Source organism: Chelon labrosus (genome assembly GCF_963514085.1).
Source record: "Chelon labrosus genome assembly, chromosome: 20".
Lineage (NCBI taxonomy): Eukaryota > Metazoa > Chordata > Actinopteri > Mugiliformes > Mugilidae > Chelon > Chelon labrosus.
Window position 1 is genome coordinate 8,094,044 of NC_140353.1, and position 142,961 is coordinate 8,237,004.

The 142,961-nt window shown below is 43.0% G+C and overlaps 7 protein-coding genes across 11 annotated transcripts in view; 5 read left to right on the forward strand and 2 right to left on the reverse strand.

The window, feature by feature from the left end:
- Positions 1-15,429, forward strand: part of keap1a (kelch-like ECH-associated protein 1a) — a 16,250-nt gene extending 821 nt beyond the window's left edge. The window contains exons 1-12 of one of the 3 annotated variants that reach the window (XM_084569229.1): positions 1-95; positions 5,013-5,921; positions 7,239-7,438; positions 7,567-7,723; positions 8,955-9,047; positions 9,238-9,384; positions 9,501-9,607; positions 10,168-10,297; positions 10,426-10,622; positions 12,887-13,092; positions 14,221-14,397; positions 14,795-15,429. The exon at positions 1-95 is cut by the window's left edge and continues 821 nt beyond it. In XM_084569229.1, the coding sequence (XP_084425355.1) occupies positions 5,709-5,921; positions 7,239-7,438; positions 7,567-7,723; positions 8,955-9,047; positions 9,238-9,384; positions 9,501-9,607; positions 10,168-10,297; positions 10,426-10,622; positions 12,887-13,092; positions 14,221-14,397; positions 14,795-14,970 (1,803 nt within the window). In that variant the 5' untranslated portion in view covers positions 1-95; positions 5,013-5,708 and the 3' untranslated portion in view covers positions 14,971-15,429. The remainder of the gene's footprint in view (positions 96-5,012; positions 5,922-7,238; positions 7,439-7,566; positions 7,724-8,954; positions 9,048-9,237; positions 9,385-9,500; positions 9,608-10,167; positions 10,298-10,425; positions 10,623-12,886; positions 13,093-14,220; positions 14,398-14,794) is intronic. The other 2 variants (XM_084569230.1, XM_084569228.1) reach the window with 2 other exon arrangements.
- A 27,431-nt stretch (positions 15,430-42,860) lies between these two features.
- LOC311505462 (single-stranded DNA-binding protein 3) lies at positions 42,861-76,755 on the forward strand. 2 transcript variants are annotated; one of them, XM_084569046.1, is made up of 18 exons: positions 42,861-43,664; positions 50,307-50,379; positions 51,028-51,089; positions 54,037-54,121; positions 65,590-65,679; positions 69,373-69,456; positions 70,607-70,666; positions 70,763-70,829; positions 71,322-71,386; positions 71,651-71,712; positions 72,103-72,148; positions 72,853-72,888; positions 73,009-73,063; positions 73,263-73,333; positions 73,705-73,783; positions 73,889-73,917; positions 74,035-74,136; positions 76,299-76,755. In XM_084569046.1, the coding sequence occupies exons 1-18, from the start codon at positions 43,609-43,611 to the stop codon at positions 76,470-76,472; spliced, it is 1,296 nt and encodes a 431-aa protein (XP_084425172.1). In that variant the 5' UTR covers positions 42,861-43,608; the 3' UTR covers positions 76,473-76,755. The 2 variants fall into 2 exon arrangements, with proteins under 2 accessions (XP_084425172.1, XP_084425171.1); XM_084569045.1 differs by having other exon boundaries at positions 76,018-76,345.
- A 3,624-nt stretch (positions 76,756-80,379) lies between these two features.
- Positions 80,380-85,122, reverse strand: LOC311505234 (uncharacterized protein). Its single transcript, XM_084568688.1, has 5 exons — positions 85,110-85,122; positions 84,676-84,914; positions 84,002-84,184; positions 83,590-83,806; positions 80,380-81,614 (listed from the first exon to the last, which is right to left on the reverse strand). Exons 2-5 carry the CDS (start codon positions 84,886-84,888, stop codon positions 80,767-80,769), a joined length of 1,461 nt encoding a protein of 486 aa, XP_084424814.1. The 5' UTR covers positions 84,889-84,914; positions 85,110-85,122; the 3' UTR covers positions 80,380-80,766.
- Positions 85,123-87,698: 2,576 nt separating this feature from the next.
- LOC311505353 (RNA polymerase II elongation factor ELL-like) lies at positions 87,699-98,941 on the forward strand. Its single transcript, XM_084568868.1, has 12 exons — positions 87,699-87,994; positions 90,706-90,750; positions 90,873-90,994; positions 91,553-91,713; positions 93,066-93,364; positions 93,503-93,627; positions 95,469-95,949; positions 96,045-96,132; positions 96,211-96,271; positions 96,387-96,558; positions 97,688-97,732; positions 97,852-98,941. The coding sequence occupies exons 1-12, from the start codon at positions 87,860-87,862 to the stop codon at positions 97,978-97,980; spliced, it is 1,863 nt and encodes a 620-aa protein (XP_084424994.1). The 5' UTR covers positions 87,699-87,859; the 3' UTR covers positions 97,981-98,941.
- Positions 98,942-99,598: 657 nt separating this feature from the next.
- On the forward strand, positions 99,599-104,481 carry d2hgdh (D-2-hydroxyglutarate dehydrogenase). The gene is made up of 10 exons (XM_084569806.1): positions 99,599-99,788; positions 100,434-100,809; positions 100,893-100,950; positions 101,025-101,164; positions 101,249-101,442; positions 101,536-101,704; positions 101,926-102,069; positions 102,150-102,292; positions 102,772-102,937; positions 103,043-104,481. Exons 1-10 carry the CDS (start codon positions 99,786-99,788, stop codon positions 103,303-103,305), a joined length of 1,656 nt encoding a protein of 551 aa, XP_084425932.1. The 5' UTR covers positions 99,599-99,785; the 3' UTR covers positions 103,306-104,481.
- Positions 104,482-104,620: 139 nt separating this feature from the next.
- acvr1l (activin A receptor, type 1 like) lies at positions 104,621-113,341 on the reverse strand. Of its 2 annotated transcripts, XM_084569807.1 has the most exons (10): positions 113,198-113,341; positions 112,440-112,523; positions 111,073-111,327; positions 110,732-110,943; positions 110,295-110,394; positions 108,897-109,043; positions 108,408-108,683; positions 107,895-108,092; positions 107,580-107,710; positions 104,621-106,070 (listed from the first exon to the last, which is right to left on the reverse strand). In XM_084569807.1, the coding sequence occupies exons 2-10, from the start codon at positions 112,510-112,512 to the stop codon at positions 105,939-105,941; spliced, it is 1,524 nt and encodes a 507-aa protein (XP_084425933.1). In that variant the 5' UTR covers positions 112,513-112,523; positions 113,198-113,341; the 3' UTR covers positions 104,621-105,938. The 2 variants fall into 2 exon arrangements, with proteins under 2 accessions (XP_084425933.1, XP_084425934.1); XM_084569808.1 differs by lacking the exon at positions 112,440-112,523.
- Positions 113,342-118,206: 4,865 nt separating this feature from the next.
- Positions 118,207-124,205, forward strand: otomp (otolith matrix protein; the record flags this gene model as incomplete). The annotated part of the gene is made up of 9 exons (XM_084568505.1): positions 118,207-118,297; positions 118,484-118,620; positions 118,854-118,956; positions 119,122-119,307; positions 120,635-120,809; positions 121,457-121,524; positions 122,602-122,786; positions 123,121-123,301; positions 124,156-124,205. The coding sequence occupies 9 exons, from the start codon at positions 118,207-118,209 to the stop codon at positions 124,203-124,205; spliced, it is 1,176 nt and encodes a 391-aa protein (XP_084424631.1).
- Positions 124,206-142,961: the final 18,756 nt, after the last annotated feature.

A 142,961-nucleotide genomic window follows, 5' to 3' on the forward strand; every position in this document is an offset into this window, starting at 1 on the left:
TGAGCGCCAAATACGGCTTACGTGAGCCGTGAAGAACTTCAGTTAATCGATCACAAGACTCGGATACAATTTCGAGATATTCTTAAGGTACCAGCGTGAGTATCTGCCGGCTTTCCCTTCTCTGTGTGATCGTAAATTAAGCGTGTGTGGCCATTTTTTTATATATATATTTTTGTGTTTTGTTGTCATTTGTTTTCACAAATTTGTTGGATTATTTCCTCGATTAATCAGTTTGCTCGATGAACATAGGCTATTCAGTGTATGCGGCCATTTAACAGACCCAAACTTATTTTACAACCATATGAAAGATACAACAAATGAAAGAATCTGCAACCATGAAACATTTAGCATTTTATTTTTCTTCATAAAAATAAATAAACATTTATGGCAATTTTTTTGTGGTCTTCTTGATTAATCGGTTTGGTTAATAAAAAGGCAAAAATGAAGAATAACAGCCATCAAATGAGGACATTTTCAGCTTGTATGTCCATCTAACAGACCCAAATTCATTTTACAATTATTTAAAAAAAAAATTTGTTTTTTTTTAATAATAATAATAATCTGCAGTCATGAAACATTTAGCCCTTTATTTTCTTATAATAAATTAAAGGGTAAAACGGTTGCATATTCACTTTCCATTGAACCAGTAATTGACTTATCACATAAATCTTAAAGGATTAGTAAGACAGGAGAGTAAATACCTATTAAGTATGAACTATAGAGCTCAAATAATGAGTCGGTTGCTTCATTAGTGAATCAGTAGAACATTAATCAACAGCAATTATTCATTTTTGAGTATCAGAAATTCAGTATCAGAAATATTCTTGCACTAAATGTGCCCACTTTAGCAGACATGGTTAAAAGGTTATTCGAGTAAATAAAGTTGTATATCCATCAGTAATAAGAGCTGGAAAGAATCCAGCATGGCACAAAACGCACTGCAATCCCCCAAAAGAGACCCTCAATAATATACTTTTTTTTGTTTGTTTTGTTTTTGTTTTGCATCGATCAGTCACAGGTCCACCGTCAGTTCAGCGTGTTCACAAACGTTTCTGTGCACACACTTTTAGAGATAAGGGCTTTTTTTTTTTTTTGCTGTTTGTTTAATTGTGTGTTAAGCGTGTTTCTGATAATAGAAAGTGTGCGGACAGTAGACACCGCTGAACAGTTGTACTTCTACTTTCTCGAGTGTTGTCCCAGGCAAGCACTTGGCTGGGGTTTCTGTTTATCAGACGTCTGCGGAGGAAACTTTGGCACTGCTTAAGTCCTCAAGGTTATCAGCTGCTGTTTTTAAAATACGATGAGCTTTTAGTTTTGGTGTTATGACTGAGATTCTTTTAAACAGAGGGGTTGCTGGCTTTCGGGGGGGGGTTGTTTTGTGCGCTTTTGTCAGTGGCCGCCTTTGGTCTGAGTCAGCTGCAAGATGACATGGAAGATGACCTGGCAGAAGAGCTTGTGTCGCGGCTTTTGTGCAGGATTTCAAAAGAAGCGTGTGTCATTACAGTTCGGCAGAATTGGACGGCGGTTAGGCGGGAGAATCTTGTTTCCTCATGCAAAATTCTGCAAGATATACTGTATATTTATGCTGACTGCACAGGCCGCAGTCAGCAGGTCACCGTGCTGCTGTCAATGGTTAACTCTCGTACTCTCTGCCTCGTTCGTTTCTTTTGTATAAGACCTGCACCGTGATTCATGAAGAAAAAACTTATCTGGTTCCAAAGCGTTTAAAGCAATTCTCTCTTTGGTTTTGGTGTCCTATAATAATACTACAAATAGTTCTAATTTGTCTAAACGCAATGCGACTAAACCACAAGGCAATACCACCTATGGTGTTACTGGTATCTGGCTGAAATCAATAAGCTGGTCAGGACTAATGTCAGTGGACTCACTGTGTTACTTTGAGCAGTGCTTTATTGGAGTAACCAAGCTGTACATATTACACAGCTACTTAAATCCTGATCAGGAAAGGACAGGCTGATCTGTCCAATAACAATGGCTCTTTATGGAAAACTCTATTGTACTGACGACTTCCTCTATTTTCCTCGAACTGATCTTATAGCTTTCTTTTTTCTGAATGCAACTCCTCTCTCTCTTTGTTTTTCCTCCTCTCGACCCCCTCTCTCTCTTTCTCCCTCCCTGTGTTGCCCTCCCTCCTTTTCTGTCTGACACTTTTGGTCATATGACCAGCGAACAGGCTGACTAACTGCAGGGTGAGATGTGAGGCAGCTCGAGGCGGAGTGCATTTGATTGTGCAACCCTTGCAAAGCTCCTTCACTCCTTTTTCGCTTTGCTTGTGAAATCACCCGCAAAACCCGTGAGGAAAAAAAAACATATTCTGCTCATGCTTGTGGTGCAAAGCAAAAAGGCCCTTGATTTGTCCCTTTACTGCTACAAATAGATCTTCCGCTCACTTGTGTATTGATTCTGAGATGAATGCACTGTAGCTAACAGGCAGGATAACATGAGTCTCGCTCTTCAGCTCAAGAGCTGATTTGTTCTGCTTCAAGCCGTAACAGCGAGTGACACTCGGTGGAATGCAGAGATTACATGTTTGCTGGATGCGCCTTAAGTCTACGCTTGTAGGCAAGTCAATGATCCCACATCTTTGCTCATTTAAATTCAATGTAAATACTTCAGCACAGTCAAGATGTAAACGATGACGGGTATATAAGCTTGGAAGGGCATGAATTTGTCATGTTGAAAAACCTGTCTAGCTTAAATCTACCTGGAAACAAGTATAAGTTGCAATTAAGCCAAATAGATAACATTTTATTTTTTTAAATTTTGAATATTTTTAGTTCAATAAATGTCTGTTGAGTCGCCATCTATCGCCAAATGAGCTAACAGGTCACGTAAGAACTCCTTACGTTTACATCATGAGACATTGGGTGTCTGTGGAGACACTCCCATGCAAAAGAGCAAGCATAGAGGGTGAGAGTACACTGTAAAAAAATAAATAAATACGAACTTAATGTAACATTACAGTATGCCTTTTTGGTAGCCATAAATTTTAAGGTAAAATAATATGTAAATTACTATAAAAATCACCTTATACCGTAAAGATGTTTATGGTTAGTTGCTTTAAATTTAACAGTGATCATATCATATCAAGCTGTTTACAGTAATTAAAAAAAACAACAACAACAAAAACATCCATAATATAAATGTTTTTACGGTAAATTATTGTAAAACGGTGAATATAAAATAAACTAAATTACAGCATATCTCCGTAATAAAACAGTACAACTGTATAAAATTTTATGGTATTTTATTGAAAAGTTCAGTTTTACAGTTCAACTGATGAGCTATTTGCAAAGAGGTCAAAACATTCAGGATATTCAGGATGTAATGTGTGAGTGAGTGTGTGCTAGTAGTAATAATTCTTTCTCTTCATTTGACCCATCCATTCATTCACACAGTAGTGTGTACACTCGAGAGTATGTATAAAGTTAGTGTTGTTGTTTTTTTTTATTTCACAATCTCCATTTTGAATTATCGCAATAAAAGCTGAGTCTTTCACAAACTTGGCTCACGCTTGGTGTGTCTGCTCCTCAATGACCTCCGTCCTCCTTCTGTGTAGGTTCACTCTTAAGCACAATCCCCAAAATATTGACGTATTCCTTGAAGAAAACAGATATTAACTGTTGTGTATATTATTGGATTTGTTCGTTAAACCTTAAATGACAGTGCTTTATCTGTCCCGGCTGTATTGAGTGGTCATGATAATTGTGGAGATGTTTAACTCGTACCGAGGGGCTTATTAACCAACATGAATCTGAGGAGACTCTTAATTAGTGTTCTGTTAGAGGCCGGTGCACCATTTAAACCCATCAATTTATTTTAAGCTGACATACCATGCTTGCATCGTCTTCTGCAGGTGTGGAGTAACCAAAAAAAAAATCAAATACTCGTGCAAACATTTTTTACTCGTGCACATTTTTTTTTTTTTTTTTTTTGACCTCCAAATTCAGACAATACAAACATAAAGATTGCTGGTGCACTTTCATTTCACTGCTCCCACATGTCCCGTTGCATAACTTTTATGACACTAATTAAAGACAGGTTCCATCTGTACAGAGCTTAGTGGCGTGATGATGATGATGAAACCGGCTCCCTCTGAGAGCGAGTACTGGCTCTGCAGCCGGCGCGCAAGTAGGAAGTACGTGTGATTCAGAAAACCAGGGGAGTGGCTGGTCAAGGCCGGCTTCTGGTGTCTGGCAGGGATTCATTCATACCTTCTGTTGCTTTAAATAGTGTGAATGTGTGTTCTGTATATGTTTGTCGGCCGGCGGCTGTCTGCACAATCTCAGTCACTCCTCCGTGACTCACACCCTGACTGTTAGCAGGCTGCCGCTTGGCTGCGCCTTTTAAAGCGAGCACAAAGTCGGGAGAAAAAAAAAAAAAAAGACTGTTAACATGACAAATTATCAGGCTTATCAATGGGAGAAACAACTCTTTGTGGTCACGGTTAAGTTGCAGTTATCGGTTGATTAACGGATTATGTGGTGTTTTCATAATCGGTTAATTGTTTCGGGTCAACATCCTCAAGTATCACCAAATGTGATTGTTTTATTAAGGATAAACTCCTCCACAACGAGGCCTCCTACTGAAATACATCCATGGAGTTAATCAATCATCCTATTACAGCATAAAAATGGTAAATCCTTAGTTACACTTTAACACGTTTGGAGGCTGCATATGAGAACATTTCCCTTGTAGAGTATTTTTAAAGCGACCATTTCCTTAGGTGAAAGCTGTGGCATGAAGCAGCTCAACAGAATACGTCTTTTCTGTTTTAGCTGCGAGGAAGTGAAACTCGAAGTGTGTGTGACGCTCGCTCACCCTCATATACACACACACACACACACACCACGAGGGAAAAGCAGCATGTTCACATGAGATTTTCTTTCCATTAGCGTCTTCTCAAACCACAAATGCTCAATTTCTTTTTTTTTTTTTTTTTTAACTTTCACCATTTTCTTCTTTTTTTTTCTTCTTCTTCTTCTTCTCAGGATTGGTACCACAAACGTACGGGGTTAAAGAAATCTGTGCTACGATACAACTGATTGCTGCTACACATTTGCCAACCACTTCCTCCTTTCTCCCGTGGAACGCTAAATGGCAGAGGACTCTCTTGGGACGTCAGAATGGATTACTTTGAAAACCAGAGAACCTATCGAATTTGGACGCGCAGCGCTTTGATGGTCGCGGGGTGACCCGTGCATTTGGAATTGCCTGATCCTGACACAAATGCTGTCAGTCATGTCGAAGGATGGACGTGTGGATGAGGGAGCGCTTTGTGGTTCACCATTAGTCTGTAAGGTTGTTTTTTTGAACGGAGAAACTCATGACATCAACACATTTTTTGTAGCAACCGGCCTTTTCCCTGAACTCCTGGCTGCAGCAGTGACGACCAACAGCTAGTACTACAATGCTGCCCACATTCCTAATTTCCCAGGACATTACTGCTTACTGAATAGGTTTTCTTTGTTAATTTTTTCGGCAAAATGGACGATCTAAGGACATCTGCTCACTGGAGCCTGTACATTGATGAGATAAAGACCAAAGGAATTTCCTCAGTTGACAGCCTGACCCCTATGGGGTAAGAACTAAAAGCCTTGAGCTGTAAAAGACTATATGACTCAACAGGTAACAACCCCTCATCACTGAAAAACTAAATCTGGAGCAACCCCTATACCATCTCCAGAATGCATTGCCCCGCAAGGAGGAAACGTCCAACATGCGACTCCGACTTCTCAGCTATCGTTGTTCCCTCGACGCAACTATTTGGGTATCTTGACTACACCGTGGAGAACCACGCCTCCAGAGCCTTCAGGGTAATGGACGAGTTCAGACGGCAGGAGATGTTGTGTGACCTGGTGCTGCATGTCACATACAAGGACAAGACAGCGGACTTCAAGGTAAAGATTCTGAGCTAATAAAATCATTATGATAACCCAAGGTCACTTTACTGCAAAGCAACCAACTGCAACAATAAAAACTGAAGTACACAAGTAAACTCGAGCTGAGGAGATAACAGGCCACAGTGAGAGCAACTAAAGCGAGTAAAGACTATTAAAAAGGAGGAAAAATAAGGCAGTTTGGTTAAATTGATTTTATTAATTAATATTAATAATAATAATCTTATATTCTTGTCAGTCAATAAACAATATAATTTTACTTTACACACGTGCTCTGAAGACGACAAGTTACTTAACTAATTTTGTTAGCATTAGCTTGCTGGCGAACTTAACCGCTGGCTTGTTACAAGTGTAGCTGAATCAGTTTATTAATTAAATGAATCTTAAAGAGCAACTAAATTTATTATTGAGTAATGTTTTTCTTTTTTTAAGTTAAAGCACCAAAAAGTCCAAGTTTCTGGGTCCTTCCTGCTTTTACGTAACAGAAATTGACTCTTGGACACAAGCATGTATTTGAAAATGGATGGATATTTTTTTTAAATGCTTATTTTAAGATTTTAAATAGTTTATAAAATAGAATAGTTTGTTGGAGTCCTACCTAATAAGGCACATATGTGGATTATCGTTATAACGTGCAGTGGGTCATTACATTTAATGGTGAAAGTTAGCTTCAGCTAGCTCATTCGCTATAGCTAGCTTGTGTTTTCTGTTAATTTAGTTAGCTAGCTTCTTTCTAGCATTCAGTTGGTCAGATAGTTCAACTTTGGTGCCTTATTTTAAGGCGTCACATGGAAAATAACTGGACTGGACCTGACAAACATGAACATTTTTTGCTAAAACAACACATTGATAGCTATCAATGCTAGCTATCTTGAGTAATTGCGTTACAAGAAAGAATAAAGGATCATATGATTAATTTCAAACATATACATGTTAATCATATACATCTGTATAGACAAAAACAAAACTGACTTTCTGAAATGTTTTTTCAACTTGGAAGCATTCATGCAGACTTGCAGGAGCAATTTTCTTCCGATTATTCCAACATCACATTAATTAAATCACTACTCTTGACACTGAGTGACATGCCCCTCATTATAACATCAATTTAACATCCAGGAAAATCAGACAATGTGTGCACTACAGATATACACAGATAGTTTTAAATTATATTTCATTTAAATTCAATTTTATTAAATAAAAATTAATTTACACCTTTACGTGCAGTTTCACTTTGACAGATTAAATAATAGTCATAGACTAAGTAAGCAGTGTTTTAATGTTTAATTATAATAAAACACAAATTTTTTTTTTCAGGTGCACAAGGTGGTCCTGGCCTCCTGTAGCCCCTACTTCAGAGCCATGTTTACAAGCAATTTCAAAGAGTGTGACGCCTCCGAGGTCACCCTGCGCGATGTCTGCCCCGAGGTGGTGGGAAGACTGATTGACTTCGCCTACACCTCGCACATCACAGTGGGACAGCAGTGTGTGTTGCACTTTCTTTTGGCTGCTATGAGGTACTTGAACAGCAGCACGTCGTTTTGTTAAGAAAATCAAGGCGTTGAAAACTTATATGTGGAGAGTTAAATAAAGCATTAAATGAAGACAAATGTGTATTTCTCCTTGTCTGTTCTGTTTCTACAAGGTTTCAGTTCGAGGATGTGGCCAAGGCGTGTTGTGATTATCTCATTAAGCAGCTGGAACCGGGAAACGTCATTGGCATCGCCCGCTTCGCAGAAGACATCGGCTGCACAGAGCTGTACCAGCACAGCCGGGAATACATCAATACACACTTCAGTGAGGTGAGGTAATCAATCAAACGCTATGGCATAAACGTTTATTTCTTTTTAGAGATAGTCATGTCAGGTCAGACAGATTCATACCCCCTTGTACTTTATTCTACATTAAACTTACCTGTGACATAGAGATAATATAGGCTTTTTACCATGTTATACTCACAGGGCAGAGAGAGACTGAGAGCATGTTTAGCAAAATCAGACTCATATACACTGTATCGCGATGAGAAAAACCTCTTTGGTTGTTTTTGTACAGTGCTGCACCCATATCGTCCATAGCATTGAACCAGATCAGGTAGGCTCCTCTTATGGGGGCCATGAAAACACAGTTTTGTAGTAGACCAGTGTGGTTTCCACATTGAAGGGTCCCACGTTTCCAGTCAAAGAGACAGAGAATTCCACTTTGGGTCCATCTCTATGAAGCAAAAAGTGTTTTATTATGTGGCAACTGCAAAAGTAATGCAGTATTTGAGTGTAAAGTGTTTTTTTTCCCCCTCCATCTCCTTTGCTTGCTCACTGTATTAAAGTAACACTGCCTTGCTCCTATCCAGCTCTGCCTTTAGATCCTTAACTGAATTCTGAGTTCACATTCGCTCGCCGCCAGTCTGCTCTCCATCAATTTCGGGTGCTCCACCGTGGGTGGTGCTCAGTGCTCACAACCCGCAACTGAGGTCAGGCTGAGAAGGCCACCCCCACCTGAGCCGACAGTCAAAGGGTCGGCAGCAAAGCTGTGGCCCTTTTCATTTTGTCTGCGGGTTGCACAGATTAACCTTAAAAAGCCGCATGTAGCAGGCAGTAAGTCTCCAAGAAGCTACTGAGCATGGCAGTTTTTATATGTTTATAGTATATAGTCAGTGGTGTGGTGGTTAGCACTGATGCCTCACAGCAAGAAGGTTCTGGGTTCTGTGTGGAGTTGTTCTCCCTGTGTCTGCGTGGGTTCTCTCTGGGTACTCCGGCTTTCTCCCACCGTCCAAAGACATGCTCGTTGGGTTAATTGGTGATTCTGAATTAGCCATGAGTGTGAATGGTTTTCTGTCTCTCTGTGTTAGCCCTGCGATAGACTGGCGACCTGTCCGGGGTGTACCCCGCTTCTCGCCCAATGGCAGCTGGGATACGCTCTCGCCTCTCCCTCCGCGACCCTTCACAGGACAAGCGGTTACAGAAAATGAATGACTGAATAACTTAACATGGTACCCAAGTAAATAAAATCTTAAATGCCACCCTGCTGCCATTCCAGGTGACCAAAGAGGAGGAGTTCTTCAGCCTCTCTCACTGCCAGCTACTGGAGCTCATCAGTCAGGACAGTCTTAAGGTGCTCTGTGAGTCTGAGGTGTGTACTAACGGCCATGTAAAAAAACAAATGTATTCAGTATGTTGGGTTTTTCATATATCAACATGGGAATCAAGGTTTAAAGTGTGAATTTGATCCGGAGAGTTGGAGTTTCTGCCGTTATCTTGAATGATCTCAAGCTATAAGCGAAAAGTATACCTCTGACAGGAGTGACTCTTTTGTTTGTCAGGTGTACAAGGCCTGTACAGACTGGGTCCGCTGGGATATGGAGAGCAGATCCCAGTACCTCCATGCCCTCCTGAATGCTGTTCACATCTATGCACTGCCTCCGAAGTTCCTGAAGAATCAGCTTGCCTCCTGCCCCATTCTCAGCAAGGTACACCACAACCCTACAAGAAAATGCACATTATTCAAAATATACAAAAGAATACTTAAGTTTTCTACTGTCGTCAGACTGTATAATGTATATTTTCCCCTCTCTTCCAACTCCAGGCCAATTCCTGTAAGGACTTCCTGTCTAAAATCTTCCAGGATATGACTCTGAGGAAACTTCCTCCTGCACCGAACCGTGGAACCCAGCTCATCTATGTAGCCGGCGGGTACTTACCTCATATATATATCCTCGACAACATATCGTTATAGGCTGCACACTCATTCTAAGACACTATTTGGCAGCTTTCTCTGAACCGTGCAGTCACAAACCAATTTTGAGACGGCACACTTTGTCCTGGTAATGTGCTCAGACTGCATTCTTATGGATCCAGAGAGTGAGTCAGTCTGCCACCGTGTGGTGATTAGCAGCTTGCAATTCTGCCTGTGCCTGCATGTGAAAGCTCCCGTTCTTTACGGCCTTTAGTCACCATGGCCAGCTTTAGGTTGGCGTATCGGTTTGTCTGTCTTGACTTATTTAATGGTCATGTTGTTCTGTTTTATGGACCTGATTTAAGTTGTAGAAGCTTAGATATAATCAGGTTTTTCAGTTAGTTCCTGGCTGACAAGATAATTACTTTTATTATCACATGAACTACATTGCAAAACCTGATTTCAAGCCCCATCTTGCATATCTGTGCCGTATGAATAAGTATATGGCACAGCCCTAACCCTAACCCGACAGTGATCTGGTTAATTTCACGCTTCCTATTATCTGTTCCGTCTTTAGATACCGGCAGCATTCTCTGGCCTCCATGGAGGCCTTCGATCCCAGGAGGAATATCTGGATAAAACTGGCTGACATGGGAACTCCGTGCAGCGGTCTGGGAGCCTGTGCTCTGTTTGGACTGTTCTACACTGTGAGTTGCATCAGTCATGTCACACCACCAATGAAATGAGTTTCAGTCTCTGAAAAACACACTACTTGCACACGTCTGTGTAAAATGTGTTTTATTATTTTTCTTTTTTTTTCTCCCCAATAACCCAGGTCGGAGGCAGGAACCTGTCGCTCCAGAACAACACCGAGTCCAACGCTCTGTGCTGCTACAACCCCATGACCAACCAGTGGAGCCAGCGAGCCTTCCTCAACATCCCCAGGAACAGGGTCGGGGTGGCCGTGGTGGACGGCTGCATCTACGCCATCGGGGGCTCCCAGGGCTCGACGCACCACAACACCGTGGAAAGGTGAGACTTTCCTCAGAGTAAAGCTCTTCACTGCGCACACTTTGTCGGATCAAGTGCATTTACCTGTATTTAATTAAAGATAATGGGATTCAGCCTAAGGAGCAGTCAAGAGGTGTTTTCTGGTGTTAGCCTAATTAGACAACGTCATGCACTCATTCGAAACGTGTTGAGACAAACTTCCCAGGAATGTTGATCTGGCTGGGAATGCTTTACATCTCGTTGCTCCCAGGAGGAGTTTTAATGCTAAGAAAAAGTCTGAGAATGACAGGTTCTGTTGATATTATTCGCTTTGTTTTCCACGTCTAAAGAACTGCTTGAATTGTGACTTTTTTTATATATATATATATAAATATATATATTCAAAGGTATATATTTCTAAAGGATGCTAGCCACAAGGGAATTATTAGAACTAATGAGACACGAGTTGGAAATCTTCTCACGAGACGCTGCAAAATATTAAGAAAATTGAATGTGAAACCAGTCAAAGGAGATGAGAGCATTTATCGTAATAATAGTTGTCACAAAAGGCTCCTCTCCTTTCCCAGCTGAATCCAAGCAACATGCAAGCGGCTCAGCGGGGAGTCGTACCTCCCTGCTAAACCGAGTTTTGTAATTTGTCGCTGATACGTGCCGGGCTGCAGATGCGCACGCAGTAATTCCGGAGCGTTCGCAGCGCCGGGTCATTGACAGCACAATGACCCAAGACTTTAATTTAGTGCTTCTCTGAAGGGCACTTTGCCAGCGACAGGGGTCAGGTGATGTAATACCGGCTACCCTCCTATCAGCAGTTTACAGCTGGGATACGCTCAATTGCAGCAACTGAGCCAACATCCTTTTAATCATTAACCGGTCCAAGTACACGCAGTCCAACCTACCTCATCGATGTCCAGTTTGTTCTTGTTGTTGTCATACCTTGCATTATTTGCCTGATATTTCCGTGTAAATATGCTTAGGAAATGTCTTTATTTACTTTCATTCTTAATTAAGACAATTAATTAATGGAGCTCTCATATCTGTTACTTTAATATGGTGGTACGGCTGTAGGCTAACTTAGCTTAGCACAGGTAAGGGGAAAGCTGGTATGGTCTAGATCTTTAAAGTCCCTTTTAAAACAGTTTTGATGTATATACACCGATCAGGCATAATATTTTGACCACTGATGGGTGAAGTGAATAACAATATTCTGCTGGGAAACGTTTGGACCTGGCATTCATGTGGATGTTACTTAGACATGTAGCGCCCACCTACAAAAGAACAGACAAGGCACCCCTTCCTGCACACACACAAAAACGGTTTAGGAACAACTTAAAAAAAAAAAAAACATGAAGAACAGCACAAGGTGTTGACCTGGCCTCCAAATTCACTAGATTCACAGAGGGCCCCTCCCCTCAATCCATAGGACCCAAACGCCCCCCATTAACAACATCCTGTTGCCAGACACCACAGGACACCCTCAGAAGGCCCATGTCCATTCTCTGATGAGCCACAACTGTTTTGGAGGCACAAAGGGAGACCTACACAATATTAGGAAGGTGGTCATAATGTTATGCCTGATCGGTGTATATCATATGTGTGTATTCTTTGCATAACCTACACGTATAACCACCTGGCCCAATACTTACTGAAAATGTAGTTTTGTGGTTATTGTCGGTGGTATTTTAAAGTTTGCCATTTACTGGAAAACAGTTTAAAGATGTTGATGACTCATCCTGCACCCAGGGGCGTGTACTAATTTTGAAAGCTTCTTAACTGTATTGCAACACATTGTATATTATTTGTTTAATCTACACAAAATGTGCGAGTTTTGGATTTTAAAGGTGTAAATCAGAGCAACTGGACAAGATGGGATAGATTTAGACTTTCCTCTTTTTGTGTTACAATAGTTTAAAATTAATTCAGTCAGTCTTTATGCTAATTAGCTAAGACACTAAGGGAACAGGGAAAACGTAATGTCTTTATAATGTCAGCTGGACTACGTGTTGACTTTCTTGTCTCCGTCTGCTCTCTTTGGCTTCAAGTAAAGCTCATCAATAGTTGCCAAACATGGTTGCCAGCTTAACCTAATCCACTTAAAGTCGACTGGCTCGCGCAGATTGAGGAGGTGGCTGCACACATGCGCTCCCCTGCGAATCAGTTTGAAGTCTGAAGCACCGATACATTAATTGGATTATTTTAATTGACTAATATGGCTTTGGAAATTGTCAACAGATTATCACTGCACTGAATACTGAGCGCGCGCCGCACAACTGCTGTTTGGTTTGCAGGTGGGATCCGGAGTCTAATCGCTGGTCCTTCATCTGCCCGATGTCGGTGGCTCGGCTGGGGGCCGGGGTGGCGGCGTGCGGGGGGGCTCTGTACGTGGTGGGGGGTTATGATGGACAGAACCGCTGGAACACTGCTGAGAAATACCAGCCTGACACTAACACCTGGCAACAGCTGGCTCCCATGAACACTATCCGCAGCGGGCTGGGTGAGTTGTGTTCTTTCTTTATAAGAGTTTGAGATTTAGAGAAACCAAATGAAGAAGTATTTTAATTTTACTTTATGACCAATATAAGACTACAGCCTGCTGCAGATTAGCTCAGTACCAAACTTCTGTTCAAACATAACAGAATCTGACCAATCAGCAGCTCTGGAGGCCACTAAATAACGTGCGCCCGCTCAACAGATAGTCCCCCTGTAAAACTGCAACGCTGATGACTTCACGTGTAAATAATATAACGGAGCTAAGCGCTGCACTTACCTACAGCCAGGCTCGCTGTTCCTCCACCATTTTTTTTTTTTCCCCAAGCTAAGACAACTAGCTACTGTTTCCAGCTAAATATTTATGAGAGCGATATCAATCTTGTAATCTAAAACCTACATACCTGCCAGCACTCATGTTTGTGCTTGGGTTTCTTCCATATTTCAAGGCCATGTCCTGGTTCCCTCCGGGTTTGTGGTTTTCTCCAGGGAAACTCCCGTCATTTGCATGTAGCCAGATCATCTATGAAACATAATCCAAACACTACATACGAATTTTAAGACCAAATTTAGCTTTGTAGCTTGCCGGCTTCATGACTTGGTTTGCTAACTTTGCTGTTATCAAAATGTCTTCACAATTGCCAAGAAAGCTGATGTTTTTGTTTTTTTTTATTTAAAGGGGAACTACCGTTTTTTACAACCTGGATGTTATTTCTGGCATAAAATATGATCATTTACTCACCCATATAACTTTGGTGTCATTTGGAGTCGTTCGGAAGATATTTAGAGTGGGAGTGATTGGGGCACCGAAACCCATCCTCTAAATGATGCATTATCTGCCACGAAACTCATTCATTTCACCAATATTTTGTTACAATACGCTAGTGCTAGATGACATCAGGGCAATAGCACTAGCGTATCATTACAAAATATTGGTCAAATAAACGAGTTTTACGGCTGATAATGCGTTATTTAGAGCCTGCGTTTTGGTGCCCCAGTCACTCCCACTATATGGATATACGATGCGCTCCAAAGTTATATGGGTGAGTAAACGATTGTATTTTATGCCAGATATAAGGACCAGGTTGTAAAAAAACAGTAGTTCCCCTTTAATTTGATCTCTTTGTCTTTCCAGGGTTGGCATGTGTGAACAGTTACCTGTACGCCATAGGAGGCTACGATGGGCGGAGCCAGCTGTGCTCGACGGAACGCTACAATTTGGTCAGGAACATCTGGGAGCCCAGGGCCTCCATGCAGTATTGTCGCAGCGCTCACGGAGTCGCCGTCCACCAGGGACGCATCTTTGTCCTCGGTCAGTTCCATCTCTGATCAGACTAACATCACGAAGGGTTGAATGGAAGAGTTTTGTGGTCTTGCGCGTTACTTTTAAATTAATGAGTTATCTTTAAACCCGTTTAGGTTTTTCAGGTGTCTGGGGACATGCTTAATGAAATATGTTTCTCTCATTAGAAGCCTTTTAGAGTGTCTGTTTAATTAAAACATGGTTCAGATCCTAACAGTAAACAGATGTGCAGCAAATTACAAATAACAAGCCACATCGGTAAATTAAATCGACTTCAAATCAAAGAGCAACAGCACAAAAATATCATTCGCCAATCTGTTTATGAACAGAGAAATAAAGTGCAACTTATTGATACTGTGTGTGTGTGTGTGTGTGTGTGTGTGTCCGTGTGTGTGTGTCCCTCCAGGAGGTTTTAACCAGCACGGCTTCCAGTCCAGCGTCGAGTGCTACTGCCCCGAAAGAAACGAATGGACGTGCGTCACCGACATGCCCATCGGACGCAGCGGCATGGGCGTCGCCGTTACCATGGAGCCCTGCCCTGGCAGCCTGCCAGAAGACGAGGACGAGGATGAAGCCGCGTAGGATGAAAACCTGCCCGGAAGTCTCGAGTGATTAACAAAAGGCGCGCTGCTCTCCAGGACGTTAACTAAACGCACGATTCCACGATAAAGACGTCGCTGCGCCTCGTGGCCGCCCAGCAGGTATTATGGGAACTAAGTCACACAAACAAAATGACAATGAAGGAGGTGCTACGGACATAATCTAAAGTATAGTTATTTAATTAAATATTATTTTCATTTTTTGACCTTCAGTGTCCTGATTTGTAATTCCTCCCTCTGTCTCGCACCTCTTCCTACCTCCGTCTGTTTCTCTGTCCAAAACGAGCACTTTTCTCTCGCGTCACCGTGTGCCAACGTAGTTTCACCCAAAGCTGCCATTTTAGGAGTTGATTTTTGTTTTTTTTCTGTCATTGTTGTCATGTGAAATCACTGTGTTTTATTTTGAGTTCGTAAAAAAATAAATCGAATTAAATATGTAAATTATGAATATGTTATTTGTCTTTTTATAACTCACCGTCTCTCGTGCACAGATGTGCAAAGAATGGTGTATGCAACTTCACGTGCGCTGCCACTAGATGGTGGAATAAGTCCAAAAACAGCTGCAGCACTTTTTCTTTTCTTTTTTTTTTGGGGGGGGGGGGGTTGCTGTGTAAAAGAACTCCTCTGACACTGACAGCTTAAAAATAACAAGGTGGAGAGAAAAAAATAAAAATAAAAATAGGGGGGCTCTGAATCTTTTCCTGAAGCACAATAATACAACTATGGAATGTCTGCGCTGTGAGCAGTGTTTGGATAAAGAATATTTGTCCGTGTTTTATGGCCCAGAATAATTAGAGCCCTCACAGAAGCCTTTATTCCCGCACGAGAAAGACACTGGAGTCACTACGGCGTTAGTCATCAACCGCAGACGTCACTTGTGTGTGTTTACCTATCCCTCCCTGCACTGCTGCTCTCTGTCTCCTCCATGGCTCACCTGCAATTATCCCAGCAGGCGACCAAAGAAGACAGTCCTGGACGGAGCTATTATTCAAAACGCCGCCTCATCACGCTTTCTGATGAGATTTCTGACACAGAGAGAGAGAGAGAGAGAGAGAAAAAAAACAACAAAGGAGAGGAAAAAATGTTCACATGTGTTAAATTGCCTTTTCTGGAATAATAGGTCGGCAGGTGATTATGGTCTCGTGTTTGTCTCCCTTTGAATGTGTCTCCGATTTCAAACTCATTGGCATTCATTATTGACAGAGCAACCTGTTGGGCAATGAGCAGAGATGGAGGAGGAGGAGGAGGAGGAGGAACCAGCAGCGGAGTTGCGGTTGTGTGTTCGGGCCCCGGAGAGCGCGAGTGGAGACGGGCGAGGCAGCAGAGGGCTCTTACTCACTACTTACATCCCCACACAAGAGCAAGTGACTCACATGGCGAACGCATGACGCAGGCATCTCACACACATTTGCACATGGATGCACAAATGCGTGTGTCTGCGCGTACACAAAACGCGTTTGTTCTTTATCTGTAACACACACATGCGTGCGCGCACACACTCGTGCAGAAAACAAAGCTGGCTGTCTCTTATTCGCAGGCTGTGGAAGCAGATTTGCCTCAATGTGTTCATTGTCTCATGAGGGGAGGGGAAGAAAGAAAGAGATGTAGCGCCGTACAGAAGGGGAGATTTGCCTTCCATAAGAGAACCAGTGGAGGGAAATTAGTGCGTGTGCAGATGTGGCTGTTGCACGAGTCCGTCTTTTGCACGCTCGCTGTGGTGACGCCGAGCAGTTGCACAACCCCGAGAGAAACCGCCGGAGGAGAGAATCGGGCCCTGATAGAGTGGAGGAGATGTGGGCGCTGCTGACGTTTATCAGAACTGTAAAAATGAGTTATTTATTTGGTCTTTAATGCGAGGAAAAAGGAGGAAAAAAAACATCGATGAACAGTGTGTCATCAAGCCGTGCTGTCTAATATGCTGCAGTTCAGGAGAGAACAAATAATGAGGCCTAGCACTTGAGCGCTGTAAAGGAGCTAAGCCGGTGTTTATGAAGCATATGCTGCAGCCGGCTAGTGTTTAAATATCTGAACATGGGGAAGTTATAGAATCTAAAAGAGTTGATCTGATCATCGATCATTGCGTAACGGAGTTTGCGGCGACGCAGCATGCTGAAATGTGCATGTGGGAGATTAAAAAGTCTATAGGAGCTTAGAAATCCTATAAGCAACGTGCAGTACGCATTACAGAGCTATTCAGGTTTTTTCAAGTCTGTTCAGGGTGAAGGAAGCGTGAAGGGGCCGAAGCAGGCTGCTTCATCACTGAGTATTACAACGAGGCTTACCCTGTTGGATATGGCTTATTCGGCCTTATTCAGATCCGCGCACAGGCGGGAGGTGGAATCAAGGCTCTATAGGCTCTGGAGAGGTGGGGGGGGGGCTTCGACGCCACCGGGGGCCTATAGCTAGACGTGTGTAGGTGTGACCTTGGGAAGTGATGACCTCATCAACATCCCCGCGCCTGCAAAGCTAATCTGTTACATTCTGAAGGATGCTCCCGACGATGGAGCCACCCATGAAGGTGACATTGCGGCGAGCGGGCCCGGCAGCGCGGAAGCACACCCCTGCACGAGGCAAACGCAACATTCAAATGAGGATTACCGGCCGCGCCACAAGCAGATGAGTACTGTACATGCATGCAAATCCTGTGCCCGGACCTGACGCAGAATGAAAGGCACCGTGCACCCTCCCACGACGAAACAACCAAAACTACGTGAAAGTTTCGACGCGAAGCCGCCCCCTTGGTTTGCATCAGCTGCCGCCTGCAGCAGGTGTTGCAGCATGAGGTTGAGGTTGAAAGGTCGGGCTGCCTTCTCTAATCTGACCCCAAATGTTGCAGATTTTCTGCTCCGTGTCCAACACATGAAATTCAGCCCAACTTTATTTATTTTCTGTGAAATGTTGGAGTCAACTACACTTTTACACCATTCATGTGCAACACATTTTTTGGGAAGTGTAGCCTGATAAACACATCAAGTGTTTCTTGAACCTTGGAGCCGTCGCTGCCCTGGGTTAACTTTTAACAGTAACGCCGCCGTTAATGGAACTGTCACGTCACAGCGTGCGCATCCTTGACCCCTCGTCCGTAAACAGGCGCCCTCGAGCAAGGCACGTCCAGCGCATGCACCGCAGAGGAGCGGCGAAGGCGTTACAGGATCGCTTCTGTGCAAAATGAGTAGGAAGCTGAGCATATATGCACATGCACTGAGCCAACACACTACACAAGTTAGTGAGCGCTCCCTGCTTAACGCCACAGTTCAAACAGTTCTGTGAGTGTTATCATCTGAGACTCTAAATGTGTCTCTCCGACCACTACTCTCATTTATTTCTCCACTTGTTCTCCTGGTTTAGTCTCAATGTCTTTAAGGGGGCGTTCACGGCCTTGGCTTGTGCAAATACCTGCACACGTATGCGTTAACAGACACCGAGAACACAGAGTATTCTGCGCATCACCTGGTGAAGGTTAAAATATCGTCCTGCGTTTACCACATCTGCACCATGGAGTTGACTGATAACGAACCCTTAAGCTGAAATCGCTGGCGTCTTGCACGGAGTTGCACATGTTTGTTTGTTGACAAATGCAATAAACCTCTTTTGAAATTCTGTTTTAACAGAACAAGTTAAATAGAATTACACTGAGCCCCCGTTGACCTTATACTGCTAAAGATTTCTTTATGATCCCTGATGTGGGAGTTTGTTTTGTTTTTTTTGTTAGATTTTTTTTTACAAGATCTTTGCAAAATGTTTAGTAGAGTATTAATGTTATTCTAATAGTATGCAGAGAGACTGCTGTTGTCTTTTCGTTACTGATGGGAGCCTGCCTGTTGTGAGCATGTAGTGCGGCCGACTGGTCTGTGTGTTCCCTTCAACTGTGTTTCTCTCAGACTCGGAGGAAAGCATGAGTGGACGGTTTCAAGCTCCCCTCTCGCTGAATTGATTCTACTATGGGTCCTCTAGAAACACCGCGCTGAAACACGGGGGAGGTCAACGCTAAAATATTCCCCGTTTTTCACCTTTCGCGACACTTTAAACAGTCCACGTTGAGCTAAATTGGCTCAATATTGTGCGGATACCCTTGCCGATCGAGTCGAAACGCGCGCACTCGCTTAGGTCACCCGCTCTCCTGAAAATGCACGTTTCCAGCTCCCCCCTGTACCCAAACATGGTATATTCCACAATTTATTCCAGGGAAAGACTGACAGTTTTTTGGGTCATGAAGCAGCTGTTCAAGTCAGTGGTCCGTCCTCCCTCCGCAAGAATAAGGAATTAGTACATTTCAAATTAGATAACGACAAACGTTGGTGCAAGAAGAGAAAAAAGTATGACAATGTGACCGCTGCACAGAATAAACCACGTAAACATGGGCAAAAATGATTTTTTTTATTTCTAAACAAAAAAAACATTTTTTTTTTTCGATTTTTTTTTTTTAACACAGTTATATTAATACGTTGTTTATATTTTGCAGTTGTGTCAGAGTAGAGGAGCGCAGACGCAGAGCAAATTCCTTTTTACATTCTTGCATTATCTTGTATTATTAAAGGTTGAGGACTCTGGTAAACATATTGTAACAGAGCTACAATAGAAAGTGGAGTTGAACAATGCTGGAATGACTGTTGACCCCTGTCCAATAAATCCAGTCAACGTTAGGCCGTGCAGTGGCAATGCATCGTCTTTTCTACATGGGTTTAAATTAGAGTTTCCATTATTTTATAGGCAGTTCAAAGATCTGACCAGACTTTGCCACATCAACACTGCAAATTTTTGTGTAATCAATAACCCCCGGAGTGCGTTTTAAAATTGTGCATGGATTAATTGCATTCTTCCATTGGTGCGTTCACCTTAATACTGCATGTGTGAAATTGTGTGCGTTCACGAAAGGAGTGGCTGAATTTGTGCACAGAGCTGCATACGTGTACTGTCGATTGTGTGCGTGTGTGTGTGTGCGCGTGCATTCAACGTGGGTCAAGCCCCTTGGAAACAGCAGCAGAGGTCCTCTGCTTTTAAGTGGATTAAAACTCCAGCACAATCCCCAGGGCCAGCAGGCATTGGACAGACTGGGTGTAGTTTAGATGAGGACTTAAGACTGATTATCTCTCATGCTGCCTTTGTTTTTGCTGCTACTGTTGCGTAGACGGGGTAATGCTGTACAGTATGTGCAAGCCTGTGTCTTGTAGTAGCGAAGCAAGCGTTAGGTAGTCAATCTGCAGATCAGCGTGGTTGTATTCTTCCCATCTGTGTTGAATCCTTTGCTGAATGTCAGTCCAGCTTTGAACATCAGCTGTTTCCAACTTTGCCGTGCTGCCGCAGTGGAAAGATTCCTCAGCTCTGAATGTATACCTACAGATTGTTTATGTTTAGTCTGCCGTCATGCCGCCTGTCTTATCTACGCTATAATATGTGAGCTCCTGTTATGGTTTCCCCAGGACGCAGTGTGTCACTCCCATACTTCTTGCAATGTGTCAGCACCAATTAACCAGGTCAATATTTCTGTGCTCCAGTTGTTGCAACTCTGATTCTGACACTGATTGAATGGCATGTTAACCCGCATGCTTGTATGCCTTCTTTTTGTCATTTAAAACCAAAAGATGTGAGCTTTATTTATTTGCTATCCAAACACACGAGTTAGCCCACGATGATAGCAACGATAATTTATAGTTGTTGTCTTTAATGTTTGGATTAGGCAACACATTGTTATGGACCCAGTGGTTGCTTTCGTTTTTATGACCTCACATGATCTCCATAACCCCTGTAATCTTTTTAGGATTTACGAGGCTTGGAACCAATGAAAACTATTAAACGATCTGTCTTTTTTTTTCTTTTCGCATCCACACAAGTTGGGACAGAGGGATAGCTATTGTTTTATTAACTATCAACAATAACAGTGTAAAAGTGAAGTCACATACTCTGTAATTATAATACTTTGGGTGTGGATCTGGCCTCTCAAATCACATCTGTCTTCCCTCCTCCCACATCTGTTATTGTCCACTGTCTACAAGCCAATGATGAAGAGATGCTATAAAATTAATGTTTATGAAGTAATGACAGTAAAACAATGGTGCTCCCTGCCAACAAGATAACAATGTTTTTGGCATACGGTTGGTGTTGTGCTCTACTTACCTGCCAACGCTGTAAAACTTTGGTCTACCACTGGTGCAATCTCCATAAACCTCCACGTGTAAATGTAGTATCTGTAGACAAGTGACGAAAGTTCCGCAGGCTTTTTAGTTTCTGTTTGTAAACTGAGTGGTACTGGCCTATCACGCTTGAGCCTTTGATTGCGTGCCAATAAACAGTCTTTGTTTAGCGCAAAAGAGACAGAACGTCCTGTCATGCCATGTCGGCAAGCAAGCTAATGGGCGTACGTTGCTTTTATCATGCTAACACCTTAAACAAAGCTGCTGTGGCGGTTTAAACACTTGTAAACAGTTGTCTCTTGACACCAAATCCATTGACACGTCTCAAGTTGTTAGTTGGACTACGTACTGTCTTAGCTTACGTAGCATTGGCTATTGCCCCTAGAGTCATCAGATGCTTCCTGATGGGTTCCCAGAGTGCCATAGTTATAGCCCAGATAATCCCAAATAACACTGAACAGTGTATATACAATATTCTGTATTTACACCGGTCAGCCACAACATTAAAACCACTGACAGGAGAAGTAAACAACATTGACCATCTTGCGACAATTCAATGTTGGGTGGATGTTCCTTAGATACACTATGTACCACCCACCTAGACCAGACCAGACACTACCACCCCATAGCAGTGACACTCCTTGATGACAACAGCCATCCCCAGCTGGATGCAGCCTGACACACACAGAAACGGTTTAGGAACGACTCAAAAAACAAGAAAAAAAAAGTTGTTGACCTGGCCTTGAAAGTCCCTAGATCCCAAACTGATCAAGTATCTATGGGATGCACTGGAACAAGCCTGATCCACAGAGGCCCCTCCCCTCAGCCCACAGGACCCAAAGGCCCCCACTACAACATTCTGTTGCCAGACACCACAGGACACCTTCAGAAGGCCCATGTCCATTCTCTGATGAGTCAGAACGTAGATGAGTCAGAACTGTAGGTAGCCCTGTAGGTTTAGCAGCAGGTTCTAGTTGAAGTCGAGTGTGCATAATAAAACACTAAAATAGATCAAATATTGGCTGCTAAAATGTTCTGTATTGTTGACTTAAGCTGCTTCCACTTACCTGTGCATCAACAGCTTACTGATCTATTTTATTGGATATATCTTTCCATAAGTATGAGGATTGCCCTACATCAATCATGAATTATCATTTGCAAGTTGTTATACGAGAGGTTATCTGAAACTAATTATATTACTATCTTTAGAGTAACACTCCTTAAAGGTCTATGGTGTAGGATTTAGTGGCATCTAGTGGTGCTGAATACCCTAACTTCTCCCTGTACTTGAGGAATGTGAGGTGGTTGTCAGTTGTAGTGAAATTTGAAAGTCCATCTTTGAAGGAAGTGCTTGAAAGAGATCACTATATTGATATGAAGCGCTCATTCTCATCAAAATGAAAACACAAGATTGAATATAACATTCCCTTAATATTCCCATAAGTCGTATGTTCAGAAACTTTCAGAAATCTGTTTGATTTGGTGAAACCAATGAGGCCAGCTGCCAGTGAAAACAAGCACAAGTTATCACTTTAACAAACACTTCTTAACTTTGTCAAAAATACGCAGAGGCACGTAAACTGAGAACAACAAAGAATGTAAATTGGTGTTTACAATCGGTGCAAACCTCAGTGACAAATACACTGCATTTCCTGTTGCCACGTCTCGCCAACCGAATGCTTGTTATAAAGGTGGAAAAGTCGGTTCCAGTGTCGTAACTTAATGCAGCTCCGACAAAGCATTAGGAAAGTGAACAGTAAACAGTGTGCCTGATATCACTGAGATAAAATTACAAACGGTAACATTGAATTGCATGCTGCATTGAATCCCTTGTGAAAAAGAACTTAACCCTGAGCAGGAATAATAAAAACTTAAGTGGCCCCATATTAGAAACTGCTAATCTTAAACTATCAGCATCCTTGAGATCCACAATATTATTTTATAAAATGATAGATAAACTTGTAATGGAGGCATAAATAACACATTTAGCACACCAGAGAGCATAAACATATCCCTCATTGTGGCAATAAAGGTTTCGATTGTCAGACTTAATACAAAATATTCATCATGTGATTGCACATATGGTTAGTTTGTTAGGCGCATCTGTGTAAAATTAATTGTAACTGACATCCACTATTTACATCCACGATAAATTAAATGGAATCATGAACTCTGAAGTATACACAGGTACTTTGAATACAAACCACGTAGGAACCAATGACAAAAACTGCAGTTCCTGGAATGGCTACTTGAGGCTGGCTCCATCAGGCACTGGACAGAGTCAATCCCCATAGACCCCCACGTTAAAAAGCTTAGCTTTACAGCAGAAAAAAGCTAATTTCTCCATTCACGACAACTGTACTATACAAAAGCTTTGTATAACTAATTCATTTAAATTGTATAAGTCACAGCACCATTTATTGTAAGGCACAATTATCATGCATAATTAAGAGAATGGTTACTTTGAGTGACAAGGGGGTGCATTACAGGGCATGTCATAGGTGGACAGCTGTTTTTTAGGCTTCACAGCACTTTACAGCATGCCAGTGTTTGTGCCTCTTAAAGCATTTTGCTTGGTCCAGCTGGTGCCAACCTGAAGCAGCAAGACCACAATGTTAGCCAGCTAGCAACACAGAGTAGCATACAACCCAGGTCCTTAGTCTAGTTTGTTTGCCTTTACTGGCTTATGACTCATGAGCCAACCAGACCACAGTGTTAGCCAGCTAGCAACACAGAGTAGCATGCAACCTCTGTTCTTAGTCTAGTTTGTTAGCCTTAACTAGCTTAGTAGGTTCGAGCTAGCTGAACATGATCCAACCAGACCACAGTGTTAGCCAGATAGCAACACGCCATAGCATACAGCCTAGTATCTTAATCTAGTTTGTTTGCCTTTACTGGCTTAGTAACTTGGAGCTAGATGGGCCCTGGTCAACCAGACCACAGTGTTAGCCAGCTAGCAAAACAGAGTAGCATGCAACCTATGTTCTTAGTCTAGTTTGTTAGTCTTAGCTAGCTTAGTAGCTTCGAGCTGTGTGGATGTGATCCAACTAGCAACACAGAGTAGCATACAACCTAGGTTCTTTGTCTAGTTTTCTAGCCAGAACTAGCTTAGTAGCTTCAAGCTACTATCCAACCATACTTCATCATCATCTCCTCTCAGGCTCCACCTCATGACCATACTTGGATCAGGAGTCTGGTCAAGTCAACATGACCACAGCTAACACCAAAACACTGATCTCTGATCTCTATAGAAGTCATTATTTGTTATCCAGTTTTATTTTTTGTGTTTATTTTGAAAGATACTGTATATCCATGTACCTAGCTTCCTTTTTGTTAATGAATGCAATTCAAACATTTTTAGGTGTGGCCTAAGTGTCTATATAGTTGAATGCTATATACACAAATACTGACAATACATACTATAAACTCTTGTACTTTAACTCTTCAGGATAGTCAGAATTATAATATTTAACCAAAATTATATTATTTACTTAATACGAAAAGAAGAAGGCACAGGCTTGACACATAATTTACTATTTTTATTGGCTATGAGCAGAACAAGGCATGACCCAACTACATTCTCACAATGGCCTATTACTGAGACAATGATTCTACTAGTATAGGCAACACTTGTCAAATACACAGCCTGAAGCAAGTCTGTTAATGTCTACCAGTGTTAGTTGCTGCATATTCATGTAAAAACTGATGTTAACTTTGACAGTGACGCATTGCCACCATCATTCATGCTCTCTTGCCATCAGTTTTCTCATAAGATGCTCCAGAAGATTACGAGTTTGTTGCTGTGGACAATTATATTTTATCGTGGTGTTCTTATCTTTTCATGACATTCAAAGTAATGAGAGTATTTCTGACATCTAAAGGGTGCACTGACAAAATGCTTTTCCTTGATAGATATTGACAAAAGATTTTTATCCATTGTGTGATGGGATCGTTTTGTAGATTTTATTTTGTAACCAATACTATAAGACTGTGTGTGTGCTTATAGCATTTTTCATTTTTACGTTTCCTTTCCCCCACTGCTCTACATTCAAATGCTTTGAGAGCAATAAACCCCGTTGGAGCTGTGTAATTTGTTTTAACTGAAAGTATATTGAACAATCTTATTTGTCAAATGTGAAGCAAGACAAGTAGGGTCTGTGTCCTCTTCAGAATGGGACAGAATGTCTTGTTTTAATTTTTCAGCTCTTGGCTTGTCTCCATTTGTTGTTGATGGGCTAAGGTAGATAAATCTCTCTAGAGTAAGCGCAGAATTACAGTCATTTTAAGATCATGTTACAACATATCCTATGAACAGAATATAATGGTTGCTGCAGCAGTCATAGCCATTATTCGCCCATGCTATTTGATAGATCCAAATTTTTAGATACCCCAAACATTGATTTCTCTAGCAGTTATGGTCATACATCAGCCATTCAAGTGAAATCATATGATTTAACTCCTTGTTTTGCATCAACTTGTAAGATTCATCTCTGATAGTCAACAGCAGCATTTTTTTCAGTCACTTCTCAGTTTAACAGTCACCTAATCTGTTATTCCAGTGATTCCCAACCAGCCTATATGAAAAAAGGTTATTGATACAGCGCACTGACATTTGACACAAACACAAGGAAACATTATCCAAGACTTTGGTTGCTACCACCAACTTCACAACGCTGCAAGAGGGCTTGGAGTAGCAGTTGAACGCAGATGGAAGGACGACGGCATTGAGCATATTTTCTTTTCGAATAGCGAAACCGTGACGGCAAGAAGAGCTTTAGTTCTTGGCGATCCTTAATGTGAGGCTTTGAGCTAAATAAAAACTGCACTAAGCCTATCTGCAAAATCCAAAAGTGGGTGAATTGTACCTGTTGAAGCGTAGGCTAGCTCCATCTGTACATTGGCAATATTTTTATGTTCTGCTTGTTTGGCAACAAAACATGTGGGGTAAGAAATATATACGAGCAACCAACTGTGAGCTACAAAGTGATGGGTGACAATATGTGGGCGGGATTTAAAGTGAAGGCAGTATGGTTGAGAGTAATGTACTGGATTAAATGTTTAAAATATATAGCTAAATGTTGGATAATTAGTCAGATGTTGGCTAGACTGATTGGAAAGCTAAAAGTAAATGATTTAATTGATAGGTAATAGGTTAACGAAATTGAAAGAATTTGCTAAAATGATGAATAAATAAGGGAAGTATAGGTGATGTAAAGAATCCTCAGCTAAATGTGATGAATACACAGCTGAAACAGCCAGGTTCAGCCTCAGGTTTATCCAGTTGGGTGGCGAATACCTGGAATTGTCCTTACACATTTTTGCGTTGTGAAACATTGTGTTTTCTCAGGTATTATGTTGAAACTCAAGCACCAGCCTCTTCAGATGGCTGATGAATAATGTTTTTACTTTTCATGGTATCATATTTACCAAACCAAGCCTCAAAACTCGCCTTCATGCTCGCAACACATCTGGTTTCCTAGGACACTTGTGGTTGCCTAGGAATGATGTTAGGTTTTACATGGTGATGACATCACCCCTACCACAGCCCTCGCTCCCCCAATCCTCAGTGTTGCCGTGGCTCTTGAAAAGCAGGTATAAGTGGCCGGAACAAGGTCAGTTTTAATGTTTGAGAACATACTTTTTTTTTTTTTTGCAATGAAAATTCCTCCTAAAAAAATTCAGAAACCGTTTCCAACATCGGCCCCATGTTGGTGGTAAAGCCTCAGGGGTGAAACGGGATGAGGCCCCAGAGAACCCCACGGTGCGTGTGTGTGTTTGGTGGATGCACATGTACCTGTATGTAGCACGAGTGTGTGTGTGTGTGTGTGTATGTATGTGTGAAAGCATGAAGTTGTGTGTGTGTGCGGGTGCAGATAAAAGTGCGTGTGCAGTGTGTGTCTTTGTGTGTGTGTGTGTGTGTTTGTGTCTACTCCCGCCAGCCTCTAATGGGGATCATGTGTGGAGTCAGCAGCGTAGACACACAAAAACATGCTAACCCCCACCCCCCATGCACGGTCCGCATTAACACATACGTGCACGCAAACACGCAGACACACACAGACACATACACACAAATAAGCACACACAGCGTGCCTCAGTCAGCGAGTTAAGAACAACTCCTAGGGGAGGTAAAGCACCAGTTTCTGTGTGTGCGTGAGTAGCAGAACACACACTCTGTTTCAGAAGGATGGGGGATGGTGGGGGGTGGGTGGAAGGCTAAGGGGGAGGGGAGGTAACGAGAAGAGGGGGGTGAAGAGAGAAAGGAGAAAGATATGGGCAGTGAGCAAAGGCAAAAGGATGGAATGGGTGCGTGAATGTGTGTGTGTGGACAAACAGGGAAAGAGAAGGAAAGCGAGTAGATCGACAGGGAGGATAGAGTGAATGGCTGAGAATAAGAGAACGAGAGAAAAGGGAGAGAGGTTGAGGGGCCCTGCGCAGGGGAGAGAGGAGGCCCTGTAGTTTTGGCCAAGGGGCAAGACAGTCAACAACACATGTATCTAAACCTCCAGGCAAACCTCCTCATCAAAGACAATAGCAGAAGACCACGCTCTGCATGAGTGTAACCACCATATCTTCATCTTTCTGTCCTTTTTTTTGAAGTATGAATGTTTCCTGTTGACCCCTAGAAGCATCAGTGCTGCTGCCGCTGCTGCTGCGATAACTGATTTGGATCTGAACACACGGTAAATGATCAATGACTTCCACTTAACTCCGTATAGAACTAATGCTCAAAACTGTGTAAATACACAGAAATTATTTATTTCTAAGTGATCAAGCAGGCCATGGACTGCAAACACAGCTTTGAACAATCAAAACATCTTAAACCACTCCTCTTTTTCCTTGGAGGTCTTAAACTAGATTATATCAAGCGATTTGGATTCACAATTGACACTTTAAAACCAAAATGATTACAATGAGAGCAGCTGAACACAGACGTTTTCCTTTCTTGTTCAAACCAGGGGGGTCCATATTCCAGCCCAATCCAACACAGTAGGAGATTCGGACAAATCTGGATAAAAGCAGCTAATGTGGCCTTGAGCAGCTAACCTCAAGCAGACTAAAGCAGTGGGCGACAGAGTTCTGGTAAGCTCACTTTACTCCACAATCACCTCCACTGACACTGACTTCACTTGATACCTCATGTGATATCACTTGAGGACATTTATCAGATTTGTACATCTTCCCTCGGAGCCACAGAACACTATCTACAACTTTTTATGATGTGTGCATGCAGTAGCAATCCCCTGTAAATACCAGGGAACAGAATTACATGCCTAAAATAGTAGGGGCTGAGTATTAGATTACACAAATGCCTGTTGATGCATACGTATGGCATATCCACATCTCCAAGGAAAAGGAAAACCAACGGTGAACCGTGTTTGTCCTCCCCGTTGATTGCTGGTTTCTTTTTTAGACGATAATCTTTCCTCTGAATGCAGAGTTTCTTTTTTTATCTGGAGCATCGGAAACTTTTCTTGGACGCTTCTTAGATTATATTCCACTCTTCCTGGCCACTAGAGACAGTGAATTCATAGAACCCAGGTTACTTTCATAACTTTTGTCTTTCCTCAATCCGTCTAGTTGCATTTCGCTTCCCTAACTCTGTCATAATAATTTATTCCCTCTTAAGGCCTGATGAATAATCATTGCTGGTTGGTGTAAAATGCATCGCTATTGGTGACAAGTTGTCACAGGCTCAGAAATGTTACATAAGGAAGAGAGATTTTCAACTGATTAGCTTAAACGGTATTGTGTTAGCTAGTTTGCCGAGAACTTGAATGTAAGAAAAGCTACGCATTACAGCTTTAAGATTCAAATAAATCAGTAATCAAATCAATAAATCAGACTGTATAATGTTGACACAGCTAACATTTTATTAAACAGCTGCCTTGCTCTGTAGCTACTCCACTATGTTCACAAGATACTGTTAAGTACAGCTTTAGATTGATAGGTTTTCAATGGCTGATGCTTCATGTTGGATTCCGTCATGTTGGGGTACTTGCAAGCCTTAGACAGGCAAACATACTGAATAGTCAACATATCTGATGAATAACTGCATTAGAAAATATCTATTTCACCTTGTGTAAATACAAAAGGACTGATGTCAGCTGACTTGTAGGAAACATCCAATCACAGCGCTAAAAATTCAGCTAAATGTGTTCAGTTTTGGAGTCGTGGTCAATTGTAAATAAAGCCATTGAGTATTTATTGTGTCAGTCTTTGACAACAAAGCATTAGGAATTTTTCTGCTCCTATTTTGTGCCTCTGATTTGCTTAATCTCCATAGCAACAGCAGCTGAGGCTCATGGGCAGCGTAGTATTTAGAGCTGTCTGGTGTAGTGAACTGGCCACTGTAGATTCTCCAGGAGAGTTGTGTTCTGAACATTTTGAGGATACCGCAACAACAAGACTTTTCAACAGTTGCTTTAAGTTGAGGGAAAATACTGGCCACAGACCTCAATTATGCTAAATATTCTTTTGGCTTTCTCATCATCATCATCAGCACACTTTTACAGTAGCAGTTGTTAACATATCAAGAGCTGTTAAAGGCCCGTGAGGGGGCAACACGATCACGGTCACTTACGGAGCGAGCGCAGAACTCCCTCTCAATCTCTGAAGGTGACAGAAAAACAACATCTGAAATTACTCTACTAGTTGAAAGCAAATAACATCTGTAGACTGTCTGTGCAGCCAATTATACCACCGCACACTCATGTTTGTGTCTCTGATAAAAATGTAAAAAAAAAAAAAAAAAAAAAAAAAGGTCTTGTAACTGTTCAAACGTTTTTTTGGAGAGGACACGCAATCTGGATCCAATTTGACATCCAAGTCAACATATGTTTCTGTCGCAAGCTTTCAGGTCAAATGTAAATAAAAGACTGTGAGCACTTCATGTTGTGAATTTTTCGCACAAAAGCAAGAGAAAAGAAAACTGCCACATCGCTTAATCCATACCAAATGTGTGACATACGCTCTGGTGGAGTACTGAATGAAGTGTTGCCCTCACGTGTAGATGAAAAAGTTTGATGCTCTGTGTCATACTGAAGCTATTGAGGACATTCTTTATAGTTCCTGCTTTATAAGTAGACCGATTTACTAATTTGACACTGAATTCAGGGAAATAAGTGAAAAAAAATGACTTCGGTTTTCAGATTAATCTTAATTGTAAAGATAACAGAAATACACAGTATGCACAAATTCTAGTCTTTTGTTGGAAGCTAAACATTATCTGCCAAACCACTCAGATGGAACCACCACACTGATTTCTGGTTACAATCAGCGCTGAGTTTTGACATTTGGCTTTCTAGTTCCTCCATTTTTGCTTTTTGTGCTTGCATCGGTACTTGCTGACAGCAGTGTGTTACACTGGTTGAAGTAAATGACTTATGGTTTCAAGATCAATGCTTCTTGAGTATTACAAAGTCTATTTAGTGACAGTAGTGACTTCTTGGACATTGTAGACATGTGTCCATCTAGTCAGTGCTGGAGACACTTTGTACTGAAGTATTGGACAAACTATGATCACAGATAACTCGTCATACGTCCCGCAGTGGTTATTTTGTGTCCCCTAATCTTTTATGGGATGTTCACACAGGAAGAGACTAGCCAAATGGCATGGCAACAAGAGATCATAACATATTAATCAAAGTCAACAAGTTGTAGTGATGATAGCTAAAAAAAAATCCCATGGCAACACAAAGTGGGCGGCTACCGAGCTGAACTATTCTTGGTTTCAAAGCGACGCAACTAAGGCGACAATGGGAAGGACCAATACAAGTGATTGACACATGGCAAACAAAGAGTTACACCAACGTTTACTGCAAGAAAAACACTGTCCACAACCGGTTCCTACCACCAAATTCACCATGCTGATAGCGGCCTTGGAGCGTCAATAAGACAAGAAGGTTACCAAGGCAACAAGAACCTGGAACGACACTTTATATCTGGACAGGGCTTCAAACCATTGGCGAAATTTCTGTTAGTTGGTGTACCGATTAAACAAATGAGTTGCAAAGTATCAGAGATGTAATTTTGACTGTAACACATACCTTCAAGCTCGCCGATCTTTAAGCTAAGCTAGGTTAAATGTTCTATCCTTACTCCGGCTTTGTATTTCATGTGCGGACACAAGTGTATTGATCAATGTACCTGTTGATAAACTGGTACGTACATACTGGAACATTTTTATCTTCAAAATATATTGGGAGCCTGTATCGCTTTATGAGAAGCATTACCAGAAACGCCCGCTTCCCCTAGTCATAACTGCAAGCGTACAAGCCAGCCTTAATTTCCTGCGGAAAGCAGCTCCCCCTAGTGACTGGCTGCAGTATAGGTCATAAGCTCCACCCCCTCCATGTTAGTGGACTGGACTTGGGCCAAACAAAAACACTAAAGATCATATCAAACACATTATTTTCAAGGATGTTTTGTGGCATTTTAGGTAGTTAATATAATGTTGATGTATGTTCAAGTGTCAACAAAAGTTTCATTTTAGTTAATTATTTGATGCTATAGAAACAGGATGTGACATCATGATGATTGACAGTTGGTCATCGAAAACACAGCTCCACCCTACCCCACCATACTGTGCAGACTCTGGCACCAAACTTGCAAGTTGGCACCGCCCACATCACTGGAATATTAGCATCAGTTTGACCAACAGGAGGAAGTGGTGGCGGCCAAAGCCACGGTGACAGACACCCGCAAGTTTTAAGTCCGGATGTGAGTAAATGTTACAAAACCTATTGTGATGGTGCTCCATTCCCTCTGTTGTTGACCAGGTATGTTGTGGACAGAGTTTCATGGCTGGCAGTCTGTACTGTAAATCAATAATGTAATTCATCAAATGGATGATAAATGCAAGAAAGCATCTACATTTGGCAGTTAGTGCAGCTACAATTAGTGGTAACACTGAGCAGACTGTGTTGCGAATGCTGCAGCTAAATAAAGCACAAACTGTTTCTTTTGTAGCGACGATGCTGCCTGCATTAGGATATTGAACAACCCGGCAACACTAAGAGAATCATTTAATTGCCACACCAGACTGTCCCTTCAGAAAATTACTAATCCATTACAGCAGATCTCAGAGTCAACCTAGCCGTTGGGTTGACTCTTTCCATTTAGTTTATTGTTGACTGCGCCGTGGTTTGTAGCAATCATCATACTCTACGATTTCTAGTGAAAAATGTTCATGAATCACCAGTAAAAATAAACTCAACAGTGAGGTTTGTGGGGGAAAAGTAAGAATTTCTCCAATATCTTTAATAGTGTACTGTTTTGCAGAGGATCAGGAAGGCTAGATTTACAAGTAATTAGGTTTTTGTAATTTTAAAACTTACTCAGTTACCTCAAATTCTCATGTTTAAGCCCGCAGGAGATTTCAGATGCAATGTACAATCTGTTAATTTGAGAGAACCACGTCAATTTCTCAACAGCCTAGCCATCTCCGTCTGCTTCCATCCTCTATGCTATGCTAAGCTAATCGCTTCCTGGTGTCAGCTCAGTATTTCTAATGGAGACATGAGCGTGGTTATTGAGCAACACTTTTCCAGAAGTGTTGCACTTTACAGTTGGGTATCATGCGTTGCACGAAAAAACGAACAAACAAAAAAAAAAACACATTCACAGCAATTTAGAGAAATAATCAGTTTCGAAAAGGCCTCCTGCAGCAGAAAAGAAGAGTAAAGTTCTGCACTTGCTCATTACAGGTTCTTATGTTATATATGTCAATCCATAAAAGCGTGTTGCTGTCAACCATGGGAACTTGTGTGTCTCACTGTTGAGTCCACAGTCCTGCCCTGTCAGAAATAGGCCGGGTTAAGTTAGAAAATGTTTCATAAGCTTAGACTGACCTCCTTCCTCTCTGTCTATCCCTCTCCCCTGCCACCCCCACCCCCTTTCTCTTCTCTTGCTGTCACTGCCTCCTCTCTCACCTAAACATTAGAACCGTCAATGCAAAAATAGTATCACACACTTTTCTGACGATATGCGCACTGGCACCTGAAAAGTCTACTCTTCATACTGATTTCACTCCACTGCAGCATATCCCAACTTCTTCCGCTCTTTCTTCATTTTTAATCTCTCGCTAAAGTCTCCGCTCTCATTAATATTTCCTGCATTCTGTTTTCTGATAGCTTTGTGCTCCAGGAGTAATAAAACCGACCGAGGGAGGTGACTGAAATACTTGAATTTATATGACACTACAGTATGTTCTTGTAAAAGTGTGCACGTCGGCGTGTGCAGGTGTGTGTCTTTGCGCAGATGTGTGTGAGTCTCTGTCCATTCGTGCAGTTGCCGGTCTGCATTAGCGCGTGTGTGTGTGTAAGTGTGTGTGTGTGTGAGCATGTAATTGCATGCATGTGTCTCGGTGTTTGTCTCCGTCTACCATTTGACTGCCATCTGAATCTGTGGCACGTACAGCAGAGCTACGAAACAGCAGATAGACAGACAGGAGGGGGAGAGGAGAGGGAAAAAGTGCATGTGTGTGAGTGTGGTGGTGGTGAGGGGGAGAAACAGGAGGGGTGAGAAGGAGAGAAGAAGTAGAGAACAAGTGAGGAGGAGGAGGAGGAGGAGGTGGGGGAGGAGGAGGGGGAGATGAGGACAGAGAGCAGAGGAAGAGAGACGGAGAGAGAAAGACGTGAGCATGGGAGAGTTAGACAAATAGAGATAGAGAAAGAGAGAGAGACAGGCTCAGAGAAGGAGGGGGGTGGGTGGGGGGGCATCAGCATACAGAGGCAGTCTGTGGTCTTCCAAGCAGCAGCAGCAGCAGCAGCAGCAGCAGCAGTAAAAATAGGGGAGAAGAAAAACAACGATGGCTTGAAAGATTAAATTCCTGTTGGAATAGGAAGTGCAGAGAGAGGGAAGGGCAGATACTAAGGGGAGGAATGGGAGTACTGGGTAAAGGTACTGGTCCTGGCTGTAGTGCACAATGTTTAGGAAAGGAATAATACACCTTCCTATATAGCTGTGACCACTAACGTAATGTTCAGATGCCTGAGTAAAGGCTGGGCAAGTGTTCGATGTATTGATGCGATTACCAGGAAGTAGAAAGATGACTTAAATTAAAGTGTTTCACCATTTGCAGGTAGTGGTGTTCATCCATGCAGATAGTTCCCAGTGAAACAAATAAAAATTTATATCTGCATCTGCACATTGTGCCAATGTCTCAAATAAAATGGAGCTGCGTGGATTTAAAATTTTGCCAATTAAAATGCAAAACTTTTAAAACTGGACCATCAACAAGCCGCCATCATTATCGTTTACGCTGACATCAAAGGGGAATTACCATTTTTTACAACCTGGACCTTATTTCTGGCATAAAATACAATGGTTTACTCATCCTTTGGAGTCTTTCGGACGATATTTAGATCTGCATATATCCATATAGTGGGAGTGACTGGGGCACCGAAATGCAGCCTCTAAATAACGCATTATCTGCCGCAAAACTCGTTCATTTCACCAATATTTTGTTATGATACGCTAGTGCTATTCCCCGTTGACACCGGAGTTACCTGTTGTCTATTCACGGACGTGCAGCAGTTTGTTGTTCTTTGGCCAGCTGTTCTCTCTGCCATCCTCCTTTCAACGAGCTCCTCATCCGTATACTCTGGCTCAAAACGGTAAGGACGTCCATCATAAACAAAGTCGTCGTCCACAACTTCAGAATCGGAAAAATATTCAGCCATGTTGCAAAAAACTAGCAGTAGCAAATTACAGGTAAACAAGCTGCGTGGGATGCATGCGGCGCTCAGAGATGACATTATCCAGGTCAGAGGTTAGTAGGCCAATCTACAGACCCCAGATGATGATAACAGGTAACTCCGGACTCAGCGGGGAATAGCACTAGCGTATCATAACAAAATATTGGTGAAATGAACGAGTTTTGCGGCAGATAATGCGTTATTTAGAGGCTGCGTTTCGGTGCCCAAGTCACTCCCACTATATGGATATACGCGGATCTAAATATCCAAACCACCAGTGCAGAGTGTACCCTGCCTCTTGCCCAATCTCTGCGAACCCTCTAGAGGACAAGCTGTTACAGATGTATTTGGGTTTTAGGAGCATGTTTTGGACATGGATACAGCACATTTTGGAATACGAGTCTCTGTTGTTTTTACTTCAGTTTGTGACTTTTTATGTTTAAAAGTTGGTGTGTTCTCAAACCAGAAACATGGGCTTTTCTTTTGGGCATGAATCTCCACCCCAAACTTGCATATTGTTAGCTAGTTGGTTTGCGTACAACGCACGGACCTGGCTGCAAACTGGCAAGAGGCCATGCGGCGCAAACTGTGGTACAAACCCTTGCGAAAAACAAAAATAGATGCATGTTCTGAATCTCCAAAGACTTGTTGCTAAAACTGTCAATATGTTACATTCAGAAAAAGGCCTAATTTGCGATTATGAGAATGTCAGATTATAGTATATAGGTAACTATTAGAGTGCATGTAAAAGTGCTTACTTCTATTTCTCATTAGAAGGTAGGCAGGATAGTTTTACTTTGAGTTAGGCTTATCCTTAGATGTATTCAGATTAAACATGTGGGAATTTCTGCTGCACTGTTGTTTCAGTTTGTGCAAGTTAAAACACTCTCAACTTTCCCTGTACAGGGGGGAATTTGCATGTATTCATGTCCGTTCATGTTTTTGTATTGACATTTTTTTGCAATCTCACTGCATAAAAATCCGCTTCACCAATGAAACCATCTGTGTGTTTAGATAGCAACAGAGGAAAGTGGGAACACGAGCTGTTTTTGGTTTTGTGTATTTGGTGAACCGAGAATTTAACTATCGTAATTATTAATGGATAAACATCTGGCTTTTGGAAGTCATTTTTTTTTTCTAACCAAAAGGCAGCAGCTTGTGTCTGTGATTAGTGTTTTTTTTTTGTGCCATCGTTCATAGAAGGGATCTATTGTAGAAGATGGAGAGATAGAGTTTTCTCCAGTGACACTAGCCTCATCATTATATAATGCTGCAGTACGTTTTTTTTTTTTTAGTCAGGCATACGTTGCCTGGAAAATCTTACTTCCTTGCTCTCATTTTATGACTGCTGCTCTCCTCGTATAATGTGATTTCATCATGTCCATCCACATTATCTAAGGGTTGACACAGCAGGTCAGTCATGACACACTTAGAGAAACTAGTTTTTGTGGTGTGGTTGCAGCACTGACTCTAGTTGGACCTCTGTTGGTGGCTCTTAGTGAGCATGCTGAATTGCTTCAGTGAGAGATGATTCTTTCCGATTGGTTGTCCAGTTTAGTGAATCAATGCATGGAAATTTGAAGATGGACAAACCCTCCATGACGTCAGCCATAGAAATCCTGAAGGGCAGTTTTGAAGCCCAGCGTTTGCCGCTCTTGTCTTCGCCATCTTGGCTGTGACTAACTTTCGAACTTCCAGGTAATTCAAAAACGCATAAGTAAGTCGAATGTGAGTGGTAATGAGAAATGTAAAGTTGAAAGTCAGCCTCAAGTGGCCAAACGAGGAACTGCAGTTTTTTGGCACTTCTGCGTCAGCGTCACTTTTCGGCATTTGAAGCTTGAAAGAAAGGGGTTATAAAAGCAAGCAAGGTCAAAAGGGCACACGCCGAAGTGCAGTTTTCCATTTTTTTTTTTTTTTTGAGTGTGCCTGTGTCAGGCTGCATCCTGCTGGGGATGGCTATGGGGTGGGGGTGCCTGGTCTGGTCTAGGTGGGTGGTACATGTCTAAGTAACATCCACACGAATGCCAGATCCAACAGTATCCCAGCAGAACATTGAATTGTCACAAGATGATTGATGTTATTTGCTTATCCTGCCAGTGGTTTTAATGTTGTGGCTAATCCATGTATATATTTTAAAAGCATTTATTCGTAAAAGTGTTATGATGTGTTCTGTGCTGGGGGTTTCATTATTCAGTTTTATATGTGTAAATGTATACATACTGTATATAATGCCTTACATCGACAAACATTTCATTCAGAAATAACATAGCGATGACAAAAAAAAAATCTTTTCCAGTTTATTTTGGTTGGATTGTTCTGTCAACAAACCTCGCGACATGAGCAATATAAGTTTTAATTTACTTTCTTTTTGCTGGTTTGACGGATAATGATCCTCCCAAATGTCAGCGCTGTTTTTACATCTTCTCAATTTCTCTAACAATGGTTTGGAATTGTGCTTTAAATTGAAATCACACAAAGAAAATAGTATTTATTTTTTTGGTTTTGCTGCATTAACTCAAACTTACAAAGGGAAAGCCTGTTTTGACAAAAGAATATGGAGGGTGGGGGGAGGAAGGAAGTGAACGCTGAGTGCTGGAAGGAGTCCCACATCTCTCTTAGAAGCCAATGAGCTCTGATAGAGAAATTCCAACAAACCGACTGATTGGCACTGCAAAGGATGCTATTCAATTAGAAACGAACATGTGAATGGAATGCTTCTGAGAGGGATCTGGAGTGATGAAAAATACAGGTTTGGCATGATTGAGCTCAAACCTGTTTGGGGATTGCACGTGTGTGTGTGTACGTATGTGTGTGTGCACTCTCCCTGATAGGATAGGGGCTTCGTTAGGGTAATTACAGCTTTGCTATGTAAATAAGCCTGTCATAGAGGAGAGAGACACACCCACCTCTTTTTCAGACCCAATTAACCTAACTCCCCTGGAATTTACATACCTAACAATCTCCAACACACACACATACACACACACACACATATATATACAGTATGTACACACAGACAAATCCATTCCAACGAGACTTGTATACACTTTATTAACGTGCATATATACTTCTGAATGATTTCCTGCATGCACCAAACTTTTCCATTTCACACGGAACCCGTCATAGACACCAGGCAGCGCGGTGTGTGCATATGTGTGTGTTTGCGTGTGTACTTGAGAGCATTTTGAGCGTATTCGATCTTAGTTGAGGCGGTAGAACTACAGCTAGCCAGGTGATATCTGTATGCATAAGGCATCACCCGGGGCTAACTGGCTGCTGGAGCTGTGGTGAGCAGCATCTATCATCTCAGGCCGCTGATGAATGTCTGTCCTGAATGGCTCTGTGGCGTAAAGTGAGGGGAGCAGAGAGAGCACGAAATGACTCATGGTGGAAGGAGAAAGGAGGAGGAGAGAAGGAAGGAAACACAAGGTGGAAAGACGAGGGAGGAGAGCAGAAGGGGAGAGGAGGGGAGGGGAGGGAAAAGACTAGGTACAAGAATGCAGGAGATGAAGATGGAGAGTGCGGATGAGAGAAGAAGTAGAGAAACTGGAAATATTGAACGAGGAGAGAAGTGGAGGTGCAGGAGAAGGTGCGAGGAGAGGAACAGGAGGAGGAGATGGCAAGGAAGGAGGAGGAGCAGAAATGGAGGGAGAGCAGGAAAAGGGGGGAGGAGAAAGCAAGAGGGACGGAGATAGAGATGAAGTACGGGTGCGTGAGGAAGAAGAGAGGGAGACGGTGGCAAGAAGGCACTAAAGTGGGTCAATGGAGAGGATGTGGAAGGGAAGAGATTGTAGTGGGATGGAGGTAGGATGGGAAGGTGATGGTAGTTTGGAGGGTAGCATTGTCCGGTGCTGAAAACCAAATAATAACCTGAACAAACCTTGAGATTTGCTGTTTTTTAGGATAAAGTGTACTGAATTCAGATTCAGACTGAATAAGCAAAAAATAAAGATAAACCGAACAAAACTTTAAAGGGGAACTACCATTTTTTACAACCTGGACCTTATTTCTGGCATAAAATATGATGGTTTATTCACCCATATAACTTTGGTGTCATTTGGAGTCATTTGGATGATATTTAGAGCCGCGTATATCCATATAGTGGGAGTGACTGGGGCACCGAAACACAGCCTCTAAATAATGCATTATCTGGCGTAGAACATGTTCATTTCACCAATATTTTGTTATGATACGCTAGTGCTATTCCCCGTTGCGGACATGCAGTGAACGAGTTTCGCGGCAGATAATGCGTTATTTAGAGGCTGCGTTGCGGTGCCCCATTCACTCCCACTATATGGATATACACAGATCTAAATATTGTCCGAATGACTCCAGATGACACCAAAGTTATATGGGTGAGTAAACAATCGCATTTTATGCCAGAAATAAGGTCCAGGTTATAGAAAATGGTAATTCCCCTTTAAGATAACCGTACAAAATTAAACCATAACAGTGGCCTTTTCATGACAAAGCAAGGGTAAGTTTTCTGTAACACATTACATACACAACAATATAATTAAATGTACAATGTATAATCGGGGTTGGAAGCTTAATTTGACTCGATTTTACGTCATTAAAAAAAGATTTTACCACATTGATTTTTGTAGTTTTGGAGGTGTCAGTTTTGGCAAAATGATGGATGTTGGTGTGATTCGATGGAAGGACGGCGAGAAGGACGGACAAAGCGCCAGCCTGATCTGCATTCAAGAACATTGCAGAAACAGAGGGAAAGAAAAAGCATACACAAGGATGCTGCTTGTGTTTATTCCGTGCAAAAGAGGAAGAGCGAGTGTTCCCGGGGATCATTGGGTTCTTGGATCAATACTGGTGCTATGATGAGACAGTGATAGAGTTTGCGGTCTAGCGCTTATAAAAGATACCTCACTTTCTCTCTTTCTCTCTGAGATCATGTGCACACCGAGCTGGCTAAATGTGAAAATGCATCTTGTTCTTACAGTTTTCACTCTCGGTCCACACTGAGCTGGATTTTGCAAAAATCTGAAAAAGTCATTCTCTTATTTTAGTTCAGATAGTTGAAAGGGATCTTTCGTGAATTGCATAAAACACTAATTTGCTAGACAGTGCAGACACCCAAAAATGCAAATGGCTGATATGGCTATGTTGTTTTTTTTTTTTTACAATTCAAGTATGATTAGAAGCATAGGTGATGATGGAAAACTGGAAGAGACAGCAGAGGTTTAACCTGCAACTATTTTCCTTCAGGCAAAGCAGAGGAATTATCTATTTTTATATTGTTTTGGCGTTTCAGTGAAGATGAAGATCATTACTGAAATAACCTGAAGGCACTTGTGTGCACCATGGATTGTATTTAAATACGGACAAACCCATAGGTTTCCTTAATAGCAGTTCTGAAGCTTAATGTAGTGGCTGCAGTCGTCCCCATATTGGCAACACTTGACCCTCTCCAACAGTGCTTTCAAGTGGAACTCGAGACCTTGTGGGTACAACACAGAAAGTCGTGTACACAAAATACTTGGTGTTCATCGACTGTACATGTGGATAGCATTGCTAGCCAACTGTTGGCATCCAGAGGCCACCAATGCTAACATTTTAGTAAGCTAATACATGGTTATGTTAACATTTAACATTTTGCGCTTGAATATTCGAAATTTTCAAAAAAGTGATATAAAACTTCACTGCAATATACTGACTTCCTATTCACATGTCTTGAAACGTCACAGCAAACACATCACAACTTGTGTGACTTCAAACTTTGCCATAAAATGTCCACTTCTGAGGTTTTTAAAACCGCCGGAGGGCTTGTTCATACAAACTTTTCCCTTGAACATGGTCAGCACGGCCTGATTTCAAGGCAGCAAAACCCACTGCTAATCCAAAAATCGGCAAAGACTGAGGCTGAGGTGGGTGGGTGAAGCCCTGTATAGATAGGCAATTTAAATCGGTGAGTTACAAAGCATACGACTGTCATGAATGCAAAAGTTAGCTGAATGAAAACCTTTAAACATGTTTATTTTTGCTGTATAGTTGCAAATTTGAAGATACACCCTCAAGTGGCCATTTGAGGAACTGCGGTTTTTGGCCCTTCGCAACCGGCTTTGTTTTTTTCCTTCCTGGAGGTTGGTGCTTAAAGTGGCCACTTGAGGGTTTCGCATTTAGCCGCTTTCGTGTGGACATTGACCGAAATACATGCAAGCGTGAAAATATTCAGATGAAAGAAATGCTGCAGCACAGCTATAAGTGAAAATTTTGTGGCATTTTTTATTTTTTTTTTGTCTGTCTGTCTTTCCTGCATTTGTGCATGCTGAAATCAGTTAATTCACATTCTTAATATATGCAGTGTATCACTTGTACAATCCCAATATTCTTATGATTATTGCATCATTCAGTGCATCTGTGTTGCTATATGTTGCATACCCTAGTTCACCAAGCAAAAAAAACCCCATAAAAATGAGGATCTATCTATCTTCTTTTCCCGCTCTCTTATTCCTCTATTCTTTTCTAACATGTCCGCTCATCATGATGTGTTTGTATTCCCATGTAAGAAAATAAATATATAAATAAAAATAAAATAAAATAAACGGGCCTCGCCACACATACAGAAGTATTTCTCTCTCTCTCTCTCTCTCTCTCTCTCCCTCTTTTCAGTCTCTCACGCACACAGAGATACATGCGCCGGTTGGTTTGCACACATACACACACCGCCGTGCACACGGACATCCACGCACACAGACAGTCAGCTGTGCCCTTCCCACAGCTAGTAGCACGAAAACAGAACACACTGCCTGTCCCTGCCTTACGCACACACACACATACACACACACAGACACACACATGTGCACACACACAAACTCTGCAACGGCCCTCTACACACTCTTAAAGGGACATGACGCACACTTATGCATCGCTATCGAGTGCCAGCACCATACCTGGGCATTAAATGAGCCGGAGCTGTATCGTCCTCTGCTATTATTACATTAATATAGTGACTAAAAGGTCTGTGAGCAAATCACTGGCAAACATCGTTGAACGCTGAGCCCGACACATTAAAAATGAAATCGCTCTGTTTTTACCGCCGAGGAACCAAAACAAGAACATTCAGTGCGCTTGTGCAACTCATAGAGTTTACTACAGGAAGCTACGAATAACACTTAATAGTTCCTGATTACATAATGGATTAGGCCCTTTGACATTTTGTTCATCAACTGGTCGGTTTGCACACTCACCTGCCAGTTTATTAGGTACGCTAGTCAAAACAGATGCATGCTGACATAGCAGTCCTGCTCTAAATCCCTCTACGAGATGATATATTCAATTATAATGTTCGCTTTATGTCAAAACATTGTCAGAAAAGTGGTAATTCGACTGTATGGTCACTGTGGAGGATGCAGTTTGTGTTGCTGTTTCAACTGGATTGAATTAGCTTAGCCCACTGACTAAAATAGAGTTGACAAAATAATAGAAAAATGTGTCGGGAACAATCCAGCGGTACTACAAACCACAGAAAATTAACACAGTTGAATCAACACCTCTTTTACATACCATAACCTTCATGCTAAGCTAGCTAAGATTTAGTGCAGGACTAAAATATTCTAAAAAAAATTTATTTTCGCTAGCGTACCTAATGAACTGGCAAGTGTGTGTATGTTAACATTTTAGACAAGCTAAGTCAATTTTGATTGTAATGCGCCACAAAATCCATAAAGATGGTGTAGACAAAGACAAAAAAATTCTGCATTAAATCTGCTCCAAAGGAAATTCTCAAAGAAAAATGAACAGAAGTGAACGAAGAGGGGGTAATGGCTCAGTTTGTTTGTATTTGTCCACTACAGATTCTAAAACTGACTTTCTTTTTGTCCAGAGGACCTAAAATAGACACATTTGTGAAATTTGACGCAATTGACAGACGTTAAAAGTGAAATCTTTTCATTTACACTGCCGTCCTCGCAAAATTAAACCACAGCACACAATAGACATTGTAAAGTAAATTACAGCAAATTTTTATTTATTTGGGTTGCTGACACCACCCTTAGGACCCTTACTGGTCCCCGAACCCTATTTTGGAAACTAGTTGTGAAAAGACATAATAAATAATGTACTTACTGACCCCCGATTGGAGTCATATGATCAAACAATGTATTCAGGTAAAATGATAACATCAGTCAGTCGTTTGTGTACGTTTTTTCTGCGTGTATATGAGTGTCTTTTAAGGTAATGTACTTAGATTAAACACATGGGCTACTTTAGAGGTACCAGGGACAACAAATGGTGCAATTCGGGCTGAAGAAGTGCCACATAAGGGTAAAAACAAGACATTGCATCCTGCCTGTGGGGTGCATATACATATCAGCGTTTAGAAACGTTTCAAAATAGTAATAGTGGTTGGTTTAAACCATCCCTGCACTGTACACGAACACAAATCTAATGTGAGGCCTGAACTTGAAGGCCTCCAAAAAGAGAACTTGAACTTGAGCGAAGTCGACAAAAACTGAGACACTGTGGCTTTAAGAAGCCCCCACCGTCTCACAACAGGGGGGGCGTGAGCTGAATCCAGGAACAGCGATTGAAAAAAAAAAAAAACGCTCCACCAGCGGACTGTTTCAAGTTCCCCCCCGGCTGAAACCCTGCCTGATTTGTGGGCAATGTTGGGGATGTAGAAAAAAAAAAAAAGGAAACCGGAGCAAAGAGAGCGCAAGGGAGAGATAGGGAGACAACACTAACAGGGTAGCTATGGAGATAGTAGGTTTTCCTGGTAGCTTTCTTTGACAGGTGTCGAGTGGGATAAAATAAAGTATCAGAGCAGCCTCCAAGATGTACGGCAAGGGTAAAGGAGCTGTGGTCCCCTCCGATAGCCAAGCAAGAGAAAAGTAAGTAAATTATTGCACTGTCACAACACATATCCAGCAAAGAAGAGTGTGCTAGGTGGCTAAAGTTGCTAACTGATGTGGAGCAGTTGGGTCACTCGAGCAGAGCGTGTTAGCCGTTTTTTACACGTACGAGCTGCAACAAAAAAAGTGATGCTGTGATAGTTCAGTAGTTGTGTTTGCCACTTTGTGTGTGCCTTTCTCCTCATGCATCCTCCAAACTACAGGCACGGCTGCTAAGTTAGCCCAAGCGGCTAGCCGCACAGCCAGTTCCACTCTTCTTGTTTCTTTCCAATGCAAAACGGGAGAGAGAGGCAGTTTTTTTTTTTTTTTTTTTTAATTTTATTTTTAGCGACTTTAAAGTTGCACCGCTTTCAACACGCGCACGTGCTCCGGCAATAACGCATAAACGGTGCGCTCGCTTCGCTGAATTATTGTCTCGCGAGGAAAGCGTCGGTGGGGATCCCACACTTCCATCTCGCCCCAGCGCGAGGAACAATGCGTTTGGAGCGACGCCGTGTGCATTGTAGCTAGCAGGGGCTTTTGTGTGCGCGTGTGTGTCGCCCCTTCGCCGGAGCGGCAGCGGGTATAAATAGAATACAGCTGTTTGACGAGGGGTGTGTGGGGCTTTGTTACAAAATGTAGCGCCGGGGACGCGTTCCAGAACGGTCCCACTGTGGCACGAATGCCCCCGAACGCGCTCGGTTACATTGTATCCACGCGTGCGTTCGAATCAGCGGAGAGCAGCTCCGCGGAGCGAGGAGAGCGGCGCCTCTTAACTTTTGTGGCCCGTACAGATTTCCACCACTCGCCCCCCTGTAGTCGTGCTTGGTTTGGATAAACAAAAACTCAACCGCTACCGGAGCCCCCCCCCCTCTTTTATTTTTTTATTTTTTTACCCACCCCCCCAAAAAAAAGACACGCTTAATAATCGCTGGTCTGCCCGGAAACTTGGACGGTGTTAGCTTGTGGAGCTGTAGCCATCCCGTCCCTTTGTCTGCATGCCTCTGTCTCGATGCCTGTTGTTCGCTCAGGAGGAGATACGTGCCGCGCTGTTACCAACACTCTGACAAGCCCCCCTCACCCCCCCCCCAAAAAAAAAAAAAATTAAAAGGCTTTCAAAATCATCTTAAGCATTAAGTTCAAAAACCTCTTTGCATTAGTTTCGAAACAGATCTTCGGTGAACTTCCTTTGCTGAGAGCCACGGTTAACAAAGCCTGCTAAGACCTGTAATAGGCTTTCATTAAACTTTGTTAGGTGTAGCAGCTTTACAGTGCCCTGTTAATGGTTTATAATAGTTTCTGTTACACTAGAGGTGAATTCTTGTGGCTTAGGCTAGTTGGACGCGCCAGCGGCGAAATGCCCTGACTTGCTGGACCAGTCCTCAGGACCCTAAGTGGGGCAGAATTGCCAGAGCCATGTGGATGTTCGCATGCATAATCGACACTTATTTCTCACCTCCTTAATTGGTGTTTTTATTGTTATTATTCTTATTATTTAACCTCTGCTGGAGGCCCCATATTCTTTACTCTTTCTCTCATGCGCCGCTCTCCTATCCTCAGCTACCTCCCGACTCTCACTTCCCATCCATCGCTGCTTCTCAAAGTCCTCATCCCTCACTTCAGCGTTGAATTATTGAGACAGACTGAAGCAGCTGCTCTCAGCTTTGCGTCAGAGTTGAGAAAGAAAGAAAGAAAGAAAGAATGAAAGAAAGAAAGAAAGAGGCAGGCAGAGAGAAGAGAGAGAGAGAGAGACAGAGTGGTAGGTATGGTGGGCAGACTCATCCATGTTTAAAGAGGGGGTTTTGTCACAAGCCTCAGGCAGGATGTCAGGTGTGTCGGTGGTGAACATCAGGGAGAGTTCTGGCCCTGGAATTCGGCGTATGCACACGCTGATGTCTCAGATGTATAAGGGGATGGTGTATAGGGAGGTCAGGGGGTCACCTCACATGGTTTGATAGAGGAAGAGGTTTTTCTTTCAGGTATATGAGAGAATGGTGTCTCTTAATAAAGTGTAAGTGTGATTTCTGGAGTGATCATCTTGGCTGCTCCTCTGGTCCCCTTGCATCAACTTCATTCTTCCTCTTAAAAAAAAAAAAATTGTATGTCCCCTCTTATGTTCAAGTAGTCAACCTTTCTGTGCCACCATCCCATAGTGGCTCCACTCCTCAAACTTCTCTTTCTTTTCTATGAACTAGCTTCTGAGCTTTAATAATGCAGGAGGCCAGGTGCACGCACAAGCCGCCCCTTTTGCAACAGCGCGCACACCGCACATAAAAATTTCATTGAAGGCCTCTTGGGGGGGCATCTGCAGTGTGATCCTCCAGTCCCTAGACATGAGACCAAGTCCTTGACTATTTCCTGCTGCTCGTCCTGCTCCTTTTTTATAAGGATGCGCGTGTATCGAGCAAGTCCGTAAGCCTGCAGCGCACGGGGAGGCGCAAACTGTATCAATATTTGAAGCGCTTTTCTGTATCCTAAAGCTTCCTGTGAGCCTTTGCGCAGCTTTTCAAAATTCTTAAAGTCGGTTTAGATCCGTAGGAATCTATATGTGTTTAACTGCGATCGGTAAACAGCGAAGGGGCAGGGGTATAATGCTCTGCGATGTATAGTATGTTGGTGTGCTTTGTAGGTGCGTGTGGCCCAATAGTAGACTGACCTGCAAGTGGCAGTGACTTACACTCTACACCAGCGGTCACAAAGAGCTTTGTGACCTACAAATTGCTAGGAGCCTCAGAAAGTGGTCAGATTCCCCTGGCTAAAGTGGTCAAGTGTTGGTGTGTGTGTGTGTGTGTGTGTGTGTGTGTGTGTCAGCACAAGCGCAGTCTTCAGGCTCTTAAGAGCATCGGTCATTTGTACAGCGACTAATCTGTCCCACTGTCTGTGTTGAATTAATGAAGTGGATGCAGCCGGGACGTATTCCTGCTGTTGTATGTGCCGTTGTTGTTGTGCACCCTGATGGATTTATGTACAGCTGATTGTTATTAATCAGTATGTATGACCCTTGGAAGTTGACAATTCTCTTCTTGCTTTGTTTGTTCATCTGTATCTGCTCGCATATGTTTCCTTATCATGGTGACTATCTACAAGAAGGGAAACACCCTCAGCTATTTATTACCCTCTGAGTGGGTTGGCCCTCTGTACATATACAGAGAGACCAAACATATTGAAACTATTATCTCTTCTACACAAGAAGCGCAGGTCTACTGAATGCATGTTCAACCCGGACTGACCCATTCATACTAAAACACTTGCGTCACTGTTGGGATTTATGTCCTCGTCAAAAAAACTAGAGTGACAAAGAATTATATGGCGTAACAAACCAAAGTTTCGGTTTCTGTCCACCCTGGGCGCTCAGCCTCGCTCTTGAGCTTGGTTTTTTTTACGTCTGCAACAGATCTGCGCTGGTGTGTCCGCATAGTTTTGTACTTTGCACCAGTGGCAGCTGCGTTACCACAACATGTATTCTAGTTACATTTCTGATCATGTGCGTGTCAAGCTATGGCGTAGAGTACGGACATATGCCGTAACCATGCCCTTCCTACGTCACGGATGTGACGCCTGACAATAGATTTTTCTCAGATTGTTGTATGTTTTTCCAAAAGTCAGTCAATTTAATTGGACTTCCTTCTCATAACTTAATAGAAAAGCTTGTTCAGGGTGCAATGCTTGTGTTGGCCTGTTCAGCTACTGTGGTAGTCTTGGGATGAATACTGTACATGAGTAGCAAAAAAGGACCAACAAGCACATCCAGGTTGGAGAATATAAAATGTTGGCGTGTGGATGTAAACATATTCATCTATAGCTGTGTCCTAAATTATTACCTTGTACCTTTCTTGTAATATGTCAAAAAATACTACATAATATTAGTATTTATTCATTAATACATGGACTTCTACATGCATCTCAAATTCTTAAAGAACTTGCAATAGAAATCTAACTACTTACCAAGAAAATGTCCCTTATCTGTGTTATTTCTACATGTAGAACAAGGTACGATCATGCAGGGACCGCCGGCTTCATACTACGGTTACTGTCTATTTGCCTATTCTTATCTCTTACTGACTACATTTGCATACTAACAATGCATATTTCAAACATTTGCATACCATTAGTAGTAAGAACAGGTCAGGCTCGGATCAGGTCTCCATCGTAAAACATTATAGCAGTTGTTGTGTTTCCTCTTCACCCACCCATAGCAGAAGTAGTAACCGAGCTTAAACGCGTGGTTGTTGTCTCATATCAGTATTTACATTATGCACATTTATTTAAAAGGGTGTTTTCGAAAGAACCAATTGACACAGGAATTCGTCGCGCTGATCAGTTTCAAGTTTCTGAACTGACTCAAATGGCAAAAATCGTTGATGGGTGATAATGTTACTGCAAGTCAAGATACGAACACGGCACTTGGACAGTGTGCAATATCTTATCTTGTAGTTCATCTTCAAAAGCAAGCATTTAGGCAGATTTTGGACTTTCCCGTCTACTGCTGTTGTAGCAGCGAGGCTGTTCTCCGCTGCCACAGAGAAGACATTAAGAAAAGCCCAACAAAGCACTGAAGTGAAATGAATTATGTGCTTGAAAAATGACTTCTAAACGTTCAATCGATGATCGAAATAGTGGCCGATTAATTCCGTTTCAGTAGACACACCCCGATGTTTGTTAGGAAGATAGTGATGCAGAAAGCGTATCAATAAATTCGGCATTTACACACTCAGGGAAGTTATTAGAAACGTACCATGTTTCATTTCATTTTTTTGATAGAGCTTATCAACTTCCTCTGGAGTTTTTATTGTCCGGTGACACATCATCTGACGTGGCTTAAATGTGTTTAAATAGACGTTAATTTCATCTCTCCATTCAGTAACGGTACAAAAGAAGACGGCAAAGGAGCAGTCGGCGTTTAAAAACAATCTGCACAACAGCCTGATTATCTCAAAACCATGTTTCATTGATCACTTCATTGACTAATGATGGGGGCTATGACACTGAGCTACTGTCCTTCTCATTAGGACCTTATTGGCCTGTCAGAGGACTGTCTGCTCTGGGCACACAGGGCACTGTCATATCCACGCTGCCGGTCGATTGATGGTCCATTAACAGCCTATTAAACATGACTAAGTGAAGGAGTTAGGAGTACAATGTTGGGCCAATGGGGGTTTCCCACTCTACAGCATGGTTCTTCTGTCTGTTAATAGACTCTGGTGGATTGCCATTTTCAAGTGTTATAATGGCGGTGATTTAAAAAGTCTGACGAGGGCTTTGCTAATGTTGTTGGGAAACCTGTTGTATGCAACTATTTATTTTGGTATGAGGTGTCTTCATTCATTCAAGACTGATTTTTTTTAATTTATTTATTTTTTTTATCCATTCAGTTTCAGATTATTTGTGATAGGCTTGGTAAGATGCTCAGTAGCATTAGTGGAAACCCAGGGACCTGACTAGTGAGGTGGAGTTTACACCTGCATTTCAGTCCCAGGAACTTTGAACTAATTTTAGTTCCTTTTTCAAGTTTCTAGCGCCATCAAAAAGCATGTGAACAAAGCAAAGCAAAATGACTGTTTGTCCTTGAAAAGTCCCCAAAACGTTTAGTTCCAGGAACTGTTGTCCAGGAACTTTCCAAAGAGTTTCCTTCGGCCCTTTGTTTGCCACATGTTCACTGCATAAAGATTAAGCCAACGTTACAATACTACAGTTACCACCACAACGTTTTAAGGTGGACCTTCTCTTTGTAGCTGCCAAATCAAATTCCACTTGGACTTCAGTCTTGATCCAAGAACTAAAACAAGAGGAACTTATTTCTTGTTGCAAGTTTTTAAAAATTTAATAAAAAACCAGCAGTGTTTGGCAAAACAAGTCCCACACCAAAGGTTTCTGCCTTGCTGCAGCTATCTGGAGCTAAATGAAGGCATCATTTCTACTGCATGGTACAGCTTGAGTTGACTTTACTAGGTTTTTTTGTGCCATGTACTTGTATCTACTTCATTTATAGTACCACATTGACCAAATACTTGTTGTTGCTGGTAGCTTAGCTTTTAAAAATGGTGGTTTTGATGTACCGTGCTCAAGGAAATGTGATGATTCTCTCTTGTGGGCAATCGATGTTGGTTGTCAGTGTTTTCTTGTTACCTTTAAGCATCAGATTAACTCGCATGGAACATCAAACCAGGCAATACTAAAAAACTGCCAACTATCAGTTGCTATCTACAATGGAAAACTATAAGGAGCCAGTCTATTGAACGCTTTAGATCCACATTACTGTATTGAAAATGCAGCTAATGTCGCTGACTAGTTCGACACGAGCCTTGAGACAACAATGGCTTGTGTTGGCGCTCATTCAGGCTCATGCAGGCAAGCACCGGTTGCTGGTAAGAATATTTGACAAAAATGGTGTTAATCTTGCTGCTTAAATGACCGTTATACAGACAAACTTTTTATTGGTGTTTCACCAAGTAAGAAAATCAAAATGTACTGTAACGTATTGCTTTCAGCAGCTTATACACTTCCTGCTTTGGGGGACCAACAACTCTTAAGCCACATTTTACTAATTTGCCTGTTGATACCTAATCTTCACGGCCCTTATGAGTTATTGTAAAAATAAAAATTGTCTCCCGTCACTTACGTTCTTTTCCTTTTCAATTTCAGGTTAGCGTTATATGTGTACGAGTACCTGCTACATGTGGGAGCACAGAAGTCAGCACAGACCTTCCTGTCCGAGGTAAGATGTCATCCGTAACGAGTGAATGCTCAACAACTTTCTTAATTTGCAAGGTTTACGCGACACGTCCCTGCTGTGGTACACCTTTACAGCAGCGTGCACCCTCCCTCTCAGACATACATGGCCAGTGAAAACATGCTAAACATGATTACTGAGTGCAAGGTGTTGCATCAATATTTTATAAGGAAATCCTATAAAGTTACACCAGATCACGATCACTGTCCACCGTGGTGAGTCTTGGTGAAGCGGGGAAGTAAAACCTACCGATGTCACAGCCTGTGCACGCTGCAGACACTCGTTGTGTTGTTGTTTGTGTTGAAATTTTCCCGAGCCCTCCTGGGTGCGGGCGGGCAAAACGGTGAATGAGTAAGTTAACCTCCTGGTTTATGAATGTACTTCACATTTGACAAGTGGGACAGGATTGCAGTCTAATAGACGGGAGAGAGTCAGGGAGATGGAGATCGACAGAGCCAGAAAGATGCCTATCTTCACGTCAGAGGCCATTGACAGTTTGAGACTGACTGATTATATGTTCTTAACCCCTGGACCTGCAGACATAATCCTCTCTCTAGTGGCCACGAGTGACTTCTCTTCTCCTCTCTTCTCCTCTCTTCTCCTCTCTTCTCTTCTCTTCTCTTCTCTTCTCAGATTCGATGGGAGAAGAATATTACATTAGGGGAGCCCCCAGGATTCCTCCATTCGTGGTGGTGGTAAGTTTCTCTCTCTGCCGTACGAGAAGCCGCTTCTCCCATTTTATTCATGTTTGTTTGGATAAGCGTGTCCATTTTATTTGCTTGACTGTGTAAACAGATTTTTTACAGTACATGTTTTAAGCCGTACATCCCCCTCCTCCCTGCATATACACACACTTGATAGGGCTCCGCCGTCTATCTTGACCCTACATAATTCATTACTGTAATATGCACAAACAGTAGCTTCATTTGAGCTGTCATGGCCCTGCAAGAGCCGTACTCCCAATTGTGAATATGTTGAACTAGCATATATAAACATTTAGAAGCTAGAAAAACGCCTGATTTTAATTTAATTGTCCTTTTTTGTGCTTAAAAATGACTTCCAGAAGTAGGAGGTCTGGTAGACTCTCAGCCCTGGGGTTGACCAGACTCACTGAGGGCGTGACCCCCCCCTCCCCTCCTTGCCCGTCTTCGCCTCACTCCCCTCCTCCAGCTCTCCAGCCTTCACCCCCGTTTCTGAAACAATAGATCCAGATGGTTAGGGAATGGACCCCCCCCTTGCAATCCCCTCCTCCTCCACCACCTCACCCTCTCGTCACTCTTTGTGTGCCCCCCACCTCCCACTTTTCCCCCTTTGTTCACGTGGGAGAGGGATTCTTAGCAGATTAACCCGTTGCATTCCAGCTTCCTTTGTGTCACCTCTCCCTCCGCTGTCTTGCTCCTTCCCCCTCTCCTGTCATTTCTGCCCCTGGCTAAGATTTGACCTCCGGGGTCAACACCTCAAGCACTGATCAGCGGTTTCACTTGTTTTTTTGGATGTCACCCGCAGGTTTACGTTTACAAGCACATGGCCAGTAATCACATTTTATCACGTGCTTCCTAATTACTCAGTTCAGGTAAATGCAGTGAATGGCTGTTGCTGAGGAATAGCTTGGGTTTTCAAATTCAAAATTAGTTTACCTTGCAGATCTAAAGCTTAACTCCACGCCTGCATTAGACTATGGTTAAAAGACTTGAATCAGTCCTTTCTGGACTTCCCCAACATAGTTCCTAAGCGAGATCTGAAGAGGGAGGAGACGAGAGTCTGAGCCAGGACAGAAGATAATCTAAGCATGAATGGAAGCTACTGAAGAGTCTCACTCCTTTAAAACTGTCAATTTCAGCAATTTTAATCTGATTGAGGCAGTTATGTGCTAGCTATTTAACATTTACTTGGCTGCAAAATGTTTTTTTCCCCCATTTTTTCAAGGAAGCTAAATATTTCCTTAAAACATCTGTAAACTAAATTGAATGCTGTGTTTACAGTAGCAGGATAGTGGCAGGATATTGTATGTTAACCTGATGACTGTTTGTTGCACAGAAAAAGACAAAATACAGTAAAACGTCAACTGCTCAGATAAAGACGCACCTAAAACAAATCTGGAGCTGCCTCTGTAGTTCCTCTTGGGAAACTCAACGGTTGAACCGATGTCAGGACTTAGCTCCGAGTCTGTTAAGATGAATTGTCGCGTGATCTTGTGAGAATCCAGCTGCCTCACAAGGTAATGAGCCTGCAGGGCTGAGTGAAACTAAAGTACACATGCCATGTTCAGCGTAAGCATTCATGCGGTCGGATGACTTGATTAGTTTTCAGTGTTTTAGTAGACCTCTGCAATAAGCAAAATGTAGGATATCACCCTCTCTTCCAGGGAGCTAAAGCATCGAAGCAAGTTTTCTAACATTTGTTTAGTTTTTACAAGTAAAATAAGAAGGGAAACTCCAATCACGGCAACGTCTTCAAGAACTGTGCATAGATCCACTGAAGCACACACTGTCCTGAAACTAGAGACTGCACAAATTACAAAGGCACATATTTTAAAAACCTGTGGATTTAAATTTACAGACTTGTAAATACACCCTTAAATGGTCTTAAAAAGTACAGTATCTGGTGTAAGTTTTCACCTGAGGGGGAGTCACTCTGCTGAGTAAGTAGAATGAACGTCGGGCCTATAGAGCAACATCAGCAATATGAGAGCAAGGACATGTTTTAATAAGAAGAAAATAAAGGAACAGAATAATAATCTGAAAGCATACAAGGCAGGTTAATGGGAAAGATTGTTCTCAGAGGTTCTTTCTGTGGATGATTGCAAGTATCAAGCGTTTACGTTAAGCTCAATCGTTTGAACTAAAAAATTAGTCTGTGATCAGGCCCCCAAATTCAGCCTTGTCTCAGGAAGCTCAGCAGCGTATGTAAACATCCCAATTTTTGGGATTCAACGTGTCTTTGACTGTCGCAGATCGCCAGGACGTGTGAAGTGGCTGCCTCATTAGTCCTCTCGTTAGCCACGTCGCCGTTTCACCGGGTTTAATAGCACTTCTGCTAAATCAATGCACAAAGAATGATTTGGTTAGGACCTCTCACATATGCAGCACACGGGCAGTTAACGCATTTGTTAGCGCATAACTGAGGTGTTCAAATACTTTAATACAAAACATGCATTGAGACACTTAATGTAAATGTGTGTCCACTGTTTTGTTGCCTATCCGGGTAAGTATCAAACGATGAGGGACATTCTTCACAGTGGCTCCGTTTATCAGGCGTCACTAGAGGAAAGAGCATATTTCAGTGATTAAAGCTAACATTGATCTGTTTGATTAAGTCGCTGTAACGGTAAAAGTGTAGGGTCAAGACAAAGAGGCTGCTAATCAAAAGTCCACGGAAGTATGGTAATGCAAGTGAATGTGTGTGTGTGTGTGTACTTTGAGTGAGTGCGAGGTAGATTGAGGGGGCGACACTGGCATTGTGTCCCACTTACAATGATGCTCAAGTGTGTAAGAGGTAGTTTAAGAGCGCTAGGGAGATAGTGGAAGTGTGTGAATGGGTTATGAATAGCTGTTACACATTTGCTTGTATTGCTCTGTATGGTAACCTTTGACCTCTTCTCTTCCTCCCTCCCCCCCGCACCCCCACCTCCCTTCATTTCAGTGTATTCTGGGATTTGTATTGTGCAGCTCCAGACCGAAGGGAGACATGTGAACACTCCAGTGAGGCGAAGGCCTTCCATGACTATGTAAGTGATTGACTCTACAGACACCTCTTTATTTTTCCAAACAGAGAAACATCCATGTATTGTCTTCCGGTTATCGAGGTCCTAATATTCCAGACATCCCTTTCCCTAGCTACACATTTCAGTTCCTCTTGAGGAATCCCAAGGTGATGTATAATCCCTCCAACAAATTCTGGGTGCACACTATGGTCTTCTCTCAGCTGGCTGTGCCCATTGGACCTCCGAAGGGAGGCTTCCAGGAGGCATCCTCAAAAGTTCCACCTCAATGAGCCCCTTTTAGTACGATACCTGTCTTCAAGACCATAGGTGTGGGCCTGGTAAATCAAGCTCAGCCATCTCTTCACCACAATGGTTCAACACAGCCTTATTTTGCATTATTTCCGCCGAATTGTGCAGAAAAAGAGACGCTGTGGATTAGTATTTTTTTCTTTTGTCTCTTGAGACACACGTAAACATTTTATTAGCTAGTTCAAGTGTGTAGAAGTATCTTGAAGTGGATGCAGCAGCTGCAGGTAGAGGATTCTTGAGTCTTGTTCGTTTGACATAAGGTGTTTTACAAGACACCAGCAAACCAGAAGCTAACTTAACTGCACAAATATTTTGGGTAATAAAGTTTGAATTCATAGCTAATATTTTTTTCCATGTTACTGTTAGCAGGGAGTAGCAGGATTGTAATGATTATTTAATTATCAATTAAACAGACGCTGTGGAGATACTTTAATTAAACAGTTAAATTATGGACAACTGTCGTTTATTCTGTATATTGAAAGAAAATGCCGTTTCCTGAAGCTTAAGGTGAGCTCAAATTCTCTATGTTGTTTGAATTAACTCTCAAAAACCTGACGAGAATCCGTTTACTATGACTTAAACCAATTTAAAGACTGAAAGTATTTAACAGTTTGCATCTTGTTTTTAGAATAATTTCAAGATCCACAAGTCTGTCTTAAGTCATTAAAATTATTCGACCCTTGGATTACAGTGTGCATCTCCACAGATCCTGTCAAAGAAAGGCAAAATGCTTCATATTAAAATAAAGTTTTTAAACTCATTACAGTCGTAGGAGGGAGAAGTTCAATTCTTCCTTTTTTCTTAAGGGCCATCAATAAAGAACTTAACTTGAAGAGGATTCAGAAAAATAGAAAAACTAAAAGAGGGGGTGAAAAAAAAACGATGTTGTGGAAAAAATAACAAAGAACAAAATGAGTCAGAATTATGGAAGAGAAAAGGGTAGCATTCGGCTGTTTTTGCTGATTCAAAGACAATTACGAGACTGAAAAGGACATAATGTGGCTACTTTGCAATCAGCGTTTCTCTTTTGTTGCAATGTGCGGCGTCACCGGAGCATTATCCAACCACCTGAGACGTCATCGAAAGGGTACAAAACCGTGAAGCCGTCAATGCTCGCCAGCTGGCTGCACGCAAAATATAGCCTAGTTGTGCGCCGAGGGTGTTTTTCACCATCATGTATTCCTTTTGTACTTAACGTAGAATGACAGGACTGTACAGGAACGTATGATTTCACTTGTTATCAAAGAACCAAGCATCTTCAACTTGGAGGGATGGATGTGACTTCCACTTTAAGAGCATAATCACTTTTCTCTTTTTGTAACTCCGTAGTTTATCTAGGATCGCTACAACATATCAAATTGTAAAATGTGTTTTTTAATTCAGAAGTTCAGTTTACACATTGTGTTTTTATACGTGTTTCGTCCTTGAGGTATTGTGAGGAGAAATTCTCGACGAACACTGCGCCCGGAGGTCAAAGGTCAGGGTCAGATGGCTTCCCAGCGTTTGTAAGGATTCACTGTTTTGCCCAAGGATAGTTCAGCAGAGGTGGCTACTCGCTGTCGCCCTCATTACAACTCCATCGCTCTAATTATAACGTAAAGTAGCGCGTTGTGTTTTTTTTTTCTTCCTCCAGCTTGACGAGAAACTGTAGCCGTGGGCTCTTGTGTGTAAATGTCATCTGTTGTGATTGACACTGTGTGACTGTCTTCAGCCTGTTTCTCTTTGGCCGATACAGTGTGGCATTGTGTGTGTGGTTGTGGTAGTGTGTGTGTGTGTGTGTGCGTGTGTGTGTGTGTGCGCACTGTATAGTGTGGGGAGATAATGGAATAGAGTTCTAATCCGGTAATCCCAGCACTGGGCCGAGGCTAAGCCAGGGATTTGTGTGTGCTTGTGTGTGTGCGTGTGTTTGTATGGGGGGCATCTTTGGCAACCGGCCCGTAGAAGGAGGGTGGAAGGGCTCGCATCCTCCTTCCAGTTAACCCCCGTGTATAAATGTAGATGGGCGCGCTGCACGGTTGCTTTGCTGTCTGCTCCTAACAGTGATAAAGCGAATGAGACGGGACCGGTTTAATTTTGGCTCCAGCCCCCCCGAGGCTAGTCTCTGAGCACAGGTCCTTTTTCTACTGGTTTCAAAAGAATGAGCCAAAAAGAAATTTCACCTTCCCTCAAAAGAGTTTCTCAAGTCTTTTGAGGATTGCTCGATTGCACGCTAACATTTAAGGAACATTATTACAGTTTCCTCCGCTGGATGCAGAGGCACGGCAGAGGATTTTGGTTACAGTCAAGGCTGTTTTATCCACATGTCTGGTTACTGGTTATATAAGTAATGCAGGGGTTGCTAGTTAACATTAGAAGGAAGAGGCTTACAGGGTTTAACATTTAGAGAACAGATTAAGAGGAAATTTCCCTCATGTGCAGATTCATATCATTATTTTTGACATGCTTTTAATCGATGTCTTTACACAGGCTTTTGTTTAATTAATAGCTTAATAGGCCTTTTAATACAGTGTTTACGTCTCTCACCGTCTCATTTTTTGATTCATCTGCTTTTATTTGACGACATTAACGCAAAGTGGGACCGCGAGGACTTTCGCGTTACTTCCGTCTGTTTGTGTTGAGTTGTGTCACTTGCACGCCTCCTATTAATCTCTATTAATTTTAATTGGCATGCGTGTTATCTCCCGCTTTAATTACACAACACATGTTACATTATTCAAACATGTTGTACGTCGGTTAATTTGCTGGTTTGATTAGAAGTGTGAAAGCAGCGTAAAGGTTTTTATTTTTTTTTAATTCATTACCTTTCAGATACTTTTCCTGAATGTTAGCGTTTTGTTTTTTTGTTGGTTTTTTTTTGTAAAGTTTAGTTGTCTGCATTTCCCTTGGGGAAATTTGTCAGCAGTGGTGCAAGCCAGATGTTAGGTGATGATGCCTTAAGAGGCGTTTGCATGAGAGGTGAACAGCTCAATCTGTTGTTGACTCAGTTCTTAGATATGTTGCCCGTGTGCTGTAAAATTATATTTCTTTTCTTTTGTTTCAAGAGAAGTTCCTCCTTTTGTAATCACTTGAAAGTGTGCGTGCAGGTATAGCGTTAAGTCGCTGCAGCCAGCTGTTAGTGTTCAGCCTCAGCCTTGCAGATGTGTTGCTTCAGATTTTTTGAGCCTCTTACTGTACTTATTTTTTTTTTCACTCTTTCTTTACACATCTGCCTACATTTATCACTTTTCTCACTCTTCTCCTCTCTCTGCTCTTCCTCTCTCTCTCTCTCATTTGGTGCAACTTCAGCCTCTCCACAGCATGTTTTCATGCAGCTTGTGGTTTCTCTGCGCCACCCCCACATCTGCATCTCCCCTCCCTGCCCCCCCCTTCCTCTCTGTTCCTGTTCTTCTCCCCACACCTTTTTTTTTTTCTTCTTCCCATCCTTCTTCACTATATACCTCTTAACTCTCTCTTTCACCCAACACACCAGTCCGCCCCCTCTCATCTCACTTGGCTTATCGCTCACTCCCTCCCTCTCTCTCTCTCTGACTCCCCTCCTCTTTTCGTGTCTCTGTCTCTCTCTTTTCCTATCTATTCCCTGACCCTCTCCTCCTTCCCTCCCTCCCTCCCTCACCATCGCCACTACCTTCCTGAGAGAAGATTGATTGGCTAATCTAGCTGTTTACCCACAATGCCTAGCAGCGCTGAGGAGGAGAGGGCAGCGTAGGCAACGTACAGACACAACCAAGAGACAGTTGAGGTGTTTGTGAAAATGAATGTCTGTGAGCAAATGTCAAAGCAGAGAGAGTGATAGTTTTTTCTTTGTTTTAGATGTTTAATGTAAAATTTGTATATAGTTTAGTTACTAGAAGCGTATAAGACAATTAAATCAAACGGCAAACAATGCAAAACATCACTTTTTAGTATGTTTTGGGGCTTTTTAGTGTCTTGGTAATTGCAGTTGCTTTATAAGTTGCTCTGTTCTCCTTACCATGATGCGACAAATCCAGCGTTTTGCCGCTTTTTGGTATCAGGCTATTGATGCGACTCCTTGTTTTTTCTGGGTTGCCACTAGTTTGATATCCAACAGTGGCTTTTCAGTTGATTCTGCTTGTTGAATTGGCAGCGTAAAGCCAAATGATTGGCTTATAAGTTTAAAGAACCTGTGCTGGAGAAGAGGTGGCGAGCTGATTCAGGAGGGTCCAGCTCTTAACGGCGGTTCCTAGCTCTTTCTAGCTTCCTAGCCTCGCAGCTAATTGCAGCCCGTTAGGTTTCTCCCTTTTAAATGACAAATACAGACTACTGCCACCTGCTGGTTTGAAGAGTCATTTCCTTTTTATGCCGTCGGCTAGCTCTTAGAGTTGTGTTCAAGCGCAACTTCTTCTTATTAGTACAATCATTTCAAACCATTTTCTGACCATATAGAAATGGAAAATGCGTTTCTCACTACTCCTAACACTTGATAGAAGTTAGATTACCACATTTTTTGAGTCACCCTTTAAAGGAGAAAACTGCGTGTCTTTTTTTTTTTTTTCAATTCTTTTTTTATTGTGATTTTCATGGTTCACATGTTCATTTACATCTCACATTACCAATCTCATCCTTTCATCTGTAAATTACATCTGAATAGCTCAGTAATACATCCACGATTGCATTGACAATACACAGATATGGATGATTGGTCCTCCCTCAATCACACAAAAGATGAAAATAATAAAATACAAACATTTAGAACGTAACTCCTTAGGCTTTGAACAAGAATGCTGGGGTGCACATCTGTTATATTAGAGGGAAAAAAATAAAATAAAAAAAAAATTAGAATACTGATGCGTATGGGTTGACACAGAAAAACATAGATGACTAAAGGAAATGGATATGAAACCTGGTACTAGACAAACGATGGACGAATCGGAGTGACATATCTAATCCATCTTTCCCATCTTTTCAAAAATAGATCCTGTTTTAGCCTTATAGCAAAAGTAATTCTTTCCATTTTAAAAATGTTATAAATGATGTCAAACCACTCGTCCACTGTGGGTTTCTCTAGTTTTAGCCACCTCCTTGTTATGGCTTTCCTAGAAGCGGCACTTAAAATCTGAAACAAGTATTTGTCATTAGAGGAGACAAACTGCGTGTCTTTTAACAGTGAAGCAGTAGTCATGGTTATGTAAAAGGAAAAGAGATCAAAAAAACTGATTGTCACTTGGTTTGCATCTTGTCTGTTTTCTTTCACCGACTCCCCAGGAAGTAAATGATTGCTTATATCTGCTGAAAGTGCCCCGTCCTGCTGCTTGACTTGACTTCTTACCTGTTTTGTGTATCTTACCTTTGGACAACTGCTGATCTTATTGCTTTTAGAGAAGAAATACAGAATACGATCCATAATTAGGTTAGTTAAATTCCTCCTCCTTCTCCTCCTCCTCGAGTTAAAGCTATATTCTGCTCCACAATTGTTCTTACTCTCCTCATCTCGTCTTTCTGGTCCTTCTGCCTTCTCTCTGGAGCGTTGGCTAAGTGGATGTTGTGTCTGCTGCATGTATTAGCGCTGTCATCCGGTGGGTGCGCGCGCATGTGTGTGTGTGTGCACAAACCAGCCTGTCTGGTTCAGTACTGCTACCTTGGCAGCAGCTTTCGGGCAAGCGTTCGGTGCGCACGTTGTGCCAGTTTCGAGGACCAGCTGGGTTTTCGGAGATCGTGTCCGCTGGTGTTTGTGCGTGTGCATTTGTTTGTCAGACGTGACGGCGAGAGTAGCAGCCATATCCTGTTGCTCCAAAGCGAAACACACTGTTTTGACTGGGCTGATAAATTAGCTAGATCACCACAGTCAGCTATTTTTTCTTTCTCCCTTTCTCTCTCTCTCCACACTCTCACTGTCTCCCACTCTTACTCCCCCCCCCCCCTCTATTTCCTCTCCCCCTCTCCGTGCGCTAAGGACAGCGGGTCAAGGAGACAGTGATGAGGTACATATCAGTGTGAACCAGAATGTAGATTAGTACCTCTCCAGGCAGGGACACACATAAATACAGACACACACACACAGATACATTCGCTGTCTCTTCCCACCTCTCCCCTTTCTCCATCCAGTGTTTATGTCTCTGTCTTTATCCCTGTGAAAGGTATCAGGCGGAGGTCAATAATGTGTTGAGCACTATTGATCTGTCCGGTAGGTGCTATGGGTGAGAGAAGGGGAGAGGGAAATGGAGAGGGAGGGATCAATGCTATTCTGTGTAGTCCATCTACATACGGTCCTGTGCCAGCCAGTCGGCTTATTAGTCGTTGATTGTGGGTTCGTACTGAGGAGGAAAATCAGTCCTCGAATCTTGATGAAGATGAGTTTAAAGTATTTTGCCACCAATATGCCATGGTGGTGCCACAGAGCGGTGGATAAGGTGACTGTATCTCGATTAAAACTGAGTGAATATTTAACCGAATCAGAAGAGCAACCTCAGCCTCTGTATGGGAAATATCAGCGTAAATTTTTGTCATAATGCACCTTTAAAGTGCTGTACAATCACTTAGAAAAACAAGGAAGAGGAAGATATTAAAGTACAACATTAAAACGCATGATTAAAAAAAAAAGCAGCTCTCAAATTGATTTAAAAATAAATTAGTTTTAAGGCAGGACTGTGTCTGGGCCTGCCCAACGTGCAGAGGCAGAGTTTGGGATGCTGCAGCTGCGACGGCATCATCTCCCCTCCTCTTGAAACCTTGTTCTTAGGACAACCAGAAGCAAGTGGTCAGCAGACTTGGGTGACTTTAATGGGACGTGCGGTTGCAGGATAAGTTTGATTTATAGGCAAAACACTAAAATCTTAGAATCGATCCTGAAACACACTGGAAGTCAGTGAAGGAGGGCCAGTACAGGGGAAATGTGTTGTTAAGGAAGACTTGCAAGAGCATTGTGAACAATATTTGTGGTCTGTTAGTCTGCATTTGTTGTCTCTATTAATTTTTTGGACTATAAAACATCTTCAGGTGGTGCTTTGTGATCGAACATACCAGAAAATTGAGCTTCGATTCGATTTTTTAGAGTTGTATAAACACAGAAGCGGTGAAAGGAGACGGAGGAAAGCGGTCGACTTACAACAAACATTCTCAACCGGAGTCAAACGAGGGACGGTGCTGTTACAGCAGCCCACCACACACCGCCTACTTGTGACGTTTGTGTATAGTGTGCAGCGCGGAGAAACAGGAAGCACGAGGAGGGAAAGTGGGATGGCATTCACAAAGCTCCCTGTCGACGGAGGCGAGCGGTTAAAGCGTTGGTCTGAGGTTACGAAAAGAGAAACCTGCATGCTGACTGTTAAAATACCCATAAAGTTCCCACATTTTAAGTTATGTAGATTATTTTTTTTAGGTATATAGGTATATATTTTAGTTGTTGAATTAGTGGTGCAGTCAGTAGATCCTTGTATTTAATGAAATTAAATAAAAATAAATGCTAAAGGTAGCTGTTCTTCAATCAGAGTTAATGCAGCCGGTGTAGTGATGAGGTACAGTTCAGGTCTGTGGTACTATTGATGGGCAGGTAACATTTAAAAAAAACTTACCTAATATTATTTTTGTGCAGACGTGGCTCCAGGATGCTTTGACACAGTGTTAGTGCAGCGCTGCCAGGGAAGGCCATTAAAATATAGTTTACAGTTTAAACAGTGTAAATATTCCCAAGCATTTGAAAATGTGTCCCGTGGGTTTTGTTGAACTTTCAGCTGGCTTCAATGAAGGAAACGTATTATTCTCCTTCCTGCTGCCATGTCAGGCATTAAAGCTCTTCCAATTTGTGTTGCCACCCGGCGCTACTCCTTCATTTGCAGATTTTTTTTTTTCTCCGTACTTTATGAAGTAAGGAGAAAATGAATAATTCAACTCCAAAAAAAAAAAGAAAAAACCCACGTCTGTTTTATCAACTAATTAGTGCAGCACTAATGTCTGCCGAGGAATACTCTGTCTTGTTTCTTTACATAAAGGTGCACGCTTGTCTCAGTAGCTGCGTGTTATTCCTGCATTAGCTGTTTACCTGCAGAGATGTCAACTAGACAAATTCCTTCAGATTTACTTTCTCGGTGAATCGCGTTGCTCCGATTCAAGGCGGTAGTCTTGTTGATTTTTCTGACTGTCTCCCGCCTCTTGAGTGCAGAGTTGAAATGGAAAGGTAGATATAGGCAGCACCGTGTGTGCCACTACAAAAACTAAAGAAAGCCCCTTTGGATCTTTTTTTTTTTTTTTTGTATTTCCGCAGGCCAGTTGGTTTTAATAAAGCTCTGCTGCATACTAAAACTACCGCTCCTCTTTGCTGGTGGCAACTGTGCTCAATCTGCCTGTATTCATATTCAATCAGCAAATTGGAGAACGTCTGAGCAGATAAACGGTCATTAATAGTCCATAAAAAATAATGTGAGCGAATGATTGATTAGAAGCTGAAATCTCTCTTTTTTGTTGCATTTAATTCTTTGCAGTTTTTTTCTCTCTCTCCTCATAATCTCCCTTTTCTGTCTTGTATCTTCCAAGTCACTCTCTCGATCTCACTCTCTCCTGCATCTTCTTATTCTCTCTCTTTCTCTCTCTCTCTCTCTCTCTCTCTCTCTCTCTCTCTCTTTCTGCGCTCCTGGAGCGGGGGATGCCAGGGGGACAGAGTGCAGATAGGACCTGTCTCCATAGCAACAGCTTCTGCAAGCTGCTGACACCCTACTGGGGGGGGTAGCGGTGGTGGTGGTGGGGGGGGGGTTGTGATGGGGAGGAATAGTATAGGGGTTGGGGCACAAGAAGGAAGGTGTGCGTGCGCGTTTGTGTGTGTGTGCCAAAAAAATGAGTGTTGGGGGGTCATGGAGAGAAAAGATGGAGAGAAAAGTGTGCAGCAGCAGCAGCAGTAGAAGAAGAAGGAGGGAGGGAGGGAGGATGGAGAGAGGGAGAAGGAGGCAGCCGACCCTGCTTCTTCCCCAGGGACTCGGTGGCCTGCTCATGTTCACTAGCAGAATTAGCATAAAGATGGGGGGAGGTGTGTGATTCTTCAGTTTTTATGTGTGTTGGTTTCAGATAGGAGAAGAAGGGCAGCGGGTGTATTTGCGTATATGCGTGTAATTGGTAGTATGCGTTGCTGTCCAAGCATACAGAATGTGTCACATGGACGTAATGTGTTCGTTAGGTGTGCGTGCTGGTGTGTCGGTGAATGTGCACGTATATATATATATATATATGTGTGTGTGTGTGTGTGTGTGTTTTTGAGAGTGACTCCCTCCCCTGGGTCTTAAACCCCCTCCCTGTTCTGGTCCTGTAGCCTGCGGTTCTCCCCTGTCTGCTGTTCTGTACCGAAGGGCTGCACTTTATGAGCCTGTGATGCAACTCTTTGTGTGTCCGTGTGTGTGTGTGTGTGTGTGTGTGCGAGTGAGAGAGACATTGCGCGTCCATGTGTTTGCGTGAATGTGTGCATGTTTGTTCCGGCTTGCTTATGTAAGCACTCTGAACATGCGTCTCCTTCTGTGTGTGTGTGTGTGTGTGTGTGTTGACAAGAATACAGTTATATCATATTTAACTCCCGGGCTGGATCGCTACCCCCCCCCCCCCCCCCTCTGTTTTTTGTTTTTTTCTATTCTGGATTCTACTTTTGTTCTTCGTGTTGTTTGACTGACATAAAGGGGACTAGAAACAGTTGTTCTGTTACATGTTGTAATATGATTAGCATTAGTTCAGCAGCTGCTCTCGTTAGGTTCAAGTGTTACAGATGTTTGCTGCTTTTAAACATTTCTGGCTCCGCTCTCCAGATATTAAACGCCGTTTAATGCTTGCCTGAATGTAGAATCCACATAAGCTCTTTGTAAAATTCACAATGTAGCTGTTGTTTACAATGAAGACAAAGCAAAAGATTTATTGAAATCCAAAGAGTCAGTCTTCTACAAGAAATGCCAAAACTGCAGTTCTCCAAATGGCCACTTGAGGCTTGAGGCCAAAAGTGAGTCAATTCCCGTTGACCTCCATCTTTAAAATACCCAACTTTAAAGCAGAAATAAACAGTTTAGTACAAAAACTAAAAACTAATTTTCATTACAACTGTACTGTGTTTGAACATTAATTCAACTCACTTGTTTTAATTGTAATAAGGCTTAAAGTTACACATAATTAAAACCGTGACCACCACCACTGAATGCCATCACAGGTCACAAGCAATCTGCCCTAAACATCACCCACCCGCCTCATCTCCACCTCCATTTTTGGATTAGCCAGAAGTCAGGCTCTGCCAATATGGCAACATCCAGTGTGACCCACATTAAGCTTTAAATCAGCTCTTCAGGAATCCTATGGCTGACGGCGCAGATTATTCGTCCCGTCTTTATGAAGGTATAAAACACTGGGTTTCTTTACTTTTAATATAAATAAAGCTTCTCACAGACAATAGGTTTTAAGTGTTTCGAGTTTTAAATCGCTCCAAGTAGCGTTTAATGAGATGCAAACAGTAACTCGGCTCATTCGCAGATGACTTTTTTTTTACTATATTTGAATTCTTTAAATGTTTTTATGTTTGTGCAGTAGCTTGTTTCTAAAAATACAAATTTAGATTTCTCTGCATCTGTTGTTCATCCTGCAAAGACACCAAGAAAAGGTGCACGTCAATTAAATTTTTTAGAAGTACAGCTATTTTGGAGTTTGGTGGAAAGATGTTACCTCATAGGAGAAGAACTATATGGAAAATGCAAACTGCATCATGTTCACAACAAACTACAGTGTGCTTTGGCTTTAAGGCGACAGGGCTGATTCAGTCTGCTCTCTTTTCTTCTTTGTCTTCGTCTGTTTTATCAACGTATCAACTAATAAACTAATTAGTGCAGCACTAATGTCTTTATGATCGTTTCTCCTCTCGAGCATGAGGAATTCTTGAACCTTTCCTCTTTGCTTCTCTTAGTTTTCATGTAAAGAAAAACAAAAGAGGTTGTTTTTGTCTTTCCTGTTTCCTCTCAATGCTTCAGAGATGAGTTAACATCTTAAATTTTGCAACAGAAAATAATTTGGATTAGCAGTTTAAACTTTTAGATGAAGTGGTGGGGGTGGGTTGTGATTGCAGGTGAAGACACTGCCCCCTTTAGTCATTTGGTGGCCAGTGCATCATGTACATAAATATTACTGTGTACCAATAAGACACACACTTAACACTCACATGTGAAGCACCATATTTTAACCACAGCCTGACCACAGCTGTTATCTGTGTTTTTCAGAGCGCGGCGGCGGCGCCCAGCCCTGTGATGGGCAACATGCCCCCCAACGACGCCATGCCAGGTGGTCCCATGCCCCCAGGCTTCTTCCAGGTATGACCTACCCCCTCTGTGCACCACCTCCAAACCCGCTCCTCTTATTTTTCTTTTTTAAACCTCATCTTATCTCCGTCTCTCATTCATCCATTTCTGATAAAAGAAACTGCGTTATACTTTGAATTCTTGCTGCAGCATGTGAGGAATCGCCAGAATCACCAAATTATGGCTAAACCAAAGTTGATTTGCCTTCAGCATCTTTGCATGTCCACTTTAGTGTGTGGCTTGCAATGTGTAGTGAATCCACAACCTTTACAGTTTAACATGGAGAAAAAATAAACTTCTGTATACGTTGCTGGCATGTATGTTTTCAGATACGTACAATACATGCAGAGCAGTAAAGAATTTACTGGTAGCACATTTACGTATCAATCAGGCTCTACTAATTACGTCTTTCGCTGTAAAGTCAATAATGGAGTTAAATCAGGTGAGACCACGGCTTCAGATTGTGTCTCCAACTTCTGTTTCCTTATTTTCCTCACGTTTTTTCCAAACACTGTTTATTCCTCTCTTGATACGTACACCCACCCGAGCCTCTGAAGCACACACTGTTCATTCATCTGTGGCTCTGCTCTCGCTGGGCTGCTGTTCAACCGATTTGTGATTCAGCCATCCCGTATTCATCCTCTCTCCACTCCTCCATCTCCGTCTCCGTCTGTCTCTGACCTGTCCCGGCGCTGTGAAGGGAAAGGTTTTAGTGTGGGAGATGGCTGTCTGAAGAGTGCGGAGAATGAGGCGCGCAAGCGGCGCACAGACGCATGTACAAACACATGCGAGCGTGCACACGTTCGCAAACAAAAACACACACACACACACACACACACAATCCTCGGTGAGGTGGTGGCGGCGGCGGTGTGATGGACAGCACTGGCATTTGGCAGGAGGCACGATAAGGTGGTGGAGAGGAGTAGGAGCGAAAAAGCGAATGACACAATAGAGAGGGAGCGAGAAGAAGAGGGTGAGTGGAGGAGGAAGAGGAGAGGGGTATGTGAAAGATCAGTGCCACCAGGTTTGTGGCCCAGTGTTTGTTTCTGTGGCTACCTACCACCCCATTGTTTGCTGGCTGAGAGCGGTGATGGTGGTGGACTAGTGAGAGTACGACTGTGAATAAGCAGGGGGGGGGGGGGGGGTGACGAGAGACGCATGGAAGTGCTATTTTTAACATTGGTGGGGGAGTGAGATTGGGCGAGGGTTTGTGTGTTTGTGTGTATGTTGTGTTCAAGGGACCTTATTGTAACAGGAAGCTTTCGTCGCTCCATGCAAACATGATTCATGCTCATCGTCGAGGCGGACCGTCGTCTGAAATTCTTTCTGGTGCTCGGCCTCTTGTGAATGTTAGACCTTGAGACCGGAAGAATACCTTTTCTTTGCTTTTAAGAAATGTGCACGTGCTCGAATGTTAAATGCAACACAAGCAGCTGTGTGAAGATCTGAACAAAGAATTAAGAAAAGCAGGATACAGGAGCTGCAACGGCAAAGACGACTTTAATTACAGATTTTTGTTTGCTTGTTTTAATTGACGAGGTCTTTTCTCTATATAACATCAGATAATAGCTGCTTCCTGTACAGGAACTTTACACAGAGACTATGAACCTTTGGACCACGGTCTAAATGAATCTCCAAAAAATGTCTTCCTCGAGGCATAGTACTTTTCAAAAGCACAGGAAGTTTGGAGGTGTGGCTTGCAGTGCTGAACATTTCTGACTGGTCAAGTACTTGCAATATTTTATCCCCCGCAACTGCTCGTAAAATCTATTCGCTTATGAATCTGTGTTGCTGCTACTGGTCGTTTTTAACTTTGCTACTTGCAAAGCTGTAAATCTGCAGCAAGTCCTCGGTGCATACTGTTGCACCAATGCCTGTCTGTAGCTTTATGTGCAGTTTTTATTGTATAATCTTATACATTACTGCCCCACACTGGATTGGAGGGGAGCAGTGTAGTCGCAAAAGCAACGGTGGAAGTCCAAACAGCAGTATCTCTGAAGGAATCGTTTAGTTCTCGCCACTAAAGTTCCCGGTTCCTTTGAGTGGAAACGTGGCTAATAATGACAAATACTCATGCCGGTGTCTCAAGAACACATTTACAGATGTCTTGTCTGGTGCAGCCAACAGCTCAAAATCCAAAGATAGTTGGTTTACCGCAAAAAGGGCGTATAATTTTCTTCTTGATTGATTTTTTTCGTTTGAAAAGGTTGATCTTATAAATTGGGTGGAGCAGCATTAAAAACTGCTTCTTTGTCATCTCAGTCAGCAACAAAGTTGAGTTTTATTGCTATCAATCGCACTGGTGAGAGAACAGTCGGCATAAACTCTCAGCTGAGGTATGAGAAGTTATATCTGAAGAGAAACATTTTGGTGAATTACTCCCCGTTACCAACCAGATAGATATTTGCAGTGAGCTTTTTGTTACTTGACCGTTTCTGGTAGTCACTGCTGTAAGCTACAGAAGCAGCAAATCATTGTTATTGATTAATACGTCCATTACTGTCTTGATTAATCATTTGGTTTGTAAAATGTCAGAAAATTGTCCGTGTGAGCAGCTGCTCAAACTCTCTGGAATGAGTGAATCCGGCTTCGGATTAAATAGTGATTCATCCATTATCTAAAGCGGTTGATTCGTCGGTCAGCTAATTGGTTAATTGACTAACCTCGCCTCGCCTCTAATACTGACACATTACCAAAAAAAAAAAAAAAAAAAAAGTATTGAGATTCAATACCCATTCCTTCTCACCTCTTGTTTATATATTGAATGCTGCCATTTCTGATCCATCAGATGCGAACGCTTGAGACGGGTGTTGTATTTCATGCCTTCAGAATCAAAAGCTTGCTTTGACTGGCTAACTGTAAGTACATATACATGCATACTCACTGAGGTAATCAATGTGTGTTGTCTTTGTGCGTGTCCGGATGCCTAGGAGGGATACATGGAAAATTCCATTTACCATTTGTGACTTGTCCAGCCTTTGTTTTTTTTTTATCTGGACAACTGGAAAATGAGAAAATTAAAGAATTGCAAAGACTGACGGTGATAGAGCAGAAAAAGAGAGACTGTTGCATAATGACTTATTTATTAGAGGTCGTTAACCTCTTGTCTTGGGGTGAGATGACGGCAATAACGCAGCAGTCTTGTCAGAGGAGTGTGTGGGGGGGCTTTGCGCATGGAAACATGATTTTATTATGAAGCAGGCAGAACAAAAAAAAAATAAAAAAAACTTTCAACCTTTGCTTGTTTTTGTCGGTATCATCTTTCTGGTTTGAAGTTGCCACTAGTGCCCGTCCTGCTGCTGCTGCTGCCTGTCCTGTTGCAGAGAGCCTTTGGCAATACTGCCCCCATGTGGTCCAGAGGAAGACTTAAAATCCTCCGATACGACGGTTATGGTTGATACTGGTTTCTGGCAGCTTGTTTGGACTTAAAACTTTTCCAGTAGGATTTAATTGCACATATATCGTCAAGGAGTTCCTTAATTAACGGCAGATTTTAGAGGATTTGCCCAAAATGTCCAGCTTTCTCCACTTTCCTGCATCTACCTCCTCAAACTAAAGGATCCCCACAGACTCCCCCCACCTCCCCCCCCCTCCTTTTCCTCCCATCATCTTCCTCTTTCTTATACTTTTGATGGGGTGATTCCTCCAGGTGTAAACCCACATTTTGCCCCCTCCCCTCTCTGATATCGCTCTTCTTTCTTAAAGGGACCACCCGGCTCTCAGCAGTCCCCCCATGCACAGCCCCCCCCACACAACCCAAGCAACCCCATGATGGGACCCCATGGCCAGGTAAGATGCAAAAACTTTCTCTCAAACACCAATCACTCCTTCATTCCCTCTTTAAGAAAATAAACAAAAAAAATCCCTCACCCCTCACCCACACACAAGCTTTTCCTTCCCATTCACAACTTGCGCACTTCTTCTCCTACCCTTGAGCCCCGCGAGCTCTCGTTTTGCTCTAACTCCCTGTAGATGTCAGCCCTCCCAGTTGCCAGCTTTTTTTTTTTTATATGAAAGCCGAGCATCCAGAGGCAGCAGGGCCCGCTCCTCTTCAAGGCCCAGAATCGGCTGTCCCTGTGTGGGATGAATAATTCACTCCTTGCCCCTCCCCTGGAGCAGCTTGTGGGGGGTTGCACGCTTATCTTCTCCTCCACTCTTAACACACAAACGTTCACACACACAAGTCCCCTCCCCCTTCTGCTTACTTGTTCTAGCACCTTATAAATAAAACAAGGACAGGCATTATAAACACGTCACATGTATGTACAAAACACGTGGTTACCTTCTGCACATATAGGCCAGCGGGAAGTTTAACCGGATAGTCGTATTGTTCTCAAACTTTCATCCTCGGCCGCTGTGTGTTTCAGCACTTGTCCAGAACAGTAGCTACAGATGCCACTGTGGAGGTAAAACTAGCCTCTGCCCATTAACTGCGGCAGCTCAGCTCTTGATTCTTGCGGTTTCTGGTTTCCTCCTTGTGTGCGAGAGAGTGTGGACATGCTTCCGCTAAGGTTTTTGAACGGTGTTGTTGGCCTGAGGTGTCTCTAACTACGCCAGGCAGACCACAGGCCGAATCAGCTTACACCACAATGAGAGCAGGCAGGCTGAGCAGGGAGCTGTGTGAGCGCTGCCTCTGCACACACACAGACACATAAATCCGTGCTTGGAGTTGCGTATTGTTGGTAAAAAAATAAATAAATAAAAGCGGCCGGTGTTAACAGTCATAAAACGGATTCTTGTTTCCGGGCTGCTGTGTTGCTGAATTTGCATTTTTCCAGAGTCATCCGCCATCCTGTGTCCATCTGTGTGTCCTCAGCTCTGCTTCCGTTTGAGTGCTTTCGGATTTATCAATAATTGAAATGTCGTTTTCTCTGTGTCCCACCCTCGATTCCTCTTTTTTTTTTTCCTCCCCCTCCTCCCTTGATTACTTTTTCTGCAGCCATTCATGTCACCGCGGTATCCAGGTGGACCGCGTCCTGCACTCCGCATGCCAAATCAGGTACTAAACAAGATTTCTTTTCCAAGTTTAAGGACGATATTGCCAAGATTATGCTGGTATTTTAACGGCTTTTCATGTCTACTGTCTTCTCCTCAGCCTCCTGGTGGAATCCCAGGATCTCAGCCACTCCTGCCAAACAGTTTGGACCCAACAAGACCGCAAGGTAACGACCTAGTCTCTGTTCATTTCATTGAGTGGATAATACAGCTGTAACTTTTGATTACTTTTAAATCTAGTTGTATTTTTCAGATAAACTATGCATTTCTTGGAAAGTTGTGTATTGTTACATAATTATAGGAAGTTTAAAATCACACATACCTCATTTTGACCAACAAATATTTAAAGAAATAATCCGTTATTGACAAATCAAACAACAAACAATATCAGGACAAAACAAATTTTTGGGATTTTGTGCAATTTGAGTTACTGCAGACTGAACACTTGTGGGTGGGTGTGTCTGGCTGAAGAAAGGGGTCTTTGGTGATTTTAGCTGCAGATTACAGCTTCAAGGGCCCAGAGGGTTAAAACTAATGTGATTAGGATAAAGCATTGTCTGCGGCATGCATTAACTCCTGACTTTAAGAGACGAGACATATGCGGATTTACGTGAACATGCAATGTGTGTGTGTGTGACTCTGCGGGTCTGTACTTGCAGGACATCCTAACATGGGTGGACCAATGAGAATGAACCCTCCTCGAGGAATGGCCATGGGCCCACAGGTATGACGAATCAGAAAAATAGTCAGCACGCGCAGAAACTATGTGTTAATTAAAATCTGATGAGTGAGTTTCTACGCTTAGTAATAGATTCTGTGAATGCGCTCGGGCTCTTTAAAAGGCACATGCTGTTTATTATTTGATGTATGCGTCACGCTTGTGATTATATTGCTTCTAAATGGAGCTGAATGAAGACAAACGCACATATTGTTGGGAATCGGTAACTTTGCACGTTTTGATTGTTTTTTTTAATGTGTTGTCTCTCAGAATTACGGAGGCATGAGGCCTCCTCCCAACTCCATGGGCGGTCCCATGCCAGGAATGAACATGTAAGTCCCATGAATGTATAGCATCCTAGCATCAGTTTACAGGTAGCTTTAGCAGCTAGCAGTCACAATTCACTGCTTTGCTTCTTATTTGAAAGATGTTGAAGTTACAGAGTTTGTTTTTGTTGATTTGTGTTGAAGAACCAAAGGATTAACAGATTATTTTTAATTTTCTGAATTCATCCACTGATAACGATCAGCAAATGGTTTCAAATGTTAAATCCATCCCTTTAGCTACACCTTTGCATCTTGTAAAATATTATATTTTGTTATCACATTCACAAAGCAGGTTTATCTCTTATCTATAACTGTGTTTTTCTAAAAAATGTGTGTTTTCTCTTCATTTTCTTTTTTATTCTTGTCGTATTCTTACTGATATTTTTTCTCCCCCAGGGGTCCCGGAGGTAGAGGGCCTTGGCCTGGACCTAATGCTAACTCTGTAAGTTGGATGCCCTTTGCATGTTCACACTGAACACATACACTGTAGCTGGTGGGCAAAATAATAGGAACACCCCTTTGTTTTATGTAGTCCAGGCACCATAGACGAGCCTGTTTATTCCAGTGGAAAAACGATATAGAAACAAAATACAAGTAATTTATTGTCATTGTTGTGCTGTGAATTATACATATGGTGTTTGTCAAGACAATATTAATACTATTGAAGTAAAAGGCTTTGAAAAGATGGTACTTAATTTGCAAAACCACCATACGAATAATTTATAATAACTTACTAATAATTTTAATTACATAGTACAAGGGATGCACCGAAAATTTTGCTGCGGTTGTTGCTTGCATCATCACAACACCCTGTCTCGGCCGTGTTGTTTCGGCAATAAATTTTCGGCTAAAAAAATGGCCCGAAAGTGGATTTTTGGTTTTTTCCGTCCGAAATTTTTCGGTGCATCCCTACATAGTACTTTCCTTAACAGATTTACAAAGTGCTTAACAGGAGTCAGGATGTCCAGTTTTTGTTCGAAAACTACTATTACGTCTATACTGGCTCCACAACAGCTGTACATTTCTTGCTCTTTACTTCAGGACTCTTGTATTGCTTTTATTTGACTGCTTTGTGTTGCTCCGATTTTCCCCACCTTGTATAGACGGACTTATCTGATCATTCATTTTGTCTTTCCCCCCCTGCAGATAGCCTACTCCTCCTCATCTCCAGGAAACTATGTGGTGAGTTCAAATCTATCAAAAGCAGCTTTCCAGAGTAGAGTGTAATTTCTATTAATGAATACATCATTCACGTTTTTTGTTGAGTGTAATTTTAAAGCTTTGTCATTGATTGATCCTCAGGGTCCTCCAGGCGGAGGAGGTCCACCTGGAACTCCCATCATGCCCAGCCCAGGTGGTGCGTCACCTAACTTTGTCCCCAGCACTAACACGTGTCTCTCTCATTTCCCCTCACTAAACAAGCATGAATGTGTCCCACCATTTCTCACATCTACTTTATCTTTTCATATTTAATTCATTCAGTTCATAATCTGGTAATTCATAAAGAAAAATCATTTCTGTCACGCTGTGTAACCGTAATATGCGTGTTTCCTCAGATTCAACTAACTCCAGTGAAAACATCTATACAATGATGAATCCTATCGGACCTGGAGGCAACAGACCCAACGTGAGTCTCGCACGTTTTATTTATCATTTATTTTAGACGTTTAACTTTGCAGGCTTGTTCCAGCTCCGTCCCGATTCTGTGTTAAAATAACAGATTGTCATTGTAATGATTAAAATAACTCAGACTCGCTCACAGAATATAATCCAGCTCAAACAGGGCTTATAATCACATCACTGGGCTCCAGTACAGTTGAGCATTAGAGAAACATAATGCTGCCACGCTGAGCTCAATAAGAACTGACTGGAAATGAACCAGGGAGAATCAATTAAATATTCCCAGCTTCACCTCGAGCTGAAGGGATCACAGTTATATCAAAAAGGGTCAAGGGAATAACGTCAACAGTCGTTCATGAGGCGCATCTTTTTCTCCAGTTCCCGATGGGACCTGGGCCTGACGGGCCGATGGGAGCAATGGGAGCCATGGAACCGCACCACATGAATGGATCACTAGGTGGGTGTAAACAGCTCGGCGACGGCTGATTTGTACACGAATAAAACCATGCTTCATTTTCGATTAGGCTTACCATAAAAATGTTTCTCCTTTTACCTCCTCCAGGGTCTGGGGATATGGACGGGTTGCCAAAGGTGAGTGAATCATCTTGTTTGGAGTCTTCCTGTGAAATAAAACATCTTTTTTAGAGTCTCTGTCAATGATGATTTCATTTGTGTGTTGTTTTTTTTTCTTGCCCTCTCTCCCTCCAGAGCTCTCCTAATAATATGGGGGGCATGAACAACCCTCCGGGAACGCCGCGAGACGACGGCGAAATGGGCGGCAACTTCTTGAACCCATTCCAAAGCGAAAGTGTAAGTAGAGTGAGTGAACGACATCTCACGACCCTTAACAGTTCTCCTTCACATCCTGACATAAACCAGTGGAAGAATGCAAGCAGAGGGTTCGCCTGTTTTTTGTAATGCTGATCTCGGACCGCCAATAATGTTGTAAAATGTGTCCCTTTTTTTTTTTATTTAGTCATTTTATTTGCGCTGTATCGGTTAGTCTAGCACATATCTTAGCGGAATAGCTTTTCATCTGATGTGACACTTCATTTTTTAGAGGACTTACTTTTGTTTTGTTACACTGACTCATGGCAAACCTACCCAACAACTCAAACAACAGATGAAAACTAAATCGAAGACAGTCACGTCCTGTTCAGAGCTGGTATTGACATGTGTCCTGAGCGAAAAGGCAGAGAAAGTGACGTCTGTTCACTAGTAATGCGAGACTTTTCAGGTATTTTGACCTTGGAGCTGTTAACTTAATAATTAATCAATCTAAACGAGAATTAACAAATGATTCAATAAGAATAGGCTGTGTGTAATTCTGTCACCAAGAACCAGCAGGTGGTTGAGCTTAGCCATGTGGAGTTAAATTACATATTTTCTCATTAATATCTAATAAATGAACTTTTTATTACTGAGATTTTTCTTCCTTAACTGCAAAACGGTGAAGCAGTGACATTACTCTGCATATAGATGCTTCCGGGGTTTGTCAGGGCGTATGTAGGGGGGAGCCGTGGGGACAGAAGGGTCCCAGGTTCACCTCCTCCTGCGTCCATGGCTGAGGTGCAAGCACCTAACCCCCTAATTGTTCCCCACACGCGGACCCCTTAGAGGCTGCAGCCCACTGCTCCGACTGTACACACTACTGTGTGAATGGATGGGTCAAAAAGCAGGATTAAATTTCCCATGTGGGATCAATACAGTATAAGTTCCATAATTTGCATCACATTGGGACGCACGGACAGCAAACAGTGCTGCAGTTTCTGAAACAGGAGAAAGTAGAGATCCATTGTTTTGTTACAGCAGCCGTTTGCGCAGTGTTCTACTATGATGTTTATTAGCAAACAGATGCAATACAGAGATCAGCTCTAAAGTGGTAGTTTCAGACGTATTTTGATGCTACGTGTTAACCCGCATACTTATAGCCCGTTCACTTAGGACACGTGTTTATACTAGGTCTGAACAGACCCGACCCAAGCACCCACCGTCTAAATAAAATCATTACATTAGATTGTTTCTGCACCTCACAGCTAAAACGTCCACTCGTGCAACAATAAACACATTTTATTACAGAGACTGCTCGGGTTTCGTAAACACCATGTCATGCTTTTGTAGAAGGGGACACAGCACTTAAAGTCTGAAAAGCAAAATCGTGCTACGCTCAAACACAGTAGCTCTCATAAGATGAATCTTTTCTACAGCTTGTGTTCTGCTTGCATTGTAGCCGCTTACTAATCACTTAGAAATCCATTCTGTATCCTCTGTACAAGTGATGTGGTTACGGTTGACCTGTTCTATTTGACTTGTTAGATCATTATAAAGACGTAAGAGCACAACAGGTGGAGGGGGTGGAGGGACTGTTCATTGCGTAGTGTTAAACTGATTGTCTCTTACCCTTAGACCTGGAGAGCCACGGGTTGCACATGGTAGATTTAAAGCTGAACTCTAATAACTTGATTCAACAAATCAGCAGAGTTTAATACCTAAATCAGCCCATATTTCATCACCTGAATTATTACAGTTCTGATTGTTTGAGTCTGGTGTATTAGAGCCTGGCTGGAGCTTGAGTCTGTGCTTCCTCTAGCTTTGCAGGGCTGGGTGTGAGCGCCCTCTGGTGTTTAAATGTTGTCAGTGACATATCCACTCATCTGTGCCCTCCTCCCCCTTCCCTCTCTCTCTTTTCAGTATTCACCCAACATGACGATGAGTGTGTGATTTTATTTTTTTTTTCCTTTTTTGTATTTTTGTTTATTCCCGCCCCTCTCCCCTATTTTTGTAACCCTGCACCTGATTTTATTTTATTTTTTTCAATACAATCCTTTCTTCACCTCGGATTGGACCACCTCCCATCCTCACACACACAAACACACACACAACCTCTGTCCCCTTCTCCAAACGGGATCCCATCCTAAACCCCGCCGCCCTCACTTTCCTGTTCTCACTCGGGGACCTCTGCGGCCACGCAGCCCTCTGGGACAGCCCTCGAGCATGCTGGGACTCTAATTAAGACGGGCCCTCCTGGAGCATGCAAAATGGCTGCCGGCTGTGTGAACAGGAAGCAGTCACAGAGCAACAGGAAGAGCCTCCTCTCTGACTCCGGCCCCGGCCTCCCTGGCTTCCTGTCAGGGTCTAGACAATGAGCGAGGGACGGAGGACAAACGTAGAGAAAGAGGGAGAGAGGAGACTGGAAAACACAGCCCTCCCTCAAGGACGAAGTGTCGGGTGTCTCAGCAGCAGCCTGGAAGCTACTCAACCACGACTTTTTATTCATTTTTATTTTTTAATCATTTTTTTTTTTTTTTGGTGTTGCCGTTCCTGACGGATTCAGCAGAGGGTCAAAGGAAGTGACCCCCCTTTTTGCCCCCTCCCCACATTGTTCTCTGTGTGTGTACATTTGTAACAGAGGTGTTGTGATGATCAGTGAATATGTTTTTTTTTTTTCCATTTTTTTTTTTTTGTGTATGTATTGTATCATTGCTATTTTTATTATTGTATTATTGTTATTAATGATATTGCTATGATCATTTTAAGATTAGGTTCTAATTTTTTGTTGTTTTTAAGGGCACATTATTATGATGAAGACAGAAACATATGTGTGTTCACGCGAATCAGAAACGATTCGCAGTGTCTAAGGTGTGGCTCCGTGTGAGCACACTGCCCCCTGCAGGTAAGATAATGTCCGTCACGGTACTGATTGGTCCTTTGCTTTTGTTTGTTGTTTGTTTTTTAAATCTTTCTCAGAGGTTTGAAACTTCCTTTTTTTTAAAAGATCTAAATTGTTCGTGCTCGAGAACCCACACACCAGAAGAAGAAGAAGAAGCCTCTCCTGCTTTAGTAGTTTCCCTGCAGTGAAATGCACAGCTCTATTTATTTATGATAATTTGTCTTATGAATCATTGTTTTTTTTTTGTTTTTTTTTAATCCCTGTTTTTTGTCAACTGCAGAACTAGTAGCGACTGTGTAAATATCCACTCGGCGGCGTCTCCTCACCTCCGTGTGACATCATTAACCCCCCCCCCCCCTTAAAAAAGGTGCTGAAGTTTTCACAGGTGTCGGCCATTTTGACCCCAACTCATGCTGCTTCCACCAACGCTTCTTCACCCGTTCGCTCCTTCGTGTACATAGGTTACCGTCTGTCTGCTGACCTGTCGTTAACACTTGGATTTTTTTAATTTGCTGATGAGTTTTTCAACACACTGTGACGTACGTCTCTGCTTTTATTGACTTACTTTCACGCGCAACAAGTCAGCTGTAGCTCGCTTTTTGTTCTCTCACACACACACACACACACAGTTCTCTTTCTTTACGGTCGCTTCTGGTGAAAGGACTCCTGGCTGTCTGCTGATCAGATCTTTGTGTTGGACAATAGCGGGTCGGGAAGCAGTTAATGCAGAGCTCTGTCGACTGTAACGAGTGGCCTCCCTCTCCCCTTTTTTTTTTCTTTTTTTTTTTGCTCACCCTGAACAAAAACACCTCTGACCTTTTCTCACCTTCCCAGCAGGCCAGCATCGACACACAAGACACTCACCACCCCTCTCTGATTTAAAAATTTTTTTTTTGTAAAACTCTCCATCTTTTGATTTTCATTTAATTTTTTTGTAAATACTGTAAAATGCATTTTGATATCATTGACATGTTTTGATATTTCAAACCACAACTTTAACAGTTGATCAGAAACGACGACTCGGGCGACTGTGGGGGGTTTATTCGTTCAGGAGACGACGGCGCGTCTTTTACTCGGAAAATAATATGAACGACGAGAAACTGGAGCTGCTATAGACTTATTATGCTATTTCACCTCATCACAGACAAAACGCGGGGGCTTTTTACTGTGCGTCGAGAGCTGTTTGCGTCAAAGGGGGTCCGGCAGGGGGACGAGGGAAGAAGTTGTAGTAGCTAACTCACTGTCACGCGCATTTCCCTGAAAAATAAGCGTAAAACAAAACTCAGATTTCTTTCCTTTCGCCTCTGTTCTTGGGAACCGTGTTTGAAATGGCAAAAAAAAAAAAAAAAAATGCAAAAACAGGAATATTTCTTGTCATTTTTAACATAATTTGCAAGAAAAGAGTAAAAAAAAAAAAAAAAGAAAAGAGGACAGGTTTTTTTTTTTTTTTTGTTTTTTTTAAATAATAAAACATCTGTGTCTGCCCCTGACGCTGCATTTCAGCTTCTTCTCTCTTGACACAACTGAAACAGAAAGCAGGGCACAACACAGGACACTGGCTCTCAATCCAACGCACCAGGGACCAGAGTACATACTTTACTATGAAGGATTTTTTTATCTATTTAAAAATGGGAGGGGGGGGCGGGGGCAGGAGAAACGTTTGGGAAAGTAAAAAATAAAAAATAAAATAAAAATGGACAGACTTGTTGCTGAGAAGCGGTAGAGAGAGAGAGAGAGCGCGCGCAGGAGCAGGCGCCTCCTCCCCTGTACTTTGAAATACTGTTGTATAAAATGCAGTCCAACTTCTCTCTATCTTTCTGTCCTGTAAGTAAAGCCGTCACAACGTTGATCATTTCTGTATTTCTATTGTGCTGATGTATAATACTGTAACATTCAGGGGTCGGGAGGGTTAAGAGAGGACTTTTGGGGGGAGGGTGGGAGTAAAGATTTTTTCTGTTCAGTTCCTCATTTTTTCCTCTTGATGACAAAGCAGTATTGAATATGAGGCAGTCTGTCCTTGGGGAGTTGCTTTGTATCTCATGTTAGGGTAGTTTCAGATCCTAAATGTCTCGTGTAGTAAAATAAGAGGTTCCTTCGTATGTTTCTTTATATTGTAAAGTTTCTTTAGACAAAAAAATGTTGCTTATTGGAAAAAAGGTGGGAAATCTGCATTGATAATTAATGTATTTTTTTTTTCGTTTTGTTTTACTTTTCATCAAGTTGTCAGTCGTTTTTTGCCTGTGTCCCCCTTGTTGTAGATACATATTAAAAACAAATAAAATGACTTCACTCCTTTTGCCATGAACACGCACGTCTTTCCGTGGGTTTGAAGGATTTTACTGATGATGATGAATGCCTTGCACAGACTTGCAGATTACTGCTTTCATGGAGTTTACATCAGGATATACAGAAGGTTTAGACTAACTAGATCCCAGGCTGAGGGTCGTAAGAGGGGTGAGGGGTCAAATATGATCAAATATTTGTCATTTTCTGCAATATTTGCTTTTTGCTACTATATATTGCTGTTTATTCAAAACCAAAATGTGATCCCAGATGTCTGGAGGAGGCTTTATTTTATCTCCCTTGTTTTTATTTGAGCATCTGCTGTCTGTTAAATGAGAAAATGACTTTCATGAGGTAACATCTGTCATTTCTTTTCTTAATTTTTTATTTTTTTTTATTATAATTATCAGTCCAAAAAATCACAACACTAAGAAAACCAGGAGCGTGTGATTTTTATATTTATTTATGTTATGAAGTTTGTCAGGTGTTAAAATGATTTAAGTTCTCTCTTGATCATCTAAGTCAGGCCCAGCTACATACAAAATACACCAATCAGGCATAACATTATGACCACCTTCCTAATATTGTGTAGTTCTCCCTTGTGCCTCATCAAAGAATGGACATGGGCCTTCTGAGGGTGTTCTGTGGTGTCTGGCAACAGAATGTTATTAGTGGTGGGGGGCTTAGACTTAGATAAACTTTATTCATCACAAGGGAAATTGCTTGAAAGACAACGCCCAACGTGGGGCTCGAACCCACGACCCTGAGATTAAGAGTCTCATGCTCTACCGACTGAGCTAGCTGGGCGATTGGGTCCTATGGGTTGAGGGGAGGGGGTTCTGTGGATCATCATACGGATACTTGATCAGTTTGGGATCTAGTGAATTTGGAGTTGTGCTGTTCATGTTTTTTTGAGTTGTTCCTAAAGCGTTTTTGTGTGTGTTCCTGTGTCAGGCTGCATCCTGCTGGGGATGGCAGCTGCCATCAAGGAGTGTCATTGCTATGGTCTGGTCTAGTTGGGAGCTACATGTCTAAGTAACTTCCACACGAATGCCAGGTCCAAAAGTTTCCCAGCAGAACATTGTATTGTCACAGGATGGTTGATGTTATTTACTTCTCCTGTCAGTGGTTTTAATGTTGTGGCTGATTGGTGTATGTTTGAACTCAGTCTCTGTAGCTTCTGGGAGTTTGTTTGTATATTAGACACACAGTACACTTTCTGTCTGCTACACTGCATGTAGTTGGTGGTTTTAATGTTGTGGCTGGTCTGTGTATGTTTCTCTACAAGTCAGACCGCAGCAGCTGACGCTTACGGTAAATCTCATTCCAGGTTCCTTATTTTCCCTCTTTGGGGAAAATAATAGTTAGTTTCTGTGACTTCAGCCAGATGTCGTCCCAAATAAAGTAACAAACCCGACTGCAGGCCTGGAGAAAGGCTGCTTGACTTGAGTTTTCATGTTAAAAACTCATTAGGATACTTTAAAATCTCACAGGTCTAAGCGGTCCGCCTGTGCTCCTCCTTTCATCTGTTCAAGCTGCACAGAGTGGCGACGTAGTGACCTCCTGCTCCTCTCGCTGTGGCAGGAGGCAGCAGGAGCAACCAGGGAGGTGAGAGAGGAGGAGAGGGGCAGCGGAGGGAGCAATGCTGGTCTCGCTGATGCTCTGGAGGAGGAAGAGGGAGGGCAGGAGCTGGGCGGGTGAGGCTGGAACACCGTGGTCCTTCTCCTGGAGGGTGAGAGCTGGGCTGGGACCCGGAGGTGAGAATGTGACTGGCTTGCCAAGGGGGGGAGGTGAAGCAGAGGTGGGATGACTGTGACGGAGGGGAGGGTGTTCCTGCGGAGCTGAGGAGGGTGAGGCGGAGGGCAGGCGGGGAGCTTTTTGTCTGGAGTTAAACCTCCGGGTGTCTTCTTGAGGATCACACCGCCGCTTGTTGCATGAGACGAGCTCATCCCAGCGAGCGGGAGGACCGGCTGAGAGAAATCCTCGCTGTAATTCTCCCCTTCATGTCTGTTATCCCTCCTTTGAACCGGGCCGTCTCCGCTCCCTTCCACCCTGGACCAGTGACAGCGCGGCTCGTCATCCTCTCCTCCGTCGCCCTCTCTCGCTCCCCTCCTCTCCCTCCTCAAATCCTGTCCGTCCCCAGCCTGGCTCCTCTCCCTCTTGCCCTCCTCGTAAGCTCTGTTCAGGCTGGCCAGGTTGTGGATGGCCAGCCAAGGTTCAGACGATATCCTCTGTCTGGGAGACGGACTGCTGCACTGATGGGACGGACTCAGCTCGCAGGAGGGATGTCTGCTGCTGCTGCTGCTGCTGCTGCTGATGCTGCTTCCTTGTCGGCCTGACAGAAGTGAAAAAAGACGGTTTATTAAGGTCACATGTGTGGATGCGTCTACACCGAATGGTATCTCCTGTTGCCTCGTGCATGTGCAGGACAGGAGTTTCTTCAAAATGTTCAAGTTGATGCTTTTATTGGGACGTTTTGGGCCTTTAGAAATACAAACCTGTTCCGTACTTCACACCAAGTCAAAGCCAGGTTTTAGTACGTGCCTCCAAAAGAGTATTGTTAACACTGACTCTGCTATAAAAGTCACTTTCCTGCAATGCAATGCACAGAGTAAGAGGAAAAGGACTCTCAACGCAAAGACAACAGCTAACGGCACATGTGCTCCGCGCCCGCACGACAGGAATTAACTTTTCATAGCAGCATGTGGCGGCAAGAGGAAGCTGGAAGGGCTTCTGCTATTAGCTCGGAGGCTAGGAAGGAAACTAGGAAGAGCTGCAGACCGTCCCACAGAGCTGGCCTCTCCTGAACAATGCAGATCAGCTGGTCTGCGTGTGTGTGTTCAGTTTAGACGGACACAAAAATTTACTTTCGTTGGCTTCTCTGTTCACCGGTTCTTTAAGCTAATCCGCCGATCGGAGTGATCCGTCTGACGGAAAAGCCGCCAACAGGTTCCGACATGTGGCCTTCACACTCCAAATCTGCTTGGTTAATGAATCAAACTTGCATCAGATTGTTTGTGATGGAGAAGACGATTAACAAAAGTGTATCAGGGTTCATCCTCTGGGGATCAGGAGTGTTTGTGCAGCATTTCACAGCAATCAGTGGTTGATGAAGTCGATATACGTTTGCTGTGGATAGTTTGAGACTTTCACAGTGATTCTTCTTGTACCATCAGGTGTTCCCGAAGTCCATCACGCACCAGCCAACTGACTTTCTTTCTGTGGTTTGAATTAATCATCAGCTGCTGCTTAAAAAAAAAAATGCTCCTTTCACCGCTAGAGTGAGCTTCGCCTCGCCCCGGCAACACGTTCTCATCTACTTCCCTCCTCAGGAATGAGCACGCAGCTAATGATTTCAACCAGCCGGCATTTATTCCCTTCTGTCTAGACTTGCCTTTGTTCAGCACTGCCCTGCTATATGCAGGCCCAGTGTCTGCACAGAGAAACAGCACAATTTAGTCAGACAATGCACAGACAGACAGACAGTCGTACAGACCTGGTTTACATAAATATAAAGCATAAAAAAAATGACCAGGCTGCATATGAACGTGGCATTGTTGAATAAGGATTACCCTCAGATGTCCCTGGGCTATTACAAAGTAGTAACTGAGAGTTCATTGTTGGCGCCTGTACATGCAGTATAGATATGTTTCTACCTCAGACTTCCATCATGAGTCCGTGCCTTCACCTCAAGTAAAAAAAAATGCAGCCCTTGAAAAAAATGAGTCCAGCTGGAAACTTTTTTACCCTAAATTACCCATAAAACTGTCCTGTTACAGAATTGCAGGATAAAATTAACAAATAAATACATTTAAATGCCATTCAATGCACTAAAAATAAATGTAGGCATTAATTAATTCACCAAATGTGATATAAATTAATATTTCTGCTTTAATTTCCTTCTGCACCTCAGCACATTTGTTTTAATTAATCCCCCTATGTCTTTATGTTCCCATTTTAAATGTCTATTACATTTACTAACTGCTTCCTTTTTAAATCAGTTATGTTAAATTAGTTTAATTTTATATTTATTTTATTCATTTATGCATCATTATACGAATGAGTAGGGCTGAAATGGCTACGACTGCTGCAGATATCTTTACTTATTCAGTGGCGAGAGTGTATTGGTGATGCACTGTAGGCCCTTCAGAGGTTTAGGGACGTTTTTCACAGGGCCCCCGACAGTTGCTTGGTTCTCCTGTCCTGACGCTGTGCCCCTCCACTTATATATATGTATATATCCATTGGTAAACATGGACAGGATGTGTATTGTAATCTACCTGTAGGTCAAATCAATCCCCGTTACTCACTTGTTCCTCTGAAGTTGAAGATGTTTTCTCCCTTGGGTGAGTTGGGCGAGCCCGTCTTGAGGACGATGTCAGACGGGGACATGCAGGACACTGGCGAGGTGTCCGGGGACGGGGGAACATTCAGGTAGCGCCTGGTCACCCGGCCTCCATTCACGCCCATCTCCGTGGTGATGATTATGATGTCCCGACCCTTTGCCCGGCAGGCGTCCATCAACACCTGAGACATTGATCGGATTTAACCCCTTTTCTTTAGATATTTTGGAGTTTATTTTAACTTTGAACGTTTAAAAAGATCCAGTGTTTGAGCCGTATTGGAAAACACACCTTTACAAATCATGACAAGACGGACCAGTGCCTTCCCTCTATTGATTTATACCCTCTCGGATCATTCTTTTCTTTGCCCCTGACTGACCTTCAGTGTGGGCTGGTGCTGCGCGTTGATGGCGTAGACCAAAGCTGAGGCTCCGGAGCAGTCCTCCACGCTGGGGTTCGCTCCCGCTGCCAGGAGGGTGGACGCCACCTGAGCCCCCGCCCGCTCCATGCAGGCGTACATCAGAGCCGTGCGGCCGGCTCTGTCTTGTGCATTAGGATCTGCCTGATCGAAACAAAGGGTTATGCTGATTGATACAGTCAGAGAATGACAATTAAACACGGGGAACGGTCCAGGGTGAATTAGGCGCCAGTCGGGCGTGTGTCCATGGGTTTGTGGAGATCAAAAGCCCACCTTTGGCAGAACCACACGCCATTTGCTTAATGTTCTCTCGATGAAAACAGATCTGGCATTGTTGTCGATTTGATGCCGTGGCTCTCGAGTGAGGACACATAATTCCTCAGAGTAATACTGTATTGTATTTCACAGGGCTAAAATGTTCAGGAGTTCTTTTGTAGGTGTATCAGGGACAAGAGCAGAGGTGGAAACGTCAGGAGCCTGTTTACTATGCATTAAAAGCATACTTCTGTTTGAGCGAATGCAGATTTTTTTATGCATTAGAAACACACCCGAATGAATAAACCATTGACCCTGCATTCAGAACATTTACCTGTATCCTCTGTTGAAATGGGAGGTACTCGTCGCTGCAGACTGACCTTGTTCTGGAGCAGGTACGTGAGGAGCTTAAGCGTCTCAGGCCCGGCAGGCCCACCTCTCAGGGCCTTGCAGGCGGCCAGGAGAGCCGTCTCCCCTCTGTGGTTGCGCCCGTTCACCTGAGCTCCGCCTTCCAACAGCAGGCGGACCAGACGGAGCTTACCCGAGGATGCCGCGCTGATGAGGGGGCTGCAGTCCGACATGGGGTCCCCCATCTTCTGGAAGGCAGGGGGAAGCCACACTGTGTTGTTACGACAACATCATCAGCCAAAAAACATGATTCTCCCTTTATGACTTCACCTGCTATGTTTCAAATAATAACAAGAGAGTTTTTACTTTTCTGTAACATGTAATATAAAGTCCTTTTTTCACCTCTAGTTAAAAAGACAAGTCAAGTTAAAAACACATACACATCCACAGAAAACATCAAACTCACCTTGATGTTCCCCTCTCAGTGGTTTATATCGATTCCTCTTCTGCAAAACAAGATAATAGGAGTCAATTTTTAAGTTTATTCAAACATTTTTCAAATATAAATTGACTTTTTATTATTATTATTATCATTCCAGATTATAATAAAACACGTACCTTGCCGTCTGGATGAAGCCTCCTCATGTCACAGAGCACAAAGTGAGACTCTCCCTCGGTCACTCATCCGTCCTCTCCTTCACCTGCTGGGTCGAGGGGCAGTTCGGCCCGTGGCGAGCGTTCAAAGTTATAAAACCGTTTTAAGCCCAGAATGTCACCTGTTGCAATCCATGCACTACAAAGGCCCCAGTGCCCCTTTGATTCGAGTCAGCTTTGAACAGGTCTCATCTGCCTCGTGACCACCATCTGGGTTCAAACACCAACGGGGAGGGGGACAGAGGGGACACGCTGACACTGCAAATGGACACCTAAACCATCAGCAGCTCATTTATATATGGAAATGTTCTTTCTTTTTTTCTGCTTTTGTCTTTTGTTCTCCAGGAAGCTTTGAGCAGTTGTCGTGTTACATAAATGAATTTGACTTCAAAATGGCAAAGAGAGAGAGAGAGGGGAGGGGGGAAGGAGGAAGAGGAAGGAGAACAGAAAAACACGTCAGAAAACCTCAAATATCGATAAGCACAACCCTTTCACAACATCAGGCCAACAGATAGCTACATTAAGTGAGGAAAAAAATAAAACAATATAGCATTTATTGCACATTGAAGGTGAAATCACCAAGTACATATGTAAATAAATAGGATCCGCAGCATAAATAGGATTAGAGCTATTTTCATGAATCATTAACACGCAAGAAACAGGAACTGAGTTTTTAAGACCGTGTTAGATATACGTCCAAACTCTGTCTCCAAACCAAGAGCTGAAAGCAGAACAAAGTCAAGAGAATTTGTGCGGACGCAAACTACTTTTCAAGCCTTTCCAAACCCTATCTGTTTTATCTATGTATGAGGGACAAATACGGGAAGTGTCATTGTGTGATGGACTTCATACGTGTTTATAACTGAAGCTAATTTCCAACACTAGTCCCATAATAACAATCATTCACACTCACATGCACACCTACAGCTAATTTAGAATCACCAATGAACCTTACAAGCATGTCTGTGGATGGTAGGAGGAAGCTGGAGTACCCGGAGAGAACCCATGCAGACACAGGGAGAACATGCAAACTCTTTACCTGCAGTAAAATGGTATTAAGTAAATTCCAGAGGGTTGGGCCTTTAATTGACAATGCTGTCCTACGCAAAGGAAGTTTCACTTTCTACCGTCTAATCCTGATGTTTCCCTCAGATATATTTCGGGTGTTAACCCCAGTGTGCTGAAGTCTAGCCATGAATTAAAATCATTAAAATCATTTTAAATGTATTCAGCTTTTAAAAATCCTTTAAAGCTTTTAAAACAACAAATATATCAAAGTTTTTTAAAGGCACGGCAAACGCAGATCCAAATGCGTCACGGCAAAGGGATCATTATTTAGAAAAACAGAAATTTAAAGTGACCGTTAAAAGGCCTCAACAGTGAGTTTGGTAAGAGAGTAGACCAGGGGTGGCAAACATACGGCGCACGGGCCGAAATTAGCCCAACAGAGAGTCCAATCTGGCCCAAGGGATTTTTAGCTATAAAAGTAACTGCTGTTCCTAATTTGGGGGCACTGTCTTAGTATGAGTTGCGGACATAATAAGACACTAAGTTGCAGCAACGTGCGGAAGTTGCACTTATTTTTCTTGGGACATTCAAGTTATTTAGAAAATGTTTTCGTGAAAAAAAGGATGGTTCATTAAACGTAAACATTTTCATAATGTACTTCTAATTCTTTGTACGGAAAAAAGTTGACGTCTTTTATAAACTGTTATGCTGTGAAGACTGAGATCAAATTGGGCTGAATGAAGACACCTGAACTAAAATGAGTGTTTGTACACACACAGTACAGTACATGTCGAGACAGACTGATCAGACTGCTTCCACATTGCAAATAGTGTTGCGTCAGCTCTTTTGTGCTTCCTCATATTTCCACACATTGTTTGGACTGATTAAAAAAATAAAAAATAAAAAAATTACTTAAATTATGTAGAATTTGCTTTTGTAATCTATTATAGTGTACAGAAAGATTAAAAAAATAAATAAAAAAAAAGATTAAGGACTTTTGTTTGTGTGAGGGATGCATTCAGGGTGCCCATGTTTACCTTTGCTTTTCTAAATTCTGGCCCTGGATTTAAAAATTTATCCACTCCACTCATTGGAATCTAGTTCAGCAAGTTTTATAATTTCCATTCATCACATTTGCATCAATAAAGCCAGTAGAAACTGAACTCAAACGACCTGTTCGCTCGCACTAAGGTGTGCGAAAGAAAGGAAATTAGCATAGCGAAAGAATGGAGATAGAAAAAAAACAGTACAAGTGGTTACGTAAGCGCGACGTAACAGTTTATTTATGTCTCTCGACCAATAGAATCCGCCCTGAGTTCCGCCGTCATGACGTAATGCGATCTACTCCAGAATAGCGCGCGGCGGCGGAGGAGCAGCCAGCGAGCAAGCAAGCAGGCAGCGAGCAGCAGCAGCAGCAACAACGCGGAGCCGTTGAGCTCTTTTCACCGTGTCGTTTCGCCTAATGTTTGTTTATTTATCCCGGATTCGTTTGGTCCGGAGTGAGCCTGACGCGGAGGAGGGGCGGCGGCGGCGGCGGCGGCGACTTGAGGCGGGATGTCGGCGCTGAGGGAGAACCAGTGCTACGGACTGTCCAGCGGTAAACTGAACCGCGGCGGCAACGTCTCCGTTTTTCACGTTAAACTCACTGACAGCGCGGCAAGAGCCATCGGTACCTTTCAAAATGGCAAGGTGGGTCGTTTGTTTCGGCGTCTCCTCCTCAGTTATAAGTCAATATTGTTGCTTTACTTTGTTTAAAAAAAAAAAAAAAAGGTAGAATTAAACCGTAACACACAAGGCAAAGAAGGCGGGTTTGTGCTTTGCGTTTCGGCCGAAGTTCAGTACTACCTTGCCCGGCTGTTGCCTCCTACAAAGCCCCCCTCTCTCTTTTTTTTTTTTAAGCAAAAAAATGAAAATACATGTTGCATAATACAACGCGGAAACGCTACCCTGTGGTGTTACCGCATGCAACAAGCTGCTGGCCAAGTCGTTACGAGCTCCTGGCTACTATTATGAATGCTAATCATGCGAAGAGAGAAGAAAGGGAAGGAGGAAAGACTGTTTAGTGGGGGGGAGAGAGACAGAGAGAGAGACTGCTAGTAGTAGGAGGGTGTTTTGGATTGACATTAAAGAGACTTTTGCTAAACGTGTACAGGGGGCTGCAACCGGTTTATCTCTGCAGCACACATTTTGCAGTACGAGGCAGGTGGACAGATTCAGAATCAAACATTTGACCCAGTTAATCACAAATGAATCAGACGCTGCAGGAAGTCTACGCAGAAAAAAAGCCACGCACACTTCCTCAATTCACCGATTCCTAGTAATGCACGTAGGAAACTCCTCTGTGAAGAAATTACAGCTGCCTCCTTTTCTGATGAAAGGTGAAAACCCCACTGTTGTGATGAGATAGACAGAAAGGAGGAGGAGGAGGAGGAGGGTGGGGATGGGGAAGCACCGACAGATAGCGGAGTACAGCATGCATGCACAGAGATGCGTTCAGTTTCTTTATTTAGCTTTTAAGTGTGGCTATTCGCAACCTACTTGGCCTGATCCAGACCTCCACATGTGACCCGGGGCCAGACTCTTGCTCTGGCAGCCGCCCTCGCTCTGCGGCGCACTCATCAACAGGTGGACTTACAAATCCTCTCCACGAAAAAAAGGTCACTCGGATTCCAGTCATCGCATACTTTCCGTCTGTGCTGCAAATGTGTCACTTTGGCCCGTCATTCCTGCCTTTTTTTTTTTTTCCTACAGGACTAATTCGCCCCTGTGAGAGATGACAGGCCGCTATTTCGCAGGGTTTTCTTATTTCCCCCTCCCCTTAGTGTGACAGGCGGCTGTGTTTGAACAGCGGGGTGTAATGACCTTAGCCAGTGCAGATCAAATTGAATTTATTTAAAGGACGTGTGATGTGCAGACGTTCCGGATGGAGCAGGGTGGGTGCGTGCATCCCGGGGAGTTCTTCAGCGGTCGTCGCGGGTTTGCAAAGAAAGAAAGAAAGAAGTGGAGCGGCTCGTGTGATTTGAAATATTAGAAATTGTGCAGTGGTTGCAGACACACATTTACTAGTATGTGGACCTGATGTAAAGCATTTGCACCAGTTTGATATGTTTGGTCGATTATAGCGAGGTAATTGAGAGGACTGGGTTGCAGGTTTTAGTCAGTGTAACTTTTAAAACGGTGCTCCTCTGATTGACCTGTGAACTCCAAACTTTGTCAGACTCTTCCTTGCCCACATTACCTTTAATACAGCTAAATGGCACTGAGATTAGGCTGTCTCCAGTTGCTAGTCTCGAGCAGGGATGATGAGCAGTTCTGTTTAACTTTAAATTCCCTCTAAATCCATGACCCCAGTCTCTTAAAAACTATTCAAACTTGTAGTCCTTACCTTATGCAGTAGTACCAAAGTCCTTCTTGGCACGTCTCGGTTTGTCAACCATCTTGGGTGTCACCCCAGTTACCCAGTTAGGACTAAAGGGGTCGTAAGTGTATTTTCAAAAGAGAGAGATTGATTGGGAGTGCCATGCTCCATCATAGCGACGCTACAATGGAGCAACAGCGGATAGCAGGTTGGTGGAGACCACTGGTGAAGACTCCTAGGACGACTAGGAAGAGGTGGAGGTGGAGATGGGGATGAGGAGGGTTGCACTACAGACGGCCTGAAGGCAGAGCGACAGATTTACGACGAATTTAAAGCGCAAGGGTCTGGGAATTGATTGGCTTAGCGAAGAAAACTGGCTATTTATTGGACGAGAGCGGTGACGCCGACATTGAGAATGAAGTGATTTCCACAGCGTGGGAAAGTGGAAGAGACGAGCAAATAGAGACGGGAGGAAATATTACTGTGGAAGAAAAGCAGAACTTGAGGGGACAGATCTTCCTGAATGAACTTTCGCCAAATCTAAATTTCAGTGGTGACGGAAACAACCCGAAACCAACACGAATTGCCACACGCTGGAAACGAACGAACGTGACAGGCCAGTAAGTCAGCATGTCGGGATTTTGTATGTGATCCGACCCTTGCCGATCCAGTAGCAGCGGCAGGAACGCACGCTTGACACACACGAACAAGCGTCGTGGGTTTAAAAAATCACTACAGAAGCGCAAATACTGAATATGACGGGTCGCAGCAATAAAGGCTTACGCCACCTGGGAGGGAGCCGCTGCGATACACTGCGAACAACAGCGTATTAGACAAATGGATTATTGGCGTCATAAAACCACAGTGAAGGTGGCGACAGAAGCACTCGTACAAAGAAGACAGACCACAAAACATCCTCTGTGTTGCTTGTTTTGCATGCGTCCATGCTGGTGTGTTATCAGATCTGTAATGCGAGTGTCACTGTGTCTGCGTGTTCCTAGACAAATGACGTGTTTACTCTTTTTTTTTTTTTTTACTACAGGGCTGGCCTTCCCGTCCTACCATCTGCTTTAGTGGAAATCAAGGGGTAAGAAGTCTAACTGCTGACATGCAGTGATTGATTCATTTCCCCTGATACACTGTGTGCATTTTAAAGATATTAAGTCTATGTGTAAAGATCTGTGTGTGTCACTTTCTTTTATACGACAGAAAATCACCGTGCCTTGTTCGGAGAATCGAGATGAAGTGAGGGTTTTCACCTTTGGCGTGACTAACGTTGCCCGTGATAATCCACATGGAAGCTTTGACTGTGTCAAACAGCTCAGCACTGGGTAAAACACAACACAGATATTATATTAAACATCCTATTTCAGTGTAGTTTTGTTCAGGTTAAAGCAACAAAAATAAACTGACGGATGAGGACTGTAAGAACGTCATTTGTCCCGCGTTTGCTTTGTATTCTATATATAGACTAAACCGACTGCCTGAATGAATTTTAATATTTTAAAATGTCTCTCTCCCCTACTGCTGTGTGAGAGTCCCCCCCCTGCTGATAATGTTTCGCTGTCTTCAAATGCCAGAGGAAACCCAGGGTTCCTGTGTAGGTCTAAGAAAGCACAGAAATGCAAAGAAGTGAATGTGATTTACGTCAGGAGTTTTAGAAAGTTTAGGCACACTTGTTGAAGTCTGCTGTTGAGTTCTGATTCAGTTATACAATAGCAATCTCTACAGCTGCTCCCCTTTTGCTGTAATAGTCCAGCTGATACTACACATGTGTATCTAATCTAAACATAAGCAAGAAAAAGAACTAAGAACTAAAATCTTTCATTTCCAGTAGAAAATATGTTGAAGGATTCCTGAAAAAAATCTGTCCTCCCTCATCTTCTCAGTGCCGCAGACGAGCTGTCGTGTCTCGGGGTGATTCAGAAGAAGATGACAGTCAACGCCACGGATGACTCGTACGACAAGGCCCGTCAGAGCATGGCCCAGGCTGAGGAGGAGATGCGCAGCCGAGGGGCCATAGCCATCAAACACGGGGGGCGCTACCAGGGTAGGAAGTATAGAAGACGCTCGCGTGTCGACAGAATGTGTTACACAACGGATAAGATAACTCCAGCTGCTAAGGGATAAGAACTGGCCTGGAGATAAATTTGCGCTGATAATATCCAGAAAAACACGGTCAGCCATATTGCATTGGTTACCCCGGCAACATGTGTAGTAACTGGTGACATAGAAACAATTGCTGTTGTTTTCTCCTTTTGTATTTTTAGCTCTCGCGCACACACATGCATACAACTACATGCCATCCATGGGTTTTAGAGTGTACTGTGTGTCTGTAATATACAAACATACTCTCAGAAACTACACCGATCAGCCACAACATTAAAACCGCTGACAGGAGAAGTAAATAACATTGACCATCTTGTGATAATTCAGCGTTCTGCTGGGAAACTTCTGAAACTGGCATTCATGTGGATGTTACTTAGACATTTACGACCCACCTAGACCAGACTAGGCACCCCCACCCCATAGCAATGACACTCCTTGATGGCAGCATCCATCCCCAACAGGATAACACACATAACTGCTTTAGGAACAACTAAAAAAAAATAAAAACATATGAAGAATAGTACAAGGTGTTGACCTGGCCTCCAAATTCACTAGATCCAAAACCGATCATGTATCTGTGGGATGCACTGGAACAAGCCTCAACCACAGAGGCTCCTCCCCCTCAACCCATAGGACCCAAAGCCCCCCCACTAACAACATTCTGGCCCTTGACCACTCTCTGATGAGTCACAACTGTTTTGGGAGACTTGACGAAATATTCGACAGATGGTCATAATCATATGCTTGATCGGTGATTTAGCTTTTTTTTTTTTTTTTTTTCTTAATTCCTCCTCTGTTTTCTACTTTCAACCACCAAACCACTTCCCCTTGAAACAGACATGTCATCTCCTCTCGGTGAGCGTACATGTAGGCACATACTGCAACTTGCGCACACTAATGTAGTTACACATTTTGATGATTCTGTAAGTTTAGAGGAAGTCTTTAAAAAAACATCCTTACTCACTACAGGCTTCAGCAATCGTGTGGTTACATCTTGAATTAGACAGCAGCATTTAAGATGCGTGTGTGTGTGTGTGTAACCTGAATGTGGGTTTCTGATGGGGTGAAATAAGGTCTTTCTATTTCGTCCCTGTTCTGAATGCGTGGAGAGGGTGATTTTCACCTCATCAACACATCGAACCTAAAATAGCAATACATGACACATATTTATAACCCAGTCACCTTTTAATGAGCAGGATTGAAATCAGAATGTCTACAACACAAGGTTAACAAGGTTTGATTGACGCCCCTGTTCTTCTTTCGGTTTCTTTTATGTGTCCGCTTGACTCCCAGGCAAGAAGGTGACGGTGCGAGCCCCAGATCCTGCACTGGCCAGCCTCACCAAGCCCAAACACTCGTCCCAGTCCCTTCTCAGCAAGAGCAGAAGAGGTGCCGGCGTGTCCAAGCCGAAGAAGTACGAGTGCGCATCTAACAGGAAGAGCGTGAGCGATGTGCAAGAGAGGCCTCTGAGGGAGAGGGTGATACACCTGCTGGCTCTGAGGCCTTACAAGAGGCCCGAGTTGATCTTGAGGCTGCAGAGGGACGGGCTGACGGCAGGAGACAAAGACATGCTAGACTCCTTACTCATGGAGGTAATTCTGTTTAAATTAGATCAATATTTTTAGTACACAAGAACAGATTGTATTTACTGTTTTTTTGTGCTAGACACAATTTAGCGATCAAGAAAAATAAGATATATACGTTTCCATTGCTTTTATGTGTGTTTGCAGGCCGGCCAGCTCAATAGCAGAAACAACACATTTGTTTTAAAGGACTCTCTCTATAAGGAGCTGCAGAAGGACTGGCCAGGTTATACCACGGGCGACCAGCAGCTCCTCAAACGCATCCTTGTCAGGTAACGCGGATAAAAACTGCACTACCATTTTCAGCTCACGACAATCAGACTCGTCACCTCAGAAGAAAGTTTTCGCAAATCTAAGGAGCTAAAGAAAGAGCAATTTGGTTTCAGTTTCTGAACCGTGGAGATTGGCTTGATGATAATAGAGCAAACTATTCAGAGAAGGGAGATGTTCAGTCAGACCACGTGCTCATGTGCATCCAAGGGTCACAAGGAAACTCAATTTCCACAGCTAGAATTCTTAACGGATAGATTTCCTTCGGGTGAAAGCTGATTCTAATGACGTGTGTTCTGTTTTTATGAGCACGTTATTCTACTGTCGGACCAGCAGCAGCAGTTCAGACTATGTAGTAATTGTTTTCAGTTTTCATTTGCAGTAGCAGAAAAGCTTGAACATGCATACTCAGCTACAGGTTTTAGGATTTTTCTACAGCGTAGGAGAATACTGAAAACATCATACTATGAACAGATATCAGATTCTTCAAATTATCCAGTATTTGATGACAATTTCAGACACTTTCAGCAGTATCTTCGTGAGGTTGTCACCTGAAATCGTTTTCAGTTAACAGGCGTGCCTTTTCAGAAGACAGATGCTGATATATTTTTTTGTCTTCTTAATATTTTTGAGAGCATCTGTTGTGTTCAGACTGCAGGTGTTCAGCCCAGTAATGGACTTATGTGCGTTTATGTGCTGGGATTTACATTTAGGATCTAAAATCTGGATGATTACATCAGGGCTTTCATAAAAGCCAATGAGAGAAAGAAGTTTAGAAGGAGACGGAGTAGCGGCCTACATGGTACCCATTCTCCCCTACCATTTTTTCCTTCTGCACTTTGTCTAGCTTTGTACTTTTGGTTTTGTCTCACCACAAAGTATTAGAAGTTTAGAGCAAGTTGTTTCTCCACAATCTTTTCCTTTCCCCAAGAGATTACATAAGATCATGTCGGGTGCAGTCTTCCATGCTTCCTGATCTGACATGATAATCTTAATAATATCTTTTGGTGTGTGTGTGTGCGTGTGTGTGTGCGTGTGTGTGTGCAGTTATTTTCAAATTACATAACGTGTGCAAGTTTGAGACTACAGAGAAGACTATCTGTGAGAGTGTGAAAGCTTTACCAGCTTTAGAAATTGCCACTTCCACGGGCCGCATCAGTGCCTCTCGAAGTTCAAACGGTTCAAACATCACGGCTGAACTGCTGCAGAGAAAGAAGCAGAAGGTGAATGCGTGGTCCCCACTGTGAGGCGTGGAGGAGGAGCTGTGATGGTGTTAGGGCGGCTGTGCTTCGACTACTGTTTTAGATTTATTCAGAACTAAAGGCTGCACTTGCTCTCGCGGCTCCATCCCATCTGGTTTGAGCTTAGTGGGGCCACGACTTGTTTCTTAACCGGACTATGAGCCAACGCATATTTCCAGGCTTTGTAAGGTCTGTAACCAACAACACGGTGATAAAGATCTGCCCGAGACGAGCGAACGAAAAGCAGCCAGTGAATACAGCACATGTGGGAAATGCACTATGAATAATTTATCTCGGTCCAAATGTGTAAATGTAATTGTCCTGATATTTTTAGGTTTGTTCTACAAATGTTTAAACAGGGTGTGTCCAAACGCTTGACTTGTACTTGCAGAAAAAGGTTTAAACACTCACCACCTGCAAGCAGCTTGTGACACGGCTGTTCACTCTGTTGGCTCTTTCGATACCCGCTAACCACATCTTTTTCTTTCCTGTCTATTACCCACATTAGAATGTATTTATCTGCAAGCCTAGCACTGCTGCAAATAGGTACAGGGTGTATCGAAATGCTAGCTGTGTGTTAACATACATTGCTTTTTGTGCAGGAGACTGTTCCAACCGCAACCAAACCTCCTCAGTGTGCCCGAGGCCCAGGTCAGCCCGCTGCGGGACACTCCCAACTCGTCGCCGGCACACCGTCCAAAACATTCCCTGCCGGAGGAATACACTGACCCTCTGGCCAGCAAGAAGCCCAGGATATCCCACTTAAAGAGCAAAACGTCCGGCGACAAGTCCACGTCGAGGCCGTCTCAACAAGCGGCTCAGAAGGAGGTCAGCGAAGCGGCGGCGGATGACGGGCAGAGGAACTCGCTTGATCCTAAAAGACTGTTTGACTCCCTGTCAGCGGTCTTTCAGCGGGAAGAGGAAGAAGAAGAAGAAGAAGCGGCCAAAAGGCTAGAGCCAGCCGATGCTGCTCAGCCCGAGGACCGCCTTCAGCTGGACTCTGATCGCCCCCCGTCCCCTTTAATAGTGCCCGATGTGAACAGACACTCGACGAAAAGAAAGAAGAGTAAACACAGTCGCAAGGTGAGAAAACCGCTTCTTACTTGGTTCCTTGTTTTCCGTCGTTTTTCGATTTCATGCGACGCGTTCGTCAATTGGATTTGTTTTCATTTCTGAAGGAGAAGGACAGATGGAGAGACAAGAAAGAAAGGAGGAAAGATCGGAGTTCGGAAGAGCCAAACGACAAAGACTCCCTGAACTGCAAAGGTGAGGGCCGACAGCTTTTCAGCTAAAGTGTCGACTTTTCTGTATTTTTCAGTTTATTAATATAATTCTTTCTCTTAGATCCAAGTGAAATGTTGTTTGACTCTAATGCGCATCAAGTGGACACAGAGGACTATTTATTGTAAGTTGTCTAAGTTTGTCGTAGTTTGATACTGTTGATTTGTTCTTGTGACCAAAATTTGAAGATAATTGTTCTCATCTGACCCTTTACACTCTCTCTCGCTCTCACTGTACAGGAAGTACACGTCGATTTGCAACCACAACCAGAGGCAGAGTTACAAACAGGACTTTAACAAGGAGTACAGCGAGTACAGAGATCTACACGCCCGCATCGACAGCGTCACGCAGCAGTTCATGGAGCTGGAAACGCAGCTCAAGCAGCTTCACCGCGAATCGCATAAATACAAGGTAGACCCGAAGAAGTAAACTAGGCTTAGGTCGACGCTTCTAAGTTGGTGGTCGGCTTGAATTCGTGTCACTTATATAAGAACCTAGAAATAATCACTTTTCATGGGGAAAAAACCAAAAGTTCCATAGAAGCGTCTCATAGTCTGCCACTCCTGCTGCACACTCATCTTCTCTGCTGTCATCCCTGTTCGTAATGAGTCACACATCGACTGTTTCATGCAGTCGGCCTACGTGAGGCTCTGAAGCTGCCTCAGAGTTTAGAAATCAAGTGATACTTTTGCATAATGACTCAAAGATGTGCTTGGTTTACAAAAGACCACAAATGACTTTTGAGGAAAGAGAAACGGAAGGCAACAGTCTTTTGCCTTTTAAAATATAGATGGACGGTCTGAGGACAGTCATTGAAGCTCAGTGTGGGTGGTACTGTCTCTTGACATCTTGACATCTTGACATCTTGGTGCCTGACCCCACTTAACACCTGGCTTGTTCAAAAATGGACAAAGAGTAGGAGCATGAGTGAAGCTAAGGTGGACGTGTGACATCTAGGCTGTCACTCAAAGTGGCCGCACTCTCAATTATGCATAGAGTTGAGCCTTGATGTAATTTAAATGGGCAAGTTATATAAGTATTTGCGCCTGTGCTGTTGTCATGAATGGAAAAAAAATGAGAACATGAAGGTTGACTTGCTCTTGGCGAACTGCAGTTGTAGGCATTCCCACGTTGGCTTCATTCACTCATTATTTTCTGTAACCGCTTGTCCTCTGGAGGGTTTCGGGAGGGCTGGACATTGGGTTGAACGTTGGCTTCATTTTTCAGATGACTGCTTGGTTCATATGCTAAAATATTTACCGCAAGAATAACACATTCATTAGGAATCTGACTTGCACATCTTCCGTTATCAAAGTGTCTGTTAAAGTCAACCAGTATTAGCAAATATTAGCATTTTATCCTAACACTTAATTAGGACTGTTATTCATTACTTTTAGTTGAGCAGACGCGGTAGTAGTAGATTAAAGCTGTTCCCCCATCACCTTCTCATAGTTGTCAAATATTAATTTCACAACATTTATAGCTCTTGACGTATAATTACCCACTCCATTAATTAAAATTTCTGTATTTTCTCCTGCAGACGGTTCATAATCAAATTCTTCAAGAGTATCGCAAAATTAAAAAGGTAACAACTTTCTTTCTCTCTTAAAATCTGCCCTGTACTTACTATAAGACTGCTGCGTAGGAGAAAAACTAATATTTATTTAGTTTGTTGCGTAATCTAGATTTATCTTGTCCCTACAGTCCAATCCAAACTACAACCAGGACAAGGTTCGCTGCGAATATCTCCACAACAAACTGGCCCACATCAAGAAACTGATATCCGAGTACGACCATCAGCAGCTCAGGGTGGACCACTCCTGTCCCAAGTGAGGAGGAGACGAGTGAACAATGAGACATTAAACAACCCGAGGCAAGGGAGGTTCACGCCGCCGAGCTGAATGCCGCTGAGCTGCACTCTGCGGTCTCCGTGGCTGATCGCAGTCTCGGGAGACCTGCTGTAAATGTCAGCGAGGTCGGGGACTCATTTGTGAAGACCAGCAGTGGTGCGTTGGGGGAGAGAAAGCGGCCCTGTGAAAAGAGATCTTTTCTTAGAAGACAAGTTTTCTTTGAAACAGGTTTGAACAAAGGGCTGCTGCAACTACAGCAACATGATAACTGTTACAGACAAAAGGAGTAACGATAGTTCACTCTTAAAGCTGAAAGCAGATGTGGAGATGAGGTGCTAAGCCTGAAAACATTTGCAGATTCCCATCACACATCTTTATATTATTTTATTTTATTTTATTTTATTTGTGAATTAAATTATTTTGAGTACTTGTGTTCCGTCAGTCTTGTCATTGTTCAGTGATTAAGCTGGAAGCGTGAGAAAACTGTACATTGTACATAACTCGGCTCATTTGAACGTCAGGTCAGGGTTACTTCGGACAGCAGCCGGGACGCAGGCGCCTGTCTTGTGGTTTTGGTGAGATGATCAGTGTTGTCGGTCGGCTGTCTGTTCAGGCCTAATGATTCCTAAAGAGTTTTGCCTGTTCATCAAATGGGTTTTCTAATTCTGGGCGGGATTCATAGCATTCCAGCGGTGTTATCCTTCGGGTGGTTTTCTTCAATCACGAGTCGTTGGGAGACTGTCATGTAGAAAACAGTATGAACTATGAGGTTGTATTCAGGGACTGTACTGTACAGCGTGAGCTTTGGTAAAAGTATTAAAACTGGTTTTAGGAAGAAGAACTTTTTTTTATTATAAAGAACTGAGAGAAGATTTAGTTGCATGCTGTGTACCTGCATGAATAAATCAAGAGATAAGTTTCAAATAAATTCATTTGTATTGATATTTGTGTGATCCTTTTCTTGTCAGTTGTTACATTAGAAAGGATAGAAAATACAAAGGTAGATTTAAATTAACTAAATCAATAATATATATTTTTTTGCAGATATATTGTGCATGACCTATAATTGATAATGGCACCATCTTCTTGTTTGTATTATAGTTAATTTTGCTGCTTTAGATTAGTCTGGTTTTAAAGAGACTTACTATTCTTATATGCACAAATAAATAAAAGAATAAATCTACGGACGTACAGGAAAACATATAGAAAGAACAAGAAGAAAAAAGTTAACCAACATAAATAAATAAATATATAGCCTCTTTAGACTTTAAGTGTCAGTTGTGTACATCAATATTAATGGTCCTTTTATTTTTGTTTGCTGTTCGATATCATTTGGAGCAGCGCACGTACAGTATTATAAAAATGTCGATAGATTAATTGTTTTATTTTTATGTATTAATAAATATGTAATTAATTTATAAGTGAAAAGGGTCAATTTCTCAGTAAATAATAATAAAAAAATAGTAAAAGCGGTAACTACTTTCTCTAAATCTTAATTCGCGGCGGCTTTATTTCTCACTCCTCATTGGCTGTTCGGTGACATTGCAAGACCAACGTCTATTGGCTCGATCTGAAAGCGGACTTTTGATTGGCCTATTTTTCTTCTTCGTGTCTTTTTGCCTCGCCTTCGCTACACAGCTACTTCCTGTACTTGCTAACGTGCCGATAGTAAACATTGCCACCTTTAAGTACCTGAATTGCCCTTGAACTTTGAGTCGTATTTCGCACTGAGATGTGGCAAAAAAACGTCGCATAAACGGCGAGATGCGGGTTGTTAAGTGAACATTTATGGTGAGTAAATAACGATATCGCTCGCTAACGTCTTGTCAGTCTGTGTGCTAGACATGTTAGCTAAGCTAGCTGGAAGTTTGTTGTGATGAAGACAGCGACAAAGCTTTACATTCACTAGGAGTTTGTTAGGGGAGTGCCTCGTAGCTAGGAAATCACTGTATTCAACCTTCGTTGCAGGAAGTAGATGCAGAAAAAATAATGAAGCAGTGTTGCTTAAATCGTGCAAGAACAATACTTGGCAGATAACGATGTGGTTCTTCTTCTCTCCCCCTATTAAATGTCATGTCTTTCTTTAGAGCAGTTTTTAGAGCTGCTCTTAATACATTCTCTTAGATGCAGAGAATATTTATGGCTACAGCAAAAGTCAATCTTGATAAGTCATTGTGGAAACAAAGAAAGCCCCAAGTTGCATTTTATGTGCAACCATTATAGAAATGATCACAGTGCAGCTCTAGTGACTTCTAGAGTTCATTTTAATAACACTGAAAAAAAAATCCCTCTGGTGAGAATGAGTGACGTCGAGACACTAAAAATATAGATGGGAGCACTGCGGTTGTACACTTTCATAATCTCAGGTTCGGATGTGAATTGCATCAGAGGTGTAACTCACTAGCTGACAAACATTTTTCTACTTCCTTCTTGCAGCCTTTATTCCCTCCTCTGCAAACCCTCTCTCCGGCCATGGCAGGATTTTTCCAAAGAGCGCTGAGGCTGCGTACAGCTGCGAGACATGCGTGTCCTTACAGCACCCTCGCGCCCACAAACAGACTTTCGCCTGTGCACTCCCACGGCCCGTTAAATCGCCGCAGCCCGGGGCAGTTTGTGGCCTCCGCTCGCAGGCTGCACGCCGGGGCAGGTGACGTGAAGTCCTCATCACCCGCTGCAGCCCCAGAGAGGCTGCCTTTCTCCAGAGTGACCGAGGAAGATTTGGCCTTTTTCAGGAAGCTCTTACCGAGCGGAACCGTCACCGACCCCGACCTGGTGGCGTCCAGTAATGAGGACTGGCTCAAGTCTGTAAGAGGTGAAGCTTCGTTTGATTTATTTCGTCATACTTGCATGTAAAGAATACAGCATCTCATTCCTGTCTTCATATATCTCCTGCAGGTTCCAGTGAAGTGTTGCTGAGACCTCAGACAACAGAAGTAGTATCTCAGATTCTCAGGTAACGGTGAATAAATACACAGAGTGTTTACATGGTCCTCAGGCTGCTTCACTCGTTCCTTTTTCCTCCTGTAGCTACTGCAACAGTCGGAATTTAGCGGTGAACCCTCAAGGAGGCAACACCGGGCTGGTCGGTGGCAGCGTGCCAGTTTACGATGAGATCATCCTCTCCACGTCTCTAATGAACAACATCCTCACCTTCGATAGCATTTCTGGTGAGCCTCAAAACTCCGTCCGAAACACAAAATGAGCTATCCTGAAAATGACGAGCGAATAGTTTTTCTGCTACATGCCTGTAGGTATTCTGACATGTCAGGCCGGTTGTGTTTTGGAGAACTTGTCCCTCTACCTGGAGGAGAGAGACCACATCATGCCGCTGGATCTGGGGGCCAAAGGCAGTTGCCAGATTGGGGGGAATGTGGCGACAAACGCGGGCGGGCTCCGGCTGCTGCGGTACGGCTCCTTGCGCGGGACTGTGCTGGGTCTTGAAGTGGTGAGTGGAGTAAATAAACAAGATACTTTCATAAGCTTCACCAGGCATTGTAATCGTCGATTGAGAAATCTATGCTTATATTTCCGTCTCTAGGTGTTGGCAGATGGACGGGTGCTGGACTGCTTGGCCACCCTGCGGAAAGATAATACGGGATATGACCTCAAACAGCTCTTCATAGGGTCAGAAGGCACTTTAGGGGTGATTACTGCGGTGTCCGTCCTCTGTCCACGAAAACCCACATCTGTTAACGTGGTGTTTCTGGGTAAGATTTTCTTCTTGCTTCTCGAGCTGCCTTCAAATGGACGTTGAAGTGGTAACATCTCCCGACCTTATTGAAGAAGTCCACGTACAAGTTTGTAAATACCACAAGAGGGGGAGTTCATATGAACATGTCTCCATTTGAAGGCAGCATTGCTATCTGAGAGATTTTCGTCTAAACTCTACAGTACTGATTGTTAAATCGTGTGCATCTCCGCTTTTCAGGCTGCGACACCTTCGAGCAGCTGCTGAAGACGTTTCAGCTCTGCAAAGGCATGCTGGGAGAAATTCTGTCAGCCTTCGAGTTTCTCGACAGCGAATGCATGAGGCTGCTGAACACCCACCTCAAACTACCCAATCCTATCTCTGGTATATGCACACACACACACACACACACATTGTTAGTAAGTCAATTAAAAACACACCAACCCGTTCCCTCCGTCCTGCAGATTGCCCGTTCTACATTGTCATTGAAACATCTGGGTCCGACGTGACTCACGACGAGCAGAAGCTCCACAGCTTTCTGGAGGAGGCGATGACGTCTTCGTTGGTTACTGATGGGACTGTAGCGACGGAGGACTCAAAAATAAATGTAACGTGACGCTGCTGTATCTTAACCTTTAAGGCGTAAATCTGGTGAGATTCTTGTTTTGTTTAATCTCATAAATTGGCAGAAACCAACAAGAGTTGATCCACAGCGGTCCCAAAACTATTAAAAACACATAATTGAGCGTGGCACTGTTGCACTGGGTGAACAGTGTCTTCTTTATAATGAATGCAGACACTGCAGTCTATCTTGAGTCAATCCCACATACACCATCCAGATGCTATATATATATATATCGTCATTAGAGTACCAAACCCACAGAAGAAAATCATCCTCACCAACTTTTACCGTAATAAAAATCTAGAATATCAGCTGTTCTTCTTAATGTTAGACCCTATCTTAGGTAATCAGTCTCCTTCAGTGGTTAATTAATCGATTATCACTGAATCCTTTGTAACTCTTGTGTAGGTAAGTAGGTGCAAACAGCGACGATGCAGTCAACGTGTCCTTTCCGACTTTTTCAGGCTCTGTGGTCGATGCGTGAACGCGTCACGGAGGCGCTGACTCACGACGGCTTCGTCTACAAGTACGACATCTCGCTTCCGGTGGAGCGGATCTACCAGCTGGTGACGGATATGAGGGAGCGTCTGGGGGACCGGGCCAGGAGTGTGGTGGGATACGGACACGTAGGTAAGACCCCGATAATTAAAGGCTGTGAATAAGTATCTGAAGTAGGAGATTTCATTCTACAGTAAAGACTTTACGAGTCCCACTCCTCTCTGCTTCGTCCCGTAGGTGACGGTAACCTCCACCTGAACATCACCTCTCCTGCTAAAGACCCCGCTCTCCTGGCCGCCATCGAGCCGTTCGTCTTCGAGTGGACGGCCAGCTGCAAGGGCAGCGTCAGCGCCGAGCACGGACTGGGCCTGAAGAAGAGGAACTACATCTACTACAGTAAACCGAGCCAGGCTGTGACCCTGATGGGCGACATAAAGGCCATGCTGGACCCTAAAGGCATCCTCAACCCATACAAGACTTTACCGGATAATCTGAAATGACTGGGAGGTAATGTACCACGGTTTTCAAAGCATTACTCTGAAGCTGATGAAGTTAGTTTAAATGTTATTGTTTTCTCGACCACTGCTGCTTGTTCTGAAAGAGTGGATTTAATCTGATGTAGCCCTTATTCTAAGGAACGAGGTTTAAAACTCTATAAACTTACTTACTTTTCAGTGTTGCTGAGAGGAAGCAACTTAGTCATCACTAATGAGATGCCACTAGAGGGCAGACGGGGAACAGAGACAGAGTACAGTAATGTCTGGATATAATTTAGGGCTTTGTATATGTGTATTGTAATGATGGGAATGTTAAAAACCACAACATCCAAATGTGTTTTATTTAATCTGAATGAGATTAAGATCATGGCATAATCAAATGTAAGTCTGAGGAAAAACAGTGTAAATATTGTATATTGGAGTCTTCCTTCTTTAAAGCTGCAGCACGTTTTCTGAAAACTACCGCCTACTAATGTTTGGAGAAAAAGTTTTGAAAGGATGTCACTTTATTTTGAAGGATGTATATTTGCACTGGCATTGCACGGTACTCTCAGTGCTTACATTTGCCACTCTTGTAGATGGTTTAGACTTCCGTGTGAAATTGACGCAGAAGCTACGGCGCCGTAGCCGACGCGCACCTCCCCCGAAATGTAACTACGCGCCGCAAACCATAAGAGCAACCGTGATTGGTCCGCCTAGTTTGGTAGTAGCGTGTTATTCCGCTTTTGTATTTCCGGCTGCTTCTCCATCTCCGCAGTTTTCGAATTGGTTGTTTGGGATCAGTAAAGATGGAACACGTCGAGGAAAGGTTAATTTGAGGAGGTTCGGAGATTCAAACATTTGTACGACTCGTCTTCGGCGAAAGTTTCAGCCGCCATTGTAGGAAGTGGCAAGTGAAACAGGAAGTAGAAGTTGCGGCGTCTATGTCCCACCTTTAAGAGTTTGAACTAGGGATGCACCGAAAATTTTTGGCCGAAAACTGATGCGGTTGTTGCTGCGATAAAAGTCCGAAAATTTTTGGCTGAAAAAAACAAAAATGCACCTTCGGACGAAAATTTATGGCCGAAACAGGATGTTGTGATGATGCAAGCAACAACCACAGCACTTTTCGGCCAAAAATGTTCTGAAAATTTTAGTTTTTTCGGCCAAAAATTTTCGGTGCATCCCTAGTTTGAACCGTATTGTGTCGTTCCGATTGTCAACAAGCAGTGTCCAGTCTTTTGCAGTTTTCAGAGTATGTCATGATCTTAATCCCATAAGAGTCTGTGAATGCCAGCAATTAATCATGTCCCGTGCTGGCTAATCATTAGTCGAAGAGTGCAGTAAATGTTTTATTACATATAAAAAAGACAAAGCAACATTTTTTTTTGTTCCAAAACAAAGCCAGCATTTGTGAACAAATTCCTTTGTAGACAATTGTTGTTGTTTTTTTGTGTTTGTTTTAAAACGAATCTTCAGTAAAACAGTTTCCAAACAAATATGGAGTGTTTTTCATTATTCAGGCAACTTCAACAGTGTGGCATGACTGGAGAAAAGGAAATGGAGGCCCAGCTCGCTACAGAAAGATTTTACCTCCAGTATCTTTAAAAAAAAAAAAAAAAACTAATGTCAGCGTTACCACGAACAAGTCTTCCTTGATTCCTCTCCGCTTGCACAGAAGACTCTTTCTAATCTGCCACAGTGCGTTTATGAAGTATGCCGAGCAGAGAGGATCAGTTCATTTCATATTCCTATTTTAAGATACACACTACTTCCTATTTCCAGGTACTGAATGTGTCTCTATTCCGCTTAAAAAGTCTGCAGTGTTTTTTTCCACACAACAATTCGTCTACTTCTCAACACTTGCTACTCGATCCAATAATGACATTAAGGGTACAGAAAGTCCAGTAGAGTAAATGCCTATATATGTATACAGTCAGTTTCACGCACCATCATACATCAGTCTTACACATCCTCAGTAGTGTGGTAGCAGTGGAGGTTCAATACATAAATATCATAGTATTTGTTTTTCTTTAAAAAAAAAAAGGTTAAAAACAATTTTGATTCTATTGGCTCTTCTCCTTTTATAGTGTTTGTTTGTGGCGATAGTTGGCATGTTACAGTAAAGCTAAATGAGTGAGATATTTCTGATTGTCTCTGAGCAGAATGCCACAACCGCATGCCAAAACAACGCTGGCTGGAGATCAGAAACTGGATTGCAAGAGATCGTTCGGTATGTAGTGTTTGGTGCGTGTGTGTGTGTGTGTGTGGGAGGGCCAAACCCAGAGCAGTCTTAAATGGCCGTTAAAGCATTAGGGGTACTACAATATGCCATCCATTCACACTCAGTAACAGTTCAGGTCAGTGGGAACACACATCGGCGACTAGTTTGTGTCCCCGTAGCAAAGGCTGGCTTATTCAGACACGTCCAAACGTCTGTGTGGGCTTCAAGTTTAACAAGAGGGATGTCGGTGGAAGGCAACCACAGAGAAAGGAAGAGAAAGTGAGAGAAGGATGAGGCTGGATGACACTCGAACGACTCTATCCTCTAGTCCTCTGTCAGTGCATCTAATCGCTCTTTCTCGTTTTAACGCACTTGGCTCGCGACGCCGCCGCCGCCGCCGATCCCTGGCATCCGGCAAAAACTTCTCACCCTCTCACGACTCCTTGCCCTTCTCCAGAGAGCTGTGGATCTTGTCCAGGGTCTTCTTGATGCGCAGCGCCGTCAGCCTGGCCGAGGGGTTCTGGTACCAGCACTCCTTCATCAGTTTCACCAGAGCGGAGAGAGTCTGAGGGAGAAAGAGAGCAGAGTATAAAAGAAGAGTCATGCAGCGATACGCCCGCTGTGAGAGGAAACTCCGCAATCAATGTGACGGCAAGAGCCTTCAGATGTATCGGGTCATTCTGGGTGGAAGCACTGGTATCGGTCTCTTATCATGTTTATTTATAGCTGCAAATAAGCACCAGGCTTACATCATGACAAATACGCAGAAGTACAGAAGGGATGTTGTGAATATATATTCCTGACATTTAAATACCATGTTTGGATTTTGTTTTCATGTTTTATTTAAACTCCAAATATAAGCTAACCAGTATAGTGTTATAAGCGAGCACTGAAATTAGCCAACTGAAGCCGACTCTCCATCCAGACTCCAACATAATCACCCATAATCACATGATTCATGAAAAAGATTTTTGTTTCCCCCCTGTGATACATGCTGGTTTTTGCAACGTTTTCCAGTGTGGAGTTGATCTGACACGTACAGCACCAATAGCTGCATTACTGGGAAAATAAACCAGCTTTAAATCGTGGTAAATTGTCTATTTTAGCTGTTTTCCAGAAGTTGAACATCTTGTCTGACTAGGTTTCCTAACAGACGTGGTGCAAAGTGTAACTGATGTTCAGGAATGTTCAGGTGTTGGCAGAGGTGGCAAGTAACGAAGTACAAATACTTCGTTACTTGCCAAGTAGATTTTTCAGGTATCTGTACTTTACTTGAGACCCAATTTATTATTAAAAATTATCCAGATGCTCATGCAGGACATCTGGTGAATTCAGTCTAGATCATTCTGCTAGAACTTTTTCATTTTGCAAAATTATCAACGGATGAATTGTTTCATTAATGGCAAAATCATTTTTACTTTTTACTACATTTCAGAGCCTGTACTTTCTTACTTTTACTTGAGTAAAGGAATTGAATCAGTACTTTTACTTTTACCAGAGTATTTTTTTACACAAGTATCCATACTTTTACTTAAGTACAGAATGTGAATACTTTTGCCACCTCTGGGTGTTGGTTCATCATAATCGACAGTTGGTGGCGCTAATTTTCCAGTGAGGCGCAATTAAATCATTGTAGAAGAAGAGGGAACCTGCAGACAACATGATACAATAATCCTATGGTTTAATATGGTGTTTGTTGATTTATTAATTTTAATAACAGTCTCCTTATGTGAGAAGATTATAAATTTTTTAAATTTGAGCACTCTTTTAAATTGATACTACTCAAAAAAAAAAAAAACAGGTGAAAACGAGTCCACGACTCTTTAGAACGAGTGGTTTCCCGTTCTAAAATTTAATATTGTTGAAGTCTGAAAAGTTAAAAAGCACATGATATGTACAAATATAAATCCATTCATGTGTTGAATAACTTTTCTAATGTCTTTCCCATTAACTACCTTATGCTTAGGACTTCATTTTAAAAGGATCCTAGCCATGTTGCTGCAGGACATTCTGACTTCACAAGTAGAGTGAAGAAACAAATAGATATTAAATATTAAAAGATCGTTTTACTCACAGGATCAGAGAACCAACGATTAGGAATGAAAGGCCTCTGCTGCTCCACACACACCACCTTCCTCATGTCCTCGAAGCTGGGGTCGTTTGGCACCTGATCGTAGAACGGAGGCTTGTACTCTTCCACGATACCTGCAGAGGGACATTTGGATGACAGCCATCAGCGAAAGAGGAACGGCAGCCAAATAAAACCGCAGGGCCCCACACTGATCACAATGGCTCAGTCCGGGAGGAATTTGATGTATGGAATAGCTCGTATTAATTACATCACCATCCTATTCTCCGGATAATTCAGCTCCTCATGCGTGGCACTCACCGTTGCTGTACGTGCGTCTCGCTATCTCCCACAGCACCAGTCCAAAAGCCCATATGTCCACCCTCTTATAGGCGTCGAAGCAGTCGGTCTGAATGGTCTCGTCCAGCACTTCAGGTGCCATGTAGCGTTTGGTGCCAACCTTTGGATTGTTTCCCACATCCAGCAGGTTGTCTGCCTGTGAGTGGGTCACAGCCAGCCCTGCAACATGCAGTTACACACAGTGTCACAGCAGGACTTGGAAACAGATCTGTCCCAAAATAGAAAATGTCTACATCTATGAATACGCACCAGCTAAGAGATCTGATAGAGATACTACAGAGGCACTAAATTTGCCTTCAAAACGTTTGTTAGACTTTGAGGTTACGCACTACACGTTGGTGAGAAACATTAAAGCATGAAACTGCCACGGGACACCTTTAGAAAAGTGCTATTTTAATACTAGATGGATGAAAAACTCAAGAGCAGAAACAGGAGATTTACAAGGGACGAATAAATGTAATAAAAATGACTGACCGAGGTCTGCAATGCAGCAGCGCAGCTCCTTAGTCACCAGGATATTTTTGCTCTTCAGGTCCCGGTGTGCGATGGCCGGTTTGCCCTCGGTCCCCAAGATCTCTGTGTGCAGGTGCACCAGGCCGCAGGCTATCGACGCCGCCATCGCCAGGCCCTCCGACGTCTCCACGGCAACCCGTTGCAAATAGTCATAAAGAGAACCGTTTTCGTGGTAGTGGGTGATGAGCCACAGCTGAGTGCTGGAGTTTCGAGAGGTCATGTCAGAGGCCATGAACCCTGAGAGGAGTTGGGAAAAAAAGATTAATAAAAATGATTCAAATGTTGGTGAAGTGTCTCTTGCATGGACAACATTTATTAAACGGCATTATGATATATTTCAGGCGTTATATTTTTAGTGTATCTACTCTGTGTGTGTCAAAAAATATAGGAAAAAAGGTCTGTTTTCACATATCCGTCAGCAAGGTTTTACATTTCATGTCACAGACTCACCCAGGATATTTTCATGCCTCAGCAGCACTGTATTGTAGATCTCCGTCTCTCTAAACCAGGACTTCTCATCTCTCGAGGAGAAGATTTTCACCGCCACGTTCTCCCCCTGCCACTGGCCTCGCCACACCTCTCCATATCTGCCCTTTCCTGAAAAAAAAGGAAACAAAAAGATAAAGAGAGGAGAAATATGACAGGAAATCAGAACAGGGAACAAACAAGAGACATGTGTTTTCAAAAGGACGTCACTATCTGCATTTTCATTACATTCTCTGGACTCGTTCATACTTTTCAATTTGTGTGACCGCACAAAAAAAAAACAAAAAAACCCCCACATACTTCCAATTCCAAACTGGTACAAACAGTACGGTTTACCACTGTGCTGCGAAAAACAGGTTCCCGAGACATGTGACCCACACACTTTAATTTGTACACTCTGATTGAAATCTGTTGCCGTGACAACGAGCAAGCCTACATCATCAACACAGGATCCTTCGTAACAGGCGGGAAAGGATGGAAAAAGGGGGAACCGATGACTTGTGTTTAGTCAGTTCCTTTAAATAAGTGACGTGACCTCTCATTATTAGTCACACATCATCTGGTTGCCAGATTTGTATCTTAAAACGGGTTAGCGTCTAAAATAGATAGCGCAGGCATTCAAAAAATGAGCAGCGAGCTGAAACTGAGCATGACGGACTGCGGTCTGCGGTGTGATGACTCCAGGCTTACTGGCTGGCCTTTTCTCTTGAATTTTATTACGCTAATGACGACAATATGCTTTTTGTGGAACTGAGCTGCTGTGTCCTCAATCCTTAAATTTGTCCTGCAAATGATTTTCTGACACTGACACGAGTTTTCTCAAATCAAAAAATCAAATCAGAAAACATAGCTGAATGCACATGGCCCCTGTGTAAAGGTCTATCCAAACATAAAGTGATCTGCTTGTGGCCCAACACTGACAGTTGGTTGCTCGTGGACATTTGAGGTTGCCTTGGTAACACTCTTGTATATTTCCTATCCCACATTTTTGCTAGTGAAACAAGGAGAACATAAGATGCTACAAGGGTGCGATCAGGTCAAGGTCTTCTTGTATTTACCGCTCTCTGTTTGAAAAGAACTAACCATCAGCGCTGCAGCTGCTCCATCTGGGTTCAGCCCCCTATCTGCGCGCTGAATGCTGGTTGTAGTAACTTAAGATGTGAGCGGTGTTTCTTTACATTAACATTTGTGTTTGCGTCTTATGTCAGTCAGCTGAAAAGGTCCCTCCCATTGCTTGTTGCCTCAGTCATGTTACTGGTAACTTGGTACCCGCTTGCTGTATTCTATTAAAACTCAGCAGTCTCTTGTCGCAACATTACTCACAGTCATTTTCTGTGTGTGCGAGCGTTCCTTTCCACTTACCTACACACTCCACCAGACTAATTTGCCTGGCCACAGTTCTCTGGACGAGGAAAGGAAGACCTGAACCGCTGCCTGATGTACATGAGTGATCCAACAGGTCCTGGAGACACAAGACACATTTAATATTAGCTGTGTACAACGTCATCTTTTAGAATCTGAAGGTTTTACTCTTTTCTTTTATATGAAAAAACAGAAATTTTAGACAATTATGGTAAAATTAATCCTCAGCTAAACGACAGACTTCTACAGAATTTGAAGCATCCCTGCAAACTCTGACTGAATGCTAGACACATGTAAATAAAGGTCAGCAAAGTGAAAAATACTTTCTTGCGACTGACGTACAACTGTTAAGGTTGGCAGTGAGCACACACCATCGACATGAAACCTCTTTACTGTGTTGTGAGTCTCTTTTCAACAGTGAACTCTTTTGTTCTCACCGCTAAAGTGCTATCTCCCACATTGGAGGTGATGAGGCCGTCTATGGCCCCCTGCTCCGTGTCAAACTCCTGCAGTCTCTGCAGACGGCCGTGGTGGAGCCTCCTGCAGGCCAGAACTGACACGACAGACAGCAGAGCCAGAACCACCACAGGGCCCAGTACAAAGAGAGCTAATGTCTCCACACGATATCGAACAGGCTCACCTTCTGGAGCTGTGGGCAAAGGTAGATAAGAATTAAGAACAGAGGTAGTAAAAGACAGAACTACAGAACATAAAATAATAATAATAAAATAATTTAACAATTCATTTCCCTGCCAGCATGTGATAAGCTGCTGTCTACCTGTTGGAAGCAGAGACATCAGAGAGCTCCTGGTGGTGTTGACGTTGCACCGGTCCTGGGCGCAGCAGAGAATGGCCTGTTGGAAGGAGGGAGATATGGAGCACTGCAGACGGATTTTCTCCGGTCCCTTCAGACAGCCTCGCTCGAACTCTACCCCGCCGCTACCAACTTTGACGGAGGAGAAGCACTGGGTGCCGTGGCACTGGGTGGCCTGGAGGCATTTAGGGCCTTCACACAGACACGCCAGCTGTCCATCTGTGGAAGACAGGATGTGAATTCACCATACACAATGTGGGTTTATTTTAGGAAACAAGCCGGGAAGAAAACTTTCTCTCTCAAACTTGCAAGTTGCCAATCTGGCCAAACATAACCGTGAAATCACTCTAAAAGACAAACAGTGTGCAGTCTGGTCACCCTCTAGACATTATGTCCATTGAGAGGGTTTCTCACTGTGCCCAAATTATGCCTGCAGTAGCAGAAATATCAGCATGATCAAATGAAGAAGCTTCTATTTATGTTCATATTAGCCTTAACCAAACTAATTAATGATTCAAACACAGCTCACTGTAAAAATGTATGTGTGAACAACGGGTTATCAGTTTTTGGATGGAGAGTCTTTCACAAACAGCAGAATAACATCCACTCCTCGATTTTAAGACACAGCACAAAATGTCTCTTGAGGTTTAAATCTGCATAAACAAAAAAGCTCCGTAGCTATAGATTATGTCTGTTGACAGTGACCTATGTCATACATTTATACAGCGATGTGGGTTTTGCTTGGGAAATGTTTTCCAGACAACTCAGTAAACATGTTATCTAGAAGAGGACATGAATGTGGTGGATCGATGAGAACTGGAGGAAACATTAAATGTCAGGAAGTAGTAGCAGTTCATTTTAGTTTTGATTATTTTGACTACTTTCTTAACGCCACTGAGTGGTTGTTAACCATCGTAGAGATGAAACGACTGGCTGATTGGCTGGCTAGTCAAATAAAAAAGGGGTCGGCATTTTGTGGCATGTCTAACATTTGGCGATCCCAACTTAAAGGTGGGAATAAACACACGTTTGACCAAAAAATACCACTGACCACATAGACTTGTTATGTTTTTATGTAATGCTACTTGCAGCCCTGCTTCATTTCACATCAGCGTTTGTTTTATTGGGGTTTTATTGGTTATTAAATGTTTTGTCTGGCAGGTGCTGACATGGAGTTGGTAATAATTCTACAAAAGCTTGATCAGCTCCTGGAAACAGACAATACACACTGCTCTTGACCTTTAGACTGGAACACACAAGAAGGAACAAGAAGCAAGAGGCGTCGCAGTCTGGAAACTGGACAAACAGTAAGTGGGCAACAAGGACAGTACCTGAGTCCTCAGCCGATGTCCGCAGAGCCTGCAGCAAGAGCAGCAGAAGGACGTGGACACTGCAAAGACCCATGTTTCAGTGCACTGTCAGAGGGGAGGGGAGGAGAAGCCAGAGAGAGTTCAGACGAGTACACTCTTGCAAAGTGGATAATTACATTTACCCCCTTCTGTGTTTTCTGCCGATCCTGCCAAGGCTTCCGGCAGCAATGAAGCGACACATCACAAAGCCTGAATGAGTTTTCTGTTTTGTCTGCATCACCGAGACACTGGATTCATAAAAGTCTACACCTTGATGTAATATAATCATAAAAATTGTTTTTAAGTTATTAATTAACCAGCTAATTGATTTGAATAAACATTTGATCTGGTGTGTGTGTGTGTGTCTCTCTCTCTCTGGCAGGCTAACGGTCAATGCAGTAAGGACAAAAACTAAAAACACAATTTCTGCTAGCAAGCTAACACCTTCAATTTCAATGTCACGGCGTCTGGTTTGGGCGACAAGTCTGCGAACAAGCAAAAGCTGTCAGTAACTATGTAAACCTCTCAGACTGCAGGCTTGGTTGTTTGCTGTGGCTAACAGGCTATTAACAAGCGGTTTTATTGGCCGCTCACAGGCGCCTCAGAGGCGCCAGTCAGACAGGCGGCTGCTGCTGCTGCTGCTGCCGTTACTGTTAGCCCTGCAAGCTAAGCTAGCTGTGAAGCACAAAGCGCAGCCAGGCAACCGGGCGAAAAGTGAGCGATAAAACGAACCCACCCACCTGGCACACGCGAAGTACAGCCTCTAGCTCATTCTGTGGAGTCTGTGTATCCGCACACTGGGGTTTAAACGCTCCTATCGGCGTTATTTGCGACGTAAAACAAAGCCGAAAGCAGGACCACAGCCCAGCCCACCCACTGGCTGTTTTCTCTTCCAGCCACACATGACGTCACCAAAACATTATCGCCGAGGTGCATTGTGGGGCGGAGGAGTCCTCCAACAGGTTGTAGTCACTTTAGCGCCAGTGATCAATGTGGATATATCATCTCCAGAACGGAACATTAGTGGTTTCCTCAGTGGTTACTCAAAGCTGTGTTTTCATCAAAGCGTTTTCCCCAGAGCCACATTTATTTAAGTGTAACAAGCACTTACTAATAATCAGTTCTGGAAAAAGAGAGTACTTCAGAATCAGAATCAGAATCAGAATCAGCTTTAATGGCCAAGTATGACACATACAAGGAATTTGACTCCGGCAACTTTTCTCTCTGGTACAGAAGCAGCTTAAATAAGTGAAATAAAATAAAATAAAATAAAATAAAATAAGATAAAAATACAAATAAATCTGAATCTGAACACATAAAATATAGGATAATATATACACCAAACCAGGATTATTGTACAGTGAGTATATACAACAGTGCAGAGTTATTGTTTAATGTTCATGTGGATGGTCTGACACTCTGTGACTGCTCAGAGTTCAACAGAGCGACAACCCGGGGGAAGAAACTGTCCTTGTGACGGCTGGTTTTGGCGTACAGCGCTCTGTAACACCGGCCTGAGGGGAGGAGTCTAAACAGGTTGTGACCAGGGTGTGAGGGGTCTGTGGTGATTTTCCTGGCCCGCTTCCCGACCCGGGACCGGTAGAGGTCCTGGATGGAGGGAAGATCGGTAGGCTACCAATGATCCTCTCTGCAGACCTGACTGTTCTCTGCAGTCTGACCTTGTCATGCCTGGTGGCGGATCCAAACCAGACAGTGATGGATGTGGTCAGGACAGACTGGACTATTGCTGTGTAGAACATGATCAGCAGCTCCTGAGGCAGGTTGAACTTCCTGAGCTGACGCAGAAAGTACAGCCTCTGCTGGGCCTTCTTCCTTATGGAGTCTATGTGGGAGGTCCACTTCAGGTCCCGTGAAATTGTGGACCCGAGGAACCTGAATGAGTCTACTGTTGGGACTGTCCTGTTGAGTATGGTGAGAGGAGATGTTGATGGGGGTCTCTTCCTGAAGTCCACTGTCATCTCCACAGTTTTGAGCGGGTTAGGCTCCAGGTGGTTCTGACTGCACCAGAGGACCAGCTGTTCCACTTCCCTTCTGTATGCAGACTCGTCGCTGTCCCGGATGAGTCCAATGACGGTGGTGTCGTCTGCAAACTTCAGGAGTTTCACAGAAGGGTCCCTTGAGGTGCAGTCAGTGGTGTAAAGGGAGAAGAGCAGTGGGGAGAGAACGCATCCCTGGGGGGCGCCAGTACTGAGGGACCGGGTGCTGGATGTGAAGTTACCCAGTTTCACCTGCTGCCTCCTGTCAGTCAGGAAACTGGTAATCCACTGACAGGTGGAGGGGGGCACGGTGAGCTGGGACAGTTTTTAACCACAATTTTGAGTCTCTTTCTTTATAGATAGATAGATAAGATAAGACAAATAAGGTAGGTTTTTTATTTGTCACATGCACAGTTATACATAGTACAATGCACAGTGAAACGTATTTTTGTATGTTAGACTTAGAGACTTAGATAGACTTTATTTGTCATTTAGATTTCCATCAAAATGAAATTTCGGTGCAATGGCTCAGAGCACAGCTAGGAATAGTGAACAGAGACGGTATATACAATTTACAGGAACGGTATATACATAATAGAATAAATATACATATAAAAAAACTAAAAATGGAGATAATATTTTGCACCTGCAGCCAGTAGTAAAAAGTACTATAGTTAGATAGATAGACAGACAGACAGACAGACAGACAGACAGACAGACAGACAGACAGACAGATAGATAGATAGATAGATAGATAGATAGATAGATAGATAGATAGATAGATAGATAGATAGATAGATAGATAGATAGATAGATAGATAGATAGATAGATGGATAGATAGATAGATAGATAGATAGAGATACTTTATTAATCCCAAACTGGGAAATTTCACAGTTGCAGCAGCAATATACAGGCACACTGCACTATATACAAAATATTTACAAACTACTGAATATTAAAAAAAATACAGTCAAATTAACGAATTAAATTACACTAACCTAAACCTACCGTGTGCAAAATGTGACAGTTACAATCACGTGCAGCTCGAGGGATTGGGTGCCTTGCTCAAGGGCTCTTCAGCCATGCCAGATGCCAGAAAGCACATAGTGGCACATTATCATATTTATTATTTTTTAATTTATTAATTTTGCCATGTAAACCTGTCATTACCACTATGTGAAAGGTAAGATAATATTAAAACAAACTAAAATGAAGTGTTCAATTCAATCCAATTAAGATAAATGGAAAAACCCTTTAAGTAAAGGTAGTCTTTTTACTTCCAGAAATGTGTCAATGGTTTCCATTTTACACATTTGGCATAAATAGCTGCATTTCTAGGATTTGAATCTCAGAAAAAAACAAAAAAAAAACATCATTAAATAACTTTTGAGTACCCCAAATTTAGATTTAGGTGTGTGTGTGTGTGAGAGAGAGAGAGAGTGAAAGCACCTTCCCTACAAACACAAACTGTATGACTCACAGTACCAGCCTCGGGGGAGAAGTCGTGAACTCTCCTGTAATTTTAGCTCAGGAAAAGCACAGCTATCTTTCAGTTCAATCTGTGTGGGTGAGCGTTCCCCCACTAATGACACAAATACAGCTCCGTAGAGATGCGGAAACAAGGCGCAAAGTAATCAGTGAGGATTCTCAATAAATAGTGTTTTTCTCCAAGAGGGAGGCGTTCTGGACCGTAACGACCCGCCATGATTAATAGTGTAATAAAACTATATTGATCAGTCAGCCATTATCAGTTTGTCTGCCATTTTATTGGCCAGTAATCTTCACCACTCATCCGTTTTTGTGTTTTTACATGGGCCACTTGCTTTAAATGTGAGATTTACCTTTGATCCCACTACGTTTAATAGTTCATTTGATGAAGAAGTTGGGATTGACATCACAGCATCGTCACTGTCATTTTCTGGAGCATTTTTTTTGGCTTTCCTGCTGCAGTTTTGACTAAATTTAGACTTTTGATTCTTTGTGAATCAACAGCTCGTTACTGTCGTGCGACGCCGCTCGCTTGTTTATTCCGAGTGACAGAACACATTGAGGTCAGCTTTAATTTCTGACTGCGACACAGAAAATAAATAATGCACTCTTAAAAACAGATGAAGTTGTGTGCCGTCTGTGGCACAACTTAATGAAGTACTAACAAAGCGTAGCGAACAAGTATATAAAACGTTCTCACCCAAGAATAACTCAAAAACTCAGCAGTGAATAAACATATTGTCTGTTTTCTTCTGGTTTGCCTCCGTCTTCTGGATTATATATTTGTGTCACGTTTTAAGATGCGGGTTATCCATTAATTGCAGGGTTGGGGGTTCAATCCCTGATGGACAGCTCTGCAAGCCTCAGAGGTGAGATGAATGTGAGGCAAACTGCTTCTACTGAGGCACCATATAAACCCAGTCCAATCTGATTCAGAGTACACGTTAAATATTTTTGCATTGATTGCTTTCTTTGTGCACTTTCTGTTTCCCGTCCTGCCTTCCTTTTAGTTTTCCCTCCTCCTTTCACAGAGCTGCATATTTCGCCTTTGCCTGTCATAATGCACCTAATTCAACCTCTTGCCAAGGCCATGCAATAAAAGGCTGCCATTCACCTGCATACCCTGGCACATTTACGGTGACCTCGGTCAATATGCACTTTCAAAGTGCATGCAAGCAAGAGGAAAGAAAATAGCGCTAATTTAACTACGGGATGATAAAAGCATCAAGATGTGTTACAGCCTCAAACAAACCATTTGCACAGGAAACTCTTGTTTACTCTCATTAGAAATATCTAGAAAGTCTGTATTTCACTGTATTTCTCTCTTTCTAGTATATGGGGCTGCTCGATTTGAAAAGTCCCTCTGTGCTTCATTGTCGCTTGCACTCAAGCATGCTGGGGATCTGATACCCCACCGTAACCCACCTCCAAAAAAGATCTCTCTCCCTCTCTCTCTCTTTCTCTAAAAAGCAGCACGAAAACCAATATGACCCTTCATCTCCTGAGCAGTCACGCAGACCTGAAATTGCATAACACACTGCAACTGAAAGGTGAACAAGCAGATAAACTCATTTCACTTCTCGCCTGTTACGATTTCTTTAATTCGTGCCTGGCTCAGTGGCTGCTCAGAAAATGTCAGCGTGTGTGTGTGTTTGTGTGTGTGTGTGTGCAAAGAGAGAAAGAGGGAAAAAGGAGAATTGTATCAAGTAGCCGATATGTTTTCCCTCCACTGGGTCCCTTGGCCACGAACAATAGGCAGGGCTGTTTGTTCTTGCTTACCTGAGGCTTTAGTCTCCGGTGAGTCGGAGCAAGACCCAGGCAGTATCTATTCTCCACGAACACAGCTCCAGCACAGAGGCACATTGTCCGCAGCCTTTTTAATTAAAGACCCCTGGTTGACACTCCGTGCCAGGTGACCTGAACTGCCCCGAGCCTACATGTGGCTACCACTATCCTCTCCACTGGGGGATAAGTCTCAGTGGATAATTGGAGGGGGGAAATGCTATACCGCTATCATGAGATGAGGAAGGATTATCTACTGAGGACTTCACCTTAAGAGGCGGGGGATAGAGGAATAATGTGATGTTTTCTTCTTACGGCGTCGAGCCTTACGCGCCTCGTTCTCCTTCCTTTTACCCCCTCTCCCCGTCCCAAGGCCGGGTTATAAGAGAGGGAGGGGGCAGCCAGGTGACTTTTTTTTCAATGAATTCCACCTGCTCCTCATCTGTGTTTAGTTAGAGAGTTCGTCTCAACCAGAGTCGACATGGAGTGTCCAGAGAGAAGTCTGCACGTAGCTTTCCTTCTTTTTCTGCATCTTCTGTCAGTCAGCTGCATCTCCAATCCAAAAACAACAGGTACATCAATTTGTCACTATTGGTTGATTAGTATAATACTAAATAGACTTCCGATTAAAACTTATGTTTATAAACTTATGTCTAAAAAGTGTGAGACGTCCTTTGTCTTCCAGAGTTTGAAGAATATACCTATAATTTTATTACATTTTACTCTGATTTGCATCTCTTCCTCTTTGCTTTGCTCAGTCTCCTGGTGCGTACTGTCTGACGCCGAGGAGCAGAAGTGTTTGGATTTGGCCGGGAACGCCACAGCCCGGAATGTAAGAGGAACGCTGCAGTGTGTCCGAGGCCTGAACACCAGGGACTGCATTGACAGAATCCAGGTACATGAAGAAACAGGGATGGAAACAGTGTAGTCACATCTCCAGTAGCCATGTTTATTATTTTATAAGAGCTACTTGTACATTCTCTCTCTCATTCTCTGATAGCAGGTCATTTGAAGTGGTTTCAACTCCATGGAAAGGAACTCACAGAAAGAAATTCTTGTACCTTTTTCGTGCTGTTTATAAGAATATTACTTTGCCATACATTGAAAAACAAATGTGTTTTTTCTCAGAACGGGACAGCAGATGCAGCCTCCATGTTTGCAGATGACATTTATGCTGCTGGTCTCTGTCATGGCTTGGAGCTTGCTGCGGGAGAGTCCCACAACGGAGTAGGTAAGTCACATGTTTGAGCTGTTGCAGCAGGAAGACTCAGCAACTCATACATCTCAGTTCAGATAATGATTCCAGTAATACTTTCTAACATGTGCACACGTGTTATGAGTTTCTTAGTACTGATCTAAATCTCTATCCCCATCTCTTGGCCCTCTGTCCCTGCAGACGGCATAAGCTACTATGTAGTGGCGATGGCCCGCCGTTCCTCCTCGGACCTCTCCCTGCTGGAGATGCACGAACGCAGCTCCTGTCACCCGGGGATGCGTACCACGGTGGGGTGGACTGTTCCCATTGGCTACCTGGTCAACACGTCCCAAATCAGTGTGGGAGAGCAGTGCAACTTCCCCAGAGGTGAGGCCGAGCGGGACGGAGGGCAGGGGGGGATGCAGGTGTGTGTTCGGGTGCGGAAGGTGAATGAGAAATTTGAGGAGGGAGGGGTGAAGCGGCGGAGGGGAACACAGAGGTGAAAGGATGGAGGAGGCCGGAGGTAAGAGGAGAGGAGGCAGGAGGGGGAAAGTGCATCTTGCTGTAAATGCGAGCTGGGTAATGTATGAGTGTGGATGTGATGCTGAAGACAAGGACACGCTGAAAGGTCAGGACGGGAGATAAATATATGTAGTTGGATATTTTGCCGCTTCTTGCGTTATTATTGCGGTTCTCTGACCTGTGGTTCCCTGAAGACGTTAGAAACATTTTTTTGAACCGTCTGAGGAGGAAAAATACATTTTTGATTTGTCATCATCAAATAAAAAGATAAAATCCAACTTTAAAGAAAACATTAAACCAATAAACCTTAAGAATCACGTAGCTTAATTGTTCAACCATAGTTAATGCTTTATCCGAATAAACATGATACGAGTATAATTAACAGGGCCGAGCTCTTTAAATAAACTGTGGACAAACACATAGTCTTTCATACTCTGCACAATTTTGAGATTTTGATAAATTTTATTTCCATTACAGCCAACAAAAGAAAATGCTGGGGAAAATCTTACTACATTTATTGGAAATACAAAATTGAAAATATATGGTTTTCATGTTACACTTTCTAATTTTTAAGCTTTACGTAAGTTTCATGATGACATCTATTCGCATGACGACCCAGTTAAAATGTTTAATTGTGAAGCAGCAGTGGTTTCCAATAAAAATGCAGCTTTACCAGAGTTTCTTAATAAGCATCTTTAAAGGTGGTTTTCTCAAAAATCCAGAAAGAGCCAGAAATTTGAACTTCAGCATCGCATAAGTTATTTAAACATCGATTAAATTATAGAGGGATTTGTTCAGACAGCCTTCATAATATGATTTATTTAAGATTTTATTCCATAAAACATGGTCGTAATGGATTTAATCTGTCTAAATGACAGATAGTTGATCAGCTAATAAAAAAAAAAAACATAGCCCTCTGTGGAAATATGTTGACAAAATCAAACATTTGAACTATATAATGTTCAGGAATCTGTTCTGGAAATGAATGCAAATAAGCTCGTATTCAGTTGGATATTAACTAACTTCCACGTTTAAACATAGAGTTTCAGAAAACTTGCAATACAAAAAACTTTTGTCTTAACGTAAGAAATCAAGTGGGGATGTTTCATGGTGATATCTATTGGTTAAAATGTTCACCCTCAGGGTTCTTTAGTCCCTTTCACTATGCCTTGTTCTGTGTTTTTATCGTCAGCCGTGGGGAACTTCTTTGGTTACAGCTGTGTGCCGGGCGTGAAGGACCCCCAGCACGACCCCAGAGGCAACAACCCGAAGAACCTCTGCGAGGCCTGCATAGGGGACGAGAACGACAGACACATCTGTGCCAACAACCACAGAGAGAGGCATTACGGGGAGTCAGGGGCACTGAGGTACAGCGCTGACACTAATAACACAGGGAATAATGCACCAGCGGCACACAGAGGTGGAGCAGCTGCTATAACTGCTGCCTCCGTGCTTCCCTTTCTTTATATCCATTTCAGCCGCCTGTCTCCATAAAGGAAAAATACTGAGTAATTAGAGCGCCGCAAGAACACGGCGACGAATGGGTCATAATTCTAGTGAGCCTTTTTCAGGGGAGGAATAAAATACCATATTAGATGAAAAAAAAATGATATTCATTAATACAGACTGCAGTCCAGATCAAAAGATGAGAACACAAACACCTAGAATGGTCAATTCCTGCGTGGTATAATTGCTTTTTAATGTTAGCTCCACTCAGGGCCTGCATGTTGTAATTACAGACAATGGTGTGTGTGTTGCCGTGCAGCAGCGCCGTGTAAAATGGCCTTTGGTGTATTAGCAAGTGTGTTTGAGATGCAAATAAAAGGACGGCAGAGGGTGATTTAATAATTTCTTAAAGTGCAACAATAGGTGGCGAAGGGAGTTTACTTATGGTCTCCAGAGTCACGCTGTTATAATAGTACATTCTCAGCTGTGATGATTTCCTTCTTTAATTCACATTGTGAGCTATTTCTGTGTAAAAAAGTGACTGGTTACTAACATGCTTTTCTTTCAGGTGTGTAGCTGAGAACCTCGGCGACGTGGCTTTTGTCAAACACACAACAATCTTTGACAACTTGGACGGTCAGTGTTTAAAATGACTAACAATAATATAATGGTATCATTTTAAATGACGTTGGACTAGATTACTTGGAAGCAGATCGAGTGTTATTCCCTGTGAAGACACTGGATGTCAGTGTTTCATAATGTATTTTTGCATTTCACAGTGAACAGACTGAACTAAAATTATAAGGTATATCGAAATATGTGCATGCAGGACAGAGATAGAGAGAGAGATAGATATTATTAGCAGGATATGGGAGTAAAAAGAGGAGCAGAAACAGATATCATGTAGATAGGACAAACAAGCAGAGGAGAGCAGTCATTTTTGTCCGGCAATGAAGTGTCCTAATTCTCTGTTTGCTGCATCTGCTCCTCCGCTTTGGGCAACATCCACAATTAATGGTGATCATTATCGCCGTCACGCTACACGGACTCTGCCGGTTCAGTCGAGAAGGAGCAGCCTGAGCCGCGAACGCTGTGGCTGTTTAACGAAGCATGCTTCGTCATATGGTTCTGCAGTGTCCAGAGTCAGGCCAATTAGCGGAGGTCAAGAAAACACAGAAGGTCCGCGCTGTTGTCTGGGGAGAGCGTGGCTTCAAGGTGGTCCGTTTTATCCCTCCACACGCAGTTATTTGTTGTGTTAAACAGCCTTTAAAATGAATTAACTGGCCAACCAAATCAATCGAATCAATCTAATATATACAACACACAAAGTCAACATATGGAATCAGCTGTAAATGAGAACTTCTATTAAGATCTATTAAGCAACCTTCAGCAGCTGATTAGCTTAGCTTAGCATAAAGACTGCAAGTCAGGGGAAAGGGCTAGTCTGGCTCTGTGCAAAGTTGTGTTTGTAAGTGTGGCTAACAGCTTCTTAGTTAGCTGCAAGGCCTTCCAAGAAGCATTGAGGCTGCCAGGCGTCCAAGCTCCAGAAGGTCACCTGCAGCTGTTATTTACCATCCTCCTCATTGGTAAATATGTTCATTATTGGGCTTTAGAGATGCTGGCAGGTGGTTATGTTTGGACAGAGCAGGGCTAGCTGTTTTTAGTTGTAATTACATAGCTCAAACATGCAACATCCACTCCTCTCCTGTGCAGGTAAGAACCAGGAGTCCTGGGCCTTGGATCTGGAGGTGGAGGACCTGAAGCTGCTGTGTCCAGATGGAAGTGAGGCGGGTCTGGACGAGTATCAGCGGTGCCATCTGGCAGCGGTCCCTGCAAACGCCGTGGTGGTGCGCATGGAGGACAAGTGCCGCGTCTGGAAGTACCTGGAACGTTTACAGGTGGGCGTGGACATAAACTGCATCAGATGTCTGTAAGTGTGTGTGTGCGTGTGTGTTATTTCCCAGCTTCACGTGTTTGTGTCTGTCTCAAATCTCTGCGGGGTCCGTGTTATTGATCTGCGTGTCTCAGTGCGCAGGTATCCGCTAAACCGTCATCCTTCTTCCTTACCGAGTGTGTGGGAGACGCCGGGATGACTAACACGTCCTGTGCTGATCCCCGGGCTGCACACATACACACAATCTCAAAGACACACATGTGCGCGGAACACGCCAACGCACATCCATGCATGCCCTCATGCATTAACTGCTGTCACACACTTTCTGTCTCCTGCAGAATGTGTTTGGCAACGCCACCGAGGGCTTCAGCCTGTTCAGCTCAGCAGGCTACGGCCAATCCGATCTGCTCTTCAGCGATGCCACCCACCACCTGCAGAGGGTTCTGGGTAGCTACACCTCTTGGCTGGGCCCCACTTACACCACCGCGCTGCAAGCCTTCGAGTGTGAGGGTGAGTGTGGTGACGTGCGCCTGTTTCGCCTGCATGTTAAAGTGTGTTTGCGTGGATTTGCTGATGAAGGGTGGGTGGCTAAGTGGCCGGAGGAGTGTTTTTTTTTTTTTTTTTTTGCTTTGTGTGTGTGCGAGTGCATCCACTGCAGCTGTTCTCATTATTGCACATTCCCACCAACAGGCTTCTGCTGATGGAGGAGAAGGAAGACATCCAGCGCATCAACTTCCACCCCGTCCCGCTGTCTCTATCCTCCAGTTCTGTCTTCCCTCCCTGCCATCTGTGTCCCTCCGTCTCGCTATCTCTCCTTCTTCTTGCTTTGCTCCTCGTGTTTGTTTCCTCCCTGCTTTTTCACCACCCAATTTCTATTATTATCTCCTCCGAGCTAGTGTGTCTTCTAAAATTCTGCCTGGCAGGGAAGGGCGATGCTATGAAGCGACTAATCAGCTATTAAAAATATCCCCTAAAATTGAGAAATAAAAAGAAAAATGGGAAGAAAACGACGGCCGTGTGAAGGAATGCAATAGAAATAGACAAGATTAGAATAGAAGAGAATTGCAAGTTAATGACTAATGTCGCACATGTTGTGTTATTGAGAGATTAATCTATTTTTTAAGGGTGGATTTTGATCACGGAAAAAAACAAAACAAGGTTTAACTCTTCCCATTCTGTTTTGTTTGTTGGGAAATTGCATCCTTCTTGGCTTGTTGCATTAGTCCACCCTCCCACCTCCCTCCCTCCCCCCCACAGGGTCCGTCTCTGGCACTGAACAACTGGGTGCTATTAACGTCGAGCTTAGAAGTCTAAGTTACTGTATGTGTGCATATGTGTGAGAGTACCCTTTCTCTTTTTTTCTCCCCCCACAGCCATTACTGCCCTAATTGGCAGTCTGGCTTACTACGCTGTTTGTGCGTGAGCGAGAGAAAGCGTGTGTATGTTTACGTGCCTGCGTTTTAGTGTTATTTAGGAGCGCTGCTTTCCCATGGCTTGTATAGCTTTTCTAGCTCGGATCGCTGCTTTCTCACGGCTGGTATGGTGGGCCGGACTGTGCCAGCTCACTGTGTATTGTAACATTATACAGTGAGGAGAAAGGGGATTAAGGCTCGAGTTGCCTCTAGTGATCCCAGAATGAGTTTTTTTTTATCATTTTCTCATTTGTGGCAACATTTGCTGCACCCGAATGTCCTCTAAAAACCCCTCTCTGTCTCTCTTATCCACATATATAACCTTCCGTAATATGTCATTTATACTTTAACACTGCTACCATTATCGAGATAATGATACGAGGTGCTAACAGGGGGATGTTCAAAGCTGGCGTGTGAAGAGAAATTAGTCGATTCCGTATGTAGTCTTAAGAAAGAACTGCCACGAAGGAGAGTATTACTGAATTAATTTTCCATGAAGAATTGCCAAAGAATGCATAAGATCGTTTATTTTTCTGACACGTTTAAAGCACGGTAAACTCACCAGCCAGTTTATATATTATAAGCCTTACTTGGCCTACTGAATCGCGTACTGTGAAACACAAAACAGTTTTTCCCCGTCTGTCACATACTGCACCACTGAGCTCAGCAATTAAACTGATGAACCGGACGACGTTCTCCTCACTGCGTTGTGGTTTTTGACCTCAACGTGCAGGAAGAATCCACCGGGTTAGACAACAGATACAAATGCAGGAGTGCATTTGTGCAGAAATGTGCAAAGGAGGTTTCTGCAGGACTCTGCTTCAAAGGAAAAACCTCATTTGCCTTCATTTTTAAACTTTGTCATCTGTGTATTTCTGTTGTACTAATTCCACTCTGGTTTGTACCACTGGTGCTGTTTGCTGCGACGGTCTTAAAAGAGACTTGATGTAAATACTCCTCGCCGCCTGAATGTGTAGAGCTGCAAACTTTCTTCTTCTTTTTTTTTTTCAACCAATTAAATGAATGATGATAAAGAAAATAATCCTCGCTTCCTTTCAAGCTGACTTCTAATTATACCGAGACTGCTATATGATATCTGTGTGGAAATGAATTATGCTCGATAGCATCTTCTCTCTTGCTCCGTCACACACTGGCCTCTCTCGCTCAGAAATAGTCTGTTTGCTCTCGTTTAGTCTTTTGGGAAATGAAGAAAGGAACAAGAAGAAGATATTAGCATGAAGAAAAGTTGGAAAAGGGTCGTTAGGCGCACAAAGACCTGCATACAGAGGCGCTCACTCAGGTGGAGAGAAGCCCCTCCCAGGTTGACAGGTGATCATCATCATAGGTGGTCTCCGTGTGTAAACAGACCCCTACTCAGAGCGTCCTGAACGCCAACACTGGCACTGATTTACAGCATTAATCCTTTATAGGAAGCCTGTGCTCGTGATGGAGTAGTACCATTTAGCAGCGAGCAGATACTGTAGATTGGACTGCAATGCAGCAGAGTGCTGCAATCGCTCTCAATCCTCAGCTCTTCTCTTGCACACTGTTTTGCTGTAATGCGCAAATAAAAACAGCTAACGGTCCCCTCAACCTTGGGCTGTGGGCGTGAAAGACGGGAAAGTGTGTCAGCGTCAGTGGTGGATAGTGATGATTAGCAAGCTTATTTTTGTGCTTACAGCAAATGAATACAAAGGGAGGCCCCCAAAATCAAGAATGGAAATTTGATCAAACACGAAGTAAGCACAACAATGCATGAACCGCATGAAGCAGCCAAAAGACAAGATGTCAATGTGTGTGTTTCCACTGAATACCGATCTAATCCACTGCATTTCAGAAACATATGACTTTTCATTTATGTTTAGCAGGGGCACGTGGAGATTAGAAAACTTACGACTATAAAAATTGAACATTTATGATACGCCACACTTAAAAAAAGTTTTCTAATTTCCTCAAATAAGAGGTGGGTTTACTGCACTTGATAACTGCCTCTTAAAGCCACATCTTTTAAAAGGAAATAAAAGCTACTTACATTCATTTCACATCTCAAAAAAAAGTCACCACCTGGATTTAACTGAGCAAATAGGTACGAGCCTCCTACTGGATAATTACTGCACGGGTGATTATCTTTCAGCTGGCAACAAGTTATTTAACCCCGACTGATGCAATGAGTAGCTTCTCATTTCTTAAACAACAATGTTGAAAGACACATCCCGTTTTCATGGAAAAGATGTTAGTCTGTTTGAGAAGGGTCAAATCATTGGCATGCATCAAGCAGAGAAAACATCTAAGGAGATTGAAGAAACTACTAAAATTGGGTTAAGAACTGTCCAACACATTATTAAAAACTGGAAGGATAGTGGGGAACCATCGTCTTCAAGGAAGAAGCGTCTGGTGAAATCAAATCAAAGAAAAACAACAGTAGAATTCAGGGCTATGTTTAATAGTGAAAGTAAGAGCATTTCCACGCGTACAGTGCGAAGGGAACTCAAGGGATTGGGGCTGAACAGCTGTGTAGCTTTAAGACAACCACTAATCAGTGAGGCTAACTGGGAAAAAAAGGCTTCAATTTGGTAGGGAGCATTAAGATTGGACTCTGGAGCAATTGTGAAAGAGTGGTTCAGGGAGCATGAGACATCATTTTCACACATGGATTGGCCACCACAGAGTCCAGACCTTAACCCCATTGAGAATCTTTGGGATGTGCTGGAGAAGGCTTTGCACAGTGGTCAGACTCTCCCATCATCAGTACAAGATATTGATGAAAAATTAATGCAACACTGGATGGAAATAGATCTTGTGACGTTGCAGAAGCTTGTGGATACAATGCCACAGCGAATGCGTACTGTAATTAAAGGTAAAGATGGTCCAACGTAATATTAGTGTGTGACCTTTTTTTTTGGCCATGCAGTGTACATCTTTACTTATATGATTATACGACTGTGTATTGTAAATTAACACATTGACCGAATACACAATTAATCTGCTGCTTGCAAATGTAGCAGCACTGACTGACAATCCACCAACAGAATATAGGTCGGCCTCCCCGAGAATGGATCTCCGTCCTAGAAACTCAAGGATCATTTTGTTTTAGCTCCTGCCTCAGGGTAGGTACTTTCCTCGGAGGAATCTTTCGTAGAATAAGTGTACATTGACTGATCAAACACATGAATGCACAACTGGCAACTGCAATCTATATAACACCCCAAAACAAACAACAGCCTATGTGCAAGGTTGTCTTATGTGGTTGTGTGCCATGCAGACTTAAGTGATTCTGCTAAGTCGCCTGCGTGCTTGGAATTATGACCCTTGAGTATTTCTGTTGGTGTTGCGAATGCTAAAAATGAAAAAAAGCTCTTAGACGTATGTAGCTCTCAAGGGAACACTGCAGTGGGAAGAAACCCTCAGAGAGTCAGAGAGTGAGCAGAACAGTTTAGTCTGAACGTGCCGATTGTTGTGGAGTTCAATCTCTCCTTACCGGGAAAAAAAAAAGTCTTTCTACATCCAAAGACTAAAACGTTTGTAGTTTTGTTAGGTCAGATTTCTTACCTACTGAGTCCAACATGTGAGCGATCCTACTGGTGTTGCAAATACTAACAGAAAAAAAAAAGTCCTTGAGAACTACAGTGTTAGGATGCATGTCATCTTGCAGAAAGTCTGCAGAACTGTGTGTTGTCTCCTTAGCACAAAAAGAGCTGCTTTCTATGTCCCCTTTTTGTTTTATACCAAGCTAACTACCTTCTTAGCAGAGTTGTTTGCCTGCTGCAAATCAGCTAATTAGCATTGTTAGTACAATGGCTAGGTTGCTAACAAACACACAAGTGAGTGGAGAGCGTTACGTGAATTCCGCTTTCTTTCACATGCAATACAATGTCTTTTAAGGCACACACAACACTCCCATCACTGCTTAAACTTGCAGGGATTTCAACTCTTTGTGGACGCAAAGAGTGTCAGGATGCGCGTTTGTGTGAATCCATGCAAGCACGTCATCTCGCATGCTTGTGGGTGTCTTTATCTACGCTGGCACGGGTGACGGCACGGACTAGAGACGACTTAACCGGAGGTTGCGAGGCGAGAACGGCAGAGAAGACGCCAGTGACAGTGATGGAGGGCGAGAAGGGATGAGAGTGACAGGTAATCCATCAGAGGCGTTACTGTCATTATTCAATTACCACCCATCCTTAGCACTCTTGATAACCCCAACATATACACACACTCAAATGTGTGCGCGTGCCTGCAGTGGCAAGTTACAGTGGGCCTCCGGATCCTCTCACACAAGGTGGGTTTGTGCTGTGTGGGTGGTGAGGTGAGTCGGGACACAGGGCTTGGCAGTAGTTCCTTATATGCTTTTAGTGCAGCAGACCCTTAAATCTCCACTCCTTCCTCTCTCATGTTCTTTACTCCACCCTCACATCTCTCATCGCTCACTTTTTCTTCTCCTTATTTCTCCCTGTCACCTTCTCCCTCCACCTAACCCCTCCTTCTCGCTTTCCACCTCTGCCTCCACCCCTAGTTCCCACAGTATCCCCTTCTCTCTCCTCCTCCTCCTCCTCCTCCTCTTCCTCCACCACAGTTCATTCCATCTCCTGAGCCCAGAGCCGATAAGGAACATGGAGTATGATTAGACGCCAGTGACACCAGGCTTATCGCTCTGCTCCCACAATGCTCCCCAGATCACTTGCACAATAAAAGCCAAGCAGTGCAAACACATACACACACAAACACACACACATACACGAGACACAAGGCTCACGAGACTGGCTATCAATTCGAAATATGTTTTTGTGCTCAGTTTGTGTGACGGTGCGCGTTGCATCCGTAATGATGCACAAGCTGGATGAAAAATGACCACGGGCAGCAGATTTCAGTGTGTGAAGCAGAGGAACACTTTTCTACCTACATACGATTTGAAGACACACACTTGCCTAGCCAGCCCGTAGGCTCAGCAAATCACATGTGTTGGTAGTCACACATCATCAGTATACACACACACACTCTCAAGACATTTAAATACACATTCGTGTCTTTATACATGGCAGAGAAAACATACACATTTTAATATACTTGCATTTTGGGGACATTTACATAGATTTTCTTACCTACATACATTCTGGGGACACAGACAAGTTCCCACCATCTGGGGACATCATCATACATGTCCCTACCGACGTACTCTCTGGGGACATTCTCATACACCTCCATTGCTACCTTTGTAAATTCTGGGGTTCCCATCTACCCATGGTCTGGGGCATCAGAAATATCTACTGTGGTGGAAATTTTTGGTGCAAATTAAGAAATCAGCACACTTCGGCATTTGGGTATGTTTAATTCAGCATCTGCGGAGGGGCTTCCCAGCACAGACAATGCACCAAGCACTGAGAGTGGCAAATGAGCAAAGAATAAACAGTGCAGAGCTGTTTTATACTTCTTATCTACTGGAGGTCACATTGTTCACTCCTTTCAGCTATCTGCCTGGCTCCCAGGCACAGGCTCTGGAAGAACACAAGAATACTACAAAACATATGACATATACCTCAACAGACTCAGACACATCTAAACAATGTGTGTTAATTGTGTGAATTTGTTTTTTTATGACACTACCCAGTTACAATCTGATGACATTTGCATATATGTTCCTGACTACGCACTTTCTGGGGATATCCACTAATTGCAACCTAATTACAAACTGAGGACCTACATGTACCTTCTTAACTACGCGGTATCTTACACACACAGATTCCTACCAACCTACAACCTACAACCTCGGGATGTTTCCACATACTTAAGTTCTTGGAACATTTACACACAAGCTCCTACCTTCATACATTATGGGGTCACACACATTTGTCCCTGCTTACTTTCTGGGGACATTTACACACATGTTTCTACATGTGTACATTATAGGATATATATATAAATGGAGGACATACACTCTGGGGACATTCTCATAGACAGTTTATATCTTTGTTCATTCTGGAGACATACACACAGTCTTTAACATGTTGATTCAGGGGACATTTTAATACACACATTCTAGGGACTTTTACAAACATATCTATTTACGTCAATTATCGGGACATTTACACACAAGTTCCTACCTTTGTGACATCTGGCATGACATATACTTTGAGGACAGACCGACACAAACTCCTACCTACATACATTCTGCAGCATTCTACAGTGATAGGCACACATTCCTATCTAAAAACACAAGTTTCTACCTACGTATATTGATATATAGTGTGGTGTAGTGTAACATGACCCTTACAATTCTTAAATCTCTTTATTTGCCTTTTCATTTCCAATTTCATCTCCTCTGACTCATCTCTATTTTCAACTTTCCTCATGTCAACCAGGATTCTCCTGTCCCATTACGTCATTCTTGAGTCCTCCCATCTTATTAATTTTTTCTACCCCCCCCCCCCCCGCATGGATGTCTCTCTTTTACGTCTCTTTTTCCTTATTTCGTCCTCTCCTTATATCCTCCACTCTGGTCTCCCACCTTCCACTTGCCTCCGCTTATTTATTTTTGTTCTTATTCTCTTATTTTCCTTGTGTCCACCTTTCTCCTCTCCTCTCCTCTCCTCTCCTCTCCTCTATGGGGCAGTAGCTCTGTAATGTTGTTAGGACATGCTCTCATTAATAACCTACACTCTGAGAGTCTTTGCTAGTGGACCGTGAATCTCACATTCGTTTGGGGACGAATAGAGGGTGTTTCACTATGTGTGTTGGTGTGTGTGTGTGTGCAAAAAAAAGAAAGAGAGAAGACAGCCTGAGAGGGAGAGAAAGAAAATACAGGGCGTGTGTGTCCGATGTACGAAGACCATGTTGTTTTTCTCACGTTGTTTAATGTTGCTGGATCAGCTCGTGGTCTGTTGATCCAATATGTTTTATGGTTGTGCGTACTGTAAGTGGGCGTGTGGATCAGTGCCAGACGTCCTTGAATGTGACCCTGTTGGGGAACCTTGCCTTTGGGCATCCCATGGCCCATTGCTCATTACTGCTATAGGCGCACACACCAATTCACATCTAAACACACGCCACAAAGGGAACATCGTCTTGTGAACCACCTCAAGTTACAGGTACATAGCAGGTCCAGTCCTCAAGGTGTGTGTGTGTGAGAGAGAAAGAGAGAAAGAACTATCTATGTCCACTACCATATAAAGTCTATGTAAAAGAGTAATTTGCGGCCAGCCCTTTTCGAACCTCATTAGGAAAAGGGTTATTTTAAGTGCCACTCTTGGACGTGAAAGTTCAGGTAATGGCTGCAGTCAGGCAATTAGTGGTGACAGGAGAAGTTAAGGGAAGTTAGAGAGTGAGTGTAAGTCAACACAAGTATAACAAGGTTGTGTGTAGGTGCGTTTGTGCTGCTGTAGGTGTGAGTGTGTGTTAGATTTATGCTCCTCGTGCAACCTCTGTCTGTTCCTGTGCTCCATAACGAGCCGACAGGTGTACGAGCCAGCAGGCTGGACACTGACTGATGCAGCGCTAATGCTCACACACTCTTCTTTTTCCCACACACACGCGCACACACACAGAAATAATGTATTGTACAATAAGTGTTGTCTAACCTCAGCAGTACACCGAGCTTTGGCAGAGAGGCAAAAACAGAAAGGAGGAGGCGGGGGATGAGAGAGGGTGATTAAATAGTCTAGTTAGTCCACAGAGTGGTTGAGAACATTAAGAGCCGGGCCATTCATCAGTATAACACAACACACACACACACATACACACACACGCGCGCATACACAACGTATACACAGACCCACTCATATTGATTGCGCAAGTTAAAAATGTCTCTGCTTGGTGAGCCAGTGTATTCTCACAGGATAACAGCGCGCAAACACACATTCACGAATATTCCCATATGTACGTCCACACACACACACACACAGACACACACACACACACACACACACTCTCTCTCTCTCTCTCTCTCTCACAAACAGATTAATTTTCCATCACTTACCGCTCCTGTCATAAGTGTGAGCACTGGCTCATTAAAACTCTTGAAACTCCCTCCCATGCCTCCCCACCCGTCTCTTTCTCATAAATGGACAGGGCTCCTTACCACTATGGATGTGGGGATATAGAGTGAGGGGAAAAAATACACACACACACACACACACACACACACACACACACACACTGTAAAAAGAGAGAGAGAGACAGGGAGGATGAGGAGGTAAAGCAGGTGGGCTGTCAAACAAGAGAAGATGAGGAAATGGAAGGGGAAAAAAAAAAAGGTGGATTGTCAGAGAATAAGCAGCACAAAATGAGGAAGGAGCAGGGAGGATTTCTACAAATAGGATGAAGAATGAGCAGACGGGGGAAAGGACAAACACTCCGTAAAAAAAAAAAAAAAAAGGGAGGATTAGCTGCCGGGATGTGAAATGAGAAGGACACGGAAATAGAAAGAGGAGGAATTAGGAGAGTTAATGAGGAAAGCGAAAAATTAAGGACAATAAACGGTGTGGCATGTCTGCCGAAAAAGGGAGGGAAAGGGTCTAAAAGAAAGGAAGAGGAGATGGAGTGGTGAATATGGGGTGATTAGCAAACGGGTTGAAAGGTAAAGGAGAAAGAGGCAAGGACATCGCGAGAAATAGGAGTCACAAAGGGAGGAGCAGAGCTGTTTCTCCTTTTGCTCTCGGTAATTCCCAAATAAGTAGTCCCCTGTTATCACTGTTTAGTTTTAATCTTCGGGCTAACAGTCTTTTTCATTATCAGGAAAATGCCCGTTATTACTTCTTCATTGCCAGGAATATTATGATGGATGTTTTCCAATCAACCCCGGCATTAATACGATCAACGCAGGCATTAGCGCAATCAGTCAGCACGCCGCTGATAATAACTCATGATTGTTGTGATTTAGTCCCAACGCCACGACAGCTGGAGCTGTGTTTAAGGACCATTAGTTACAGAGAGAGAGAGATTGGAAATAACAAAGAAGCAAAGAGGAAGTAGAGAGGGGCGGGAATGGCGGAAGAGGGCGTGACACAAAATGGCAAGTGAGCAAGGGAGGGAAAAAATGAGGGTGGAAATGAGAAGCTTGATAGTGAGGAAAGATGGCGACGGAGAGAAAACTAATTTACTTCCCCGCCTTTCAATTTCTCCCATGTTTGCTGCTTTATTGTGGTTCATTCAGGTGAGAATAATGAGCGAACCGAATTGAGTGGCACCACATAACTGCAACAAGATGGAACGAACGCAGGTGAAGGAGCACGAGGTGAATCTTGTTTGGCGCGAGACAGACAACTAAATGTGTCAGTTTCCGTCTCGGTTGTTTCTCCGCCGCTTTCTCAGTTTCCTTGTTTCTGTCTGTATATTCATGAAGTAGATTGTAAGCCCCAGGAAAACTTTGTAATTTGTGTAGAAATGTCTTTGCCTCCATCTCACAAGGAATTCACAACGTTTCATAGCTTTTATGGACAATTGTGTTGTCTCCAACTTCCACCACTGCATAGCTCGTCAGTTTTTGTGCAGTTTGCTGGTAAATGCCACCATCTTTTTTAATAAATTTTAAATATTTCAACCCTTTTGAAGCGACGCACCCATCAGAAAAAGGAATAAGGGCGAACCTCGCATCAGCGTTTCTTCACGGTTAACATAGTGCTCATAGTTCACTAGGGATTGCACACGATTCATGTAATTTTCAAACTCGTCCAACCATTCATTGGGACTTCATTCGCTGCACGGCACCATCTACATTTATTATATATTTTCACTGATTTCCTTTAATTTATGACCCGTCTGACCATGTGATAGTCAGCATTTACCTAGGCTCTGAAGGTCCTGCATGACAAAAAATTAACCAAGGGCGTAGCGTTGTGCACATTCAGCCGTTCCTTCACATGTTCATGTGCCTCGTAAAAGGAAATCAGAAATTCCTCATGCGTTGCTTAAGTTCAAAAAGACCTTGCGTTTGTTCCGACTCCCCCGCATCGCCTAAATCTCCACACTTTGCAGAAAGGCAAGATTACCAGCGCGGCTTAATAACGCTGAACTATTTGTGACTCCTGTTTACAAGGCCTGTTTCACTTGTAACTGTGCAGTGTGAACATAAAGGGACCAATTACAAAAAATGCAACAAAGTGAGCTTTCAAACTGTGGTTAAATGTGTTTTTTTTTTGTTTTTTTTTAACTGCGCCTGTGTGCTCAGATAATCAACGCTAAATTGGTTAGCAAGCGCGATAGTGGACTTTGTTTTTGTGCCAAGCCAATCTATCAGTTCTTCACATCTACACGGTTGAAAGAAGTGCGAGGCCAGAACAGCTCAGCAAGAACAAAGCCCTTTAATAAGTACGCCCAAAAACTTTCACTCTCCCCTACAGCATAGCATTGCATTGCAGCACCATGAGGTGGGGTGCTACGCTAAAGGAGCTCCCACCGAACCTCTCCGCTGCAACGTGGGAGTGTGTTGCATGTGAGAAATGGAGCAGAATGAACAACAGGGGCGTGAGCTATCTCACACAACCGGCATCAATATTATATTAGACCACATCACCAAAGCACCAGATCAGTGTTGCTCGCGCTCACACTCGCCGACGTCTATTACCCAGTAAGTGGAGCACTCCTTATGAATATTACACACCTCTCCGTGTTAAAAGCTTTCTATCTGCATGACATCGCTGGCGAGCTGCTCCACAGCTGTCAAACCGGTGTCGGAGAATGAGAGCGAGGGCGTGGAGGTGCAGAGTGCAACCGTGGGGAAGTGAGTGTGTCTGTGCGACATGGCGGAGGGGGAGTGGGTGGTGGTTTCTGGACGTATCACCGTTGTGAGGGACAGTTCGACCAGAGAAAGAGTGTGTGTGGTGCTTTCATAGAAAACGAATATTATGGGGCCCTGCAACTTTTTGAGAGTCAGAGCTTGTTCATACTTGGGTTTAGTATAAAGGTTATAATTAGGTTAGGTTTAGGGTTAGTGGCTAGGAAGTGCATTATGTCAATGGAATGTCCTCAAAAAGATAGAAATATGAGTATGTGTGTGTGTCTGTGAATAGAAAGAGAAAGCTTCTTACCATGTTTATAAATTACTTACACGATTTCCATTAAAAAAACATGTGTGACTATTTAGTCATTGCTCTGTCCCATATAGGATGTTTGCAAAAATCCAATCGTCTGTATGTGGAGCAACACGGCTGACATCTCCTCTCCTAAATTATATGTATATATGGCAAGAAAGCTGCTTTCCTGATTGTTTTTTTTTTCTAACATAATGTCAATCCTGCCTTCAGTTTGATCCCGGGCAACGTTTTACGTGCACGGTAGAAGGTCGGGTTGAATGGTTGGCATGCAGCGGCTCGCGCAAGGACTAAAAGTTCAAGATTTTGGCAACTACGCTTCTTTTGCTTTCAGGCCGGGAGTTTTAATGAGACTGGAGCCACCACCGGCAGCCAGCTAACTCATATTAGCACAAAGACTCGAAGCAGCAGAAGAAAACCGCTAGCCTTTCTCCAAAGGTAACAAAATCCTCCTACCAGCGCCTCTTAAGGTCACCAATTAACACGTTACTATACCAGTTGCCAGGCAACCGGCCTAGACTCGGAGAAGTTAAAGCTCCCGGCGACGACATTGTTTGACACGTTACGCGACATGAAACAGCAAACTGACATCTCCTTTTTTTCTTTTTTTTTAACACTTCGGATGTTGTACAAATAAACGAATGTGATACAACATGCTAATTAGTGAGATGAGGAGGTGCTGCCGGGTGGTTTTGATTCATTCTGGAGTGTGAATATAGCAGAGGAAACAAACGGCAAAAATATGAACGAGGACGAAAGGCCTTTGTTGTCACGAAATAAGCCAACAGTGGCTTATGGTTGCTAGAAACATACATACACCGATCAGCCACAACATTAAAACCACTGACAGGAGAAGTAAATAGCATTGACCATCTTGTGACAATACAATGTTCTGCTGGGAAACTTTTGAACCTAGACCAGACCAGGCACCTGCACCCTATAGACAGCGACACACACACAAAAACGGTTTAGGAACAACTAAAAAAAAACATGAAAAACAGCATCGATGTTGACCGGGCCTCCAAATTCAGTAGATCCCAAACTGATCAAGTATCTGTGGGATGATTCGCAGAGGCCTCTCCCCTCAACCCATAGTACCCAAAGGCCCCCCACCAACAACATCCTGTTGCCAGACACCACATGACACCCTCAGAGGACCCATATTCATTCTCTGATGAGTCACAACTGTTTTAGAGGCACAAGGGAGACCTACACAATATTAGGAAGGTGGTTTTAATATTATGCCTGATCTGCGTATATACATTTCATATTTTCATTAGTTATTTTTTAATGATGCTAAACTTTTTCTTGGAAAAACAGCCTTTGCTTTGCAGCTCCAAACCATTAAAATCAGCCTTTCACTAATGAGTTCTCCAGTTCTTTAGGTGAGTTTAAGTTTTCCATACGTTGTGGATCCCAACGGCTGCACGTACTTGTAAAAACATTTAATCCGTGCACACATACACACACTGCTCCTCACCTCTCCTTGGCACCTCTCCTCTGAGGCTTCTGAAGGCAGCTGGCTGTGAGAGGAGGTCTCCGCTCTATTAAAACCAGACCTCATCTCATCTGCCATCTATTCCATTGTAAATACACTATGCATGTTCACACTGCTCTCCTTGAGTGCTTCGACCCTCCGTCCTCTCTGCACTCGCAGCAAAGCATACATTAGGGTTCTTTCAGCCTGAGTATCCTTGAGCCGTTATAAAGTGCCTTTTTAGTGCTTCCTGTGTGTATATCCAACAGCTCGGGCCACTGAAAAGAAAATGTGGACATAAAGGACTTTTTGCTCTTTATTAACCCAAGGGTTCTCTTTAAAGACACAAAAGAATCTAATTTACTGGTGAATTGGCTCTCGCGACAAAATAATGGCTCATTTAAATTACAAAATTTAAACTCTACGCCACAATTCATCCGGTGCTGTTGGAGTTTAAGCCACGGACAAAAAAATAAAAAAATTAAAAAACATAAAATAGCCTCCTTAATAATATTGCCCACCCTCAATCGACAGCTTATTTTCCTTTTCATAGAGCCTTAAACTCCATTAGGCTTTGTAGTGTTAAAATTAAATTTCATTACTAAAGGTTTCTTTCAGTACAATAATTCCTGCGCCGGCGTTAAATCACAATATTTCATGTTACACCCCATGAATCCATTTAGCAGCGCGTGTCAAAGAATGTGTCATTTCCATTGTGGGAACGCATATAAGGAAGTCCAATTACATACGTTAAGTGGAATTCTGTCTCATATTGGTGAGATTATCTACAAAAGCCAACATACGCAAAGAGTAGAGGATGAGTCATTTTCATCTAGTAGAAGTCTGGTTCAGAGAAAACTGAGATGTGCTGTGTGTGCTTCGTCGCAGCGTGCGCTCACAATGTGTTGGCGGAGGCACACTTCCATGCAACATGTGCTGCTGCAAAGGCATGTGGTAGAGAAATATATAGCACATCATATGTTGACCGTGGAAATGCACGGGTGGCTGCGGCTCAGGTGGTGGAGCGAGTTGCCCACTAATGGCAGGGTTGGAGGTTTGAACCGTGGCCCCTCGTCGCGCTGAAGTGCAGCTCTGCCACGTATCACTGTGTGTGAATGGATGAGAGATGCTGTAAAGGGCTTTGAGAACCACTAAGGAAAATGATGAATCGTTTCGCAAGCATTCATTTAAACACTGAAAAAACAGGATGTGAAATCATTCAAACTCAATTATAACTGAAAAATGGCCTGTATTTATCTGGATATGCATCCATTTGCAGCTATTTTCAATAGTCACAATGGGATGCATGAAAAGGAAAATTATCATCTTGCAACTGCTTTTTTTAAAAAAATATATACTTTAATAGTACTCCTTGACCTCATGAGAGATCAGACACACAAAACACTGTAAATGAAATGTATTTTTATTCATTTAACTATATTTTCTGTAAATCATATTTCCCACATTTAAGGTTCAGACTACTGGAATCATTTGTACATTTCCTTATTGTTGACCCAACTGTGGGTCATTTATCATTTTCAAAACTCAATAAATGGTACTTCTCTAAAATGGCACAATGGTGAAATAAATATGTTTTTTTTTTTGGCAAACACTTTATATAACTTAAATTTGGCTCAAACTTTCACTTGGACTTAAAGGGGAACTACTGTTTTTTATAACCTGGACCTTATTTCTGGCATAACGGGGACTAGCACTAGCGTGTCATAACAAAATATTGGTGAAATACACGCGTTTCGCGGCAGATAATGCGTTATTTAGAGGCTGCGTTTCTGTGCTCCAGTCACTCCCACTATATGGATGTACGCGGATCTAAATATCTGACGAACGACTCCAAATGACACCAAAGTTATATGGGTGAGTAAACGATCGTATTTTATGCCAGAAACATGGTCCAGGTTGTAAAAAACAGTAGTTCCCCTTTAAGGAACTGGTTAGATTCTGGAAGTCAGAAGTCACTATGACCTCACAAAACATGGTTTTAGGGCTTGTACCAACTATTCGACTTTACTGCTGTGTCATGACGCTTTAAGCAGGAAGTCGACTAGTTGCCGATCACGTGACGATAGCAACACGGATGCCTCCGAGAAGACAGGTGAGGAGGAGCTCATTGCAGGTCATTGCAGCAAACTAGCAGCAGGTTCATCAAGTGTGTGGAAATACTTCACTGAAGATGAAGCCCATTCTACCGTGACATGCAGAATATAAGTAAGTCAGTCCTGAAACACAAAAAAAGTACTACTGCAATGCAGAAAAGGGGTCAGCTAACGCTAGCAGAGGAACGGTCCAAATCCTCTCAGGGAAAGTCAATTAAAACCTTCACCAAACGTCCTACGGTAACAGAGAGAAGGAGGCTGCAAAAAACAATTTGCTGGTGAATTTCATTGTCTAAAGTTATTAAACCTGTAGCTGCAATACATGGAAAAGGATCCGGAGATATAGCGCTTTTTTTATCCCGACTACATTATCCTATCTTACAGCACACTGTGAAGTGCTATTAAACACTATCTGCAGCGCACAGTATTGATAAGCGCATGTGTTTATGTTGAGTTCTGTTGTGTTCTATTAGTTGACATCGTTGCTGTGGCTGTAGAGTGTGTCACAGATTAGACAGACGGTGTTTATGGTGTTGACGTGGTCTGCGGCCGACAGTAGTTTGTGTTCAAGCTCCAATTACCCCTCAGAAAAGCCTCCCTAGCTTCTTTGGTGTGAAACGCAACAGTATGTATTCAGGTCAAGAATATAGATTTCATTGTTGTAAAGCATTACTTTCTGTGACGTCATCGACTAGTCAACTCGACTTTCACCACATATTAGTCGACTTTACAAAATCCAAAGTCGTTCAACCCCTAGTATACTGACCCTAAAACACTGAATTTAGTTTCATTCATTCATTTGTGGGCAAATAAAGTGATGGCGTGAAGTTATTAAACGTGATGTAATCAGTGTTTCTGTGTCAGTTTAGAAAAACATCACAGACACATGACATTTAGGTTGTTAGTAGTCAAAAAAAAAAAAAAAAAAAAGCACAGGAGAGAGCCACGAGCAGCTTTTCCAAACATCTGTTACTCGCTAATAAGAGGTTCCCAGTGGCTGGAAGGACTCACTTTGCTAACAGGTGTTCACAGGAGGGAGAGGGGCTGGATATTTATTTAAGGACGCTGTTTCAGTTAAAGGAAAAAGCAAAGGACACCGTCAATTTTGAAAACGGACACACGCCGTGATTAGCATTTTAAAATGGTCAATGGAAATGTCACACCTTGAGCACAGCGGGCTCCTGTGTCCTTTAACAACAGTAAAACAGGTAGAATATCTCTCTATATATATCTATACCTGTCTGATTTTAAAGTCCATATTAAGATGAAACACGCGTTTTCTCCACAGCGGGACGATCAATATAAACTTTCATTTAAACGGTGGTATCTTCCCTATCAGCCGAACAAATTACAACATCATATTGAACTGAAGAGGAAAGTGCTTGAGGAGAGGAGGTTGAGACTAATCTTATTTTACTAGGGGACATAAATCCCTGAGGTCTCCGGACATTCCCGGGCTCATTCCCTGCAGTTTTAAAGGTTAAGAGCCCCCTATAAATAAGCAGGGCCACCGCATTAAGTTTCTGATCAAGATCAGGATACACGGGACCCCCGAGTGCCGTCGCAATGTGTCATGTTGCATAAATTCCCTGACTACACTGACAGCAATTGCTCCATAATTAGTCTGGGGAGACAAAAGAGGCACGACGAGGGTGAACCATTTCTGTCAGTTTTAACAGCGGGTGCCACTGTGATTCAATTTTTCAATTCAATTTTATTTATATAACGTCAATAACAATACAAAATGTCTCATGACACTTTACAACAACCGGTCTGAAACCCGGCCTGGAACCCCCAGAGCAAGCCTGAAGGCAACGGTGGCAAGGAAAAACTCCCCTTTAACAGGAAGAAACCATGAGCAGAACCCAGCTCATATGGAGGGAGCCATCTGCCTAAGGCCGGCCGGGTAGAGACAGAAAAGTGTCTCAGTGAGTGAACCGTTTGATTTGGTGTCAGTGCATTAAAGGGGAACTACCGTTTTTTACGAACTGGACCTTATTTCTGGCATATAATACAATCGTTTACTCACCCATATAACTTTGGTGGCATTTTTAGTCCTTCGGAAGATATTTAACTCCATCAGAGCGCCGCGTATATCCATATAGTGGGAGTGACTGGGGCACCGAAACGCAGCCTCTAAATAACGCAGTATCGGTTTGTTGTTCTCCGGCCAGCTGTTCCTCTCTCAGCCTCCGCATCCTCCTTTCAACGAGCTCCTCATCCGTATGTTCTGGCTCAAAATGGTAAGGACGTCATGAACAAAGTCGTCATCCACAACCTCAGAATCGGAAAAATATTCAGCCATGTTGCAAAAAACTAGCAGTAGCAAATTACAGGTAAACAAGAGATGACATCATCCAGGTCAGAGGTTAGTAGGTCAATCTACAGACCCCAGATGATGATAACAGGTAACTCCGGACTCAACGAGGAATAGCACTAGCGTATCATAACAAAATATTGGTGAAATGAACGAGTTTCGCGCCACATAATGCGTTATTTAGAGGCTGCGTTTCGGTGCCCCAGTCACTTCCACTATATGAATATACGTGGATGTAAATATCTGACGAACGACTCCAAAGGACACCAAAGTTATATGGGTGAGTAAACGATCGTATTTTATGCCAGAAATAAGGTCCAGGTTGTAAAAACGCTAGTTCCCCTTTAAGACAACACAGAGCAGGTAACAATTACACAGCTCTGCTTTGTAAGGATTTCTGTGCAATTGTAGCAGTTTTGGCCATCGTTTGTGCTGTTGATGACATCTTAACCATTTCAGGAGATATGACAGCATTCCCATGGAGGAGTTTCAACAAGAAAATGGATGTGCAGGATGTCAACTAATTTTTTTTTAAAAATGACTGTGGTTAAAAGAAACCACCTTTAACGCTGAGAGCTCCCAGTCTTGTAAACTTCCATTACAGCTGCAAAAATAAAACGTCCTCCTGGCTCAACCCCGGCATGCGGTATTTAAAGCGCCACCAGTCCTCCGTGCAGCCAACATTTCAGGTGCGCTCGCTTTCTGTTTCACCTCCGGATAAAAGGCTTCGACACCGCGACTCAGCTGGAATTTTGTTTCCAGCCTGTGTGATCATCTGAGTGCTTTTGCTGACCTGTTGGGGCGCCGCCGCTGCGCGCCCACGTCTCAGCAATTACCTCAGTGAGTAAAATGTTTTCATTTCAGGGAATCAGGTCCTACGCTAAACTACAAAATGCGACCCAGGTTTCAAAGAAGCTTCCTTTACATTTTGGAGGAAAGGTGCAGAATAAGTGGTTTTGTGACATTCAGCAGTATTAAAATGAGCGTGTCTAACTTCTCCTTCATGACATTAATGATTTGTTGACGTTGTTCTTTCTTGCCAAGCATTTTTTTTTGGGCTTAATTCACATTTCAGCTCTTTGAAAACAAGCATATATAGCGGATCTAGTTCTCATTTGCATCCTCATTCATTTATTGAGATGAATCTGCGTGCCCCCAGACAGCCTATGCGTCACACAAACCCTCTCCGCGCTCATTAATGCACGCACACACACGCATTAGCTTCCAGTCTCCGACGTTTCCTCTGTCTCCCTGGTGGCGCTGACAGAGGAGTGAATCTGTGTCTGTTTCCTGCAGCGCTACATGAGAGCTCCAGCTCCTCGTCTAAATGAGCCGGACCAGGGAACATGCAACACCCGTCTGCAAGACATTCAGGTTTGGTCAGATGAAAAAAAATCTATACAACAGAAGAAGTGAAGAAAAGAAAAAAGAAAAAGAGAGTGCGCGTTTAAACACACTGCAGGGCATTTGCTTTGTTCATACTAACCAGCAATGAATCCAGATAGATGTTCTCAGAGGAATGGTGATTATTATTATTCCTCTCCTTGTGGAGGTTTGGGATGACCTTCTTTGTCCGTCCCCCAGTGTGCTGGGGCTGCTGGGCTGAACTAGCCAGAGGGCACCCGGGGCCCACTGAGGCCCCCGTGATGGATGGACCACGCTTATTTATGGAGGAAAAAAAAAAACGCCGCTGTGTAATGTGTTTAGTTTGCTGTGGGTCCGGTGCATGTAAGACTTAGAAACAAGTAAAAAAAATTAAAAACACAGCGTATGAGGTGAAGTGGGCCAGCGGTTTTGAAGTGTGCTCTAACCTTGACCTTACCTCTGAGCAGAATAAG

Bases quoted from the DNA above. Each gene is read 5' to 3' on its own strand.
- LOC311505353 (XM_084568868.1), top strand. From the start codon at position 87,860: ATGTCGGCGCTGAGGGAGAACCAGTGCTACGGACTGTCCAGCGGTAAA. The intron at 95,950-96,044 runs GTGAGAAAACCG...TCATTTCTGAAG, and splicing joins AGAGTAAACACAGTCGCAAG to GAGAAGGACAGATGGAGAGA. The intron at 96,559-97,687 runs GTAGACCCGAAG...TTTCTCCTGCAG, and splicing joins GCGAATCGCATAAATACAAG to ACGGTTCATAATCAAATTCT.
- LOC311505462 (XM_084569046.1), top strand. From the start codon at position 43,609: ATGTACGGCAAGGGTAAAGGAGCTGTGGTCCCCTCCGATAGCCAAGCA. The intron at 70,830-71,321 runs GTAACGACCTAG...CTGTACTTGCAG, and splicing joins GGACCCAACAAGACCGCAAG to GACATCCTAACATGGGTGGA. The intron at 73,784-73,888 runs GTGGGTGTAAAC...TACCTCCTCCAG, and splicing joins CCACATGAATGGATCACTAG to GGTCTGGGGATATGGACGGG.
- acvr1l (XM_084569807.1), bottom strand. From the start codon at position 112,512: ATGGGTCTTTGCAGTGTCCACGTCCTTCTGCTGCTCTTGCTGCAGGCT. The intron at 110,944-111,072 runs GTAGACAGCAGC...CTTTGCCCACAG, and splicing joins GATGTCTCTGCTTCCAACAG to CTCCAGAAGGTGAGCCTGTT. The intron at 109,044-110,294 runs GTAAGTGGAAAG...CTTTTTTTTCAG, and splicing joins TAGTCTGGTGGAGTGTGTAG to GAAAGGGCAGATATGGAGAG.
- d2hgdh (XM_084569806.1), top strand. The intron at 101,165-101,248 runs GTGAGCCTCAAA...ACATGCCTGTAG, and splicing joins CACCTTCGATAGCATTTCTG to GTATTCTGACATGTCAGGCC. The intron at 101,443-101,535 runs GTGAGTGGAGTA...TTCCGTCTCTAG, and splicing joins CTGTGCTGGGTCTTGAAGTG to GTGTTGGCAGATGGACGGGT.
- LOC311505234 (XM_084568688.1), bottom strand. From the start codon at position 84,888: ATGGGGGACCCCATGTCGGACTGCAGCCCCCTCATCAGCGCGGCATCC. The intron at 84,185-84,675 runs GTCAGTCTGCAG...TGTTTCGATCAG, and splicing joins CGTACCTGCTCCAGAACAAG to GCAGATCCTAATGCACAAGA. The intron at 81,615-83,589 runs GTGAGTAACGGG...CACTTCTGTCAG, and splicing joins CTTCAACTTCAGAGGAACAA to GCCGACAAGGAAGCAGCATC.